This window comes from Mytilus californianus, unplaced genomic scaffold, assembly GCF_021869535.1.
Source record: "Mytilus californianus isolate M0D057914Y unplaced genomic scaffold, xbMytCali1.0.p SCAF_2, whole genome shotgun sequence".
Classification (NCBI taxonomy): Eukaryota; Metazoa; Mollusca; class Bivalvia; order Mytilida; family Mytilidae; genus Mytilus; species Mytilus californianus.
In genome coordinates, this window is record NW_026262668.1 from 76,334,892 (window position 1) to 76,479,070 (window position 144,179).

The following is a 144,179-nucleotide window of genomic DNA, read 5'->3' on the forward strand; positions in this document are numbered from 1 at the left end:
CTTTAAAATATGCTTAAGTTACCATTTGGCTTTAAGTGTAACATTCATCAGTATAATTCTAACACAAAACTTTGATCTAAATTATAACCCTTTGACAGATTTCTAGAGGAGATTATTAAGGGATGTGTTTATCAATGCAACAGCAAAGATATAGCTCGTTAAACATTCTAAGATAAGAAGACAAGACCATTAGATAGATAAAGAAAACAACCACATCAGATTTTTATTTCAGATATTCCTACCTCCATTTAGAAAAAAAATATTAAAAATCATATGAGGGTTAATAATTAAACACAAAAACCCCAAAATATATATCTGAAATTGTTAGTTAAGTAAACTTTGCACATCAAAAGAGAAATATTTTAAAGCAAAATAAGCACAACAAAGTTAAAATCTGTCTTTTAAAAACACAATGAAACTTCAATTCATCATTTTATAACTCTGTTTCTAAATTTGTTATTTTCATAATAATCCATTAGGTAACAGAAAAAAGTAAATTTCAATACTAACCAATTATTATCATTATGTAACATTATGTATGTAGATCACAAACAAATTTAATCTGTTTTTCTTGTTTCAATATACATTAAAAAAACAGTTGCATTGATTTTTTTGGTATATTGAAATTGTTGCATTGAATTTGGCAGACTTTTTTGTTATTGACACATGGCTTATATGGAAAGCCAAATAAAATAAATGGGGAATGTGTCCATGGGACACAGATGATGCCCCTGCTTGCATAAAACATTATAAAGGGACATAACTCAAGAACGGTAAAAGCGACGTTACCCAAATTTGTACTTGATCTGAATTTTGTAGTAATAAGCATTATGTATAAGTTTCATAACATTTGGTTTAGGCAAACTAAAGTAAGAGAAAGGAAATGAAAAATTCAACAATTTTCCATTTAATTCTATAACCGTAAAAGTGACGCCACCAAAATTCAAGCTTGATCTGTGTTTTGTGGTAATAAGCATTGTGTATAAGTTTCATAACATTTGGTTGAGGCAAACTTAAGTAAGAGAACGAAAATGAAAAATTCAGCAATTTTTCCATTTTGAAGGGGCATAACTCTAGAACGGTAAAAGTGACGCCACCAAATTTCAAACTTGATCTGTGTTTTGTAGTAATAAGCATTGTGTATAAGTTTCATAAAATTTGGTTGAGGCAAACTAAAGTTAGAGAACGGAAACCAATTTTGGGACATACAGACAGACAGACATACAGACGGACAAGGGTAAAACTTAATGCCCCTTTCGCTATGGTGGGGGCATAAAAATGTAAACAAAACAAATAATAAAACTAGAATCATTGAGAAAGATCTAACATGCATTTTATATCACCTAACAAATTTTAGTATGACTCACCGGACATTGATAAACAATACTGATATTATACCAGTTTAACACATCTGTTGCACATATACTATGATGCTGCTTTCAATAAATGTGATTCAGTCTAAAGTACAAGTACAAGTGAAATAAAACTATGTCCTCTAGAGCCAGACCATATCACAAGATATAGTTTTGAAACTTAACACCAAACTTATGAGTTAGGCATCGAATAGCTTGGTTAAAATTGTTCTAATTTAAATATATCTCAGCACTCTTCTTTGAAATTCTAAGAAATCTTTTGTTCTGAAGTGGAAGCTATCTTGGATGCAGGACAGAGTTATTTGATGCTTTTATCAAAGTAGAAAATTGACTTCACAAGTTTGTTACAGGCACAATCAGTAACTAATCAGAATTTAATGATGTTTCTATTTAAAGTAAGGGTGGCCATATTAGATGGGAATTAGAGAAATGAAAGCTTAAGAGCAAATACAATGAAATTTTCCATATAATTAATATCTACAAGGGGCATTACTTTTTTTATAATATTTGATTGGCACTGACTATTGAACTTGTCTGAGACATTGCTGATATAAACATTTGATAAAAAAAAAAATTGAAAAAAAAACCTGGCAAGAATTGTACACATGAAAGCGCTATCAATGCAATTTTCCATATAATTAATATTTACGAGGGGCATAGCTCTTAAAAATAATTGAGCGGCACTGATTTTTTAAGAACTTGTCGAGACATTGCTGATATAAACCTATGATATAAGTTTTATAAAAATCTGGCAAGAATTGTACACATGAGAGCACTAATAAGACCGGACGGAAAGATGGACGGACATACGACCGGTATTTCTATGTGTGATGCGTTGCGGGGGGGGGGGGGGGGGGGGGGGGGGGGGGGGGAAACGTATTTAAATGTTTGTAAGCAATACATAATCTTAAAAACATATTCAATTGTGTATGAAACTGAAATAACTGCAAATAAAACATCTGTAACACAGCAATCTCATTTTATCTTCAAACTGGCATGAGCATTTTACCAATAAACCATTAAAAGTAATAAATCAGACTAAACATCTTACTCAAAAACATTTATCTCAAATATCTGGCAACCTCATTATATGTATACCAAGTAAAACAACAGCTTTTAATTTTTCATAAACAATATGTGTAATATATCACTCATAAAAACAAATGCTACATAAATTATCAATGGTATCTAACTAAAATTTATCTGTCTATACATACTATTATTTTGCCTAAAACTACTAAAATGTTGATTTTACCATGGATACATTTAAGTAAATTAAGAAACCAGTTGAGATTGAACAGCAGAGTTTGGAGTTAAATTTATTACTGTGAAATCAGGCATTGGTAGGAAAGACTCATTTTTTTTTCTCAATAACTAGTAATCTTGTCTTTATACTAAAATTGCAAAAATGTGCATTTTAAACAGACACATCTTTATCATATTTACCTTTTTGAAATCAATTATGAAAAACTAGGAATTATTAGTTTAATTACTGTAATTGAACATTTTTAGCTAATACATGAATTGAAATTGCTTAAATTGATTAATCTGCTAATTGTTTTTGTGGGAGTAAATAGGATAGTAAATGCTGTATCAAAACCTTGGAATGTTCAGGGATAAATTCTTTACAATTTTAATGATAAATGAATGTTTATGACGAAAACTTTGATAAATGTTTTCATAGAAATAATGTATACCAGATATAAGTATAATACTGATTTTTATTTGATTTCAAATATATATTTTTTTTTAGAAAAATAATCTTGAATAATAAGATTACAAGGCCATCACAAAGAAACAATTCAACAAATTTCAAAGTGTATTTCTGCCATTTAAGGTCATCATTTTGAAATATCCAACTTTTGAATTGAATAAACTAAAGTTTTCCAAATGAAATCCCTGCTATAATTACCGTCTTTATTTCATATATAAATCAGAACATAAAAAATCTGCAGGATATCTATATAATACTCTAATCTCTCAACAAGTTAAATCCCTTTAAAAATAAAAATAAAACAACAGATATATGTAACAATAAAATGCTTTCATTGTTAGAGATTCTATGACAATTTTGTATGAGAAAAATACCCTTTCCAATAATGTAAATGCAAATGTAATTACTTTTCCATGTAAGCATGCTTATACAACCAAATCTATTTCACAAAATATACTGTGAACATGAAAGGGAACTAACTCAACAAAAGGGCATACAATGATCTCTGTGTCCTGAGGTAGTCAAATATTTTGGCGTACATAATACTGTGGATTCATTTATTTTCGTGGGTATCAATTTCCGTGGATTGAGGCAAACTTGCATTTTCGTGGGTATTTGATTTCGTGGTTTTCCAATCTCTGCATACAAAGCCTATAGAAAATTTGTCATTCGTTGAAAATTGAATTCGTGGTTCACATGTACCCACGAAACCCACGAAAATTGGTATCCAACGAATAATAATGAATCCACAGTAAGGGTTTGTGACAATCTTAAGCAAAATCTGTAAGTAACTTTCAGAAACTGGGATTTAACTGGGCTTATTTCTTTTTTTAAAATTTATGAATGAATGCATTGAACTATTTGAAAATTTGCACACTACTCAACTAGTACATATAAAAACTTTGCAAAATACATCCTTCCAAAGCAAACTGTAATAGTTGTGGTAGATTCTCTTGAAATCATAAACAATAATTCCTTATTATCAAAGTTTAAGGGAAATCCATGAATGCATGGTTGAATTAAAGTTTAACATGTTTACCAAACTTTATATTTGAATACCATAAATTTTAATTGACATCATAGCATTGAAAAAAGAGGGATCCAAAGATAAATCTGAAGCACCATAATATCTTCATCATTGACTAGCAATGTACAATCAATCTTAAAAAATAACACTGTGGTATCAATTTGAAACACAGGATAATATTGGTAAATGAAACACTAATCATCCAAATACAATAAGTCATTTCTTATTTCAATCTTGACAAATTTCTTTACTGAAACACCATACTATATTATTTTTCCCTTTTCTCTAGACCAGCCCCAACTTACCAAAAATAATCAAGCTGATTAAGAAATACAGATCCTGTGTTTATGCTTTACTTACAAGGATCTGACAACACTCTGTTCCACTTTCTGCTCTGATAATTATTACATCAGCCAATGAAATTCATTCTTCAAATTTTAGAAGATGTGTAGTGTATCATTAAGACAAAACCAGATGATCCAAAAGGTCTTTCAAACAGAGAGTGGAGGAAAGAGCATTGTCTAAGTGTGGACATAGGATCTATTATTTTAATCAGATTGAAAAACAATTACTGTAAATTCAGAAATTATTGCGAGGTTTTTATTAATGTGAATAATGCGACTTGGTGATTACTGCAATAATAAGAACTTACATTCTGATATCCGATACGCGTTTCTGTATGCAGATTTTCCTGAAATCGCAATAATTAATCTTGCATTTTTGTCCATTCTTAAAAAATTAAAATAATAAATTTTGTATTTACAGTATCTTATCATTTCGTTATGACACAATTTTTTATGCTGAAGATACCAAGTATAATTGTCCCATTTATCACTAACCATCCAACTTTAGTTTTAACATTTCATTTTGGACAATACTCATGATTTTTTATACAGGGAGATTCTACTATTTAACATTCCTATATATGTGTAATCTCCACAAATAAAACATAATTGAACAAAAAGTTAAAAATACAATTTCACGTAATAAAATATTAAAAATATGCCATTATCTGAATAAAGACAGTATCCTCTCAAAATCTTAAATCATTAATAAACAAATGTAACACTAAAATAACTTATGATGTAAAACACAAACAGCTGCTTTTGTAATCATAAACATGGCAGTAACATTTAACACAGAGAATACATTTGATCACCTACAGAAAGTACCATGTACACTTGAATATTAAAAATATTATTATCGGTACATGCAAATAAAAGAGCACCAATCAATGACTTTTTCCCTAAACTGAAAAAAAAAAAGAATGCTTTAGTGATGATTATTGTATTAACAAATAACCCCAAAGAAAAGAAATATTTTAAACCTTATACCATGCAACTGATTAAAAATGTTAACACTCTTATTTTAACAACTCAATCTTAGTTCAGAAAGTCCAGTGGTTTTCTATGCTATGTTTCATGATTATCTATCTTCTAAACCTGGCATTGGGAAACCTTCAGCAAATTCCTCAACTTCAGATCTTAGAGAATCCAGCTGTTTAATGATGCCTGCATCACTTATAACAAATTCTTTGAATTCCTTTAATGTTTCTGAAAATTCAAAAAAATATCATTAAAACTAAAAACGCATATAATATTATAGTCGTATGAAAAGTGTTTCTGGTGATTATAATGTAAATGAAACATTGAACTAATGCATGCATATATACAAAACTAAGTCCTCAGTGCACATGTTTTACATTTATTAAGAATCCATAATCTATAATTGACAAAAAATGTTTCATTCGGTGATTGTTGATCAAAAACTTTGGGTACTAATTTACTTTTGGGTTTTGGGTATGAAAGTTTACCAACTTATTCTTGATAAACAATCAACACAGAATCATGGAGCTATTGAAAAATAAGTGAGATTATAGAGCCATGTTTGTTTTGTATATATTTTCAATGCATAACCATTTGTTAATTAAACTTTGTCATGGCAGTTTTCAAATTTGGTGTATTAAATTTTTTCTTTCTGAATTCTATCTTCCTTCCACATTTGTTTACTTTTTCTTTTATCACAGTTTTTCCCTTTGTACTTGTGCTTTGCGACTGCCGAATTACTAAAAATAAACTGCTTCTCTGAGCGCAGCTTGATACGACCGCAGAGGTCCAACCCTGAACAGTTGGGGCAAAAATGGACACAATATTAAAGCTTGATACAGGTCTGAATTAGGATTGTAATTAAATATTTGACATATTATAGGTTTCTGAATAAATCTAGTCAAAGAACTTGAAATCGGTTATATGAATTGAATTTATATTCAATTAAAGATTTCTTGCTGTTGTGTAATACACTGTGCTGTTGCGCAATACTTAGTAAATCTGTTTTCAGACTATAAACAAATAAAGTTCAATTAATTCTCAATGTCAAATTAGAAATTTATGAAAATCAAAAGGGAGCTTACATCAATAGATATAAACAATTTACCAAAGTTTCATGAGAATTGCTGACAGCATTTTTGAGTTATTGTCCGAAAACTGGAAAATCCCCCCTTTTTTAATGAATAAAACCCCATAACTCAGAAATGTAAAATGTAAAATTTATAAAATTCTAAAGGGAGCTTACATCAATAGATATAAGCAATTCACCAAAGTTTCATAAGAACTGCTGAAAGCATTTTTGAGGTTTTGTCCAAAAACTGGAAAATCCCCCTTTTTTCTGAATAGAACCCTGTAACTCGGAAAAATCTAAAATTTATAAAAATCTAAAGGGAGCTCATGTCAATAGATATAAACAATTCACCACAATTTCTTGCAAGTTAGTGAAAGCATTCGTGAGTTATTGTCCGAAAACTGGAAAATCCCCCTTTTTTTAATGAATAAAACACCATAACTCGGAAACGTAAAATCTAAAATTTATAAAAAACGAAAAAGAGCTCACGTCAAAAGATATAAACAATTCACCAAAGTTTTATGCAAATTGGTTAAAGCGTTTTTGAGTTAATGTCCGACATGTTTTGTCGACGGACGGACAGAAGGACAGACGGACGGACGGACAACGGTATACCATAATACGTCCCATAAACGGGCGTATAAAAAGGTATCATTGCTAAGGTTACTGCATCAGCGGTTCAAATAGCAGTGGTCTGAGGTTCGTGACCTTCTATTTTTGGATTCAGACCTTCCTGCCGGTTGTTAGCTTAACCCAACAGACTTTCGTATTTAGCAGGTTAAAAAAATTCCAAAAGCAGTTTGAATAAAATCTATATATCTAGTATAAAAATAATCTAAAAATATGCAAATTTGCTTAGATTCTCCACAATTGATTTGATGTGCAATCATGTGATTAGGAAACTTGAGAATATATAATTCAAACATAACTAGTAAACAGTATGAGTCTTTTTCATTTTGGGATCACCTCTTCCAAAACAAAACCTGATGAAATGGGTGATACAGCGGGGGTGACTGATGAAAGGCAGCCGAAAAGACAGGATCTGACTAAAGACCAAAAACATGACAGGAAAAAGCGAGAACATATATTTTTGCCCCAATGGAAGGTTAATCGTCCTTGGTTGAATTTCAATGAGGCACCTGGTTTAATGTTGTGCAAGTATTGTGTCAGATATCCACACACAGAGAAAGGGAAAATGCCCTGGTTCGTGGGACAAAAAACTTGACCCAATAAAAAATCATGAAACTACCGCCCAACATCTATCTTGCCAAAAACAGTGGTTAACAGAAACTGATCCCAAGTTTGAAAAAAAGTTTACAGAAATAGCTCTAACTTTCTGTTATCAATTTACTTGTATCGTTTTGAAATCTCTTCCTGGTTCAGAAATCACATCAGTTCTAATATTGATTATGAGCTATTCAAAGGTATGTCTTAATTAGAAAAGCAATATAGTAATTTAGATTCTTTAATAATTATAGTGTGTAATAAACTCTTCTTTTTTTAATGATAAATGAGGAGAATAAAGAGTACTGTTATCAATCCACGCTTGTCGGTGATAGGTAAAATTATTTCTCTAAATCAGTTCCGGATATTTAATTTTATATTTTTTTTAACTTTTTCTCTATTTTTTTACTAGATTATACATTTTCAAACATAAAAATTATTACAACAATTTGACAACTTTATCAAGTAGACATTTATACTTCGTAGGTTTACTAGTTGCCTGTATTTTGTAACTGTACATGAATTCTGCTTTAAATACAGAATATACATCTAAAGATTTTGTTTTCTGTTCGGACATATAATTTGCCTTGTATATACAGAACATTATTATATATTGTAATCAAATAATTAATTTCATAGTGTTGATCATCATTTATTTTATAACCCCATACTAAATTTTTCAATGTTAGAATATTTTCATTAATATTCAGTTTTTCAAGGAGTTTTTAAACTCTACTCCAGAAAGTATCAAGAAAGTGGCAATTAAGAAATATGTGATCATAATCTTCAGTGGTGTTCCAATATTGACTATTTGAAATATTGCAGATCTTCCACTTTTTCAATAAAATTTTACAAGGTAGAATAAAGTGTAGCAATTTCCAACAGCACACTTTGTACTTATTATCTTTTAAATAATGATGAACAAACTTTAACATATTACATGAAAGACTCTTAATGTATTCAAGGTTAAACATTGTCTTCCATCTGTAAAAACCAACAGGTATTTCAATTTCATTCTGAATTAATGTTATAAATTTTCCTGGTGTCCACATTTTTTAAATTTTCTTTATTATTACAATTATTATTAATATATATTACATAAGTTGTTGTTACTTTAGTTTTCTTTGAATTTTCCTGCTGTAAAATATTTATCCATTCCCTTCGAAATCTTTCTTAAATAAGCAAAATTCTGGCATCCAGTTATTTTTTATTCTAAGCTTTTGTAAAATAAGATTTTCTTCTATATTACCATTTTCATCAATAATGTCATTAACATAGATAATATTGCTATTTATCCAGTTTTGGAATAAAAGGCATTTATTTTTTTATCTTAATGAAATGATTTCCCCAAATAACTTCTTGTCAAATGGATCTAAAGTTTCTTGGCTGCTGTTAATTTTAATTAATTATCCATGCTTTAGCCATATTCAAATAAAATTCTGGCAGCTTCTTAAAATCTGGAATAGAATCGATATTACCAATATTCATATGAAAGATAAGGAAATCTTTTCCAAACTTATTAAAATAAAATAATGGTATAATTTTCCAGTTATTTAGATCTCCAGTAATTAACCTTTTGATCCACCCAATTTTGATAGATTCTATGTATTTATCTATGTTAATCATTTTCAAACCACTGTCTAGTTTTTCAAAGCTTAGTACTGTATGTTTAACTTTTTCTCTTTTGCTTTTCCATAAAAAATTATAATTTTTAAAATTTAACAATATATTCTTTTAAAAAAAGTAATATTGGGTATAATCAATGATTTGATAACTGTTATTTTGACCATCATGGTTAAATGTCTTTTCTCCCAATTCTTAATAATCATTTCAGATTTTTCTAATTGCTTTTCAGCATCAAGTTTTTGACATTCATTTTTGTTACACCCGAAAAAAATTCCTAAACATTTCACTGGTTTGTCTGTAAAGTTTATGTTTTCATATTTTTCTTTGCAATGTTTCTGTTTCCCTAACCAAATGCCTTCTGTTTTTGATCTGTTTAATTTAAGCCCTGATAATGGACAAAAGAAAAGTGTGGTGTCATCTGCAAGTTGACTGATTTTTAATGAATTTGTTTTCCCATCTATCTTGATTTCAAATCCTTTAAGACTATGGTCTTGCCTTATCCTACATGCTAATATCTCGACAACAATAACAAAAATTATTGCACTGCACTGACGTCCTTGTCTAATCCCTCGATGAATGTTGAGGGGTTCAGATATCCACCCATTATTGATCACTGAGCTTTTAATATCTGTATATAAAGTTTTTATCCATTTAAGCATAGAATCTTGAAAACCTAATTTTTTAAAGCTAAGAACATGAAATCCCATTCTAAAGAGTCGAAAGCTTTAGAAAAGTCTAAAAATAATAATGCTCCTTCTATATTAAATTTTTCTGCATTATCAATTATATCCTGTATTTGTCTAATGTTATAACCTATATATCTATTTTTAACATACCCATTTTTATCTTCATGGATAATTTTGGTAAATCATTTTTGATGCACTGAGCTAATGAATATGCTATTAATTTTGTATCAACATTTAATAAAGCTATTGGTCTATAATTAACTTAACAAAGCGGATAATTTTTTTATGGATAAGAAAGATAACTCCTAATTACTGAGTAGTTAACTCCCCTTTTTTATATGAAAAACTAAATGTGGATACAATAAACTCCTTTAATTCTTCCCAAAAAGCTCTATAAAATTCTATGCTTAATCCATCAATTCCAGGTGCTTTGTTCAATTTCATCTTACATAATGAATCTGTACATTCTTCAATAGTTAACCTTCCCTCCATAATATCTTGTGTCGTTTATTTATGATCAATATTTGTATCATTAATATAATTGTTAATAAATTTTATATCTGGATTTGTACTTTTATAAATACCTTTATAGAACTCTTTTTCTATTTTTAAAATTTTGGATGATTCAGTTTGTATCACCCCTTCTTTATCCCTCAGAGCAGTTATAGTTTTTCTTGTTTTTCCAACCCCAAAAAGAATTTTGTATTTTTTTCTCCTTCTTCTACCTATATAATCCTCAACCTTATTTGAGCTCCTTTTGTTTTTATTTCATATATTTTTTTTAATTTACTTTCATTAATAATTAATTCTTCTTGAAAATGTTTTATTACCTCATCTTTACAATGTCTGTTAATATTTTTCATTTAATTTTTTAATCTTATTTTCCAATACATGTATTTCACTTATATTTTGTTTTGCTTTTCTTTTACAGTATGCAATCATGTATTCTCGGACCTCAATTTTGAATAAGTCCCATTGATGTCCGATATTCTTGGTAAGTTTTGTTTTATTTTTATATTGTTGAATTAGGCCATTTATTATGTTTTTATATTAAAGATTATCCAAAATACTGTTATTAATTTTAAAATATCCTTTCCCTTTTGATTGTGATCTCCCTTTTAACTTTAATGATATAGCTTGGTGGTCTGTGTGAGATATAAGTGCAGGTCTTATATCTGCTGAGCATATATGTGATCTTATTTCTGGGCCAAGGATCCAGAAATTTTTTCACACAATTTCGGTCATTTTGAGATGATTGAAAAGTTGGTGCCCCTTTCGGATTGTTGATGCCAAACTACATTCATAGCATCAACGAATTTGTATTGATGTTTCATCGCATTTACTAAGTAAATTTCTTACCATTTTTCTAAAAATCTTCAAGAACAGTTTAAAATTGAAATGATTTTAATGACTCAAAATGGTTAATTCTCAGACATTTCTTACGTTTCTTTCGATTTGACAAAATTAAAACCAGAAGTTTTGCGATAATATTAAAGTACGAATAATTCCGGATTCATTTCCGGGATTCGTTTTGTTTATCAAATTGACAGGAAATCACCGGCTTCTTTTTATTTTATTACCTTTAAAAGTGTTTGAATATAACAGATTATAGTTGCACTCGTTTATTTTAGCATGAAATCAATTTGCCTTTTACAATTGAATATTTAATTTGCTGAAGACAATTTCACGCATGTGTATTACATAGTAAATAAAGCATGTGTTATTCATGAAAAAATACTTTTTTCTACGTCAATTAAAGTAAGGTTTATTTTTAAATCAGAATTGATGATTGTCTTTGGTGAAAGTAATTAAATAATGAATTCACTTGTCAGGGAATTTTAATTTCTTAAAGATATTATTCTGAGCTTGTGATCAATGTGACCAATTGTCAGGTGTGAATTAAAACCACAGGTAAAAAGTGATTAGCGATCATTTACCAATGTTTCCCGGAGGCATTGATATAGATATTAGTAGGGCCCTCAGGATTATCAAACTACTGGAGTGGCAGTTTTATTACAGGAAAGGGATTATAAACAAAAACAAGTGATCACAAGTGGAAAATGGCAATTAAGAAACCCGATTTCAAACATTAAGTCAATGAAATGACCGAAATTATTTCTGTTAAAAAATAAAATTTGTCCTAAATCCCAATTACTCATTTAGGACATATAGCTTTCATCTTAGGACATGACTGGCAAATATGACAGTTTCCTGACCCTTGTTCTGGGCATATAAGAAAGAAATCTATGCTAGAGGCTTCATGCATATTATTTTTTCGCCTCCAGTTAAATAGTGTATTGTTACAATGTGTCTCTCTCCAAATGTCTATCAACTTTTGTGTTTAAATTAAATTTTTTAAACCGTTAACTGGTTTTTGTGTTTTTTTATTTGTACTATATTTTTTTCTGTCAATATTTGATAGAGTATCATTCATATCTCCACCAACTATGACCATCCGAAAACTATTTTTCAATATCATATCTTTTACTTTTTTGAAAAATGCATTTCTATTTTTTGGTAAATTTGGTGCATAAATTATAGATACTAGTACAAAAACAGTAAGACATGATGAGTGCTTTGGAAGGGTAAGCATTTTCTGTTTTAATAAATTGAATTTTCAAGTACTAAAGTTAGACCTTTCCATCTTTTCGGTTAAAGGTCCTGGACCTTCCATTGCCTATTAAAAGTAAATTTGAACCCCTGCTGCTAGTGATGCATACGCAAAAGCTGTCTGTGAATTAGAGTAGGAGAAGACAATATTCAATAGCAGTACATTTGAAGATTTTTATAAAATAAAGGATTTTCTTTTAAAAGGCAGTCTATGTACACATGTTTAAGAGTAAAACTTAGCCATACAAGTATACAATACATATTCCTCTTTCTTGTTACATGACTTTAACTATATCCAATAACTACAGTTGGCATGTATAAAAGTATTATATATCCCATCTTTACTCACACCAAAACATCTTTAATACCTTAGTTCTAACAGGCTAATAAACCTTTAACATTTTCACCTCTGAAAGCAAAGACAGGAAGCTCATCATCACTGGATAAAGTACACATATAACAAAAATAACAAAAACTTTTATTGTGGAAACTGTTTAAATTAGATTTCAATATGTGGTTGAAATTCAATGTGATATCAATATATCAAGACTCACTTGTATGTTTTTGTGCATCCAAACATATATGGACTCCACGATCTAGGTATTCCATTACTCTTTTAAAATCAACCTCTTTTAATCCACGAGATGTTAAAGATGGTGCTCCTACAAAAGTAATAGACCTCTGCATAAGAATATAGAAAATGACTGCATTAAAAAATTAGTCTTATATACAAGGCATTAATTTGTTGCCTAACAACAGTATTAATTACCCTGGTAAACAGTAAATTTCCTTGCATAAAATAAAACATCCTTATTTTTGGTTAATGAAGCCTCAGAAATTAATATGATAAAAAAAGCAAAGATGTGGAGTATAACATCACTACAGTCTATGCAAGCTTGGATAATTTATGAATTATCAACAGGTCTAATGAGATTTTCAGATTACATCGTGAGTGCCTACTGTAAAAGACCCTCTAAATTCTTTTGAAACCACATAACATGATAAATAAATGGGGAATGTGTCCATGGGACACAGATGATGCCCCTGCTTGTATATAACGTTATAAATGAGTAACTCAAGAACATTAAAAGTGACGCTACACAAATTCATACTTGATCTGAGTTTTGTGGTAATAAACATCTTCTTATATCTATTGTGTATAAGTTTCATAACATTTGGTTGAGGCAAACTTCAGTAATAGAATGGAAATGAAAAATTCGCTATGGCCGGGGCACAAAAATCAATGCTTCTTAAAGCAGCAGCAACAACCCATTTTAAAGTTTTTAGTTTGACCATGCAAACTTACAACTGCCCATATTCAAGATAAGCATCTTACCACAATACCCATGTGGTAAAACGAAACAAAACTCTTGTACAGATAAGCAAATCAACATTTTACACATAACTGAAGCATGCATCTTCTTATTTATATATAAAATGTTATGAAGACCAAACTGTTCTATAATTCATCTCTCAATGACATATGATTTCTTAAAGCTAGGCCTTCAGAGTTCAGACAAAACTCAATCAATTCTTATTGATTTCAGAAAAAAACTGATGCGTCAGCAAGGGTCCTGAAGAAGAATACACAAGTAGAGATCTTTTCTCTGGCTAAAATGTTTCTATTGTTTTTTTTACAAACGAAAGTGAACCAACGCCTGGTGAGTCTGTAGTGAGTTAGAGTCCCTGAAGTGGATACCTCGGGTATGCAGGGTCGTTATGATGAAACACAATAATGTAGAAAGTCCTGATGACGGTGCCCTAGGCACCGAAACATGTCGATCAATAAATTTTCTGTAGCAGTCCCTCCAGTGTTGTTGTTATAAGACTTTCTACATTATTGTTTTTTTTGTATAATTTATCTTTGTTCTTGGCATTGTACAAATCAAGGTCTTCCTGTACTGATTATGACATTGCTGTATGAAGAATTCAATGCAGTACAGAAACTGATATTAAGTGTAGGACTAGATTTCTTATCAGCAGATTGGCTACTTTGAGTTTGCTTTCAGAAACTGCAAGCATTCAATGATTATATGTTTTTGTCATCTATTTTACCGTTATTTAAGAGTTTAAAAGTGCTTTTTATGAACAGGTTATTCATGTATGTTCTTTTACATATATTTTGTTAATCTTCTGATCAAGATTACAATGAGGGAGGATCTTAGACTAGCGACACCAACGAGCATGTATTGCTCACGTTGCATTTTTTGAGTAAAACTTATTCAGTGCAGCAAGAATATTGCTTTGAATGCATTGAATAGAAACTGTGTGCGTTGAAATCTTGTCTACCTGATTATTTTTGCTGGTTAAAGCTCCTCTTTATTTCTTAAAAGTTTTCAAGATTATAACCCTTTGGGCTCTATCTGCTTTACTTTTCAAGTGAAATGAGATGCAATTAAGCTCAGAAGGGGTTTATTCAAGAACTGAGATTTTGTTGCTTATGTCACAGCTATAGAAGAGACATATTTTATTATTCCAATTATAATGGCATGATTAGCAGTATAACCATTTGTAAATAAATAAACAAGTTGATTACTGTAAATTCAGAAATTAATGCGTTCATTTATTATTGCGATTTTTGAAGAATGGACAAAAATGCGAAATTAATTATTGCGATATCAGGAAAATCTGCATACATATATATGCGTCAGATATCAAAATGCGAGTTCTTATTATTGCGATACTCACTGAGTCACAATATTCGCATTAATAAAAACCTCGCAATAATTTCTGAATTTACAGTAATAAACATAACATGATTTATATAATTGACATAATAAAAAGCTCAAGTTAAAATGGTCATCCAAATCATTGCTAAGCATCTCTATATGGTTAAGGAGAGACAACTCTTATAACAATGTTAAATACCATACCAACACTGACATAAGATTCAATAAGCACAATACACACCTAAACGTAGACCACCTGGTGTAACAGCACTCTTGTCACCAGCACATGTGTTCTTATTTACTGATATTTCTACCAATTCTAGAACTCTATCTACTCTTGATCCATCTGTTCCTTTAGGTCTAAGATCTACTAACACTAGATGATTATCTGTTCCACCTAAATAAGAAATGAATATTGGCTTAAATTCTTTACAAAATCAAACATTCTTAACAAAATTCTATCTAAATAATTTTATAGATATTAGTGCTAGGAAAACATATTACAATGGGTGTATTCTCCCCCTTATTGACTACTGCATTGTTCTATGGAATTGACTACCATACTAAATGTGTAAAGTGTAAAACACTTTTACTTTTAAACAAAGTATCAAGAAAACTTGACATAGTCCAGATAAGTTCATATGCTGGTAACTGATGTTACATTTTTTTTCTTCTTACATGCAATTCTTGCACTGAATTGCACTGTTTAAGCCTTGCAAATGATACACAGAACTACATGATTGTTAATTGATTATGTGTAAAACATCTGTTTTGGGCTAAATTGTATGAGTGTCTCTTGCTAAGGAAAGATTAATTATTGTAACTATTTGTGTTTACCTACTTTAAATAAAGAATTTTTTATTATCATTATTATCATTGCACACTCAACTAAATATAATCAGCTGGTCACCAAAGTGATTGTCCAAAAGGTCATATCATAAGAGTTGATGAAAAGTCATGTGTAAAAGTTAACACTATGGTTGGTAAGAAACATGAAGTTTTCAAACAAACAGGATACATTGTAATTTTATGGTTCAAATTCTCAAAGTGGGACTTCAAAGAATTACTTTTATTTAAACAACTACAAAAAAAAAACACGTTTTAAAAAAAATGTGTTTGGAATGGATGTCCATAAGAACACTGCATGATCAGATCAACTGGATACACAAACCTGGTTTTACCTCATACAAATTTGAGTTGTTTCCCCTTGATTGCAGGGTTCTCACTAAGACAAGTCCATAAGTCTTGGACTCATGAAAATCTGTCTGGACTCCTCATTTTCAAAACTGGTGAGTCCAAAGATGCAACAAGATTGTAAAATGTTGTATAAGCTGAGCACATATATTAGCATTAATATCAAAAGTTAGAAAACAATCTAAATCAGATGTCATTTCCGTACTCTTTTTGTAATGGAGACTGAAAAATGAAACCGATTTGCCGGAGTCTAATGTATATAGCAAATTAAATTTCATCTTTTCATCGTTAAACTGGCCATGGCCATGGCCAGAAAGGGCAAGTCCCTGGACTCACCTTCAAAAATCATTAGTGAGAACCCTGAAATTGATTTAACTTTGACTCCCCTAGAGTTAAAACTCAAAATTTTATCACTGTTCTGTCATTTCAAGATAATGAGATTTGACTGTACAAAGTGTTATAGTCTAAAGGCATTCCTAAAAGGTATACCTATGTGCAAAAAATTGACAGTAATTTTAAATATGGATCTGAGGATAAAAGCAAACTCGGCTTTTTCAATTAAGTATCCTTTATTAAATCTAAAACCTAGTATAAGTCAGGTAGATACATTTTTTCTTTTAAATAATAAGTTTATAAAAAAAGTTTACTTTTCAGACATTTGCTTCATAGTGTTTTTACAAATCCATTTTTAATTGGTAAATTATGTATGAAATATAAAAGTGTAGTTGGAACATGAATGCCTCAGACCCTAAAGAATTTATTGGGTCCAGAAAACTAAGACGAATTACAAAATTGGAAATTAAGGACAGCAAATCAGGTTTTTCTAACACGTATAAGAGCCATATTTAACACTAGCAAGAGCCTTAAGTCTTAAACAAACAAAGAAGACCTGGTAAAATATAACTTGACTTCTATTGTGTGTTTAGAAACAATATACTTTTCAATCAATCAAAACAGTAACTCCTTAACAACAAAATGAAAATAGTAAAAATTCAACTTAACCAACATTTTAGGATTTTAGTTGACACTAATCTTCTTATGTAATCAGACAGATTTAGAGTAGCATACCTTCTGCAAACCCTGATAAAAATCCAAAATATATCATTCACCATATAAAGCATGAATAAAATCTGTGTATATAAGCCAAGCACTGTGTTCAACTTTTAAAAGATTTGGTTTAGTTATTCACAAGCTTTCAAAAAGATACATTATACATGTTAAATTCAGCCATTTAAAAAAAAATATAATCATCACTCTCTTTCAATATATCCAATTAGCAGACATTTTCTGTCCCAATATCGATGTTCACAATTACAATTAGTAGACACCCTTTTTTGATGTTTATTTGGACTATCCAGGACTGTACTTTACACACTTAATGACACAGCATTGGATTTAACCATTCCCGAAATCAGACCTTGCGCTTACGATGTAATAATCACAGTCATTCCAGGATGACACATTCGACAATTGTAAATATGGTGATTAACTTGCATTTATAGTAACTATTACTTTGCTTAAATTTAATTGATTGATCGATGACTGAAAAATATCCAGTGGCAAATATTGCATGCAGGTTCAGGCTCATAACATGTTAAAGAGAAATGAATATACCATATTTTGTATAAGTATGATCTAATTTTTAATGCACTAGCTCACAAGGTATTAGTCTGAAGAAACACATACCACCGTAATCAGATACATTATTCTGACTGCCAACTAACCAATCCTACTCTTACTCCTAAATACTGCTTGCTTTGCTGACTAAATTTAAATATTTTTGGTTTGACCCAGACAGGGATAGAACCTACACCTTTCAGCGCTGGAGGTGAATGAATACTACCATCAGTCTACTGAGTCAGTCACTTAAATTTAAAATCAAAGAAGAATGTGTCTGAGGACAAGAATGCCCCCTCTCAAGCTTGCTTATAATACGTGAAAATACTTTTTGAGAATATTTGATGTCATTGATAGTTATTAAAGAGTTCTATTGTTCTAGTGTGAGGTCTAAGCATTGTGTATGAGTTTCATAAAATTTGCATGAGGCAAAATTAAGTTAGAGTGTGGAAACGAAAAAAATTGCAACTTTCAAAGTTTTAAAAAGGCATAACTCTAAAATGGTAAGTGACTCACTGCCCAAATTCAACTCTATCAGCAAGTTTTGGTTCTTAGCATTGTGTATGATTATCATAACAGCTTAGGCATAAAAAAGCTTACTGACCAGAATACAGAAATGTGATTTTTCCTAAATCTAATCAAGGGGAATAACTGAGGAACAACAAAATTGAAATATGTCACAATTTGAACATGAGCAAAATCATCATTTCATATCTTATTGAATGGGAACCTCTTCTATTGTCATTTTCCTTTACATTGCAAAAGTAAGAGTTATTTTATCCATCAGAAGCATTTTCTGGTACACATTTATTAGGACCTCCCATTTTAGAGATAAGAAACATTTCTTTCTTGTGTATTACATGGAATTACCTGATACAACATCATAACCTTTCTTCAGAAGTTCCTCTGCCATTATCTTAGAATTCTTCACAACCTGTTTCTGATATTCTACAAACTCTCCAGTCATTGCCTGTGATTGTATAATTATAATATGTTGTTTATTACTAATGGAGAACAAAAGACAACCTATATCCTTGCATTCTCATGTATATGTATATAGCATGTTCAATTACAGAAACTGCAAATATTTGCCTTCATATGGAACACTTTAATCCAAAAGAATTGCCGTCTTTGTCCTATAAAAATAGCAATAATTCAAGGTGACTTGCTAACGCTCGTGGTAAAATATATAGCATAAAGGGGCACCTTGTCATAAAATGAATAAAAATTCAAACCCCCATGAATTATTTCTAAAACATTTAAAGTTTATAATGTCATATGTATTTGAACAATAAAACACTGCACAAACCGTATGGCAAGCCCATGTCTAACCTGCTTGAGTGCTACAGCAACTGCTCCTATCTGATGCTGATGTGGTCCTCCCTGTAAAGCAGGAAATACACCACTGTTTATACGTTTTTCATAATCATACATGATTTTGTTGCCTTTCTTGTCAACACCCTTCTGACCTTTCCTATAGAAAATCATGCCAGACCTGAAAACACAAACATCAGTGGTTAATTAACACAATGATTAAAATATGTTGAACATCAAAATTTAATCATTATATTTACTTATCATGCAATTAACTTTTAACGACTCATTCAAGTTAATAATATGATTAGTTTAACAACAAGCTGAACAACAGGTGTATAATATTTGGCTTCCGTCTTTTATAATGCTAAAGCATTTTTTTAGTCTGTTTAATATTAACTCCAATATTTAGCTGAACTAGGGTCACGTAAAATTCATATATGGTAGATACTGATAGGTCTTAAAGTAATGATAAGCATTGTTTTATGGGTATTATGCATTATTGTAGATCATACCATATCATTTTCCATATAATTTTTGATATAATGTTTACGCTTGGGTGTAAGCACATCAGAGGACAGTGAATTCTTCCACACTGATGCATCCACAATCATAAATCAGCCTTGAGGTACAAGGTGGGGTAATCAAAAGAAAAGAGGGTTATAAACATGCCATAATGTATTCCTTAAATCTATTTTCCTAAAATGTGCCCCAACTCACACCATTTTCATTTGTCTAATAAATAGAGAACAACAGCTTGTGGTAATAACATACATTTGTAGGAAACATAAAAAGTTTATGTCAGTCTACATCTACCATGATTCATCATCAGTTGAGCAAAATCATAATCCAATTAAATCTTGATTCAGTGGCAAAAAGGTTAAGAGCATAATAAAGCTGTTACAGTAACAAAGTTACCACTTATACCATGTATACATTTGTAAAAGATGGATTGAATTTTCTGAAGTGACCTGCTAAATAGGTGGTGCAAAACACATCATTATATTATGTTATTGTGTCAAAATTATCTATTGAGGAAGAGATTACACGTGAAATCCAGGTTTATAAGGAGAATTTACAACAGAAAGAAAGCTAAACCAGGTTAGAAAATACACTTACCGTGGTCCTCTAAGAGTTTTATGTGTAGTTGTGGTTACTACATCAGAATAATCAAATGGACTTGGTATAATACCAGCAGCTACAAGTCCAGATATATGTGACATGTCTGCTAACATTACTGCTTTTACTTCATCACAGATCTGTACAAATATAATTTTAAATGTTCTAGTTACTCCCTAAACAGAGATTACTGTTTTATACATATAATATTATGTCAACTAAATTTAGATTAAAGGTCATTTGTATCCTGTTTGACAGATACCTATAGTTGAATTGAATCTTCCAGTTATAAAAAATCTATTACAGTTTTATCAAGGATAATGGGTATATGCCAGACAGACTATAAGGAATCTGTATACAAGATATGGATTTTCCAGCAATACTACCTTCTGAAATATATATATAGATTACTAGTATGCAAGAAGCTTATGCTGGAAACCACAAGATTAGCATCCACATGGCTTGCATTCTGCGACATTCACTGCAAGGGAGGCAAAAAAAGCCAAACTACAATGGACAATGAATAAAATTATTACATGTACTAACCTGTCTATACACTTTATAATCTAGAAGTCTGGAGTAAGCTGTTGTTCCTGCAATAATAAGCTTAGGACGGAATAATCTGGCTGAAGTTCTCATACCATCATAGTCTATAAGTCCTGAGACTGGCTGAAATATATTAATACATTAGCACATTAGAGTACATCAATATGAAAGTAACATAATAACACAATATAAAACAAGAGACTGCACAAAAAATGACATAAACTAATTAATCCTCTCAATATCATTCAAATGTTTAAAAGCATAATGTAGGTACTGCAATTTTGGGCATTGGCAATGTTTAACTGGTGACAACAAAATCTATTGAAATTAATCAAGCAAATATATAAAATTATAATTAGTATTGATGCAACCGTATGTTTTCTAACTATGGACGTTATATCTTTGCAATATATGATCCCAAATTGGACTTTTTTTTTCTCACAAGACTTTATATGAGAAAATTTAAAAACATGTAAGTGTTTGAACCTGTTTCTATGTGACTATTTTCAAATAGACAGAATATTATATTTATTTAACAAACTTGTTTTAATGTGTCAGACAGAAAGACAATGCATAAATTGTATTGAAAGACTTTTAGTGATTTTCTTATAATTTACAGCTTTTATCAAAATGTCAACAGAAATTGAGCACAATGGTCTCATTATTTGATGCAAGATTTCTCTATTCAATGTAAATTTCTGTCGAGTCATTTTGGTTGTTATCAATTTACTATTTTTAGGGTGCATAATTTCGTGTTGTCATCATTTGCTCTTATCAAAGTAAATGTTCATGGTTTGGTCTTACCAACCAAAATTGATATCCATGAATATTAATGAAGACACAGTTATCTTTTATATGAATAATGACTTACATTTATTTTGTATGGCATGGATTCAAAGTATATTGATGTAGCTGATATTCTTTTTGTGTCTGTCATAAAACCATGAGTTAAACTGAAATATTCAACATGTTCAATACACTGAAATAAGTCAACCTTAGCTGACGCATTGAAAATGTACTCTGACCTCATGTTGTTTGTTTTGTACATTATATTCATTCCTTTATAGGAAATTTTTATTGGTTTTTAACATTTTTTCGTTATTTTCACATTTGACATATATTTTTGATAAAAATTGTACATTGCAAAGTTAAGGTCGGTCAGTGAATAGATTAGACTTACAGTTTGATACTATACACCATAATAATGATTGCAGAAAACATTGATTCAAATTGTTTCTGGTGGTATCAAAGGATTTAATTTTTTTAAGTGAAACAAATAGCAATAGTTCACCTGGTCCAGTGATAAGAAAGCTGACATTAGAATTGTACACTTAATAGGACTTATGTCTCTTCAGCTCTAGGGAAAACAGTAAAATTGATGTTTTAACTTGACATACTTAGAATTTTATAAATTGTAATATTTTCATGAGTCATATTGATTGATTGATTGATTGGTGTTTAATGCCACTTTCAGCATTGTTGTGCTATTTCATGGTGATCAGTTTTTATTGGTGGAGGAAGCTGGAGTGTCCAGAGAGAACCAACAACCTTCGGTAGGAAAACTGACAATTATAGTCAATTAAGATTGGAGTCAAGCACACCTGCCACCTCTGGGTTTTGAACTTTCAACCAGAGTGTTGACAAGCTATAGCTAGTGATACAGTAGTACGACTACTTAGTCTACTAGGATACCTGTTAAGAGGAATAACTTGAATCTAAAAAGGTAAGTACAAAGATCTGCCCAAGACTTGGGTTCAACATATTTACTTGCTGTTAACCACAATCTTTAAAATATGACTATGAGTCAAGGCTATGACAAAGCATTGCATTAACGTAAAAAATTGTGCAAAGTATGATTTTGTTTATAGAATGCAACTTCATGTGTCTAGATTCATACTAGTATGGATCTCAATAGACCTCAAACCCTTTTTGGTACTTAGTCATATTTTTTTTTGTACAGTTTTAAGTAAATTTAAAGGAAAAGCATTCAGATATCGATGGAACTAATTTGAATGTATAAATGAATTACAAATATTGTATTAAATTAATTTTATAAGTAACTACACTTATAAATTATAAGAGGTCAATTCAAAAACAGATTAAATGTAATCTAAAAGCCAACAAAAGTTAACCTGAGATTTTGCTCTGATTTCAAATTGTTTTTAACTTCATTTATTCAAATTTGAAATGAAGACTTAAAACATGCGAAATACCTTACTTTATGATCAGTTTAAAGATGATAAAGCTGTTCCACTACATCAACTTTCAGACAAGTACATGCCAAATTGTTTTGAACCGTACACATAAAATCTTTGAAATATTACATTAACATCTGTATACATTTATAATATACTGTACAATTTTGAATATGAATACAGGTAAAGGGAGACATGAGGTATATGTCAATCAGAATACAATCCAACAACACAAGTGAACATGTTGCTCATATCTAAATATTCTGGAAAAATAAAAAAATAAGGCAAAGTTTGCGTGCTTTTTCTTTATTGAAGGTTGAGAGTGGTGATCTCAACACTTTTTTTCAATCAAACTTCTTGTGTTGGGTTTTAGTCTTTGATGTTCATGATGTTAACACATTTATAAATTTAAACATATAAAACATGATTTGCAGCATAAAATTACTTACTGTCCTCCATCAGGCAAATCAAGACCCATAATTCTGTCATGTGGCTGAAGCAGTCCAGTAAAAACTTCAAAGTTAGCAGGACTTCCGGAGTATGGTTGTACATTTACACCCCACTGTTCTGGATCTAACTTGAAACATTCTAAAGCTCTCTTCTGGCATAGTCTCTCTACATCATCAATAAACTTGTTTCCTCCGTAATATCTAATATAAACAAACAAGCATTCTGAGAGTATTGCATGGCAAAACATAGTCCCCTACCGGGTAAAAATTCATTATACTGGAACAAAATGCTAACTTGTTCTATAACTTGTCATGGTGTAAACAAAAAGTAAATATCATGTCAATATCTTCAAGCATGACTAAAAACAGTGTAGAAAACTGATTATATGAGTGAATTTTTCAAGTCCAAGACTCCAAGGACCATAACTCTGCACAAAATTATTAGACTGAAACAAAAATTTGAACTTGATCTGTAACTTGTCATGATAAAACTATATATATACCAATTATCAATCAATATCTTATAAGCATGATGAAAAAAACATCAGATATGATTAATAGTTCTCTTAAATTAGATATGATGTAACACAGTGTATATCTATTTTCAAATTATAATCAAATATAGTTAATAGTTCCAAATATGTTTTCTTTCATTTGTCACAAACTAATATAGATTTGTAACTTATCTATAAAATATCAACAACTTTTATCTACACAATGTAATGTATTGAAATATATACATTAAAAAAATAGATTATTATCTAATTAAAGGATTTCTCTTGAAGTTCATAATTTTTATATATATATAGCATTCAGAAAATTAGTTTATACTAAATAACAAACAAACCTGCAAAAAAGTTCTTCAAATAATTTAACAAAGAATGTTTTTTAAAAAATGAGTTATCTCCCTTTGTACAGAAATATGGTTTAACATAGTACTCTGACATTAGATATGGTCCATAACTCTGGACTAAATCATCAGACCAGAACAAAATTCGAACTTGATCTATAACTTGTCATGATAAAACTATATACCAAATATCAAATCAATATCTTCCGAAAAACCAAGAAAAAAAGTGTGGAAAGCTGATTTGCCAGACTGACGGATGGACAGACGGACAGATGCACAGACGGACGGAGTGCAAACCTAAAGTCCCCTTTGACTTCGTCCGGTAGGGGACTAATAAATTCAGCATGTTCAGTCCTTATTTCCTTTCAACAGGTTATTACTTAATTCAGAGTATTACAAAATTTTGTAGAAATACATCAAAGTCAGAATAAAATGAAATTTTGTTGTGTGGTTTCATAAAAGTTGCAATGACAAGAACAGGACTGAAAGGTCAAAAACATTATAGCCTACAGAACTTTGTTGCCTAGGGTATAATAATGTGCTAAATGTAAGAAATGATTCAAATAGTTCTCACAATTATAAGAATTGGAGAATTGTTTAAGATACTAAGCATACCCCACTCATAATGAGGGTGTAAGAAATCAGGAAGAGTCTAATAGATCTGAAAAGTGTACAAAAGATACAACACATCACCGTTAAGCAGCTGTCCAAAAATGAAGATTTTGTTCAGCAGTATATGAGAAAAGATACTACTCATCACTGTCCAACTGCTGACCAAATATGAAATTGTACATTTTTAAAGTAAAATGAGATTTTATTAAATAAATACTTACCATCATAAATTCTGAGTACATCCATCTGCGCAAGTCTGACAGGCGGAAAACCCCAAATAAAAATATCATCCAATGAGAAGAGGGATGACCAAGCAGTGCCCGTATAACCATGCCTTTATATCATCCATTTAATTTCCTAAAGTAAGCAAGAAGCCCTAGGAAAAAAAATAGGGGATGAAGGGGAGGTTGGGAGGGACCTTTAATTTATGATGGTAAGTATTTATTTAATAAAATCTCATTTTATGTCAATAAATACGTTACCATCATAAATTCTGAGTAAAATTTAGAATCTAACGCAAAGCTGAATCCCCTGAACCAGAAGATGCAGGAGGAAAAACAACTCTTTGTGCAGAAACTAAAGGTCCTAAGGAGTACAAACTCTGAGCTTGAGTAGATAAAGACTGCAGATAGTGAGAAATGAAAGAATTTTCAGTTCTCCAGAAACCTGCAGATAAGACTTCCTCTAAAGAAGCGTTATTAAAAAGGGCCCAGGAGGTAGAAATAGCTCTAACATCATGGGCTTTAACATGCATACTATTCAGAAGTTCTTCATTAGAAGAATTGTAAGCTAATTGAATAGTTTTACAGATCCAAGTTGAAATGGTTTTAGCAGACAAATCTTTTCCTTTGTAAATAGGAATAAATAACCTAGAATTTGAGGAGGTGCGGAGACTCTGTGTTCTCTGAAGATATAAAAGTAAGACTCAGATAGGACAGAGTACTTTAGAACTTGAATCATCAGGAAGGGCTGGAATCACTATTGGTTCTGAACCTCTGCTCGGAATTTGATTTTTGTCTAAAAAGGCTGGATCCGTTAATAGAGTAACAGATGACTTATCCCTATTAAAACGAAGGCAGTAATCAGCAGTGGAAAACGCATGAATTTCACTTCTTCTTCTACCAGAGGCCAAGGCAAGAAGAAAACAACACTTATACGTTAAAAACTTGATTTCAACCTTTTCAGCAGGTTCAAAAGGATGGGTTTTTAAAGCTGATAAAACTACACTCAAATTCCAAGACGGGATTAAAACTCTCTGTCTAGGGCGTTCAAGAGTGAAATTCTTAACTAAAATAGAAATGAATTCATTATTACCAAAATCTGGACCTCCAGACAGTTGAATCGTCCTAGAAATAGCTGATCTATAGCCTTTAATTGTAGAGGGAGATAATCCTTTCTCTTCAAAAAGGTGGATCAGAAAGTCTGCTAGTTGCTGTACAGAAATTTGGAAAGGATCAATTTCCTTCTCACTACACCAACTACTGAAGATAGTCCACTTGGCATCATAGACGATGTTAGTGGAATCTCTAACTGCTCGGGAGAGATGTCTGGCTGCGCATTCAGAAAAACCTCTCTCCTGGAAGCTATCCCTGAGAGAAGCCACACGAACAGATGTAGCTTCTCTGGATTGGGATGAAGAATCTTGCCCTTGAACTGGGACAGAAGGTTGTGTCGTACTGGTAGAACCAGTGGACGAGCACAAGACAGATGAAGAAGATCTGGAAACCAGGCTTGTTTGGGCCAAGCTGGAGCAATAAGAATGATAAACCCTTGCTCTGCTGAGATCTTCTGAAGAACTTCTGACAGAAATCTGAACGAAGGGAAGGCGTAAGCGAACATTCTGTCCCAAGGAACACTCATGCAGTCTACTGCGTAAGCTTTCGGATCTGGTACAGGAGACATGAACACTTGAACTTTGTAATTGAGGCTTGTTGCAAACAGGTCTACATGAGGAGACCTCTACTGAAGTGTTATTGCCTGAAATACTGATTGGAGAAGTTCCCACTCTGTATTGACTGGGGTAAGTGTCCTGGACAGAGCATCTGCTAACACATTGAGTTTCCCTGGGACATGACGAACTACAATCTGTAGATGAAGGTGATTGCACAGAAGGAGGATTTCTCTTGCTAAAAGGAACAGCTCGTAACAATGAGTTCCCCCTTGGTTTCGCAAATAAGCCACCACAGTGGTGTTGTCCGATGCTAGAACAAGAGATTTGTTCTGCAGTAGGGACTGAAAATGAGACAGTGCAAGAAGAACTGCCTTCATTTCTAGTATTTTGATGTGTTCCTTCAAAAGATCTGGAGTCCACACTCCTGAAACTGAAAGACCTTCCAGATAGGCTCCCCAACCGAGGTTGGAGGCATCTGTGAACAGAGTCTGATTTGGAACTGGAGAGGACAGAAGTTGGCCTCTCAAAACGTTTGCTTGGGAAGTCCACCAAACCAAATGAGGATACAATTCCTGATGAATGATTGGAACTGGAAATTCCCAATCCTGTGAAGCTGGGAGCCAATGTTGATGTAGATAAAATTGAAGAGGTCGAATGTGAAGGCGACCAAGTGGAACAACATCCACTAGTGAATTCAAGAGACCTAGCAGTTGTGAAAACTGGCGAGCAGTAACTGTTTTTTGAGATAGAAACAGAGGAATTTTTGAACAAAGATTCTGAAACTTTTCCTGAGGAGGTCGAACTATGCACTGATGAGTAAGGTAATGTTCGCCTAGGAAAATAAAGTCCTGATACGGAATAAGGTCTGACTTTTTCAAGAGATGAGAAACCCCAGAGAGAGAAGCAATCTAATGACTACATCGGTATTGAGATAGAGTTTCTCGAGAGAAAGTTCCTTGATCAGTGAGTCGTCCAGGTAAGAATGAATCTGAATAGCCTGTGAATGAAGGTGAGCTATGGCTACCTGCATGAGTTTGGTAAAGGCTAGTGGTGCAGTTGACAGACCAAAAGGGAGAGCTCTGAATTGGTAAACCCTTTTGTTCCAAACAAACCGAAGGAATTTGCGGTATGAATGGCAAACTGGAACATGAAAATAAGCGTCCGTCAGATCCAGGGATGTTGTCCAAATACCTGGAAGAATAGAAGCTCTGATTGAACGATTGGTCTCCATTTTGAAATGGGGAATAATCATGTAAGAATTGAGGATAGACAAATCGATGACTGGTCTCATTCCTCCTGTCTTCTTCAAAACAAGGAAGAGACGAGAATAGAAACCTGGATCTATTGAAGATACAGGGACTTCCTCCACTGCCCTCTTTGTCAAAAGAGTCTCTACTTCTGTTGACAGAAGAAGAAACTTCTGTGGATCTTGAGTATTGGACAGTGGGATAGGAACAGAAGAAAGAGGAGGTTGTTCTTTGAATTGAAGAGTTAATCCCCCTCGAATTACTGACAGAACCCAACAATCTGAGGTAATACTTGTCCATTTTTTTAGAAAATGAGTTAACCTCCCCCCTACTGGCAATTGAGAAAAAGGAGTTTTGTAGTACATCTCTGGATTGGGTTCTGACAGTAACGTACGAGGGGGCAACTTCCTAGGAAGAGGGATTGGCCCTCTTGCCACCTCTCTTAAAACTGTTAGGTTTAGACTTAGGGAATGAAGACTTCTTAGGTTTATTACCTCCATCATTAGTCATTTTCCTCCTCTTCTCTTGAGAATTATAAGAAGAGCCTCCAGCGGAAGAATAACTACCTCGTTTAGAATTATTTCCAGAAAGAGATACATTCACCTTCACTGGAGCTGGGGTTTGATTGAGATGCTTCTGTACTTCATTAAGTGGCAACCCGAAAATCTAATCATCTAAAGGAGACTTAATTAAAGCATCCTTAAGATTATCCGAAACCTTTGCTTTATCCAAAATTTCAGCTCTTTTGGATAAAGTGCAGTTGGCTATAGAACCCATAATCAACAACTGAGAGGCACCCAAAGCCTTGTCCACCTGCTGGGAGGAGACTGAAATGGTACCTTGTTGACATCTCTCATAATGGTATAAACCGAATCTCTAAGATCCTTCAAAGTAGAAGGAGTATCTTCTGCCTCAGGATCCTTACTGGAATTGGTAGAAGAATGACCAATTACAGAAGAAGAGATAAACACAGGAACAGAAGGTTGAGAAACATTCTGAGAGACCTGAGCTGGATTATCACCTTCTTCGTCAAAAGTAAAACCTTCTTCCTGACTGCCTGGGGCCACCGAAAAGCGTTCTTCCTCATCACTGTCCTCCGGGTCACTTCCAATATTATGATCTGGAAGGAGTGAAATCACTGGAGAATTTGACTAATTGGCAATGTTCTCTAGCGTACCCAGGCGGTTGGAGAAAGACGTCAATTCAGAAGAAATAGACTGACGAAAGTCGTCCAGAATACTCTTGAACCCATCTAAAGAGGGGCCAGAGTCAGTAACCTAATTAAACTGATGCCTAACAGAAGAGGTAGGCAGAGCAGCAGGTACAGATACACTACTACAACTACTAGCTGACACTGCTAAAGGAGGAGCAGGAACTGACAGATTAGATGTAGTACTCTGAGGAACAATAACTGGTGTGGTAATTGGTCCACAATAAGGCCAGAAACCTGGGAAAGGCTGACCAGGAACCTGACTAGGAAAAACCTGATTAGGAAACCCTTGACCAGGAAACCCTTGACCATGAAACCCCTGACCAGGAAAGCCTGAATAAGGATAACCCTGAGACCAAGGAGGTCTAGACCAAGACATGGCGTTACTAGCCGAAGCAGGTAAAGTGAAGCCACAGTATGAAGCTGGCGCTCTAGACCCAGGTAAGTTTAGACCCATAGAAATACCAGGGTAGAATGAAATAGACCCAGTGGTGTCAACTGGCCTAGAAAAAGTGTGCGTAACAGTGGCAATGGTAGGGACACCTCCATGATAACCGACAGAACCTGTATTGAGGGTCTGTTGACCGGTCTTAGTAGTCACCGAAGTAAAAACGTCGGTTAGTTGACTACTAATAGGAGGGGTTCCCTGCCTTACCGTTGTTGCGGTAACAGTAAAGGGTAACGAACCGTCTAAAAAAAACATCATTACCTGTAATGGCCTCGAAAGGACTGGAAGCATTAAACTCCATAATTAAATAAGTATGAAGTTAAATACTTATAAAATATAATATTATAACAACAATAATTAATAAACAATGGTATGGGGATACCTACAATATTCACTATCGAAAAAACAAAAAACTTAAAAGTCTTCTCTGTAAGCTGTAACACGTGTGTCTCGATGCGCAGGCGGAAATCAAATGGATGATATAAAGGCATGGTTATACCGGCACTGCTTGGTCATCCCTCTTCTCATTGGATGACATTTTTATTTGGGGTTTTCCGCCTGTCAGACTTGCGCAGATGGATGTACTCAGAATTTATGATGGTAACGTATTTATTGACATAAAATCAGTATGTCCAGTAGTCTCTGCAAAATGGTTGACGAAAATTTTTCAGTTCATTCTACATAATGAGAAATTCAAAATATAGACAAACAGGAAGTGGATATTTGACAGATCAAAAAAGTGCTCACTGGTAACAACTATTCACAGTTGCGCTGCTGATTAAATATGAAATCATTCTGTAAAGTAATTTCTGTGAAAAGTGTGATGAAAATATTAGTTGGACAAAAGAACTTACAGGGCACCAATGACAATAAAGCCCCCACTTATAAAGTGGGATAATCCCTGTATAATAATATTATAGTACTTCCTCCTACAGTGGGAAAATAATTTGTGGTTTTGATTAACAACAAAATTCAAGAAAATAAGTAGTTTCTCTGAATAAAAGAACTTTTATGATACACAAAAAAACAATGTTGATAACTCTTGCAGGGATCACACTGTAGGTTGACAATGTCACAATTTGGGATTTTTCACCTAATGGCAAAAAACCTTTGTAGGTGTTTTTTCTGCCACCAATATTTGTGAGAACAAGGACTTCATCCTGATTAAATGGTCCCAGCTATTAGTATTTTGACTGGCAATGAGGTTCCATAAACAAATATTGTTTGTCCTATCATTTTGACCTTATAACTGATCACCTTTATTCTTCGACACCGTATGAATGGCAAAATAAATGAATCACTCTGATATTGGCACAAGCTTTCCCCCACAGAAGCTTGCTCAGTGTGTGAGTATGTGTTTTCCTGCATTGACATTATTAATGAGTTCCTTACCTAGCACCTGGGTAACCCTCAGAATATTTATTTGTCAGACATGATCCTAAAACTTCTGTTACAGCTCGACTTGTGAAATTCTGAAATTGAAATAAAACAGTTGCTACAATATTATACATGTCTAGACTAATCTGCAGCAGAATTAAATAAATGGAGAATGTGTCCATGGGACACAGATGATGCCCCCGCTTGCATATAACGTTTCAAAGGGGCATAACTCGAGAACGGTAAAAGTGACGCCACCTAAATTCGAACTTGATCTGTATTTAATGGTAATTAGCATTGTGTATAAGTTTCATAACATTTGGTTGAGGTAAACTAAAGTTAGAGAACGGAAATTTTGGGACATACATGCATACGTACAGATGAACAAGGGTAACACTTAATGCCCCTTCCAGTGACGGTGGGGCATACAAAAGCAATTAAATGAAAAATGGAGTCAGGACAGAATCAGCATATAAATCAATGCATGGGTGTATGTATACATGTAACATCCATTAAGTACTTCTCAATATCACATTCAACATTATATTCATATATATGTAATTACTTCATATTTAAACGGTCAAGTCAAATGGGTTAAACCTCATAATTTTCTCTGTTGCTTTAATGTGCCATTGCAACTGTATAACACTAATGGCTTACTTTATTGCAAACATAGTTTCTCATTACTCAATAAATTACAAAATGTCGGAAAATAGCACATTATCTGCAAAAAACAGTCATAATAAGTTCAATCTACAAAGTATTTAATGGAAAAAGGCTATGATAAGGTGAAAAGTAGGTTAAATAAAACAAAAGTTAAAAGAAAAATTTAACTACTCATTACAGACTGAAAAAGTTATAATCAATTGACATACACATAAGCAGATACAATTTTCTCTAACTTTTGTGCTATTTTCACATTTCCTGATCGGTGTGAGAAACATATTTCTCCTCACTAGTGAAATATCTGTTCTCAGCAAATGATTGGTTAAAATTTAATTCTGACGTCAAATTTTCTTGGTTTTTTCTGAATTTCCTATTGTGACGTCATGAAAAAAGGTGACAATGCCTGATGACGTCACATATAAAGAACACAACTTTCTGCAAATCTTTTAAAAGGAAGGATAAAAATCATTAGAGAAACAGATTCCACCACTATAACTCGTGTATTACAATATTTCTCCACTCTCAACAGTTAAATTTTAATTATTTAAAAAGCTCAGCAAAACTTGCGCTTTAAATATTAATATTTAACTGTCTCGAGTGGAGAAATAGCGTATCACACACGTTGCAGTGGTGAAATATATATGCTTTGAACAATATATATATCTTCAAACAATAAGAAATGAAATAATCAGATTTCCATGGATGAGCTGCCCACCATGTAATGACTGGCATACAATGCATAATCCACCTTACCTGTAGTGTATATAAGCTTAGTACTTTATTTGTCAGTCAACAGCTGACAATGAAATTGTCAATTCATTAATTTTCTATATCAACTGTGGTAAGTCAACAGGAACAAGCATTCTGAGCGTATTGCATGGCAATACATAGTCCCCTACCTTAAAAATTCATTGTACTCAAACAATATGCTAACTTGATCTATAACTTGTCATGGTGTAAACTATATAACAAATATCAAGTCAATATCTTCAAGCATGAGAGAAAAAAAATGTGGAAAACTTATTATTTAAGTGAATTTTCTAAGTCCAAGGACCATAGCACTGCACAAAATCATCAGAACGGAAATTCAAACTTGATCTGTAAATAACTTGCCATGATAAAACTATATACCAATATCAAATCCATACCTTCAAGTGACAAAAATAGTGAGGAAAACTGATTATTTGAGTGAATTTTTTAAGTCCAAACACAATAACTCTGCACAAAATCATCAGACCGGAACAAAATTCGAACTTGATCTGTAACTTGTCATGATAAAACTATATACCAATTATCAAATCAATTTCTTCAAGCATGACGAAATAAAATGCTTTGCTGATTGCAGCTTGATACGACCACAGAGGTCGAACCCTGAACAGTTGGGGCAAATTTGGACACAATATTCAAGCTTGATACTGTCTGAATTTGGATTGTGATCCAATTTTTGACATAATATAGGTTTCCGACACAAAATAAATGTGGTCAAAGATCTTATAAATCTATTGCCCAATACTGTGCAATTGAAGATTTCTTCTTGAAACTTTTCAAAAATTCGAAATTTTAAAAATTTTGAAAAAAAATATGAATCCCTTAAAAAAAGATGTCAGAGAGATCCATACACTTGCACACAAGTTATTGTCTGGAAACTAGAAAAATGCTTGTTTTTGGCCCCTTTTTGGTCCTTAATTCCTAAACTGTTGGCCCCCATAACCCAACCTTCTACTTGTGGTATTAAACATTGTGGTACAATTTCAGAGCAATCGAAATACTTATACACAAGTTATTATCCTGAAACTAGAAAAATGCTTGTTTTGGGCCCCTTTTTGGTCTGTAACTTGTCATGATAAAACAATATACCAAAATTTTATCAAATCAATATCTTCAAGCATGTCCAAAAAAAGTGCGGAAAACTGATTTGAAGGACTGACGGAAGGACAGACAGACAGACAGACAGAGTGCAAACCTAAAGTCCCCTTCGACTTCGTCGGTAGGGGACTAATAAAAGAACAGAGTTCTATTGTCTCCTGCATTGCACATATTCTATCTGTTCCAGGACAATAACTAATAAAAACTTTTTATAAATATCTTAGAGAAATGAAGGTTTGAAAGATCTAACAATGCAATTTTACATACAACTAATATTTCCAAGGAACAAAATTCTTTTAAAAAGTTGTTGATGGGTACCACCATGCTCCTGAATATTTTGGCTTTTCAATCACAGCATTCAAGTTATTGAATTTAGACATGCTATTATTTATGTCACAAATCAAGATCGTGACCCACTATTATATTACATAAGTATATATGTGATAGCTGCGGCTGTTTTATTTGGTGTATGCACTGTTGAGCAAGGTTTTTTTTAAATTTGTGCCTGGTTTGTTTAAACATTCCTGCCAGTTTTGTAGTTGCAAGACCAACTGGCACTAAAAATTACGTAACATAGTGATTGATAACCAAAACAGAAACTGATCCAGTGTGAACAAGGTTAACAAATAGAGACTGTCAAATGTACATGTACTAAACCATCTAAGTAAAAGTCATATTGCTTAAAAAGCAAAAAAACGTAATAGACACTTTGAACAACCAGATTAAGGTTTTCTCTTGACATCACACCCTTTCCAATTTAAATAGCTATTTGATTGGATGCTCTGTTTCATGAACAAAATTACAAATAAATTGCTTCGCTGAGCGCAGCTGGATACGACCGCAGATGTCCAACCCTGAAAAGTTGGGGCCAAAATGGACACAATATTCATGCTTGATACAGGTCTGAATTTGGATTGTAACTAAATTTTTGACACATAATAGGTTTCTGACACAGAATAACTGTAGTCAAAGAACTTCAAATTGGTTATATGCTTTTATTAGAAAGCTAAATAACTTATTGTGATATGTATATTGATTTGTATGAATTTTTATTTGTTTTTGTTTTTAAATGTTACCATTGTATTATAAATCATGTTTATTATTGTATATTTACCTCATGTTACACATATATGTGTCTGAGCGTTGCTTTACAATAAATAGTTAAAAATAAAATAGTTTATGATTTGAATTTATATTTAATTTTTTGTTTTTGTACAATACACTATGCTGTTGCGAATTGACTCCCCCCCCCCCCCCCCCCCCCCGAAAAAAAAAAATTTACCCCGGTTTTTTGCTTTTGTGCAATACACTATGCTGTTGAAATATATTTGAAGAAATTTTCTTTTAATTTCTGAAATGTGAAATGATAAAAATTGTCCCCCCCCCCTTAAATTTTTTTCACCTCCCCCCTTATCCTTATTCCACTAAAAAAATCTTTCCCTCAAGATATGGTCAGTATCTCAATTCAAATTTCTAATGGAGTTTGCAACCATAATTACCCATTTAAATACATCATAAAAGTTTTAAAATATAAAATGACATACATAGTCGTAGCTAAAATTAATATTAATTAATAGTAACTGCTAAAAATAAATTGACAGACAATCATCATTTCTTAATACATAATTTACAAGCAGTGTAAGCATGGTAAGGGAGGTAATCAAACAGTGTTCTTTTAATTGATTTGGATTACCTCCCTTACACTACTTTTAAATTGTCTCAATTGTCCTTTAACCAGAAAAACCCTTGTTTTTCCCCTTTTTTTGCCCCTAATTACTAATTGGTTTGAGCCATAACCCCCAAAGTCAATCCTAACCATCCCTTTGTAGTTTGGAAACTTGTGGTATAATTTCAGAGAGATTCATACACTTTAACACAAGTTATTGTCTGGAAACTACAAAAATACTTATTTGGGCCCCTTTTTGGCCCCTTATTCCTAAACAGTTGGGACCATAACCCCCAAAATCAACCTTCCTTTAGTGGTTATAAACCTTGTGTTAAAATTTTATTGATTTCTATTTACTTATACTAAAGTTATTATCCGGAAACCATCTGTCTTTGGACGAAGCTGACAACGCCGGATGACGACAACGTGATACATGTACCAATATACGACCAAAACATTTTTAATTTTTGCAGTCGTATAAAAAGATATATATAATGTGACAACAATTAATCAATTAGGATAAATAATGCATTCGTCAACAGCTAGAAAGGTCAAAATCCCATATCTGCATATATATATATAGTTTTGATATGTTATTGGGTTCTCCAAGAGTCCTTGCATGAAAATTGGGTTTTTTATTGCTTATTCACCTTTGGAGCTCTGTTAATAGAACTTCTTAAGATGGCAGCTACAGATGTATAAGCCCTGCAATTAACAGGATTTTTCCTGAATGTTGCCCTAGCATTTTGCTTTTGAAACTAAAAACTACTTTTGGATATGGTTGTTCTGTTTTTCAGCTGACTAGAGATATATGAAATTGTATATATGACCTTCCAAACAGTACAAAATTCCTTCCAAATTTAGTTAACACTGGTCAGATTAAGTTTCTGAAATATTCAATGGGAACAAATGTGGAATATTACTGATATGAATTTTCCATTTACCATGCACTATATGCAGTTATTTCTAGTAAGTCTAGAACTTATTGGCCTTGTACAAAAAAAAAAGTACATTGTGTAGTTTCAGAGAGAAAGACAAAAATGTGATTCCACAAATTGATATGTAAGGTTCAATATTACATTTCCTAGCACTAATGAATGAAGAAAAGTTTTTATTGCATATATAGTGTCTTGCTACATTGTAGATGTACATGTTTGTATCAAGTTACATTGTACACAAAAATGTTGTATGAAAGGATTAACTAAGGTGCCTTCACATTGTACTTAGATTTCTTATTTTGGATGGAAGCATAGTCCTAGGGTATTTATCAAATTTATATCCACTAGATAACTTGCTGAAAGATTTAGCATCAAACAAGATGCTTTATTTGCAATATGTACATACATGTATACTGCCCTGGCCAAAATTCTGAAATAATGAAATGTGGTCTTTTTCCCATATACAATGTACAAAATGTACATGTAACAGAGTTGACATTTGTAACATTGATGAAAGTTGTTTTTATCCTTAAGATCTTATAAGTGTAACATATTCTGATATAGGTAGATGGTTGAGAAAAGTTTCACCACAAAAGCCTCATTAAGCTTGACCATATATATATATTATGATATTATGCCTTCACAATTATGAATAAATGATTGCATATACATGTATATATATATACATTGGTTAACATTTTTACCTACCAGATTTTCTTTAAGAAGAAAAAAAAACACCTACATATTCGCCCCTGTGTTCTATTTTAAGCCATGGCGGTAATGTTGGTTTGATGACAGTTTCATTGGACACAATTTTTACATAGGAAATAAAAGGTACTTTTAAAACAATTGTGGAAAAGTCAGGAAGTTTCAGAGGAAAACAATTTTGTAAAAGAAAATGGACAACAGACAATTGACCCCAAGTGATGGCAATAGCTCACACTGGCATTCAGACGGGTGTGTTAATACAGAGGCTCTAAAAAGAGTGTGTCACTCACCTGGATCTATGTGCATTTTCAACAAGTGTCAACAAATGACTCACCTCAGAAGCTATCAGTTCAAGACCTCTTATTTGTCTATTCTTTTCATTCTTGATAATTTCTAATATTTCTGGATCATCCTCTGCCAAAGGCTCATTTCCTGTCCATAGCAGGCGAAGACTGTTCCTTGACAGGACAGACCGTCCAAAAACCTAAAATATTTTTTGAAAAATTCAATAGCATGAATAGTGAAGTAAAATGGGGATTCAAATTTTAATACTCAAGCCAATTTTTCCAACATTGGCAACCATACAGCATCTCCTTATTCAAATATATATTAATAGCTATATAGTGTTCTATGAGTGTCTGTGTTTGTATTAAGTAAAGAAAAAATATTCCACTGTTTGAGCAGTTAGGCAATTCATGACAAATGATCATACAGATGTGTTTGAAATTTGCAGATGTCCAGACCAGTTCTTATATACATGTGTACAAGTGTTGACACAATAAAATGTATTACCTGCTGCATTATTGGATTTGTTTGAAGGCAATGGACTCTCAAATTGAGGTCAATCAGAATCAAAAATTGACTGCAGCAGCCATGTTCTTTTTCTTATTTAAGCCACACTGGGATTCATCATATCATTTCCGGCTAAGTATTACCCAGGTAAGGGGTTGGAATCCCAGGTTTTCCTAGGCGAAGCAACATTGAAATTTTGTTGTGTGTATTCAGGGGAGTCGCGATGACAAATTGTTGCAGTAGTATATTTAGGCCAAAATCCTAAGTTCAAAGGGGTACAACTCCTAAAAATAAATGTGGATAGTGTCCACATGTGGACACAGATGATGCCCCCGCTTGCATATCATATAGTTATAAAGGGACATAACTGAAGAACGGTAAAAGTGACGCTACCCAAATTTGAACTTGATCTGAGTTTTGTGGTAATAAGCATTGTGTGTAAGTCTCATAACATTTGGTTGAGGCTAACTTAAGCAGAGAACAGACACTAAAAATTCAGCAATTTTTCTATTTGAAATTATATATAAACATGCATAACTCTAGAACGGTTGTGTATAAGTTTTATAACATTTGGTTGAGACAAACTCAAAAATTCAGCAATTTTTATGTTTATAAAGGGACACAACTCAAGAATGGTAAAATTCGCCACCAAATTTCGTACTTAATCTGTATTATGTAGTAATAAGCATTGTGCATAAGTTTCATAACATTTGGTTGAGGCAAACTAAAGTTAGAAAACGGAAACAAAAAATTTGTACTTGATCTTAGTTTTGTGATTATGAATATTGTGTATAGGTTTCATAATGTTTGGTTGGAGCAAACTTAAGTTACAGAATGGAAACTAAAAATTTTGCAATCTTTCGATTTATAAAGGGGCATAACTCAATAATGGTGAAAGTGACACTACCCAAATTCAACTTGATCTGTGTTTTATCAATGGGAGTCAAAATTAAGCATTGCATTGTATACAGCATTGATTGTAGTTGATTCAACTATAATCATATACAAAGGAAGATAGCTCCAATTTTAATAAAAATAACTTGATATTTAGAAAAAAATAAAACATTTCCATTTATAAAGGGGCATTACTCTAGAACGGTTAAAGTGACACCACCATTATTCAAACTTGATCTGTGTTTTGTGGTAATGAGCATTGTGTATAAGTTTCATAACATTTGGTTGAGGCAAACTTAAGTAAGAGAACGGAAACTAAAAATTTTGCAATTTTCCATTTATAAAGGGGCATAACTCTAGAACGGTAAAAGTGACACCACCAAAATTCATACTTGATCTGTGTTTTGTGGTAATAAGCATTGTGTATAAGTTTCATAACATTTAGTTGAGGCAAACTCAAGTTAGAGAACGGAAACCAATTTTGGGACGTACGGACAAGGGTAAAACTTAATGCCCCCTCTGCTACGGCGGGGGCATAAAAAAGTTGAATCATAATAACCTATTGATATGTACATCTACAAACATATAGTATGTCTTATACATGTATTATCTACAAAGTTTCATGAAATTCTGTTGTGTGGTTTCAGAGGAGAATTTTGCAATGACAAGAACAAGACTGAAGGATCAAAAACATTAATTATAAGAACTTTGTTCTTTGGGTATAAATAATGGCTGGGTATTGATTGTTTTATGTACATGTATGTTTTAATAGTTTATGAATACATTGTATATGTGTATCAATCATTACATGTATATATAACACAATAATAAAATAAATAAAATAAATTATTATTTTTTATACCGGTAATATAAATGTCACTTAAAAATATAAATGCAGAATTTTTTACAAACGAAGGAGAAGCATTAAAGCTTTTAAAATGTTGTCCTGAAGGGAGTCATTAAGTGGTTTGTAAGAGTGGTCGGGGTTGCCAACAAGTTTTTGCAAAATTTGAACCAAACCCCCTTTACCATGTTTACTGATGAAAAATTACTGTTCCCTAAGTTACATATCCATTGAATTACCAAATTATTAAAAAGCACTTTTTAATGTTTGGGATGTGCCTGAGACGGAGGTATGAACTTAAGATATTTATGTATACTGAGAATTCATTTATTTTCGTTGGTTCCAATTTTTTCGTGGATTGAGGGAAACTTGCATTTTCGTGGACATTTGTCATGTTTGTTGTTGTTACTTTGCTTAGTAACAAGTGGTCACAATGAATTAGTAGGCTGAATCAGTTACGAGGGTTTGGGTGCATGCCATCAAGAAATCTCGAAATTTCAGAAGCAAAATCCTGCATTCTGAGCATGCCTGAAAAGGTTACAGACGATTGAAAACTTCATTCTTAATTGGATGTAAATCAATACATTTGCAAAGGTTGGCCAAAGTTTTGTGACACTTATCATTGACTGACATTGTATATATACATGTATACCGTAACCCTGTAGTTTAAAAATTTCTCAGTCCAATTTTTTAATTTTATTGGAAAAATTCACTAACTAGTGTCAGACATTTCTAAATCTTTATCAGTCTAACTGACACTTTTCAAAAATTGCATGACAACTTGTGACAACTACCAACATTCTCAAAATTCTGCTTTGTTTGCATATTAATAAAATCAGACAATTTTCTATGTTTCATACATGACAACTTTAAAAATCTCCATGGAGGATTTTACCCGCAAGAGGACCTAAGTAATGCTCCTCTTATATTGTCATAAATATTTTTAATCTACTAATACATTTACGTGTATATTGTTTGAATGAGTATGCATGTGCTTAGATACCCTTTTAACTCATTTGAAAGTCTGTTTTAATTTATTCAGTTTATATAATAAAGAATTTCAAAATCCATGTCAACACCTCTCAGCAAATGCTCAGGGGGGAAATCCACATAAATTGTAAAAGTTGGTTTGCCAATGAGTCAAGCATGCCTAGCACAATTTGTTTTTAAACTGGTTATGACTCTTTAAGAATTGACATATGAATGAAAGTAGAACCAGCTGACACAAACATTTTATGCTTTACACCAATCTAGAGTTGGTTTTTAATGAATATGATGAATGAGTTACATTGGTTAACCTGAGGTAAATCAGTGTACATGTACATTTAAATGACATCATTAAACAATCGGATCTTCCAGTGACATAATGACATAAGCATTGTACATGTAACATAGAAAATGTATGGGAATGTGCAAAAATTAGAGTCATCAATTCCACCTGAATTTTTTTTAAATGGAACGTCAAAAACAATCCTTCCATTGTGCCAGATCAAAATTATTAGACACAGGGAGACCTGTCAGTAATTGTATTTTCTTGATTGTATGCATTTTAATATGTAATTTATAGAAAACTTAGATCGATTATTTTTACCTTTTTTCATACAAGATATATACCAAATATCTTAAACCCGTCCCGTCTTACTATATATATCTCAATACCACAAATTACCAAAAAGAAATCATAGGGCACTTGTTCATTGTTGTTGAAGATCAGCAAACACCATGCACACAATAAAGTTTACAAATATGACACTTCAATTTATTTTACAAAATATTTTGACATTCAAACAAGTAAGAGAGCTTCATATTTATTCATTTTAAAACACAAAATTTCATTTGTAAAAATAAAATTTAACCATGTTGTTCTATATTTAAAAAAAAAATCTTTATCAATTCATTAACACGAATAAACATGTGATAAACAAACTTAATTTAACCATTAATTGAATTCATTATTTATTATATAGATGGCGTCTGGAGGGGGATCACCAAAAAGCGATTCTGACAAATTAGACACTCTTATAAATGCCATAAAGGGATTAAAAAACAGTCAAGATGAAATGAAAAAAATGTTTGAGTCAAAACTAGATAAACTTAGATCGGACTTGATGACCAGTGTTGACACTAAAATAAGAGAATTACGTGATGAGTTATCAGTCGATATAGCACTAAAAGCAAAACGTACGGATCAAGTGTTGACATCTATTCAATCTATGCAGATACGCATTGACGACCTCGATCAACAACGAAGTGATTTCAACATAAATGTTAACGGTTCAGCTAACGCTAAAAATACACAAGACAATAGTCCAGAGTTATCGGTTACAGTTAGTGGAATACCGCAAACTGAAGAGGAAGATTTACTGCTGAAAGTAAACGATTTAATGAAAGCCCTAGGTGAAGATGTATATTCAAATATGCACATAACAAATGTAAATCGATTTCCGTTTAAAGTAGAAAACTGCCCCGGAATTATTAGAATAAGCTTTAGGGACCCTGATGAAAAAAGTCGGGTACTTAGAAACAAACGTAATTTAAAGATATTGAACAGTACAAAAACGTTTATATTAGAAGTAGCAAATCACGCATTGAACGTTTAATACAAATTAATGCCTGAGCAGTTCTTCGCAAGCTACCCGAAGGCGGTTCATTACGTGTTGATGCTAATGGTCGTATCAAACCTCGGATTCAGAGAGTTCCAAATCAGCAGTAAGGTCATAATGAGAATGCTGAATAGGATTTAACCTGGTCGAACGGAAGACAGATTTCACTTCTACTTTACGCTGATGATATTGTTATGTTCACAAAAAGTGAGGATGAACTTCAACAAATGTTAAATGTGATTCATAGTTGGTGTAAACGTTGGAGGGTTCTGATCAACACGGACAAATCCAAGTGCGTGCATTTTTCGTAAAGGACGAAAAAAGCAGAGTGAATTTGACTTTTCAGTCGGCAATAATGCGTTACAAATAGTGGACGATTACAAATACTTAGGTGTAACTTTTAACTGTAAAGGTAACTTTAATTTACATGCAGAGACTTTGGCTAAAGGTGCAGGAAGAGCCTTCAGTCAGGGATATAACTCTATAGGGTTATTACAGAAAAATAACATACATTTGTTATTGTGGACTAAAAAGTCAAAGAACTGTGATAACATATGTATGTTACATGTTTCATAGGGACAAAATACATCATTAGTTTAGTTTAAATGTATACAAGTTCTATTGATATTACTATTGTCTTTATGTATACTCAACTATAGAAAGATATAACAGTTCACAGTTTGCCAATTATGCATATACTACACCTATGTTATTACAGAAAAAATATGCCTGTAATAACTAAATGGTGTTATCACAGCTTCTCTACATCACTCCAAAGCATTTGACCAGACATACATCATGCTTAATTACAATGTATTTTAATTTATTGTAAGAAATAATGACCAGAGCATCTAATGAGGTTCTGCGCAAGCTTCCCAGTAGTTCCCAAGTGTCTCATATAATAAATTACATTCCTTTAATAACTTAGCCTTGTTATTACAGCTTAGTTGATCCCTTAAAAGCCTCATCTCATTGATTTAACATGGTTAATCAAAAATGTATTAATTTAATTAAAACATTAGTTATCAAGGCTATGTATTTAGTTTCTGCCCAAAGTCTCAAGAGTTCCCTAGAGCCCACTATAGATTAAAATACTTTTGATTTATTTTACAAATAACAAACATATGTAATTACAGATTTAGAAAATTTAAGGAATAAAGAGTACGGTACACAACTCATGAAAGTATCTGTAATAACACATGCAAGTTATTTTCTGTAATAACCCTATAGAGTTTTATCCCTGACTGGCCTTAGGTAAAATTATCTCGAAAATCCATAATTTAAATGATTTTGGATTTCAGTCTTATGAAAAACTTTTTAATTCTTGTGTTACTCCAATTCTCGACTATGCATCTGGAATATGGGGAAATAGGAAGTTCCAAGCAATAGATAATGTACAAAACAGAGCAATTCGATATTACTTAGGCATTCACAGATTTGCACCAATTTTAGCACTGTATGGGGATACTGGGTGGATACCAAGTCAGTTTCGCCATTGGGTAAACATCATTTGCTACTGGAATAGGCTATTATCGTTTGAAGACGACCGAATAATGAAAATGGTGTTCAACATAGATTACGATCGTTGCACAAACAATTGGTGTAGTGACACTAAAGATATTTTCACTGAACTTAATATGTTACATTATTACGAAAGAAGAACCATGGTTGATTTAAAATCTTTTGAACAAATTGTACGAACTTATTACTGTGATATATGGAGAGAGTCCTTGATAAGCCAAAGCTACGATCTTACTTAAACTTTAAAACAAACTTCAAACTAGAGCACTATGTAAAACTAAATCTTACGAAACACGAGCGATCTGTGCTAGCCCAGTTTAGATGCGGGATATTACCGATCAGAATTGAGACTGGTAGATATATTGGGGAACCAGTAGAAAACAGACTATGTCGATTTTGTAGTTCTCAAAATGTTGAAAGTGAGATACATTTTCTTATAAACTGCACATTTTATAATGATATCAGACAAACTGTTTTTAGCGAGATATTAATGGTGCCTGACTATACGCAACTAGATGACCAGGGAAAATTAACATTTTTAATGGTGAACCAGCCAAGGAAAATAGCTAAATACTTAGCAGCATCACTTTTTCGTAGAAAACAAACAGTTTACTCTAGCTAACATTCTTAAACTTTTTCACAAACTATAGAAAATAATATATGAACTTTTACAAACGCTAATTCTTAATCTATAATTATCTGTATTTAAATTGACAATCAACACGTGATATTAGAACATTTATATTGAATTGAAAGTAAAAGGTGACTAATTGGTCCATTGGGCCATGTGTATTACATATGTAATTATATTTTGTACAAATTTATATACTTATGCTGATTTACACATGTCACTATAATAAACAAATTTACTTACTTACTTTACTTACTATCATATTTGATCATTATTACCTGAAGTCATAATTAAATTAAATTAAATTAACAATCAGTAATGTAAATTAAATTATTCCAATCTTCAGTCAAATCAAAACAGTCTATACAAAATGTCAAGCCTTAAATTGTCTTCATAGAAGTTTCGAGTTGTCTTTTTTGTAGATAATTATTTAATGATTTATATAGTCAAAATTCTCCATTAAAATGTTGCCCGAGTTGGCATTATAGAAGGTGACTGGTCCGACGGTCTGAGTTGTCTTGCACCCAATTTTGAACATTAGATATGTTCGAAAACTAATAGAACATAAGTAGTCTTGTCTTAACTTTAATTGTTTTCAGTATGTTCTTCAGTGCTATGAGGGAATTTATCGGAAATCTCTGGACACCTGCATGTGACCAGCTGGTAATCATGGTAAGTGTACATTCATGGCATGTGTAACAGGATCTGATGCATATCTTTACTTATAAGTTATATCATTCATGAATTACATCATACTCTGCACTTTATGTAAGTTTCGTATGTTAAAAAATCGGCTGTTTTTAAAGAAGCGAAAAAGAGATCATGGAAAATTTCCACGCTGCAAGTCTTAGTGTGTTAATAGATATCTGGTACTCTGATGGATACTGGTGACGTAACATAATAAAACTTTTTATCGTGCTCGCTTTGCGTCATATCAATAACTTCTTGCATTTAAATTTTAATAGAATAAATGTCTGAAACATTTGACAATATTGCCATGTAAATTTAGTACCAATTTGTGTATATATCAATGTAAATTATGAAAACTTACTGTAGAAAATTTCCTCGACAACATCTTTTAACCTTTGACCTGTAATAAGTAATTTGAAATCAAGAACCGGATTCGGATGGTGCAATACGGAAAAAATTCCATTCAATCAAGAAGGGCCAAAATGGGGAAGCTTCGCCGAAAGTTGAAAATATCTATAGAGAAGAATAAAATATATCATAGAATGTAGATAACTCAAATATCAGGAGACAAAAAATAAATAAAAAAGATGATTTTTTTATTAATGACCGATAAAGAAGAGCCGAATACAACAAAGTCAGAAATCATGCCAAAATATCGGTAAATAAACAAACAATTCTTTATTTAACGAAGGTAACAATTTAACAATTACATGTTAATCTTCCATGAGGCCTTCAAAAACTATTAATACAAATAGAAAAAAAAAAAAAAAAAAAAAAAATACAAACAAAATAAAATACATAATACTGTTATACATAACAGCTTAAATATTGAATAAGTACATATGCATTCAATAGAAGAAGAAAAAATACATTAGAATCAAGCATCTTCATTCTGTACAGTTTGAAAATAGTTTGAACATTTGATCTTAAATGTATCTAAATTATTTATTTCTTTAATATTATTTGGTAAATTATTCCAAGTAATAAGACCAGAATCATGAGAATATTTAAATGTTCTTTTTAAAAATTCAGAATTAGGTCTTGGTACATGAAGAAGTCAAAAGAAATTATTTGAAAAAGGATTATCTGATAATGCCAAGACAAACCCTAAAGCCATATGGAGTTATTTTAAATCTAAATCAAAGACAAGAGAAGGTATAGGTGACCTACATGTTGACCCGGAAGATGTAAAATCTGAAAAAACGGATGATAATAAACAAAAAGCTGAAATATTATCAGAATATTTTACTAGTGTATTTACAAATGAACCCGAAGTCAATATCCCAGAACCTAACCAATTTTCATACAAAACAAAATAGAGGAATCAAATATTGGCAATGATATGGTATTGAAGCATCTTCAAAAAAATCTCCTGGCCCTGATAATCTACACACAAGACTGTTGTTTGAAGTTAAGGAAGGTATACATGGTATAGCTGAACCATTAAGCATATAATTTATTGCCAATCACTAACTCAAAAAGTAGTTCCAAAGGATAGGAAAAATGCCTTAGTGAGTGCAATCTTCAAAAAGGGAATAAATCACAAACTACAGACCAGTAAGCCTTACATCAGCTGGTTTGCAAAATTATGGAAAAAATTATAAGAGAGCATATTATTAGCCATATGAAACAAAATAATTTTCCAATAAACAGTACGGATTTATTTCTGGAAGATCTATACAACGCTACAACTACTGGAGGTAATAGATAAATGGACAGAAGCTATAAATAATGGTCATGAGGTTAATCGCATATGTACAGACTTCATGAAAGCCTTCGACAAAGTACCACACATGAGACTCATAAAGAAAATTGAGAAATTTAGGATAGTTAATGCAATCCTAGATTGGACAACAGACTTTCTGTCATATAGAAAACAAAGAGTTTCAGTGAATGGGGAAACATCAGAGTGGAAAGATGTAACATCTGGAATACTCCAAGGCTCAGTATAAAATTATTAGTATTAGGCCCCCTGTTATTTGTTCTATACATAAATGACATGCCAGACTGCGTCAAATCGGATGCCTACTTATTTGCTGATGACACCGAAATCTTCAGGATCATTGAAGACAAAACAGACCAAGATATACTGCAAAATGATTTAAAACAACTTGAAAAGTGGAGTGATACATGGCTCCTGAAATTCCACCCAGAAAAATGTAAACATATAAATATAAGCAGAGGGGTAAGAGAAGACAGCACAACATACAACCTACTACATGTAGATCATAATATTATCAAATACAGAGAAGAGAAGGATATTGGAGTAGTCATAGACGAAGATTTAACCTTTGAAAAACATATATGCGAAAAAGTGAACAAAGCTAATTCAATCTTTACGGCAGTAAGAAGAACATTTAAAAATTTAAATGCAGGGATCCTCCTTCCACTATATAAAACATTAGTGAGAACACATCTAGACTATGCTAGCTCAGTATAGGCACCTTTCAAAAAGAAATGTATTGACAAAATCGAGAAGTTACAAAAAGAGCGAAACGTCAGATACCTGGATTCAATAAATTAAGCTATCCAGAAAGATTGAAAAAGCTTAGGCTACGAATATTGTCATAAAGAAGGGTCCGAGGGGACATGATTGAGACTTATAAGATACTGAACGGAAAATATGATCCAGAAACTAGTACATTTCTCAAACTAATATCAAACACAGAAAATAGGCATAGCACAAGAGTTAATAGTAACAAAATCATTCACCAACGATTTAAAACCAGTCTGAGGAAAAATAGCTTTGCAGTAAGAATTGCCAAATTATGGAATAAGCTACCAGATAAAGTTACAAAAGCTCCTTCTATAAATGCATTTAAAAAATAGACTAGGTAAGTACTCGGGGAATACGAAGAAATCTATTATTCTGATTATCGAGCTGAAATAACCGGAAGCGGCAACAGCAATAATAGAGATAATAACACAATATATGAGTCTGGTGAAGAGGAACCGTCACGGGCGTGAGGATCCTGTACCGGAAAACATCATTAAGTATCATTAAGTAAGTTAAGACCTCCAATTATTACTGAAACAAACATCTGACCAGATTATACTAAACTCTCGGCCTATATATTTTTTAATGTATAATAATAATAATAATAATTCTTTATTTAAAGTGGGTTACACAGTTAGCTATTATGAAACTAATCTTCCCCGAGGCCCTCATGAAATGCATTGAAATATAACAAACAAACAGTTACAAAATAATCAAACAAACACATGTTCACTGGAAAAATCAAATAAGAAATTGTTATGAAATATACAATTTTCAAAACAGGTAAAAATGATGAATTCATATAGTATTGGCATCATTTAAATTACCTCAACAATATTGTAAGTGTGAAAAATTATTATGCATATAAAATTACACAGCTTCTTAATGTTCCAACACGTAAAACTTGGGAGTTAAACAGGGAGATAATCTAAGTCCTAACCTGTTTAAGGTTTTCATCAATGACCTTCCTAACTATTTGGAAAAATCTCTAGACCCTGTAAATGGCGATCTATCCATTGTCTGATGTATGCCGATGATATCATTTTACTATCCACTACAGCTTCTGGTCTTCAATCAAAACTTGATATTATGGGAAAATATTGTCAAGATTGGTGTCTTACTCTCAACCCAAATAAAACAAAAATTGTGATTTTCAACAAGGCGGGCAGACATATCCGCCTCAAATTTAAATACAAAGAATATGATATAGAATTTGTACAACATTGTAAATATCTAGGTGTGTATTTTAGTGCTTCAGGTACATTCTCCTATGCTCAGAATGAATTATACAAGAAAGCTTTAAAAGCATATTTTAAACTTAGAAAAGATTTATTATCTCTAAATCCTAGCTTAAAAACTAGTATACATGTTTTTGATCATACTATTAAGCCTATTCTTCTTTATGGAAGTGAAATTTGGAGCTCATTTAATCCCTTTATAGCAAAATTTAGATCTGGAAACCAGTTAACATTAGATAAAATTTATTCGAATTTAACTTGTGAAAAGCTACACAGTAAATTTTGTAAATTTATTCTGGGTGTGCACAAAAAAACCACAAATTTTGCAGCCTTATCTGAACTTGGTCGGTTTCCACTGTACTTTGACTTAGTCAAATCTATTTTGAATTATTGGCTTAGACTAGAAAATTTAGACTCATTTCCTTTATTACAAGATGCATACCAGCATTCAAAACTTTATTTTCTCAGCATAAATCGTCATGGTATGGCTCTCTCCAACAAATTTTAAAAACTCTTCCTGGGTTTGCAAACCTAAATGATGGGAAAAATACCATCAAGAAAATATTGAAAGAGACATGCATAAAAATTTGGAAGGATCAACTGACCAAGAATTCAGAAGGGAAGCTCCGCACTTATGTAAAATTTAAGAATAATTATGGTTTCGAAAAATATCTAAATATCATGTCCAATTTTGAACTTAGGAGATCATTAACAAAATTTAGGGTTGTCATCTCACCATTTGCAGATTGAAATAGGACGATCCCAGGGTACTCCTCCACACCTTAGACTATGTCAGCAGTGTAACTCTGGTAATATTGAAGATGAAGTTCATTTTCTCTTTTATTGCACAAAATATAACGAAGACAGACACCATTTATATCACATTATTTCGGAATCATGTCACAATTTCATTAACTTAAATTCCCAAGAGAAATTGCTATGGCTGACGTCTTGTGAGAACTTAACTGTATTAAAAGAGTTGTGTATATTCCTGGTTAAACACTGCAAATAGCAGATTTATATGACATGTTTCGCATAATTAATAATTTTTGTTATTTAAAAAAAAAAAAATAATAATAATAATAATTGTTGTTATTTAAAAAAAAAAAAAAAAAAATAATAATAATAATTATTATTTGTTAATTGACCGGATTCAGTTTCTCTATTTATTTTGTTCATCTGCTTCTGACACGGGGAGGATTGCTGTTATTGCCTATCGCAATCAACAGTATATCCTAGAGCACCGTCCCTTGGCGTCTCCTGCAGATGAACAAATTTCCATCTTTATAGATAATAAGTTAAGGTTGATCAAACTTTATTATTAATACTTTTTTTTTTATTTTTACACTGCTGGACATAAGGAAGGAAGGGAAAAAAATGAGTACTTTTAATGTATTTTTGTTATTAATACTATTTTCATTGTCTATTATAATATCTGTCACGTTATATACTGTACAATGTCTCATGTTTGTTGCTTATACTATCATAATTGTTAATTGTAAATGCCCCCTGTGGGACCATGATTGGAATAATAAATATTTGATTTGATTTGATTTGATTTGATTCGTAATTTTTTAATCTTTTTTGAATGAGCTTGTACTTGAGGTCATTTTTTCAGGGATATTGGTAATTTATTCCATAAAATAGATCCAGAATATATAAATGATTTCTTACACAGTTCTGTTTTGGCTTTTGGAACTTGCATTTTTTTTTGCAAGACGTATTCTTCAAACTATAGGTCGTTTATAGCTTGCTGTTCGGAGTGAGCCAAGGCTGTGTGTTGAAGGTCGTACTTTGACCTATAATTGATAACTTTTTATACATTGTGACTTGGGTGGAGAGTTGTCTCATTGGCACTCATACCACATCTTCTTATTTATATTATGTGTCATGAATGAGAATGTATTTACAATAATTTTGAATTATCGTCATTATGTCCTTTCAGGGGCCCTTAATTGGAAAAATTGAACTTTGAATGTTTACGTGAAATCTATACAAATCATTGCTATAACACGTTATGTGTTCAGTGGTCTGATTCTTAGTTCTAATGAAGCCAGACTGAGAGACTGAGCCTGAGACCACTATAACACTGTGTTATATTACACATGTTACAGTGACAAAACTTCTGTAACAAGTGGCTTTCTTAAAAAAAAGAAGAAATCAGTGCAACACGTGGAACTGATTGGAGCAATCATAGTATGATGAGGGTCTGGATGGAGGATCCTTCATTTCAGTATTCTTTCAATTTTTATGTCATTTTTCTCTATTCTGTATATTTTTTGTCATTTGTTTTCTATTCTTTATATTCTAACATCCCATTCTTCTTCTTCTTCTTCTTCTTCTTCTTCTTCTTCTTCTTCTTCTTCTTCTTCTTCTTCTTCTTCTTCTTCTTCTTCTTCTTCTTCTTCTTCTTCTTCTTCTTCTTCTTCTTCTTCTTCTTCTTCTTCTTCTTCTTCTTCTTCTTCTTCTTCTTCTTCTTCTTCTTAGTATTGTGTATGGAAAGAATGAGTGCCTGCATGTACGAGTCCTTGGATGTATATATGTGCCTGTATGTAAGTGCATGGGTTTCCTGGTTCTTGGTAATAGTGTTTCAGATTGAATAGCAACATTCTGCTAGTGATTGTAATTTTATTGCGGTAAGCATATTTGTAATACTACGTGTAATGTGGTATCTGTTGCAGATTTACCGAGCAGCTCGTTGTTGGACCATCTCAATTTTGGATACAGATTCGGTTGTGTGAGGGTCCCAAACAGAACAAGAATATTAAAATTTGAGTCGGACCAGTGCTTGGTATAACTGGGTTGATTTGCTGTTTTAAGATTGCGTTTTTGGAAACCCAGTGATTTCCTACCTTTGGATGTTATGTCGTCTATATGTTTGTCCCATTTAAGGTTTGACTGTACTGTAATACCAAGGTCAGTGGCGGATCCAGAGGGGGGCGTAGAGGGCGTACGCCCCCCCCCCTTTGCTTGCACTTTTCTTTCTTTTTTTTTTGTAAAATGATTAATCAGACTAGCAGTGGCGGATCCAGAAATTTTCATAAGTGGGGCCCACTGACTGCCTAAGAGGGGACACGCTTTAGTCATGCATCAGTGATTCCCTAAATAATTAACCAAATTTTTCCCAAAAAAGGGGGGGCCGGGCCCCCTGCCCCCTCCTAAATCCGCCTCTGACTAGACTTCGCGAACTTTGCCATTTCCCGTGTATTTAATTTTTATGCGACAATTCTTTACTTATAAAGATATTCGCTACGGTGGAGTTGACCAGTACGTCGAAAAAAACGTCACTCATTCATTTTGAAATTCAAACTACAGTAACACATTGCTTAGGCTGAGGATGACAAGCATGACACCTTCAAAGCTACAAAGTATTGAGCAAGAACGTATTGACTTCTATTTCACAATTCCACCCAACAGAAAGCAATACTCTATTACACTCTCATGAAAAAAAAAGTCCCACAGCAATATTATTTACCTACGAAAACATGTTTAACCCCACACGCCCCAGCCCATTAATATTATAATAACATTGCTGAATATTGATCCCCAGTCAGTAAGCTCTAGATATAGATTTAAAGTCTAAGGTACGGACCATTTGATTTGAGGGGGCAGTCTGAGATATTTTAGAGAAAAAATTCTGACCCTGATTTTTGCCTTAAACAAAAATTCTGGCCGTATCTGGATTGAAAACAATAATCTTGTCCACTTTTTTGCTATTAGAAAAAAATATTTTCAACAAAATTATTTAGCATTAAATAAACATGATGAATAAAAAACGGGCGTAAATTTTTTTTTTTGGGGGGGGGGGGGGTTGCATGTGAATCCCATATCTGACCGGAATGTCTGTTTCGCCGAACTGATATGGGTCATTATAAAAAAAACATGCAAAACTATGTTATTTGGTCTTTTCAAGTCAAAAGACATGAACCTATATCAAAATGTATCAAAATAATTATTGCATATGAAAGATATGAATGTTTTGTGATACACTATACACAGTTTACAGTATGAAATGTTATAAAAACATTCTTAATTTTTTCTCAAACCCTTGGATATAGCCAGAATCAACTGTTATTTTTTACTATAAATCCCTTCAGACCTGAAATAGGGCTATTATTCATATCATTTGTTATTAGAAATTATCACTTTTTATTGCATTTGATACATACAAACATTTTTTTAATGATTTGGAAGGTGTATGTTGGTTTCATAATAAAAAAATTAACCAAAAGGAAAAGTCTCATTTTTTAAGTCAATGGTGTAACCAAAAGACAAATTGGTAGGGTAAGAGTTATCTTTCTCAATATTTCAGCATTTACAATAGTTTCTCCCTTAGCAATGTTACCTGTAAGCATGTTATGCAAAAGAAAACAAACATTTATGTTGAAAATTTAGTAAAAAAATATTAAAAGTAAGTACAAGCTATATCGTAATTGAAAATAGTGTCCATGGTGTACCCTTATAAAAATCATTTTTTTATTAAATTCCTGATCTTTGAATTATGAAATATATTGATTGTAGTAACATGCACCAGGAAAACCATATAAAATAGGGGAATGGAGCCCTTATTTTGTAACTAAACCTTAAAATACACCTGGTGTTACTGTCAATAGTGAGACCATTTTAATAAAATAACACCATTGACCAGCTTAGTAACACCACTGAATATATTATGACAATCAGCATTTTTTGGTGTTTCTTTCATGTTTAACAAGCGAAACATCATATTATTTATAACAAACAATACTTATTTAACAATGTTTTAACAATATCATGTATTACATATACAAAGTTTTCAAAAACTGGTGTATGCTGGTAACACCAATGACACTATTTAGTAACACTACTGACATTTTTAGTTATTGATATTATGTTATATAATTTGAGATTTTTAAGCCTAAGAAATATTTTTTCTTCTTTTTCTCTTGCTTAGTGTTCTCTGTTTTGTGTTCAGTACTTAATAAAAGTAAAATTTGAAATGTGTTGTCAATGGTGATACTTTTGTGTCATTGGAGTTACTGAAGAGTCAGTGGTGTTACTATATAAAAATGCGATACTTTTTAATTTTTATTCATAAATGAAAGCGTTTTTAGGTTGTATACGAAGGATTAAGCATATTCTTATCATTTCATCTTATACATTATACATATATTCAATTTAAGTGTATTTTTTAGTATTTACAACAGCCATAATTAGGACAGCCAACTTTTTTACGACAATGTATTCTGAAATTTATGTTTAAAAAGAATGTATAGCTAGAGGAATAATGTCAATAAGTAGTAATTTAAACCTGAACAACAAATTGGAACAGTTGTTTGATGTTTAACAATAATATTTAGTACCTAAATGCATGTTTTAAATTGGTAACACCATTGACACCATTCTATCAAAGGATGACCTAAAATTGTTAAAATTGAAGGAACCCTTCATTTTTCCCATTGCATATTTCTGAAAATAGTTGCTACCATACTATAGAATAGAGGGACACATTTAAATGTTTTAAACAATGACATCGTTTTTCCAAATATTACTTCATCGAAATTTGCATGTTTTTTTATAATGACCCATATACTGAATACTTTTTTCAAGGCCCGACTGCAACCTGCCTGCTGGGTGTGGCCTATATGTCTCCATGTGTCGACCGTCATTCACAACTTCATTGTCATTTCCGACTCATTCGTAGCCTTTGGTTGATTTGGAACCCCTCACTTCCCTTGTTGGTTGAAACATTTCAACCAAACATTTGGATAAAAATTGCCTGTTTTTCTTTCTTCGTGTCGGTATTATATGAAATTTCATTGAATAGCCGTATATCTTGTTTACAACAAGAAATCTATGAGGTTATGCTAACTAACTATACAACAAACGAGAATTTTCCATGTCCATTTTTTACTGACAACTCCCACATCAAATATATTTAAAATTAGTACATAGCTTTGGATCCATCCAATCATTTTATAATAGACAATTAATGGAGAGAATACGGCACCAAAAATGTCCAACCCCTACACTTTAACTATAAAATGCATTTTCCACTTATTTTATGTTTTTTAGCCAAAAAAAGGTCCAACATTTTTTTCGCCTCGCTCCGTTCGGCGAACTTTAATACTGCGCCCCCCTTTCCAAAATCCTGGATCCGCCCCTGAAGGTATCAAACTGAGGTTATTAAAGATTCAAGTGTATGATTATCATAGAATGTAGCTGTGCTGAATAGGTTGTTTCTTTTTGTGACAGATGGCAAAGTACATTTATCAGGATAGAAAGTCATTAGCTAACTAGCTGTTCCATATATGAAAATAAGTTTCCTCTACAAAGGGGGTTTAAAGATAAGTAAGATTTTATTATATCATATTGGCTGTTTGATGTAGAAAACCGTCATGGATTCCTCATCCACTGTTGTTTAAAGTTTATTGTGGTACATAATTCTTGTAAAAGAAGCAAGATAAGATGCAACCATTTTATGTTCGATTTTGAGGTTGCTGTTTTGTCAGAGGTTATTCAAAGTAGTCCAAATGCTAATGTGAAAACAGCTTTTGTTTTTGAGATGTCTAATGACATTTTTTATAATATCCCCTTTCTTAAGGGGGAGATATATAACTGTGGGGAGTTCGTCCGTCCGTCCGTCTATCTGTTCTTATTTTTCGCCCAAACGCCCTAGGCCTTTGTTAACTTGACCCTCTAAATTAGCTCATGATTTTTATTGTGTTGAATAAAATACAAAGCTGTAACACCAAATAGGAATCACTTCTGTGGTCGTGCGCGGACAACATTTTAAACGGCTTATAAAGCCGCAACTCCTAAAAAAATTGACATAATTCCAAGAAACTTGCACTAATTCGTCTGGTTATTAGATGCGCACCTGCAATTTGACATGTAATTTGAGTTGTTTGAAGGGGGAATTCACACCCCCAAAATCAAAAGAATGGATTTATGAATTTACTTTTTGGAAAACTCACACATATTTGTGAAAAAATTACATGCGCATCTCTTAATTTGATAACATATATATAAATATTGATAGATTATATTCATCTTTCTGCTATATTATTTAGACAATTGATAATAATTCTTGCAAACTGCATACCGTTAGTCATCCGTAAATATTTGCAACGCTAAACATGACAAAGCGTGAAACAATTCAAAAGAAAAAAAAAGGGCTGATCTAAGATAAAACAATAAACGAAAAACAAATATGACAGACAGCAACATAGTACGACAACCGTTTTTTTTTTAACAAAATTACAGGCTCCTGACTTGAGACAAATACACATAGAATATGTCGGGGTTAAGGTGAAGGTTTTACGGTATAAAACATTTAAAGTGGACTTCTAGGTGTAAACAAACAACAAAACGTCGAAATAAGCGTACCTACATCGCGTCGTAAGCCGTAGAACGTCGATTTTTGACGCTTTTCACTACCGGTAACCGATTGGTCAGTACATCAAACACAAAGTCGGTGAAATGATTATTGTACATCATTAGAACGGAAATGTATGTATCAACAACATATAATTTTTAACGAAAAATCTATGGATTTGATGACAAATTCAAAAAAGTTTTTCGTCGATTTTATGTGTTTTCTAGATACAAATGTTTGATGTTAACCTATTTTGACAAATTAAGTCAATCAGTAATATTTCAGCAAATAAAAAGAGATGAATGCATAATTTTTTTCGGTATAAAGTTATAGTTTAACGAGCCAAAGTTAAACACGTCAAAATTTAACGAAATCTGTGACATAGCCCATTTACTGTATCTTGACCTTAAAGATGTTTGCCACTGCGAGCACTCAATCCTCTTCTAATCTGGGACAGTGGTCAACATAGAAACTAAGTTTAAAGATCAGTTGAAAATGACTTGACTCATCAGATTGGCACGACACAAAAAAAATGACATGAAGACAAAAAGCACTTGCGTTACTGAAAGCTAGTTCGAAGCCAATAAGAACTAATAGATTAATCAGGTTCTCCCATTATATTGTGTCAATTATGCCAGGTTAGCGATACAGACTCCTTGGAGCTTTTAGTTTTTGAGTGTATGCACATTATGATAGGAGTATTGTAAATTGAAAATTCACTTCGAAACCCAAAATGCATATACTGTTACCTAGTTTTTGAAAACAATGCCTGTTGATGTAGTGAGAAACTAAACCATTCCATAATGTTCAAATCGAATAATCTCTAGGTTAACATTGATTTCGTTGACAGATTATATGGTTCACCTGCACAGTTTTGATAACTTTGAAAGTCACTTCTTCATGTACCCAAGCAGAAATGAATATACCAACACCATCATGCTTTATAAAAAGAACCACAACATTGTCGTTACAAACAATCGGAAATGCATCTCTGAAATCTTGTCTGTCTAAATGTGTCAGGGAACATGACAAGAATGCTTAATTTTGGATTAATATGTTTTCAGCTTGTGAGGCAAGACTCCCAAGCCTCTTCTTTTTGCGTATTGCTTTGAAAAAAAGGGTTCAATTTACCACCCTGATCAGTGTACCATTTCGTTTACAAGATTTCTCTTACTTTTGTGTAGCTTTCAATTTAAAACCTCTAAATGTCTTATAACCAATCAATATTTTGTTGAAAAAAATGTCGTACGAATTTCGTACGAGTCTGGCTTACCAATTTACAGCCTGGTATCTGGTGAGTTTTTAAACCATACTGTCGTCATTAGTGTCAATAATGTTTAGCCGCATCTAATCAGATACATACTGGTATATTACAAAATATATATTTGATGTCTCTGCCAGCACAAAGTAAAGCGGAATTGAAATAGTTTACCCTAGTGTCTCACTATGAAAGCTGACGTTTAATTTCTTGATGACCCCGGCCGTCGCAATTTTATGCACACCAAACTTAACTTTCCCTTACTGATATAATAACAGGTTTACAGAAAAAAAACCCATGAAGGCTCTTTTGGGACTTTTCTTATTGATTAAATCCGTATACAGTTACACATAATTAAAACGAAATTTAATTGCATATAGATTTTGAAAATACTATAGAATTTCAAGTCATGCAAGTAAAAATCATTTCGAATAACTAATTACAATAAAACAATTAATTCTAACGTTACTTGACACCTCTTCATGTAAACCAATTTTATGAATAAAATATATATGGTATTTACAGTTTCATCAATAAATTATGTTAAATTTGAATTGATATGACAAATAAAAAAAAAATTATTAAAAATTTCCTCGCTGTAATTCTGAGATCAATGAGTCTATCTATACTGTAGACAAAAATCGATTGGTATTTAGGAAACAATACGGATTTTAAATCGTGTATACTGACATATGGATTAAAACAATCCTATTCATATAGCGGCATTGTTTTTTTCTTGTAGTACTTCTTGAATAACATTTTCTGTCCATAATTATGTATCTGATTGTGTGTATTATCAATGGTGAAACATGTACATATATTTACCCCGAGCTGCAGTGAAAATATCAACATATTTTTTATTGCTGAAATATCATGCGTTGAATCTACAAGAAAAGAAATACAGTTTTTAACAGTGTAACATGCAAATATTTTCTACGACTAATGGTCTTTGATTGCCCCTCCTTTGGTATGTTTTCCCTCCTTTTGCAATTTGTCGACTACACCTTGGGTTTTGCAACATGTTCTTGATTTAGAAGTCCTATCCACCTATACCGTATGATTCGGTGTATTTATAGCTTAATATAAATTATTCCTTTAAATTTTCTTTTACATAGGTTTTCAAAACATGCTTTATTAGTTAAGAGAGATTTTAAAATGACTTTGAATAAGAAGTAATTAATGATGTCACATGTTTGTATGAATTAATCTTGTCATGTAATCCTGGTCAGCTATTTTTGATAGTGTAATAAGTATAGATTGAAATAAACGATTAATTTCCCCATAGGCGACAATGATAGCCTTTTTCGAGATACAGACATTAGAAAGTTGATTTTTTTAACGAAATCTTGCTAGAATTAAAGAAAAGTTATTAGGACAGTATTTTTTGGTCCAAAAAATATAGGTTCGCGTTGCTTTTCTTAGCGTAATTTGTACTTATCTCCCATGCCTATCAGTTTTGCATTAAAAATACGTGTCTCATCCTAGCGTTTAAAAGACATCTCAGTTCCGTTAGAGCTAAGAAAAATAATTTATTTGGCCTTTGGTATAATGCAGAATGCACGAATTCTCTAATAACAAAATATAACGGTCGCACATATCAACCAATCAGGATTAGCTATATTCTTAATTCTGAATACCATGTTATGCTCATAATTGGCTGCGCCCATAAAATCTAATGGTTGATTGTAACCTATAAGGATATGAATATGTACATTATAACTGTTTGAAATATTTATATTATAAATTATCACCACATGTGAATGTATTTTATGGATAAGTAAAACTCGACGTCATTCCCCTTTTTTATTTTACGTAATTTCACCTAGACTATTTGTATTCTTTTGAGATGGACGTACGTCTTCTACGAGAGCACTGAGGAGAGAGATCTTGTGTCATTGTGAGATTTTTTTAAAAATTGTATCGCCTTTACCTACTTCAGAAAAAGAGAGCGATTCTTGAACTGTTTGTCAAGACATTTGTTAAGAACACAGGCATTTGTCTCTGAAAAAAGTATATATATATATAAGTTTTTCAGAGACAAGTGCCTGTGGTTAAGATTGAAGGTATAATACTGATATTTGTTATGGTATGATGTCATAAACAGGTCTAGATATAAACAGACCAAATTGAAAATGAATAGCAGAACAAAGTAACTGCAACAAGGGACCATAAACTGCGAAGGGAACGCGACGGGATGCGTCAGAAAAAAAAGAGGAAAATACTTATCACAAATATTATTATAAAGAAAAACAGACACACAGACAAACACTACACCAAACATGAGTTCTACGAAAAGCCCTGGAGAACTCAGCTGCTCCAGAATGCTCAGTATAGATTTATCTCCACTAGTAACACATGCTTTGTGTCGTCGATGAGTAATATCGGGTGATCACGTTTCATTCAATACAAGATTGGGGATTGTCTCTTGTCTAACACTAAGGCATGCATTAATTCATAAACTATATGCGCTCTAACCATGAAGTTTTACCGAACGTGAAAGATTCAAATGAAAAAAATAGGATTTCAGGACACAGGACAGACTGTTACCAGTAGAAACAACATAGACATTTGAAATTAAATAGACTTAAATACAAACCTGAAAAACAAAAGCAAGTCCTTCATGAATTCATTAAATGCTTCATTACTGAAAACAAGAATTGAATTCTGGTATAATGGAAGTGAACGCATTTCTTCCTCCACACTCATCGTGCATACACGATCTTCCAATTATTCTAATCAGATTTCGATTTAAACCCGTTGCCACAGTATCTGTTATTCAGTGTAATATTATTTTTACATGTCGTGCTACATGCACATGAACAGGATCGTGGTGTAATCAGAGTTCTGTGATTCGAAAACACTGATGAATTAGAACAAAAAACCGACATTCCTATGTGAATTAACTGTGGTTCTGTTCTAGCCGACTTGTTCCTCATTCATATGAGGCAGAATTCATACTGGAGCCTCTCAGGAAGAAAGAAAAGAAGCTGGCATTATCCTTCACCTTTACGTTCTACTGTATAGGTGATGTTATACCACAAGAGGAGCAGAATGTGCTCACCCTTTGGTAGATCTTCCCAAATTTTTATGTGGTTCGTGTTGCTCAGCCTTAGTGTTTTATATATGGTTTTGTGAAATTGTTTGTTTTATCGTCGTCTTTCGTTTTTTTTTTGCCATGACGTTGTCAGTTCGAAACTGAAGATCTATAACACAACACAAGTCATGACCTTTGACAACACAGGCATATCACAAAGCGTGACATTCTGAAAATATCTGCAAAGATCCTTGACCCTTCATACCTTTTAAGCCATTCAGTATCCGAGCAAAGATTCTGATTCAGGATTTGTAAAAGGAACACTATGCTTTGGATTAACGTCTACCCTAAAATATACAAGGACATGTTAATCATTACAGGATTTTCATTTCCGAGACAATAAAAACTCAAGATCACTACAAATATTTTTTGACACAAACATAGATGCATACGGTGGTGTTACGTACTTGACAGAACGCTACACTAGTGGTGGCAAAAACACGAGTGTCACCTGTTGAAAGGCTTTCATTACCACAATTATAGTTAATGGCTCTGATATTGGAGACGACTGAACACAGCATCTCAAATCTACTTTTTAAGGTCGTTCTACAGGGGATGTATAGGCTGATTGAACGCTTCGTATCGAATTGAATTAAAATTAACAGTACCAATTTCACGGCACCAGATCCACATTCCTATAATCAATGAGTTAACAGTAGGGTGCTCAAAGAGTAATGCAGCTATAAATACTAACCCAACAATTGTAATCCTGCCAATTTGATCGTTCGTGGTATAACCGTGAAACAATTTATGGATAGTATATTTTGAAAAGAGCATTGCATAGTCTTATTCAAAAACCATTAAGTTTAGAAACGAATATATCATTGGACACAGCTTTATTTGTGTTCACGGACAACGAAGAGAGTTTGCCTGAAGAATATGAGGAAAACCCTCTGACAAACAGGAATCAACAATATTATGGAAATTGAAAACAAACGATTATTGAAGAAAGTTAACGTTTACGAGATACAGCTTATGTACGACGGTTTTTTGAAACCGACAAGAAATTGAAGAAAATATGGACCATTGGAAAGCAGACGAAATTCAAAGATGAATATCGTTTAGGAAGAAACATACCACGAAGAAATCATCGCATTAGACTTAAACACAAATCTGCAAATAATCTTCAATGACTTAGTCATCTGCGAGTATATCTGGACGAGAACTGTTTCCTCAGATGTCAAGAAAGACTACACAATGCGCCAATACCCGATTCCGACAAAATATCCCCGTCTTTTACTTTCAGAGCACTCATTGTCAGAAACGATAGTGTTGTTTAGCTTGAACGTTATGCATTCAGGAGTTTGTGCGACAGTAACGTATATTAGAAAACTATTTTATATACCGGATTTACGACAACTTACCAGGAAGTTAATTCACAGATGCATTACATGTAATAGAATTAAAAGAAAACCAAAAATAAACTCGCATCTTCCACCGATACAGAAAATTAGACATCGAGAAACATCACCTTTCACAGTTACAGTTGTTGATTTTATCACAGTTTCTTCAAATCAAGGAAAAAGACTGTACATTGAAAACGGCTTGTATATATATATAAGATGTGCTCATCCGCAAGAGCCGTGCATTTATAGATAATACATAATAAGAATGAAGAACCGTTTTTACTTGGATTCAGAAGATTTATAAGAAGGAACTCAGTACGACAGATTATCACGACAGAAAATGCGCTATAAGAGGTGAAACGGCTCTGTGAATCCAAGAAGATCGAACAGGTATTATATCTCCGTTTTGAATCGAGCGGAAGATAGTGGGAGAGACTGATGGCGCTCACGATAACAAATTTGAAAATAAAACTAGAACGTGCATTAATCAGCAAATACTTGGTTTTGAAGTTTGACTGTCCCATGATATCAACAAGAGTGCACATGCTGAAATGTCTCCTTTTGATTTTGCCATTTGATTAGGGACTTTCCGTTTTGAATTTTCCTCGGAGTTCGGTATTTTTGTAATTTTACTATTTAGTATTTGAAAAACATACCAAAACATAAAAACTAAACATTGACAATTGAACCATAAAAATGAGGTCAAGGTCAGATGATAACTGCCATACAGACATGTACACCTTACAATCATTTAAAACACCAAATATAGTTGACCCATTGCTTATAGTGTAGGAAAAACATACCAAACCACAAAATGTTTACATTGACCAATGAACCATGAAAATGAGGTCAAGGTCAGATGAAACCTGCTAGAGTGACATGTACCCATTACAATCATTCCATACACCAAATAAAGTTGACCTACTGCTTATAGTATTTGAGAAACGGACCTAATCACGCAACTTTAACCTTGATCACTGATCCATGAAATGAAGTCGAGGTCAGGTGAACTCTGTCTTACGGACATGTAGACGTTGCAAGAAACACATATACCAAATATAGTTATCCTATTACTCATAATAAGTGAGAAATTCACATGACAAAATAACTCAATTTTTTTTCAAGCAGTTGCTGAACCATGAAATGAGGTCAAGGACAATGGCTTTTGATTGACGGAAAGTTCGTAACATAAGGTATCCGCATACAAGATATGAAGCTTCCAAGCCTTCTAACTTCTGAAATATAAAGCTTTATACAATAAGTTTACGTCGCCGCCGCCGCCGGATAGTAATACATTTGTCTCGCAAACTGCAACTTTCGTCGCAGGCGAGACCAAAAACGGTACATCCCCTCCTAAATTTTACGGCAATGTTGTTAATATAGCCCGTAAATTTAAATACGACCTATGCTTATCCATTGATCCTTTATTAAACTTGTTTGTAAAGGTTATGATATCAATTCAACACCGTTTTTAGATCTTTGAATATTGTTTTATCGATACATACATTGATTTACTAGTAGTTTTGATAAATCAAAATCTACAATATATATTGCTATACAGTTATGAAAACTTATGGCCAAACACCTTGTCGATATCATGTACTTATATTTTGGCATTGCAAAAGTTAATGCTTTTCTCAGACTTGTTTTTGGCATTTTTACACCAAGTCCGTTGAATGTGTACTGATTGATACTTTAGTTTGGGAGAAAATGATTTTTTTTTCGTTATTGACTTTGACCTTGCTTTCAGTAACTGCGAGTATTATTTGATCGGTACTTGGTGTCTTTTATTTTGATCTTAGCTGTGTAATGACTTTAATTGTGCGTAACGTAACGTTATACTTTAGTGTTCTGTATGTAACGTAAAATCCTGGGTTACTTTGTAAACGTTCTTATATAGATTCTAATATACGTTCCACTGTTATATTTGTTGACTTATACATGCCTAAGTTATTTCATTGGCGACGAGGATAAAAGAAGATGAAAAACGATTGAAAGAAGAGATTTAAAGGCATAAATAGTGATAAAAAAAGAAAAACGGCTGAAAGAATTACAGTTGTGACAGAAAACAGAAATTTGAGAACTTTACCGTTCACACCGTTAGAGGATCATCTCACCACGGGAAGTCAGTGGGAGGAATGACTAGAAGGAATAGAAAGAGAATGCCGATATTTTCGCATTACAGATCCAGAGGATAAAAAGGATGCAATGATTATTTACGGAGGTAAAGAGATTTCAAGATTAGAGAAAAGTACACCTGACCCCGTAGACAGACGCATGGATGTGTATGAGAAGTTGAAGAAGAAACTGAATGATTATTTTGCTCCGAAGAAGAATAAACATTATGCAAATTATGTATTTCTTAAAGTGAGACCGGTTAAAGGAGAATCAACAGTGGCATACGCGGCACGACTACGAGAAAGAGCTGCAGATTGTGAGCTTGAAAATCAAGATGACAGAATTTTAGAACATATTATTCAAACCACAGATAATGAATCGCTAATAAAAAAAGACGAGTAAAAGAAAGTGGACACTTGATTATGTTACAGGATGTACACCAGCTAGAAGATACGACATTGCAGATACGTGACATGAGAGATTTACATACAGCATCAAGAGCCGGAGTATTGCAAAAGTGTCGAACTATGGAGGAAAACAAAAAAATTAAGGCATGCAAAAAATAGAGAAAAACAAACAATGAGACATGAAAGGAGGAATAATTGTAATAATTGTGGGAAAATGCATTCGTTTGAACGACGTGAAGATAGTGGCACTTACGGAAAACAGTGTAACAAATGTCAGAAATGGAATCATTCTGCTGTAGTTTGCAAATTGAAAATGACAACCATAAACCAGAGTAATGACCGATATAGAAATAAACGACTCATTAAAAGAAATCAAGGTAGAAATATTAGAAAAACAATGGGAGACACAAGCGAAGAAGAATATTCAAAAGATGAGTTATTGGGAAGTACAGTGAATCATTTAATAACAGTTAAGAAAATAAATGTACATACGATTGGAGATAAAGCAAGAACAGTACCAGTTATGATGAACGATGTACAAGTAAAAATAGAACCAGATAGTGGAGCCGACGTCAACGTATTGGATGAGTATCAGTACAGAGCATACAAAAACCAATGGAATCGGAAAAATTCAAGATTGGAAGCATAATGATGAATTTATGGTAAAATTTTCAATGAAAGAAGATACAACACCGGTAGCACAGACACATAGACAAGTACCTTATTATTTGCAAGACCCATTGAAGAAATGGATGGAAAAAGGAATACAAGAAGATATTTTTGAGATGGTTGAACCTGGAGATCCAATTACATGGTGTTCACCGTTAGTAGTACAACCCAAACCGAGGTTCAGTAAGATACAAAAAGAAGAATTAGAACCACACATGATTCGAGCTTGTATTGATTTGAGAATACCAAACATGTATATATAGATTCTATCACTGTATCGAGTGTGATACGATATTTATTCACTCGAGACAGTTCAATTTTTATATTTAAAACGCGAGGATCGCCAAGCGTTTTAAAGATTTGGTGGTGGAATCTGTTTCTCTAATGATTTTTTAAACGATACGCAGACAAATTCAATCCTTCCTTTCGAATGATCTGCAAAAAGATGTGTTCTTTCTATGTGACGTCATCAGACATGGTCGCCTTTTTCATGACGTCACAATAGGAAATTCAGAGAAAAGCAAGAAAATTTGACGTCATAATCGAATTTTGACCAATGAAAAACTGAGATCAAACGAACCACACGTTGATTAAATAAAAATAATTAACAGGTCAGGAAAAGGACAAATCGTGTAAGAATTAGAGAAATGGAAAGAAACAGGATATTACAGTCACCAAATAGATGAAGATTACACATACAAGTTCCATGATTGTACGATATTTTCAAAAATGGACTTGAAGCAGGGGTATCATCAGTTAGTACTCCATCCAGACTCAAGACAGATTGCTACGTTCAGTACACCATGGGGAAATATGATACCAATGAGATTGATATTTGGTTTGGTGCAAAGTCTTCGCAAGATTTGTTTGATGAATCGTATATTTGACGACATTCCGAAATGTTTAAATCAGAGAGACGATATACTTATAGGAGGAAAAACTATGGAGGAGCATGATAAATCATTAGATATAGATTTGCGAAGAGCAAGAGACTTCTGAGTTACATTTAATAAGGAAAAGTGTCAATTTGGGGTCAACGAACTAGTCTAAGAATTTTACGGATACAGATTTACAAAAGATGGGCTCAAACCAACAACAACAAAGTGAAAGCTGTTAAAGATTGTAAAGAACCAGAATCAAAAGAAGCTCTCCGGAGTTTTCTTGGAATGATTGAATGTCTTTCGAAATTAATTACACGGTACAGAGTATTAACAGCACCATTAAGAAAATTAACGAAGAAGAAAGTGAAATTTAAATGGGGAAAACAGGAAAATGAAACTTTCAAGAAACTTAAGGATAGTATAACGGACGAGAAAACAATGACATTTTTCGATCCAAAAAGACCAATTATTGTACGAACGGAAGCTAGTTATCACGAAGGATTATCGGCAGGATTATTTCAGCGTACAGCGAAAGGATTGCAACCTGTACATTTTATGAGTAGATCAATGACAGACAGTGAGAAGAGATAAAGTCAGACAGAGAAAGATGCCTTGGCAGTGAAATGGGCAAAAACCAGGTTTAGTATATATTTGTTAGGAGCGCCAAAGTTTAAGACTTCACATAAGCTGCTCATACCTATGTTTAACAACAGTAAGGCTAAACTACCACCAAGAATTGAAAAATGGGTAATGGACATTCAGAATGTGGATTATGAATTAGTATACGAGCCAGGAAAAGACGAGCAAGATCCGTTGGATTATTTATCTAGACATCCATTAACAGAAACCGAAAACGATGAGACAGAACAAATAGTAAAACAAATGATAGAATCGGAACATGCAATAATATTGAGCAAAATACAAGAAAAAACTACGAAAGATGCACGTTTGCAAGATGTAATGCAAAGACTGAGGAGAAACGAATGGGAGAAACACAAATCTAGACCAGAAATAGCTACATATTACATGGTTAGAAATGAATTGTACACATTGGACGAAGTATTATTTAGATTAACCAAATTGTAATACCGGAGTCGTTACAATGTAAAGTGATAAAAGCAGCACATAGTATGGGACATCTAGGATTAACAAAGACAAAACAGATGTTAAGATACTGGTTCCCTGCATTGAACAGTATGGTAGAAGATATAAAAGGGCGATGGCATGAATGGAAGATAACGACAAAAGAACACAGACAGGAGTCTATCAAACCAACTAAAATACCAGAAACAGCATGGCATACTTTAGCAGCAGATTATGGAGGACCATATCCAGATGGACACTTTAATTTAGTGGTCGTAGACAAAAGAACGAGATACCCAGTTGTTGAACAAACAAAAACCACAACAACTCGAGCAACAATTGGAAAACTGAGAAATATATCTTCAACCCATGAAATTCCGGAAAGATCGGAAACAGACAATGGAACATCATTTAGCTCAAATGAATTTTCCAACTTTGCAACTGAAATGGGATTTGATCATCATAAGATAACACCAGAACATCTGAGAGCAAATGGCGAGGCAGAGAACAACTTTATGAAGTTACTAAACAAAACGGAACAAATTGCTCATATACTGCATATGAACTTGAACCGTATATCATATACAAAATATCCGGATCAAGCATTGGAGCTCAGCGGAAGTCAGACGGAAGAAAAGTGTTTCGTGACTCTTCACACTTCAAACTCGCAAATAACATTGACATTCCAAACTCAAATGATAAGTGGCGAGGTAGAATTTTGATGCACACTAAACCGAATGGAGACAAACACAAGGTTGCACCAGGACGAAGAGAGATGCCGATCCGAACCAAGAGAGCACCTTCTAGATTTAGAGACTATATAGTGTGATTTTAAATATGGACTGTAATTATCGAATTTGATATCAAAAGTGAAATGTGGACTGTAATTATCAAAAATGGATATCATAAGTGAAATGTGGACTGTAATTATCAAAAATGGATATCATAAATGAAATCTTGACTGTAAAATGTTTTTTTTTTAACATTAATTTATTCAACAGCATTTTATTTGAAATGAATGATCAGAACTTTTGAAGAAATGAATTTTCCAACTTTGCAACTGAAATTGGATTTGATCATCATAAGATAACACCAGAACATCCGAGAGCAAATGGCGAGACAGAGAACTTTATGAAGTTACTAAACAAAACGGAACAAATTGCTCATATACTGCATATGAACTTGAACCGTATATCTTATACAAAATATCAGGATCAAGCATTGGAGCTCAGCGGAAGTCAGACGGAAGAAAAGTGTTTCGTGACTCTTCACACTTCAAACTCGCAAATAACATTGACATTCCAAACTCAAATGATAAGTGGCGAGGTAGAATTTTGATGCACACTAAACCGAATGGAGACAAACACATGGTTGCACCAGGACGAAGAGAGATGCCTATCCGAACCAAGAGAGCACCTTCTATATTTAGAGACTATATAGTGTGATTTTAAATATGGACTGTAATTATCGAATATGATATCAAAAGTGAAATGTGGACTGTAACTATCAAAAATGGATATCATAATTGAAATATGGACTGTAAAATTAAAACTTTTTTTTTTTAACATTAATTTATTCAACAACACTTTATTTGAAATGAATGATCAGAACTTTTAAAGAAATGGAGAAATGTAATGACTTTTATTGCGCATAACGTATCGTTATACTTTAGTGTTCCGTATGTAACGTCACAACCTGGGTTACTTTGTTATGCGTTCCTATATAGATTCTAATATACGTTCCACTGTTATATCTGTTGACTTATACATGCCTAAGTAATTTCAAGTTGCTTTTGCGCTTTGTGCCGATCTGAGGAGTTAAGCCATTCCAAACTGATTTTTATATTGTTCTAATGTTGCCAGGTTAGGAGAGGGTTGAGCAAACATGTTCATATCATATTCTATATGGCCTGTCCATAGCTTTGAGCCTGTAATCCAATGATTGTCGTTGGTTGCTGTCTGTCATATTTGTTTTTCGTTTATTGTTTTGTCATATACCAGGCTGTTGATTTTTTTCTCGTTTGGATTGTTTCACAGCCTTTTATAGCTCACTACATGTATTTGGTACGAGTATTGCCCAATGTTGAAGGCAGTACGGTGGCCTATAATTGCTTAACCCTTATACTGCCAACGGGCCGATCAGGGCCGATTGACGTTACCTTTAACTGCCATTGGGCCGATCGGGCCGATTGACGTTGCCTTTAACTGCCAAAAGGCCGATTGGGCCGATTTAGGTGTTCTTTAACTGCCAAAGGGCCGATCGGGCCGATGTTTAATGTTATTTAAATAAACATTGATTTCAGCTATGAGAGCACAATATAATGACGCTCTGTCAATTGTCTTTCATTCTGTTTTTATTTTTCATTATTTCATGACGTCATTTAGCCATTTCTATGACGTTATGATGATGTCATGTAAATCAATGTATGTAGCACGTAAATCAAGCTGTTGTTTTTTTTATTTTTTTGGGGGGGGGGGGGCAAAGGGGGGGGGGGGGGGGGTCTGTTGTCTGAAATGTTTCACATTTTTTCGCATTTTTTAGAACCTTTATAATTTACTGTACGATATGGGTTTTGCTCATTGTTGGAGGCCGTGCTGTGTTTACAGTTCCTTATGTCTACGTCATTTTGTCTCTTTTGGATAATTGTCTTTTTGGTAATCATACCATATCTTCTTATATTGTTGATGATTTCACTAAGGTAAATTAAGTTGACCGTAGATAGAATTTGCTTTTATATTTTATTTTTTAGTCATATCTATAGGTCTACATATTTTCACTTCTTATACATTCTTGGCTTTCAAATATTTGTTTTTTTTTAACATTCCCGATGAATATTAATCCAGAAAAGCGCTGCGGAAGCGTATAATTTACCAAGCGTTAATCAAAATGGGCATATTTATGAATTATATTTTGAAAGAACACAATTCTTCAAGTTACGCAGTATTACAAATGATATTGTAATCCTACATTCTGGAAGTATATATATCATTCCTTTGTGAACTTATGCACCAGCGAAGGTGCCACAGCCAAAACAAAGTCATGAATACCGGTTGACTGTCAACGAATTCAATTCCTTAGGGAATGACCATTTGATATTCTGAAGATGGGTCATGGGGGCCGTAGGATTTTGGAAATTAATATTCTGGCCTTGTAAATAACTTTGGAAAAGACGGGGAGAAATGAATATTTTGTCCAACAAAGTGCAGGACAAAGTGCAGGACAATGCAGGAAACAAGTGTGAGTGAAAGTAATTCGTACTAGATGAAAACGAATATCCGGGAAGAAATCTCCTCCCCCTCCTTCCACAGAAGATAAAATGGTCGCCCATAGGCATAGTATACAACATGCGCTTGGTTAGGAATTCATGCTATTTTATCGGTATTATGGCTGATTTGCTCATATCATGTAATAATACAACGTACCATTAGAGAAAAACAAACATGTGGTGTAGTTTAACCATCTTGATTATACAAATACGCTGAGATTGGTATTGTACTAAGAACACAATGCTTGCAAAATGCGTGCTGATTTACAAACTTTGACCTTTAAACTTCACTCAAATGGGCATAGTAATTATAAAAATATACCGTCATAAGGAACAACTGACGGGGATTTTAGATTTTTTGTAGACCACTATCAGAATTGTTGATGATTACTACGTTTGGAGGTCATTTGTTTCTAATCGTTAATTTGCTATCTTCATCTGTTATTATATTTCAAATAAATTCGATCTATACAACCGTTCTATTGACTGGCATCCTGAATTTCAACCGTCAGTTTAAATTAAACTTATACATTATTATGCTCCAGTAAAATAATTAAATATTGATATGTCCGTCATACCGGAACATGGTTTTTAAATTGGTTTTTAATTGATACAGTAAACTCAAGATTTTATCCTCTGTTAGACCACATCACCTTTGTAGACATTATGTCTACAGTTATAATAAGCCGCCCGGTGTCTGTTTTCATGATACTATGAATGATGCCGTCCACCTACAAATACTTCACACTGTTATGGTAAATAAAATGTTGCGGTTAAACACAAGTTTCCGCATATGTCGTGTCCACTTTAATGAAATCTTGCGAATAACCATCCCTATTTCCCACATCCCCGTATTCTGACCAAATGCTGGTTATCAGATAAAATAATGGACAACAATTTTAAATTAGGTAATTGGTCTTGTTTGTACGAACATTCATTTGAAAGAAATGTTGTTTACATGATAAACTTTCAAAGGGAAAGGTCAACATCCTCTGAACTTATGTCATCATTGTGCAATTCTTCAAACTGAGTTTCGAGATGCCTAAAAGTTCTATTTTGTCGACAGAAGACATTTACATTTCAAATCTTTATTGCCATTACACCATACATTTATAGCATGTGACACAACATAACAAAATAAAAATAAACAATATCAACAAGGCCATTAATATACATAATGAAAGTAAATATTTCCAGAGTCCCCTGTCCTCAGTTCTATAGACTGTTTTAAAAAGGATCCAAGCTTATTTACCTGAATGTGTGATCTTGGGATGAGTATATATGTAATTTTATCTATATCATTTAAACCTGTAAAGTGCATATTCTCATTTATCAAAAAATCAAAATAAACATTTATAATATTACTGTTACTATCACAATATAAAAAGAAATGATTTTAATCTTCATTTATTTTACAAAACATGTTTTGAAATGTGCATACTAGTAATGATGTCAAATGGACAGTATATAAATGGACACGTTGGATGATAGACGTTTAAAATGTATCTTGACAATGTCATTAGTTCAGTCTATTTTCATTTGTTCTTGTGCTGTCAACGCCAATCTTTTGATTCGATTTTGAAATATAATTTATTTATTAAATAGTGTACATTTATACCCCGAGGGATTGAAGGCATATGAACGATATAGTGATATACACAATGCAAAACATTATAAAATATTTGAATCATCATATACCGGCAGTAAAAAGGCTATAATACTTATGCAGGTATGGTGTCCAAATTAAATGACGAGAGTCACATTGCATAATTACCAATAACGCAATACTAATTGATCGGATGCATTATTTTTTCTATTGTCGCATAACTTCACAACTAAACTATTTTTACATTTTATTTTCCTCGTCACTTGAAATTGTATCCACTCGTTTCAATAAATTCAAGCATTTGCGGATTCAGATGACGTAGAGGGCGTACGCCCCCCTTTGGTTGGAAAGTATATCATTTTTTAGCATATAAAAACCTTCCAAAAAAAAAGGATTCGCATTGCTACGTTTGGCAGTATACATTTAAAACTTTTCTGGAATTACGTCACCCCTGAAAAAGTCCTGCATCCGTCCCTGTCAAGTTAGAACAAGTTTACAATATTGATGGAACAGTACAGTAGCTAATTAAATTTGAATTGATTTCATTTTTAATTGCTAGACAGTGTAGACTCATTTCTCGTATACTGTGAAAGTACTTTTATTCGTGGGGTACCAATTTTCGTTGCTTTTGTGGATGGCTTTATCCACGAATTTAAGCGTCCAACGAAATTTAAGAACTGTTGTCCAAATTAAGACATGGAAAGATCCCCATTACTGTAAGTTTTACTACATGGATACGGGCATATGATCTAGAGAGTACATTGAATATCAGAAAACGCACTATGAACTAAATATACAACTTCAGACAGGATTTTACCCATTTTATATTTAAAAAAACCTAAACTGTACAACTTTTAATCTTTTAATTCTCACGAAAAATTAGTTTTGATCGATAAAAGTCAGACTTCTGGTAGTGATATGTGATGATGAAGTATTCATTTTATCTCCTCATAATTCTAATACGAAAAATAATTAATTTCATATTGGGCTTCATAAGAATTAATTCTACAATTTAAAGTAAATTTGTAGCAATTGTTTTAAGTAACCGTTTTCTTTAAGTGACATGTTAATGGCCCAATTAACACCTTTTGTTGATCGTTAATCTGTTGATATATCGATCTCGGGTTAATTAGTTTCATCACGTCTGATTACATGTGTGCAACAATTAGAATATTTACTTTGCAATTTCCTTCAATCGAGAAAATATGTAAGCATAGATAAATCGGATTATTTCCGAAAGCAATTATCTTATTAAAAGTTTAATAAATGTTGTCAGTAAAGAAAGACGAACAAGTAAGTGAAAATGAACACTTTATTTTGCAATGTCCCACTTATTATCATTAGACAACATATGATTATTTTCACGAGTATTCGTTTCTGATGGCTTTACATTTTTTTTCTTTCAAAAAACTAAAATCTACGAATTTAAGAACCCACGAACATGTAACTTTTGCTCAAACCACGAAAATTGATACCCACGAATAAAACTACTTTCACAGTATATAATTTCAAAACTAAGTTTTTATATGTCTATGACTATATTACCGTGTACATATTAATCGGTTACTTAAAATGCAATAATTACAGAGTAAAATATATTCATGATATCATCAGTATTAGAAAATTGTATTGAAACAAAATACCTTCTATTGCAAAATTCATGACTGTTTTATTGCTTCGATCGGAATTCAAAAAGCACGTCAAACCTTTGTAAGAGTAAATTAATTTTTTATCATCACATCCTATTTCAAACTGACACCAACTCAAAATTAATATCACCAAACTGTTATCAAGTATTGATTTGATGCAATATTCAAATCCCAGAAAGGAAATTGAAAATGTTAATAATGAAGAGAGATATAAAGGGAATTGAAAATATTAACAAGGGGATGAGATATAAAGGGAATTGAAAATATAAACAAGGGCTGAGATATAAAGGGAATTGAAAATATTAACAAGGGCTGAGATATAAAGGGAATTGAAATATTAACAAGGGAGTGAGATATAAAGAGAATTGTAAATATTAACAAGGGGGTGAGATATAAACGGAATTGTAAATATTAACAAGGGGTGAGCTATAAAGGGAATTGAAAATATAAACAAGGGGTGAGATATAAAGGAGGCAATAGCTATAGTTATAGTTTCATAAACAAATGATTTTTACAACAAAACAATATATAGATAAACATTTTTCATTTATTTTGAATAAAAATACAGGAGCACAATTCTACTGAATAGCCGGAATCAAAATCTCCTAATTTGGTGCATTTTGTTAGATTTTTGACAATATGATATATGAAATATCTGTTTGAAACAAAAATTAAGGATGTCATATATTCACGACTTACTATAACTACTTATACGAGTGTAACTGATGGAGCAGTAATTGCTGAACCTACCCGAGAAAAAATATTACCCCCGTTAAAGAGTGAGGTTCGTGTTGCTCATTTTTCAGTTTTAAGTGAAGTGTTATGTGGAATGGTGTTCGCCTTTTTTTGTTATTGTGATGTCGGTCTCTCCGAACCGGATTTCAAATATTGATATTGAAAATTTTTATAGTATCTCGCGTTTTCGCCTTTGTATTTTCAAAGGTGAAATCGCGAAAGCGAAAACGAGAAAACGTGAAAGCGGAAACGGGAAATCAAATACATTTCGTAATTTTGCGTTTTTACGAGAAAATGTGAAAACGCGAAATCGCGAAAACGGAAAATGAATTTGAAAATACAAAGGCAACAACGCAAAAACGCGAAATTGGTCACATTCGGCTTCCATAGCTAAGTATATAGAAATATCTTAGACTCAAAATCAAATAAGTGGTTAGCTTTGTATTGACATGATTGATGAATTTGATGAAGGATTCCAGCATTGTCAACGTTTTTTGTTTTCTGCTTTGCTCAACATTGTTTCAAAAATATCGTGCTTTACAAACAAACCAAGATCGTATATTCAATAATTTAGATATTTCTCGGAAGTAATGTGATCCGAAACAAACATATTATGGAATATCCGTTTCACAGATGATAGCGAATAAATTCCAATTGTCGTAACCACAATCCCGTCCCCTTTTCCCCGAATGTGACCTACCGAATTAGACTTATTACTGGGGTTGTACTAACATGATTAACACGACGGGTGCCACATGTGGAGCAGATACCCTTCCGGAGCACCTGAGATCACCCCCAGTTTTTGGTGGGGTTCGTGTTGCTCAGTCTTTGGTTTTCTCTTTGGATATCTCATGGTCCTAAGTTCAGAGAACCCCAACACATCAATTGGAACCATAACTTCAAAATAATTCCATTGAGGACTACGCCAAAGCACGGGCTAAACGAGAAGAAGTTGAACTGGACACTTTGTCAGAATGGGTCAAAACAATCAGGTCTCTCATAAAACGTCGAATTCATAAGTTGAAAAACTGTGTGAATGATCGACCGAAGTCCGTTTTCAGAGACAAAGAAGCTGAGAAATGTCTATCATCTCTTCATGCTAAATATGTTGTTGTTTCTGCGGACAAAGCTTCAAATAATATTGTCTTTGTATGTAAATCGTACTACTACGAGTGTCTTGTAAAAGAATTAGGAATAAATGAGCACTCAGGTAATCCCACATACAAAAACATATCATTTGACAAGGATGAGATTTTGGCGAATCATAAGTCCTTCATGGCTTCAATGAACATTACTTTGAACAGCAAATCTGAGGACTTACTTTGTTTGTATTGGATACCTAAGCTTCACAAAATTCCGTACAAACAACGGTACATTTCCGGCTCATCTGCATGTTCTACAAAGGAATTGTCCAGTGGATTGATAAAAATTCTGTCCATAGTGAAAGAGGGTCTTCATAAATACTGTGAAACTACTTACTCGCGTAATGGTATAAACCATATGTGAATTCTAAAAAAACTCTAAAGAACTTCTGGATTATTTTTAATCTCAATCTTTCTCTGAAATTAATTCTATCAAAAACTTCTGATTTTTCAACCCTGTAAACCACCATTCCCCATGTGAAATTGAAAAATCATCTAAACGATATAATCCACAATGCTATTCAACATAAAAATGGTAGCATACGCTAGAAATTTATTACTTTGGGATACCATACGGCGTATTCTGTTAATAGTGAACAAAAAGGTAAAACATGCTACACAGAGGAACAAGTGATCAGTATGCTGGAGTTTCTTATTGACAACATATTTGTTGAATTTTGAGGTAGAATTTTTCAACAAATTGTCGGCATTCCTATGGGCACGAACTGTGCGCCTTTCCTTGACGACCTCTTCTTATTTTCATATGGGTCGGAGTTCCTTCAGACACTTGTCAAAAAAAAAAAAGATTAAAGAAGCCAGAGCATTAAATTTCACATTCAGATATATTGATGATGTTCTTTCGATTTACAATCAAAAATTTTCGGATTGGGTTCCTTTAATATATCCTTCAGAACTAGAAATTAAAGAAACAACAGACACGGCTTCCTCCACCTCATTTTTAGACTTATACCTCGAATTTGAGATAAGCGGTCATCTCAGTACCATAATCTATGATAAACGAGACGATTTTAATTTTGAAATTATCAATCCCCCCACCCCCTTTAGTAGCAATATACCAACTTCACCTGCATATGGGATATACATTTCCCAACTCATTCGGCTTGCAGCTGCTACTCAGACTTTATAAAACCAGTGTCTGAGCAGAAAGTTGATGAACCAGGGTTTTTTGGTAATATCCTCTTGGCGTGGCTCGGTACTTATACATCACGCCATTACATTATTGTGCTATCGTCATTTTTTGTATTCTTGTCTTTCATTTTTGCATATGTGCTTTGCCTATATGCCATTTTGTTTTTCTTGAATTTTCCTTGGAGTTCGGTATTTTTGTTATTTTAATTTTTCTATGTTGTGTTTTGTGTGCTATTGCTTGTCTGTTGGTCATTTTCTTTTTTAGCCATGGCGTTGTCAGTTTATTTTCGACTTATGAGTTTGAATGTACCTTTGGTATTTTTTTCCTCTCTTTTTTAATGGGTCTATCAACAAACTGGACAATGACATGGGTACATCAGATCGTTCGATAGCACTCTCATTTTTGTTAGAGTTTGCATTTTCAAATAATTTTCATTGTTGTCATTTGTTTTCGTAACATCTATACGTGTCGTATCGAATAGTGTTGGATATTTTCCCACTGAGAATAGTGTGTATGTATGAAAGAAGATGTTGAGGAGGGAATACGTCAATGAAACATCAACCCAACGATACAAATTATCAAAATACACATACATTGTATGCATTCAGTTATTTGGAAATATTTCTGATATTTTTGAATTTAACTATTATTGCTTTTTCTTAACATTTTCATGGTTTTTTTACTGTTTTTTTCTTACTTTTTTTTCGTTTGTTCGTTCTTTTCTGGTCAACATTGCAGCATTGAACTGTTTTTAGAAAAAGAGAATTAATATTGAAGTTAAACAATGTATTAATATTTTTTTCTTTCGTTTAGTTATATAGCATTAGACATGTTTAGGAAGAACTGCAAAAACCTGAGCATAACATGTCAGGGTTTATAATGGTGAAGTTGAAGCCATCCCTTCGAATGATTTGGTTGACCTTTATGGAATATCTGTGTCACAGATGATCATGGATAAGTTTCAAATTTAGTAGCAACAAACCCGTCCCCTTTTGCTCGATTGTGACATAACCGAATTTTACTTCCATAATCAAAACGTAGGGGGCCACTAGCTTACCATTCCGGAGAACCTGAAATTACACTAGGGTTTTGGTGGGGTTCGTGTTGCTCAGTTTGAAGTGTTTCGTGTAGTGTTTGGTAGAATGTTATTTTTCGATTCGGAATTTGTTGTCAGTGGTTCTTCGACTTAATTTTCCCCCTCTTTTTTGCTTCTCATAATGATTTGATTGTCCTTTTTATATTGACGCATTTTACTTAGACGAAATAAATGTTATACCCCCCCCCCCTAAAGTAACTAGTACTAAGCACAAACTATATTATGTATATGTTAGCGGCAATAAGTGAAATTAGGCATTAAGCTTAAATCCTAGGCAATAAGCTAACGCCTAGGCAGTAAGTCTATTGCCTAAATAATGTTAGGCATTACTCTTAAATCCTGAAAATTATACCCAGGCATTAATGATAATGCCTAAACTAAAATGAGAGTACATAAAAAGAAATTTATTCAAAGTTAAAATACATTTTGTACATAATAAAATAATAAAAACTGAAGTTTGAATGTCAATTACATGAAATAAAATCATAAGTAAAATATTGATTTTAAAACTCATTGAATAAAACTCTTAAAATATATGTAAACTTGTTGGATATGTGTCTCATTAGCAATCGTACTACATCTCCTTATTTTTATATTGATAGATAGTTGTATTGCAATTCATTTGTTACCAATTGGTGCGGAGCTATGGCACAGACTAGTTCTGTTTTAATTTTTTCTAGCATTTGTACCTGGTGATCGTCCAATATCTTTATGTAGAGCAGAATTCTTTTGTATATATGAACAAATTTGATTCCAATTGACCACTGTTTATTCGTTGTTCCTCATCCATGCAGTAAGCATGTCATGAATATTTCCGTTTGACCACTCAATACTACCCTGTGATTGGAGATGTATTGGCCTTCGATGAACAATAACTAGTTCTGGCCACATTAGCATTAATTCAAATATAACCTTAGCTGTAAATTCACGACCTTTGTCCCTTTGCTGTTTATGTGACACACCAAATATTGTGAAAACATAAACTAAATTAGAAGCCTCCTTTGAAGCACTTTTTGACGTAAGAGCTCTAGTAATATATTTGTTTAGGTGATCTTGGTACACATAATGAAAATATAGTTTCTATCTTACTTTGATCGGAAATCGATTAAATCAACCTGTCCTCTTCTGTAAAACTCTTTGGATAAAACGGGTTTTAATGCTACTTCCTTCTCTATGCACATTGTATCATGATACAATTTTAACAAAATTGAAGAAACAGTACAATTGAATCATGGAAAATGCTTGCAAAGCCATTATTAGGTTGTTTAATTCTACGTTCTATAATAATAATAGACCGCTTTGACATTTCTTCGTGTGTTTTTCCCAAAATACCATACAGTTCCTCTAGAAAAACATAAACTTAGAAATTTCCCTCAACATTCTCTATTACCTTAGCTACCAGTCTTTCAAACCTCCAATGGTAAAAAATTGTCATACCATTTAAAATTGTCTGATTTTGAAAGTTTAATCTTTGTCAAATGATCATTGTATTTTGCCTTGGGTATATGATCTTTGTTTTCCCTGATATTCCGCAAAGAATCAAGAAATTTGTTGTTGCTTAAATGCTAATAATTCAGATTAAGAAGTGAAAAGACAAGATGGGTGTTTAAGAAAATTGTCATATCCAATAAAACAAATGAAAAGATGATGTGACTGGCAGATTTTAAAAATTTTTGACCAGCTCAAAGCGGTTCGACAATTAAAGAGCAATAACACAAAGAAATACGAGTAAGTTCTGTTTTGAATACGAAAATATACTAAAAATTAAAGATCTTTTAAATCAGTTTATATTAGTTTCTGAAATATAATTTTTAAAATATTATTAATGAAGAATATTTCACCAAATTAACATGTATTAGGACGATAAACAAAAATCCCAAAATAATCTTTTTGCCTGAAATAATGTTTGGCAATAGGTTGAATAATCATCATCAGATTTCAGAAAATAAGCTTAATGCCTGGAAATTTCAGGCAACAACTTAATGCCTAGGCGTTAGCTTATTGCCTAGGGTTTAAGCTTAATGCCTAATTTCACTTATTGCCGCTAGCATATACAAACGTACAGGTTGAGTTTCAAAACATAAATTGACTAAATGTTATGTTTGATTTAAATTTGTTGCACATCATTACATCGAAAGTTTATTTTCAGACAGAAACATTTATTGCAGAATAACATATGAATTTTTAATCATTTAGTATTTAAGCCAATTCACTGTTAACATTTAGATCATTGCATGGTGAATAATGAACTGACTTAACATGTGAATATAAATTTCTATTTTGTAATAATGATAATCTGGAATATATTTGTGTGCTTTCTCATCCTGTTTATACAAGGTATGTTGTTTTATGCATTATATTCAAGGATAAGGTATTTATACGAAGACGGCATTGTTGAAAGGCTAATCTATAAAATAACACCTGATCAGGTGTTAGTAGGATATTAATCTGTCAAATATCATAAGTAATATGTATGAAACGTCATTCATAGTTGCTTCAAGAATTCAAATTGTTTTTCACTAAAGCAAAATCTATACAAAAGCTATCAGAATTGTCACATTTCAGTTCTTCCCATTCATAATAAGAAATAGCAACAGTCTTGATTAAAAGGTTACTTTCCACACAATACAAAGTTTTGATCAAAGAGAAATATCTGGAGGGGTGAGGTTTCCCAACAGTCCACCTGTTCTCTCATTTTTTCTTTACAATTGTTTGTAATGGAAGGATCTAGTTACACCTTGATAAATAGACGAGAACGTTTAATTGATTAACTGACGACAGTTACTTTTAAATGCATCAATTTTCTTCTCACTCTGGTAATCATGGTAATGTTAATAATTGAGTATAGCAGCTAATTCAACGTTGACAAAATCCTACTTAAGCGCGTAAAATGCAAACATTAAACATTGGAATTAGTATGGGGTACTATATTATCAATTTACCAATGGTCTTATGGGGTTTGCTCATTTTTGTAGGCCGTACAGTGACCTTTTGTTGTTATCTTCTTAGTCACACGGTCTCTGGTGGAGACTTGTCTCATTGGCAATCATATCATATCTTCTTATTTTTATATTAGTTGTAGGCTTGGTTTTTTGCCGTTTCGTGACAAATACATGCTAGCCGATGACCAATAATGGTTATTACTTCAATATAAAAAAGTATTATCTTGATCGACGAACTAAATGTACAATGTATAACATAATTTTGGCATATACTGAACGTATCAAAAACATTCACAAGCTGTTTACTTGGTCTCAATGGAAATATATACCACAAAACTTATTTAACCAATATAAGTAATATGTTTTGCTTTTTGTAGTTGTTTTTGGTTGATATCTCGTTAGAGTTTATCCCCATTTTGTGTACCTTGTCCGCTGAGGAACCGAAAATTTAACTTGAAAGGGAGTTAAGGGATTTTTGGTTTCTCCCTCAGATTTTTTTAAAGTTCAGCATCATACAACGTATTAGGGAAAACTTCCCCATCAAATTTAACGAACTATACATAAAGTTTACTCTTTAACGGATGCGCCACATTTAGCAAATGCTCCAAAGCCTTATACATGTTAAACAAAGGAAATAATAATCCATATTTTCCCGGGTTTACTTTTCTTAAACCCAATGTCACCTAAAAATCGTTTTTAAAGTTTTCATTTACCTATTGTTGTGAGTAGGTACACACACAAATGTAACTGACAGTAAAAAAAGGAATGGTGAGTGTGACAGTGATGCCCCAGTCATCTTTACCCTCTCAAACTCAGTTTTTAACCCCCCCCCCCTATCTCTAATCTTTCCTGTTTTATCCTTTCGAGCTTATATTTTTCGGCAATTTCATATTTGTTTTTTTGTTTGTTTTGGCATGCAAAAAGAAAAGAAATTGGTAATTGAATTGTAACAGTTGGTGTTTGCAACTTAAAAACTAAAAATGCAAAACATTACTACTTTGCAACGTAGTAGATTTATGAATTGTTACATCAATTTACTTATCATCTAACATATTAAAGTATGTTCAGATGTAAAAATATATGAAATGTTACTGCTGAACTATGTTAAATATCCGTTAAGTTGAAAACATTTAGCAGTCACAAATAAATATTTACATTATCATTAAGCTTTATAATATCCACCATCCCCAGCTACTTTACTGCTAAAAAGAACTACATGTGTCATGTATTTTCCTCCTCTAGAAAAATCCGTGCAAATCGTTGGTTTTCAAGACTTTCAAGTCTTTTGAGTCAACCCTACACTTAAGGCTGTTTCTAAAATCTTTGTACAGTTTCCAGGAGTTTTACCTTATCCCTTTCTGTACTTTACAATTTTTTTTAACTTCCATTTCTCTCGACATCGATCTGTAAGTAATTATGATCGGTTACAAGTTTGTAAAATAACATCTGCACAATGCATTTTATGAAACAAAGACATGAAAACAAATACACAGTTAGGCTTAACAACGTTAGTTTTCCAGATTCTCATGTTTTAATATCTCCCTTTTTTTACGTTGATTTTTATATTCCATGTAACTTATCTTCAATCTTGAGTATAAACTGGCCACCCGCTGATTGATTGTCCGACACGTTTGTGTAGATAAGAGCAAAACAACAGCAGGGGTCAAGTTTATCTTGAGCAAGTCACAATTTTGTAATCAATGGAACTGGATGTTTTTAAAGTATTTGGAAGAACGCATGTCTTGATTAAAATTTGATAGTACATAAGGAATAGGATCTCAGTTACAGGATACCAGTCCACATGGTCCAGTACCCTTAGTCTCAGTAAATCTACCATCTTTTCAATGGGATATTGTACCGAGATGAAAATTATGAAAAGATGCTTAAATATGTAGTATATCTAAAGGATATTCATTAAACTTTCAACTTCTGTTAAATTTTAATTGATTCTAAAATGTATAGGGTGGATGATTGTCTGAGTAAATGGTCCAAATTTAAGTTTCGATTTTAACCAGGAAGTTGATAAAACACCCTTTTAATACTCAAAACAGTATTGCTCTCTTAAATGCCGGTCATGGCCTTTCAAGAATTCTCCCAGAAACCATGAAGGGGACTACTAGTATGAGAAAGTAATTGAAATTTTGCAGTCTAATATAGGGAATAAAAAATCTACCCCTCAATTTGGACAAAATTGCATTGAAGTAATGGGGGAAATAATTGGGTGCCCGTTCCTGTCAAGGGTAAGCTACACCTGAATGAATTAAGCGACACAAATCTTCAAGTTGGGGTTTATTTGATAGACATTGACAAAATGTTGGAGAATTATAAAGATTTTTTTATATTTATCATATTGGTGTCATGTTACAGGCTATTATGTTATTATATTTTAGAAATACATGATTTTCCTTAGTTTGAGAAGATATTTCTTAACTTCACAATATTGGCTGCAAAGATGTTTCATATGACAGACAGTGTTAGATTGTGCAGTTTTACTCCATTTTTTTAATTAAAAGTACAGTTTACCCTTTATTTTGTATCATTTTAACTGTACGAAGTGTGTGTAATTTGATACCGAATCAACAAAATGATGCAAAAAGGAAATTTTGGACCACAAAATATAGCCATCAATAAAATTGATCATTCCTGTAGTAAGCTTGATATTTAGTTAGGGTCAACCAATCCTAGTTTTGTACTTTTAAGTCGTTATGATAGTTTGTCTGTAATGCGCAATTTTACATGAGACGATCAATGAAAAATCAGCTAAATTTTGACAATTTTCATCAAAATAGTCGATATTTAGAAAGTGTGTTCCATTTTCTAATTATGAAAATATGCTTGTGTGTTTCAAGGCTTGCTGATCTGACTCTTTCATTCATAATATATTCGATTTTTGCAAACATTTGACAAACTATAGCATATATATTGTTTCTACAGCAACTCACCAAAATTTTATCATATTGTAAGATAGTCCAATGCTCTCTTTCATAAGGTTTTCATGTAAATATTGAATTCTGCCACCAACCATGTGTGCATTTTACTATTGTTCTTCTCATATCTATGCCTGATTTTCTTTTTCTTTGGTTGAAGGTGAAGAGAAAAAGAGATTTAAGACACTGTATAAATACACCAAAGATGTCTCATTTTACATATATTTGTATATCTGTGAAGCTAAAATTTAAGTTTTTGGTGCTTATACAAAGAAATACTTTTGTACAACATTTACTTCATCAAAAAGTTATATGTTAGAGCTGAAAAGTTGTATGGGTTGAAGAAAATTATTTTGAGACTTCTTTTGTCAAATTTGAGTTTTGACTGAAAGTATGCTCTTTTTGGTGTGAAGGGGTGGCTTCCTGTTTCTGGCTATAAAATGCACAAAACAAAGACTTAGACCCGCACAAAAATGACTTTATTGAAATAAATAATTTCTTTCAGCAAATAACATGATTTGTCTTCTTTTTGAGAAGATTATCTGGTCTGTTTGGAACTTAGGATCCCAGTTACAGTTACATTTTAAGTGATTCTGAAATGTATAGGGTGGATGATTGTCTGAGTAAAGGTCCAAATTTTAGTTTCGATTTTAACCAGGAATTTAATAATATGATTCTATTAATACTCAAAACAGTATTGCTCTCTTAAGGTTCATCATAACTTAACAAATGGACAAAAATGGCCGTATTTACATATTTCTAATTATGAAAATTATTTATATATCTAGTGGATGCCAGGCATTAAAACTTTTCCAATTGCACAGGTTAGTCTGTACTCAGAGTAGTTTTTGAGGTGGAAATACAGCCATTTTTGTCCATTTGTTATGATGAACCTTAAATGCCGGTCATGACCTTTCAAGAGTTCTACCAGAAACCATGAAGGGGCTACTAGTGTGAGAACGTAATTGAAATTTCTAATATAGGGAATAAAAAATCTGTCCTTCAATTTGGATACAATTACATTGAAGTAATGGGGGAAATAATTGGTTCCTAGTTCCATAACCCGAATAATACAGTCGTTATATTCTGCTGATCTACAAGGAGAGATCGATTACGGGGAGGGACTGAATTATTCGGGTTAGATAGTACAGTGACAATTTGGCCCGACTACTTGACTCGATCCATTTTATAAAAATCAAACTTGTTGAAAGTACAATCGGAATTCATGAAAATGGCGGCAATGTTTACTTGCTTCTAGCGTCTTCATCAATTTAGTTGTTGTATCATTTTTAAGAGTCCTTATCTAAATCAGGCAAACGTTATCTTACAATGGTTTAACTGTGAAGACCGCTCACCAAAGCTATACAGTATGGCAAGCCACAGTGGCGGATCCAGAAATTTTCATAAGGGGGGCCCACTGACTGCTATCAGAGGGGCCCGTTTAGTCATGCTTCAATGACTCCCTAAATAATCAACCAAATTTTTCCCACTAAAGGGTGGGGCACCCTGCCCCCCCCTAAACCTGCATCTGAGCCAAAGTGGACAAAAATAGCTTTTTCTTAATATCAAAAAATCATTTCTGAATATTAAGAACTCATTTTTTAATATAAGAAATTCATTTTCTAATGTTAGAAAATGATTTTTTAACATTAAAAAATGAATTTCTAATATTAAAAAAGAAAACACTATTTCTTGATATCAAAAAATGAATTTGTAATATTAGAAAATGAATTTGTAATATTAGAAAATGAATTTCTTATATTAAAAAATATTTTTTTAATATTAAAAATTCATTTATTAATATTAGAAATTCGAAAGTATTTTCTTATAAGTTGAACGATGGACAGTCTTCGGACTGAATTCTTTCTTACTATCTGATTGGAAGATAGTACTGACTCTTTCATAGTAAAAGTCTGTTAATTGGTTGGGGCAATTTGAAACCTAGTAAATATCCTTCAATCCCGCAGAGTGTCGGGAATGAACACTTTATTTTACTTATTAAAGTTACATCGTGATCAATCATGCATATCGGTACAAAGGAACATTATTCTATAAATCGCCGAAACTCCTGCCATTTTGTAATGTAGAAAAACGCACACGTGATCATTACACATTTTATCCAGTCGCTCGTTGTTATGAATATGTAGAGTCATTATAGTTGAAACGTATAGAAAATTTTAACCTGAGATGAAAACATAGGAACATACCGCTCATGCTTTTTTCCTCGGTTAAACATATTGCTACTTAGTCAGTAAGTAAGATAATCTGAAGGTAACAATGAAATTGAAAAAAAAACGGATATAAGCAAATCACTTAATTTCGATTGAAATTGATTAATACGGGAATAATTTAGAGGAGGGTTTGCGCTGGGCTAGACGATGCTTAGCTATCTTACAATGGCAAGATAGCAGATAGCAGAATGTGAAGATCATAAGACGAGGGGATACTAATAAGAAAAAAAACGACTCTCAAGACTATAAAAGCAATTATGTGTGCATGTTTTTTTTCTTCTTAAAACAACATTTTATTAACATATAATTTATGTCTTCACCTGAATGATTTTTTTTATCAATTGTTTTGTTTACCAAATAACTTGATAACACGTGTAGTGCTATGGATTATATCTGATCAAATGGATTAGTCAAGGAATTTTTCAAAATATTTGTTTTGCAAGATTTATGATATGTCGTAATTTTTTTTGTTCTGTTGTACTTGTTTGATCGAAATTCATATGTATTTAACAATATATATCTACAGTAAAATCGGATGCTATTTTATCAGATCATTCAGTTGAAATAATATTCATTTACTAAAAAGTAAATTCATTTACTAAGCGTTCTTGTCCTGTTAAAGTCCTTATGTCTTGAATATCATTGAACCAGTAAATGGTTAGTTGACAACAACAAAATGAGACTAACAATATAACACAGCAAGAATAAAACGACAGTTGTAAAAAAATACTGTCAAAGCTCTATACAAAAAATAATAAACAAGTAGACATACCTGTATGTAGAAATTACAGTAACACTATCTATATTTGAGAGAAGTATTAATTTTACCAAAATAGCAATTTTATCTCATTATGTACATCAAGTTCACTCCGCTTTCTTCATAATTTTATTTTTTTAAATTAGTTCTTTAAATAGCTTGCATTCTTGAATAATCTACCAATCTTGTACCCTAAAAATGTCTTGTTTCAATATAATTTCTGATTTTGTGTCTAAATATTTTGAGTGATTGTATATTTTTTATTTTTTTGTCTGACATATAGTACACTTTATATATAGTGTTACTAATTATGGTTAAAAGTAAGTTAAAAATACTCTTTATCATATACTTCATGGGCCCTTTAATTGGAATAAAAAAATATCTTATCTATATGTTATCTTATCTTATCTATACTTTATATCCAAAAACTATGCTTTTCAGATTAATAACAAGTCTTCCAATGTTTAATTTCTGGAGAATTTGTTGTACTTCCTTCCAGAAGGATTCAAAATACGAGCATTTGAGAAAGAAATGATCATAATCCTCTAATTCTTTACAATGTAAGCAAGTATCTGTTTCTATTATATGCCATTGTTTTAAAAGTTTATTACAAAGTATATAATGTAGCAGTTTCCATCTAAATATTTTATATCTATTATCATCTAGAAATGTAAAGATGAATTTCAATGTTTCATATGCAGGGTAAGTATTTTCTAGTGTCAAATGTGATTTCCATTTTAAAAAGCCAATAGGTGTTTGCATTCCCCTTGTTTTTAGTAAAAAGGTATAAATGTCATGATTATTTAGGGATTGAACAGGTTTTGTATTTATGATATTAAGATTTTCATTTTTATTTATACTAATTTGGGTATGTTTAGATGGTGAGTTTTTGATGATATTGGTCCAGTGTTCTGGAATAGCTTTGTTCAGTTTTGTTAGTTCAGCAATCCAGTTTTCCAGGTCTTTATTATTTGTGCGTGTTAACATATTTTAATTTCTTGATATGCTGTAAAGGAGATGTGAAGTATTATACATAAATAATTAAGACAGGCAATCCAATTAATCGACACACAAAGCTCCTTACTTCTAATGTTGAAACAGCGCATGTCTCTCACAAGTTATAAAGTCTTCTACGATGGACATATGTCATTATAATATTTTTTAGCTTTTAAACCTCCAAAGTCTAGCTAGATATAGGATAGTTGTGAATAAATGTGAAAAAAATTACGGCAAAAAATGAATTAATGTGTATAACTGGAAACAATGAACAGAGTCAGAAACAAACGTCTTATATACTTGTTTTTGAGATTTATTGACTATTTATACTTAACATGCTATACGAAAAAGAGAAGGAAAATAGATATGCATCTAAAAGACGAAAATACTGTTGGCATTGGATTATTTGAAAATAGATATTTTCTAGAGGAATTTAAAATCATGTATACACATACAAACACTATGATAATGTAACAGAAAGACATCTACATGTCAACATATAAACGCTTTCCCACAAAAAAATATGTTAGTTCAGCATGTTTAGCTTTGAAGGGTACGAACGATAAAGATTAATTCCATTTATGCGACATAGTGAACTAGAACGGATTTTGTCGAACGCTTCGAAAGTTACGTTGGAATGTATATGTTGTGTGCAAGTTATCATTTTGTAAAAAATATGATTTGTACAAAAAAAATGTACAAATTATAATTTGTATTTTAACTTTGTACAAATTATAATTCGTCCAAAAAGTGCTTGACAAAATTTGACTAGAATTCACTTATAACTTGAACAATCATTTATAATATGGATTTGGTTAAAAAAACAAATTGATACTCACTTTATCATTTCAATGTAATGACCACACAGTAAACATTATTTATAAAATACAAAAATAATTCTGTATCATTTGTTTGACCATGTGATATAATTATGAGATCGGGAATTGAACAAAATCTTTTGCTTTTTACATTTAAACAAGGAATTATATGAATCTGGAACAATTTCAAAATTCTGGAAAATTGATGAGAAATGTATGATGAAAACTAATCCAACTTTAGTGCATGGTTAATGTTCAAGTTACTTTCACTGATATTTCCTTATGAACTAACTAACCTCCGTAGCCGTGAATGCATTGCAAACCCTCCTTAATTGGGTAAGTTTTTATCATACATTTCTTAGCAATTTTCCAGAAGTCAAAATTATTCCCGAGTCCTTCAGCCCCCTTTGCATTTACTTGAAAGAAATCCCTGATCACCAGTTTTTATAAGCCTTTTAACTGCTTCACGTAGCGAAAGTTGAAGCTCATGAACCGTTCTGCGAACAAACATGTGTCTTTAACAACTTCAACTTGAACTATAGACAAATGCCCTGTAAAGATTCCTACAGCTGTTCCAATGCGGTACAAAAAATCCTTGGTGAACACATGATAGTGCATTCATGTATTATTCTGTACTAGGTTCAGAATTTCTTGGACAAATTTATCCTGCTGATCAATAATGCTGGCCATGTTAACACAATATCATCAAATGGGTAAACGACCAAAATAGTGTTCACAAACACTGGGGATATATAACTTTGACAACTTATTAAAACAATTGACCCCGAATAATGAACAGTCCAAAAGTGTTCAAGTAGAGTTGAGTGCAAAAATGTTTTCCTTACGCCAATTAAATGTATTGCTGTTAAAAATATATAAAAGGCCATCTTTTGTATCATGCTAAAATTATCATATATCCTTTGTACAAGTTATAAGTGAATTTTAGTCAAATATTGTACAAATTATTATTTGTATGTTAACTTTGTACAAATAATAATTGGTCCAAAAAAACGCTTGTATAAATTACAATTTGTACAAAATTTGACTAAAATTCACTTATAACTTGTACAAAGGATATATGATAATTTAACATAGAATATACGGTTAGAACAAAAAACCGACATTCCTATGTGAATAAACTGTGGTACTGTTCTAGCCGACTTGTTCCTCATTCATATGAGGCAGATTCTCTCAGGAAGAAAGAAAAGAATCTGGCATTATCCTTCAACTCCACGTTCTGCTATATAGGTGATGTCATCTCACTAAATACTCCAAAGGTTGGTGACTGCGATGACCAAAGATATATTCCAATGGTCGTAACCACAATTCTGCATCACAGAATTGGTACTTATCATGAGTGACGCGACGGATACCACAAGTGGAGCACGATGTGCTTACTTTTTGGTAGATCTTCCCAAATTTTTATGGGGTTCGTGTTGCTCAGTCTTTAGTGTTTTATATATGGTTTTGTGAACTTGTTTGTTTCATCGTCGTCTTTCGTTTTTTTCCATGACGTTGTCAATTCGGAACTGAAGAACTATAACACAACACAAGTCATGACTTTTGATAACACAGGCATATCACAAAGCGTGATATTCTGAAAATATCTGAAAAGATCCTTGACCCTTCATACTTTTTAAGTCAAATAGTATCCGAGCAAAGATTCAGATTCAGGATTTGTAAAAGGAACGCTATGATTTGGATTGGTGATGTCTACCCTGGAATATACAGTTGCAATGGAATTATATTTCCAAGGCATGTTAATCATTACAGGATATTCATTCCCGAGACTATATTTTGCCGGCAATAAAAACTCAAGATCACTACAAATCTTTTTTGACACAATCATAAAGATGGGGAAACATGCAGGAATCAACAATATTATGGAAATTGAAAAGAAAGGATTATTGAAGAAAGTTAACGTTTTCGATGTACAGCTTATGTACGACGGTTTTTTTTAAAACTGACAAGAAATTGAAGAAAATCTGGAACTTTGGAAGCAGACGAAATTCGAGATGGATATTATTTAGGAAGAAACATACCATGAAGAAATTATCGCATTAGACTTAATCACAAATCTGCGAATAATCTTCAACGACTTAGTCATCTGCGATTATATCTGGACGAGAACTGTTTCCTCAGATGTCAAGAAAGACTACACAATGCGCCGATACCCGATTCCGCCAAATATCCCCATCTTTTACTGTCAAAGCACTCATTGTCAGAAACGATAGTGTTGTTTAGCTTGAACGTTATGCATTCAGGAGTTTGTGCGACAGGAACGTATATTAGAAAACTATTTTACATACCGTATTTACGACAACTTACCAGGAAATTAGTTCACAGATGCATTACATGTAAGAGGATGAAAAGAAACACCAAAATAAACTCGCATTTTCAACCGATACAGAAAATAAGACATCAAGAAGCATCACATTTCACAGTTACAGGTGTTGATTTTTATCACAGTTTTTCAAATCAAGGAAAAAGACGGTACATTGAAAACGGCTTATATATATTTGTTTATGTGGTCATTCACAAGAGCCGTGCATTTATAGATAATACATAATAAGAATGAAGAACCGTTCTTACTTGGATTCAGAAGAAGTAGGAACACTAAGTACGACAGATTATCACGACAGAAAATGCGTTATGAGAGGAGAAACGGCTTTGTGAATCCAAGAAGATCAAACAGGTATTATCTTCGTGTTGAATCAAGCGGAAGATAGTGGGAGAGACTGATGGCGCTCACGATAACAAATTTGAAAATAAATCTAGAACGTGCATTAATCAGCAAATACTTGTTTTTGAAGTTTAACTGTACCTTCATATCAAAATTGGTATATCACCTACTTATAAAGCCCGTAAATTTAAATACGAGTCATGCTTACCCATTGATCCTTTTATCAAACTTGTTCTTAAAGGATATGATATCAATTTAACACCGTAGTTAAATCTTTGAATATTGTTTTATCGGTATGTACATTGATTTACTAGTAGTTTTGATAAATTAAAATATAACTAAATATGTGTTGCTATACAGTTATGAAAACATATGGCCAAACACCCTGTTGATATCATGTACTTATATTTTGGCATTGCACAAGGTAATGCTTTTCTCAGACTTGCTTTTGGCATTTTTACACCAAGTCCGTTGAATGTGTACTGATTGATACTTTAGTTTGGGAGAACATGATTTATTTATTATTCGTTATTGTCTTTGACCTGGTTTTCAGTAAGTTCTATTTGGTCGGTACTTGGTGTCTTTCGTTTTTATCGTAGTCGCTTTTGCGCTTTGTGCCTATCTGACGAGTTAAGCCAATCCAACTGATTTTTATATTGTTCTTATGTTGCCAGGTTTGGGGAGAGTTGTGCGCTCGTAAACATGTTCATATTATACTCTAAATGGCCTTTCCATAGCTTTGAGCCTGTAATTCAATGATTGTCGTTGGTTGCAGTCTGTCATATTTGTTTTTCGTTTATTGTTTTGTCATCAGTCAGGCTGTTGATTTTTTCTCGTTTTAATTGTTTCACAGCCTTTTATCGCTCACTATGTGCTTAAATCCGTTTGTATTGAATAGTTGTCTCATTTGCAATGATACCAAATCTCCTTATTTATATGGGATTTTATATATAATACGGAATGTCGTCACAGAAAAAGAGAAGATTTTTAACGATCGCTGATGGACATTCTTGATTTTGAATCGTTTATACCAATACACCTGCTCTACGGTCGCTGACTTACTTCGGTATCGTCTCCACATACTAGTACCGAAATTGACATTGAATGTGACATATGTTTAATGGATTTTTTCGGATATTTTAAAACGTGCACAAGCACTGTGTATGATTGAACATTTTGGTCCATCTCGTCCGGTCGTCAAACTATTCATATCATCTGATCATGATTATGCAGACGAACAGTAGAGCGAAGAAAAGCGACGAACATTGCCAAAGCACAAGGCATCAATCGTGCAATCATGGACACATTAAGTTACATTTAAATTCAATTTCTATTGTTAGTGAAGAGGTTGCCCGCAACTGTAATTTTATTTTGAAATATAGACACAAAAGTAATATTTCAATTTGATGCTTTTGGTGGCCCATAGTATTTTGAGAATATAGCGCAAAGAGCGCTAGGTGTTCCGCTTTATGCTTAAATCAAAACTAATCATGAGAATATAAATATACTTTGTTTTACCTATTTTTAATATCTTTATATGTTGTTTGAAAATTATGTTGTAATTATTCTGCTAATTTTGGGCGCTGTGATTTGCAAATCAAGTATTTGTTGTTGTTTATGCCGTCAACTCAGCAGCTGATATATGAGCTTCGTCACTGTAAAAGATCGTACGTTAGTAAACGTGTTAATTTTTTTTAGCAATCAAAGCCGGGCTTTCCAGTTATTGTGAAACTACACTCTCTAGGGGCGGCGCGATTCAGATGTGGATACTAAACAATCCAAAGATCTGCTTCATACAATCTAAGTCTCTTTCTTCTTGCAATTAATGGTATTAAAACATTTGACTTTTTTCTACCCTTTAATGATGACGACGGATATGTCGTTACCTGCCGTGTTAATAAGACTTATCACCGGATTTGTACTTACATGAGCAACACGACGGGTGCCACATGTCGAGCAGGATCTGCTTACCCTTCCTAAGCACCTGAGATCATCCCCGGTTTTTGATGGGGTTCGTGTGCTCAGTCTTTAGTGTTCTATCTTGTGTTTTGTATATTGTTGTGTCCTTAGCTATTTAATTGACATATTGATTACTTATGAACCAACCTTAGGGTCGAAAGCTAACTTTACAAACCAGTTTAACTCCGCCATATTCTGTATGTGCCTGTCCTAAGTCAGGAGCCTATAGTTAAGTGGTTGTCGTTGGTTCATGTCTGTCATATTTGTTTTTCGCAAATTGTGTTGTTATAAATTAGGCCGTTAGTTTTCTCAATTGAATTGTTTCATATTTTTAGTGTCGGGGCCTTTTATAGCCGACTTTACGGTATTGGGTTTTCTCATTGTTGAAGGCCGTACGGTTGACTATAATTGCTTACTTCCACTTCATTTGAACTTTGGTGGAAATTTATCTCAATGGCAATCATAGCACATCTCCTTATTTTTATATTTACACACAATGTATACACTCAAAGCAAAATGCATTAGTCACCAGTGGAGCATACTTTTTTTGTCTTTTATAAAAACAATACAACATTAAAGTGGGCATGCGTTATATATAATGTACATTAGTATCCCGAAGATGAACTGAAATACAAGAAAAGGGACAAAAAAGAAGGATAAAGATGTCTACGATGTGTGACGTACGTTTATTTATATTATACCACGAAATTTTTTAAAGATCTTTTAATAAAGTTTAAAACTTGTGTTAACAATTTGCATGATTTTGGCCATACGAAAGTGTAACTATTCTGCAAATCCAAAATTCTATATTAAATTGTAGGCGAAACTATCAAACATGCTAGCCTTTTCATTTAAATATAAGGAACAGTCAAAAAAATAAGTGGCATATATCCTCAATATGCATTCAAATTGACATGTCTGGTAAGATACATTATCAACCCTAGACAAGTCGCAGTTCAAGAAAGGCAGACAGTTGATGTACGGTAAGTTTCATAAAATTCTGGCAAGAAGTATACACACAAGAGCGCTAACAATGCAAATTTCCATATAATCAATGTTTCCAAGGGACATAACTCGTTTAAAAATAATTGATCGGCACAGATTTTCAAATTTGTAGTATAGAATGATGATATAAACCTATAATATAAATTTCATAAAATTCTGGCAAGAATTGTACACATGAGAGTGTTAACAATGCAATTTTCCATATAATCAATATTTCCAAGGGGCATAACTCTCTTAGAAATGATTGATCGGGACTGATTTTCAAACTTGTCAAAGTCATTGCTGATATAAATCTATGATATAAGTTTCATAAAATTCTGGCAAGAATTTTACACAATAGATCGCTAATATTGCAATTTTCCATATAATCAATATTTCAAAGGGGAATATTTCTTTTAAAAATAATTGATCGACAATAATTTTTGAACTCGTCCAAGACATTGCTGATATAAACCTATGATATAAGTTTCTTAAAAATCTGGCAAGGACTGTACACATGAGAGCGCTAACGATACAATTTTCCATATTATTTATGTTTCCATGGGGCATAACTCTTTTAAAAATAATTGATCGGCACTGATTTTCGAACCAGTCCAAGACATTGCTAATATAAACCTATGATATAAGTTTCATAAAAATCTGGCAAGAACTGTACACGTGAGAGCGCTAACAAGACCGGAGGGACGGACGGACGCCCGGTATTTCTATGTACCCCGCAACGCGTTGCGCGGGAAACAAAAAAACAAATACCATGTGGTGTGGTTTAAAAATCCTGATAATATAAATACACTGAGATTGGTATTGGTGTACATGTAATACCACCATTGTTTTCCCCTATTAGTCTTTTTAGTCAAAAAATTGTGCAGAATTTATCTTTGTTTTAAATAAAGAAATACTTGGCATGAGTTAAGTTTTATCCTGTCCAGTACTACAGAAAAAAATTCATATAACATATCATTGCATATAATATAATAACCATCACTGGAAGTTAACCAATCAAATTTTCACCATTTTTTCCTGTGTACAAGCTTTAGTAACCATGTAACCTCAAGTATCCAAAATATTCTTTAGAAACACCAAATGAAAAACGAATGGTGCTTTGAAACACCCAAGACATATGTTTATGACTCAGATATTTTTTACTTCAATGAAATGTAGGATTAATTTCCTACAACTGTCAAATTCAAGGGAATATTTTTTTTCGACCCTTTTTCGTATGCAACCGGATGTGACAACCGGATGTGACGTACTATGGTTTGGTGGTATTACACCTAAAGTACTGAGAACACAATGCTTGCTGATTTACAAACTGTGACCTTTAAACTACACTCAAATGGGTATAGTAATTATAAAAATATACTGTCATAAGGAACAAATGACGGGGATTTCAGATTTTTTGTAGACCACTATCAAAATTGTTGATGATTACTACGTTTTGAGGTCATTTGCTTCCAATCGTTAATTTGCTATCTTCATCTGTTAATTTCAAGTGAATTCGATCTTTACAACCGTTCTATTGACTGGCATCCTGAATTTCAACCGTCAGTTTAAATTAAACAAACTTATACATAATTATGCTCTAGCAAAATAATTTTAAAACTGTTGCTATGTACGTCAAATCGGAACATGGTTTTGAATTGGTTTTGAATTGAAAAAGTCAACTCAAGATTTTATCCCCCTTTAGACCACATCACTTTTGTAGACACTATGTCTACAGTTATAATAAGCGGCCCGGTGTCTGTTTTCATGATACTATTAATGATGCCGTCCACCTACAAATACTGCACACTGTTATGGTAAATAAAATGTTGCGGTTAAACACAAGTTTCCGCATTTGTCGTGTCCACTTTAAATCTTGCGAATAACCACCCCTATTTCCCACATCCCCTGATTCTGATCAATGCTGGTTATCAATTAAAATAATGGACAAAAATTTAAATCTTAAATGATGTAATGAAAATGACACATGTGCAGTCTTCTGAATCCTCATTGTACTATAAAAATTCAGACAAGTTTGTTTATATTCTGCCCTGTACTGTTCTACTTTCAGATATATTAGATTTCAATGACAACCACCAATATTGCTCTATTTCCTAATGTAACCGTAAAAATTGTAAAACCTGTGATATACTAATATATGATACACACTTTCAAAGTAATTTAACCACCAAAAGTGACAATACACACAGTCATGAGGATTTGAATTGCACTGCTTCCAATATTGTGTACGGTATTGAATGTACTCTTTGTGGATTGATCTACGTCGGGGAAACTCGACAAAGACTCAATTTTAGAATGAATGATCATCGGTCTAATGTAAATGATCCTAATAACAACAAATTTCTCTATAAACATTTCAATCAGCCTGACCATTTTATTGTTTCAATGAAAATCCGGATTATAGAGAAAATATATCATTCAACAAATGACCCCATATTGAGTACACCATATCGTTTATAAAGAGAAGACTTTTGGATAATAGAGTTGGGAACAGTCATTCCCTATGGATGCAATGACAAAATTGATGGTGTAGGTATTTTGTCAAGTCCCAGGTGTAGTACTGTCAATACATTACAATTATTTAATACTTCTGCTCGACGAAATAGAAGTCATGGTCACAGAATATATATACCACCTGCTGTGCACACCGTGACAATTGATAGTCTGTTAACGTCTGTTCAAAAACCTTTAGGAATTCATCATATCAGAACTAAGATATACTCCATTCCATTGTCAAAACTTTTTTTACTATTTCAAGAGGCCCAAAATACTTCCGTTACAGGTTCTCGTTCTGTTTTGTATAGATTAGTTGCAATAATCATGGACATTGCTAACCATAGACTATTCAAACCCGTATCGACTACATCCCAAAATGAGGAAAAACGTATTTTTTTAAGGTAGAATTCGCCAATAAAGGTTTAGATGCTGTAAATATTAGCAATATTTTCCACCAGAAATCTGTACAAAAAACTATACCTGATTACTTCAAAAATAAAGCTACACCTGTTATTTCTTATACTAACACCAAGTCTATTGCATCCAAGATTTTCAACCACAAGAGGGTTTTAGAGGCCTTTAACCTAAAAGTTGTGAAATCGAAGCCTCCGGATTGCTCATGTGCATCGTCGCAATACAATTAAAGTCCAGCTGGTGATGTTATTACTGGCGACCTTGGCATCGTTACTAATGAACAACTAAGAGAGTTGTTAGCCAAGGGACCAAAATATAGAATTCCCCAGCCCATCAACTGGGAAAAGAACTTCAGATTACTGATGGATGCAGTTGAGGACTATGCAAGAAAATGGGTAAAGCGCGAACCAGACGAACCAGAACTGGACACTTTGTCTGAATGGATCAAAGCTATTCGATCATGCATTCAGAAGCGCATTCAAAAACTACAATGTACTATGAGCACAAGAGTTACAAACCCTTTCAAGAATCCGGATGTTGTGGATGCTTTATCCTCTTTGCATGACAAATATGTCGTTGTTCCAGCAGATAAAGCCTCCAATAATATTGTATTCATATGTAAAACCATATTTTGAAATGTCTCACAACAGAGCTTGGAATAAATACAACTACTGGTAATCCTACATATTCTTTAACATCATTTACCAAGGACGAAATTTTACAAAATCAGAAATCTGTCCTTCTTTCATTTGGTATCAACATCAAAGAAAACGAAGAAAATTTACCATCATTATACTGGATACCAAAACTTCACAAAACTCCATACAAAGAACGATACATAGCTGTGTCATCAAAATGTTCGACTAAACATCTTTCTAAAGTACTGACTACTATTCTTTCTACAGTTAAAGATGGGCTTCAAAAATATTGTGATGAGATATATTCTACCAGTGGTGTTAACCAGATGTGGATTCTCAAAAATTCGAAAGATCTACTGCTTAATCTTCGATCACAATCTTTGCAATTTTGCAGCAACATAAAGACTTTTGATTTTTCTACGCTTTACACTACTATTCCACATGCTCAGTTGAACGATCGACCTCACCATCTCATTAAACGGAGCCTTTTCTATAAAAATGGGAATCGTAGATACAAATGTCTTGTTTTGGGTTACAATAATTCATATAACCACACTGAATCTACCAGAAAATATACTGAAGATGATATTATCAAAATGCTGGACTTTTTGATCGACAATATATTTGTTGAGTTTTGAGGATTTATATTTCAACAAACAGTCGGTACTCCAATTGGTACAAATTGTGCAACCCTACTGGCTGATTTGTTTTTGTACTCGTATGAAGCAGAATTCATTCAGAACCTTCTAAAAGACAAAAAGAAAAAGCACCTTACGAAATTCTTTAATTTTACTTTCCGATATATTGATGATGTCCTATCATTGAATAACCCATATTTCAGCCAATACTTAAATCTCATATATCCCAGTGAACTTGAAATTAAGGATACTACTGATACTAGAAGGACTGCTTCATACCTTGATCTTTTCCTCAATATTGACACAGATGGACGACTTCATACGAAAATCTATGATAAACGGGACGATTTCAACTTCCCAATTATCAATTTCCCATTTCTCAGCAGTAACAATCCCTCTGCCCCTTCGTATGGTGTTTACATTTCTCAGTTGATACGTTATACTCGTGCATGTTCACACTATACGGACTTCATATACAGGAGTGGGCTCCTAACGCAGAAACTGATCCAACAAAGTTATGAGGAGGACAGATTAAAAATGACACTCCGTAAATTTTACGGACACCATCACGAATTGGTTGATCCATACGATGTGTCTTTGTCCAAACTAACTAAGGACATTTTTACCACGTGTTAGATTGTTGTTTGACATTACGTCGTCTGATCTTTTAATTACCGAACGTGACTTATTCCCGATTGTGAGTGTTTTGCTGAGTGTGAATTCGCATTTCTATAAGACGTGTCACGGTACTTTTCTATCCAAAATTCATGTATTTAGTTTTGATATTATATTTGTTATTCTCATCGGATTTTGTCAAATGTCTTATCGTTTGTAGTTGTAAATCTTATTTTTTTCTGTTGTATTCGTGTCTTATGGTAAAGATAATTAATCACCCAGTTCATTTATTAGATTTTAGTTTGGGTCAACTAAATTTATACGATATATTTGGTTTACAGTTTGATCTAGAAGAAACACCGACATAGCTAGATAATACAATTAATTATCTAATTACTACCACAATTTTATATTAATTAGTATTGTAATTTTCATTGTTATTAATAAAAGTTATATGAGTATTACAAACCTAATCTTGAATTCTATCCTAATTCTATCCTATTTTGGGGAAATTTTTAGGATTTCAAATGTGACGTCACTTTGTGCGTTGATCTCTTTGGCTAACTCGGCTGTGAATTTTTATGTGCTGGTTTATGTTGTTTTATGTATCCGTTTTTATTCTGTAGTTAGTCACCACTTCGGTGTTATCATGTATATCTATTATATAGTCATTTTTATAAATTTACTGTTTGCAAAAGTATGAATTATTCTAAATAATAAGGATGTTCTTATCCCAGACAGAAAACCTTAGCCGTATTAGGCACAACTTTTTGGAACTTTTAGTTCTCAATGCTCTTTAACTTTGTACTTGTTTTGGCTTTCGAACTTTTTTGATCCGAGCGTCACTGGTTAGTCTTGTGTGGACGAAACGCGCGTCTTGCGTATTAAATTTTAAACCTGGTAACTTTTGTTAGCTATTATTCGTATGTTTCTCTGTCCTATATGTTCTTCCATTTTTTTGTATTGTAGTCCTGTCATGGAATGTTGTCATTTTAATGTTATATTTAACATTGCCATAAAAGCGGGAGGTTTGGCTAGCCACAAAACCAGGTTCAACCCACCATTTTTTTCTTAAAATGTCCTGTTCCAAGTCAGGAAAATGGCAATTGTTATATTATAGTTCGTTTCTGTGTGTGTTACATTTTAATGTTGTGTTTCTGTTGTGTCGTAGTTCTCCTCTTATATTTGATGTGTTTCCCTCAGTTTTAGTTTGCAACCCGGATTTGTTTGTTTTCTCAATCGATTTATGAATTTCGAACAGCGGTATACTATTGTTGCCTTTATTAAATTAGGTAATTGGTCTTAGTTGTTTGAATATTCATTTGAAAGAATTGTTGTTTACATAATAAACTTTCAAAGGGAAGGGTCAACATCCTCTGAACTTATTTCATCATTGTGCAATTCTTCAAAAGTTTCGAGATGCCTACAAGTTCTATTTTGTCGACAGAAGACTTTTACAAAACATGTTTTATAAATTGCATACTAGCAAGGATATCAAATGGACACGTTGGATGACAGACGTTTAAAATGTATCTTGACAATGTAATAAGTTCAGTCTATTTTCATTTGTTCCTGTGCTGTCAATGCCAATCGTTTTGATTCGATTTTGAAAAATAATTTATTTATTAAATAATGCACATTTATACCCCGAGGGATTGAAGGTATATGAACGATATTGTTAAATACACATTGCAAAAAATTATAAAATATTTTTTAAATCATCATATGCCGGCAGTTAAAAAACAATAATATTTATGCAAGTGTGGTGTCCACTTTCCTCAGTGTAAATGACTTTTTAATGAATAGAACAGTAGGCTGCATAAAATTAAATGATGAGATCACATTGCCTAATTACCAATGACGCGATACTAATTGATTGGATGCATTATTTTTTCTATTGTCTCTTAACTTCACAATTAAACTATTTTAACATTTTATTGTCCTCGTCATTTGAAATTGTATCCACTAGTTTCAATAAATTCAAGCAGTTGCGGATTCAGAGGGGACGTAAAGGGCGTACGCCCCTTTTGGTTGGAAAGTATATCATTTTTTAGCATATAAAATCTTTCATAAAAAAAAAAAAATCGCATTGCTACGCTTGGCAGTATACATCTAAAACTTTTCTTGAATTACTCCACCCCCTGAAAAAATCCTGCATCCGTCCCTGTCAAGTTAGAACAAGTTTACAATATTGTTGGAACGGTACAGTAGCTAATTAAATTGAATTGATTTCATTATTAATTGCTAGATTCTATTCTCGCATATATAATTTCAAAACTAAGTTTTTATATGTCTATGATTATATTACCGTTGTACGTATTAATCGGTTACTTAAAATGCAATGATTGCAGAGTAAAATATAATCAAGATATCATCATTAATAGAAAATTGTATGGAAACAAAATACCTTCTATTGCAAAATTCATGACTGTTTTATTGTTTCGGAATTCAAGAAATAGTAAATTGAATTGATTTGTTATTATTACATCCTATTTCAAACTTACAACCACTCAAAACTAATATCACCAGACTGTTATAAAGTATTGATTTGATGCAATATTTGAATCCCATAAAGGGAATTGAAAATGTTACTAATGAAGAGATATAAAGGAAATTGAAAATATTAACAAGGTGTGAGATATAAAGGGAATTGAAAATATTAACAGGGTGAGGGGATATAAAGGGAATTGAAAATATTAACAAGGCAAGGGCTGAGATATAAAGGGAATTGAAAATTTTAACAAGGGGTGAGGTATAAAGGAGGCAATAGCTATAATTATAGTTTCATAAACAAATGATTTTTACAACAAAACAATATTAAGATAAACATTTTTCATCAAAATACAGGAGCACAATTCCAATGAATAGCCAGAATCAAAATCTCAAAATTTGGTGCATTTTGTTGGATTTTTGACAATATGATATATGAAATATCTGTTTGAAACAAAAATTAAGGATGTCGTATATTCACAACTTACTATAACTACTTATACGAGTGAAACTGATGGAGCAGTAATTGATGAACCTACCCGAGAAAACCCCCGTTAAAGAGTGAGATTCGTGTTGCTCATTTTTCAGTTTTAAGTGAAGTGTTATGTGGAATGGTGTCTGCCTTTTTTTTGTCATTATGTTGTCGGTTTCTCCGAACCGGATTTCAAATATTGATATTGAAAAACTTTGTAGTTATCTCGCGTTGTCGCCTTTGTATTTTCAAAGGCGAAATTGCGGAAGTGAAAGCCAAAAGGTGAGAACGTGAAAGGCAAAACGTGAAAACATGAAAGCGAAAACGGGAAATCAAATACATTTTAAATTGGCCGCATCCGGATTCCATAGGTTAGTATAGAAATATCTTAGACTCCACATTATACCTAAATTAAATTAGTGGTTATCTTTGTATTGATGAGTCTGATGAAGGATTCCAGCATTGTCAACGTTTTTGTTTTCTTCTTTGCTCAACATTGTTTCAAAACTATCGTTTTTTTTCAAACAAACCAAGATGGTGCATTCAATAATTTAGATATTTCTCGGAAGTTATGTGATCCGAAACAAACATATTAATGGGTCTATCAACAAACTTGGCAATGACATGGGTACATCAGATCGTTCGATAGCACTCTCATTTTTGTTAGAGTTTGCATTTTCAAATTATTTTCATTGTTGACATTTGTTTTTGTAACATCTATACGAGTCGTACGGAATAGTGTTTTGGCTATTTTGCCACTGAGAATATTGTGTATGTATGAAGCAAGATGTTGAGGAGGGAATACGTCAATGAAAGATCAAACCAACGATACAAATAATCAAAATACATATACATTGTATGCGTTCAATTATTTGTAAATATGTCTAATATGGCATGGTACTGGTTGCATAAATTTGATATTTTTCATTTAAATGCAATATTTCTTATTTAATTGGTATATTTCTTCATTTAAATGCAATATTTTTTTATTTGAATGGTATATTTTTTCATTTAAATGCAATATTTTTTTATTCAGATGGTATAATTTTTCATTCAAATGGTATAATTTTTCATTCAAATGGTATAATTTTTCATTCAAATGGTATAATTTTCGTTCAAATGCAATATTTTTTATTCAATTGGTATAAAATGTTATTTGAATGCAATTTTTGTTTATTCAATTGGTATAGTAGTTTTTTTATTTATATGCAATAATTGCATTATGGGAAATTCTTTGACGTCATAAGGTCAAATTTGCAACAACGTTTGTGATTGGTCGGTAACTGTTTGGATTTCTCCCCTTTCTTTCTAAACTTGAGTGACCAAGAATTAAAAAACGCGTCAGAATATCGCCCCTCTAACTAAATTTGGCGTTCGTGCGAGTTCGTGCACTGGCTGTTAATGCCAATAATGGCCAGGACGAGCAAAAAAAGCGAGTGACAAGTAATAATAATTAATTTGACACACAACTTTTTCATGGATAGAAACAAATGCCTGCGTGCATGGCAAAAACACCACCAATGAAAACCTTTTCTGAAGAAACTCTCCTATAGTCTACATATTGAAATAAAAAAAAAAAATACATAGCTAGCCCCCCTCCCCCTATTAAGTCTAGATACATGTAATCATGACGTTCTTTATTGCTATATCATTTTTTACTTTTCTTGATCCTCAGAGACGTTGCAGGAAAGCACACATGAAAAAAGAATAAAAAGCATCCAGGACGTTACAATAATTTGGACTAAGCCCCCTCTTTTTTACTACATGTAGAAAAAAATCACCTAATTACGACAGCAGAACCAGAAACCCACAAGTAGAGACATAAGCTGTTATACTCCGGAACTAATTCTTTAACAAAGACAATTCAGGATAAATTGGAACCAGTTACTAACCCATGTTACAACAATAGTCCTATGACATAGGACTTCACTATATGAGGCGTGAACTTCATATTTAATACTAATCTATAATATGTGCTCTCATGCAAATCATTTTACATTTAGGATTCGTTGCTTAGCTTTTTTTTACTGTTCTCGTCTCCGAATCCCTTAAATAGATTTTTTTCAAGCCCCACAGTAGTTCAATAATTACTATATGTCTTTGCATAAATAAGTATGCAGGGCATATTTCAAAACATATTTTATCTTCAGGACTTTTAAATGATTTACTTTTCAATACTGCATTGGGAAGGGGGTATACAAGTTTATTTTGTGACACATTATATAATATAATTAGGTATCCAATAAATTATATGATTGTACGTTTAGCTATTATCTAGACCCGTACAAAATGTATATAATTAGACACATTTAACAGGGGCGGATCCAAAACCTCGGTGTCGAGAGGGGGGGGGGGTTAGGTTCAAATTGGGGGGGGGGTTAGGTTCAAATTTAGATATTTGTATAGAGATGTATATATGCGAGTATTGGCAGTAATGGTTATGGTGTGTGTGTGTGAGGGTAGGGGTTTCAGATCAAAGATCGTTTCTATAATTCTATATCTTTTAGTTTTTACCATTTCACTCTATTCTTCATCCTTTGATCTCTATTATGTTTGTCCTAAACATGCGTGACATATTTGCCACTGGACATAAGGCAACCAATAGTCAATCAACGTATTCTGTATATTTCATTTTTTCTTTTTTTTTTTTTTTATCTTAAATCTGATTTATTGCACAATTGCTGTTATAATGAATACCATGTCTACAGCATTTGACAGGGCACCCCTGTAGGATTAGTTTTACTGAACAAACAGGGAGATTGCTCAGTACATTAATAATAATAAATTGTTAGATTTACATTCTATGTATCAATACAACAAATTACTTCAGAAATTAATTTCCGGAAAAATTACAATCGTGGACCGCTTTGACTCTGTATATGTTAGTTGACCTGGTCATGACCTGTTGATCAACGATCATACGATGGAGGCAAGCTAACTGGCGAAGCTGCTTGTATTTATTATTAATTATGTAGGTATACATACTTGGTTGCGAATTGATGTGTTTATATCAGTTTTGTTATTTGTGAATATGTGATTTAAAAAAAAAGGAAGGATGCTTTTAGGATAATTGGGGTTTAATGTTTTATCACTGATCATGATCATGACGAAGTCCACAACACGTGGTCTAAAGATTAAATAATGGTGAGACACATGTATTGCTGAATAAATATAGCATATAACATATATGCATAAAATAATAATTATATGTACAAGCTTATTTCTTTCAAAATGTTACCATGTTTAACTCCTGTTAGTGTCGAAATATTTAAATAGTTCAAAAAATCTTTTTTGAACAGGGCATATACATCAAGATTTGTAGTTTTATAATTTGAAATGTGAGTACACTTGTGGATTTTTAAAACACATCAATGGGGCGCGTTTTTTTTTGTTCTTCGAAAGTGAGCCAGAAGAAGTCCATTTCTGTTTTTTTTTTTGCATTGGGAAGATCTTCTGGCTTTCTTCCACCTCTTCCTTTTTAATAAGTTGACGGCAGAGGCACATAACAAACATGGCGTCGTTTAGTCTAAATGAAATTAATAAATTAATGAATGCAGATATATTAGAATGTGAGCCGTTTTATAAACGTTTTTATGGTATGACAGCCTTCGTAGGACATCCCTGTAGGACGATAAGCTGTATAAATATAAGAACTACACGGACAATAACAGTTAAAGGACGATTATTTGATATTCTAGGGAAAGGATTTTGATTGATTGGTGTTTAACGCTACTTTCAACACTATTGGGCTATTCCGTGGGGGTCAGTTTAAATTTATAGATGAAGGATGGGGAAGGGAAGAGAGGGTATTATTATTCATTTCAATCTGTCGTTAATCATGCCTATTTTTCAGCTCTTACCAGGCAACCATATTCATATATTAAATCCTTCTGTCCCCCAACCCAACAAATAAATAAATATCAAATGGTTTTCCTCTTATTTAACACAAGTTTAAATTGATTGATTGTTTGTTGCTAATTTTAACGCCCAGTGAAAATTATTTCATGCTTATTCAGGAAAACACGAGTTTAGAAGTCACGTATACAATATAAAAATGAAGAGATGGAATATGATTGCTAATAAGGCAACTATCCACCGGAGTTCAAATATGAAGTGGATGTAAGCAATTATAGATAAGATAAGATAAGAAAAGAAAAATTTATTTTAAGTCGTGTTACATGAAATACTACAAACATAAGCTCTGTAGAGCTTTTTGCCGTCATGTAGACAAATGCTTTTTGTAGACAATCGTAAGGCCTTCAACAATGACAAAAACCTGATACTGTAAAGTGGTCTATAAAAGGCCCGACATGAAAAGTGTGAACAATTCCAACGAAAAAACTAACAGCCCAATTATACATAACAAAACAATTTACAAAATATCAAATATGAGTCGAGAGAGGAACCACCGACAACCACTAAACTACAGGCTTTATCCCTGGGACAGGCAAATAAAGAATATGGCAGGGTGGATATAAAAACGAAGATGTGGTATGATTGCAAATGAGACAACTCTCCACAAGAAATCAAATGACACAGAAATCAACAGCTATAAGTCACCGTACGGCCTTCGACAATAAGCAAAGCCTACACCGCATAGTCAGCTATAAAAGGCCCCGAAATCAAAAATGTAAAACAATTCAATCGAGAAAACTAACGGCCGAATTAATGTACAAAAAAATGAACGAAACACAAATATGTATAACAAAGCAACAAACGGCAACCACTGAATTACAGGCTCCTGATTTGGAACAAGCACATACATACAGAATGTGGCGGGGTTAAACATGTTAGCGGGATCCTAATCCTCCCCCTAATCTGGGACAGCGGTGTAACAGTACAACAACATGTTTGTGAGCAACCCATCCCGAAGCTAGGACAGTGGTGTAACAGTACAATAAAATAACAACCTGCGCAAATCAGCAAATTTACTCAAAAGATCGGTACGAGACACACAAAAAAAAAACTAACATTAAGACAATAGACACAAAGCACCGACATAGAGTATTTGCAATTACTGGAAGTTTGCTGAAACCTAATTACAACTGGTACTGAAATAAATCTTGTTCTCCCAGACTGAGTTATCAATCAGTACACAACGCGCGGCAAAAGATTTATTAAAAAAAGAAAACAGTCTGAGAAACGTCTGGTTTACGTTGTATATAGATATAAGAAGATATGGTATGAGTGTCGTTGAGACAACTCTCCATCCAAGTCATAATTTGTAAATGTAAACCATTAAAGGTCAACGTACGGTCTTCAACACGGAGCCTTGGCTCAAACCGAACAGCAAGCTATAAAGGGCCCCTAAAAAATTAGTAGTGTAAAACCATTCAAACGGGAAAACCAACGGTGTCTGATCTATTAAAAAAACCGATATACTTGCATATAAATCCATATACAATGAAACGGTTTTTGAAAAGTGGACCGAACGTTTTGACCATCGAAATTTTGCAATAGAAAAACTAGTTATGACCACAAGATTTTAACAGCCAGTGCAGGACTTGCACGAACATTAGATTTAGTTAGAGGGGCGATATTCTGACGCGTTTTTTAATTCTAGGTCACCCATGTTTAGAAAGAAAGGGGAGAAATCCAAACAATTTCCGACCAATCACAAACGTTGTTGCAAATTTGACCTTATGACGTCAAAGAATTTCCCATAATGCAATTATTGCATATAAATAAAAAAACTACTATACCAATTGAATAAAAAATATTGCATTCAAATGACATTTTATACCAATTGAATAAAAACTATTGCATTTGAATGAAAATTATACCATTTGAATGAAAAATTATACCATTTGAATGAAAAATTATACCATTTGAATAAAAAATATTGCATTTAAATGAAAAAATATACCATTCAAATAAAAAAATATTGAATTTAAATGAAGAAATATACCAATTAAATAAGAAATATTGCATTTAAATGAAAAATATCAAATTTTTGCAACCAATACCATGCCATAGTCTGATATTTTTATCGTTAACTATTATTGCTTTTAATTAACATCTTCATGTTTTTTTTTCTGTTTTTTTTCTTAATTTTTTTTTCGTTTGTTCATTCTTTTCGGGTCAACATTGCAGAATTGAACTGTTTTAGAAATGGAGAATTTTATATAAAAATTAAACAATGTGTTATTAGATTTAATTTTGAATTTTATTCAATCGTTTAGTTATATAGCATTATACATGTTTAAAAAGAACTGCAAAAACCTGAGCATTAAATGTCAGGGTTTATAAATTATAATGGTGAAGTTGAAGCCATCCCTTCGAATGATTTGGTTGACTTTTATGGAATATCTATGTCACAGATGATCACGGATAAGTTTCAATTTTAGTAGCCAAAAAACCCGTCCCCTTTTGCTCGATTGTGACATACCCGAATTTTACTTCCATAATCAAAACGTAGGATGCCACTAGCTGACCATTCCGGAGAACCTGAAATTACACCGGGGTTTTTGTGGGGTTCGTGAAGCTCAGTTTGAAGTGTTCCGTGTAGTGTTTTGTAGAATGTTATTTTTCGATTCGGAATTTGTTGCCAGTGGTTCTTCGACTTATTTTTTCGATCGCCCCTCTTTTTGCTTCTTATAATGTTTTGATTGTCCTTTTTATATTGATGCCTTTTACCTAGAAAAAAATAAATGTTATATCTCCCCCCCCCCCCCCCCCCCCCCCCCCCAACCACCACCACCACCACTACCAAATGAATCTAATACAATGCACAAACTATATCATGTATACAAACGTACAGGTTGAGTTCAAAACATAAATTGACTAAATGATATATTTGATTTAAATTTGTTACACATCATTACATCGAAAGTTTATTTTCAGACAGAAACATTTATTGCAAAATAACACATGCTTTCTCATCCTGTTTATACAAGGTATGTTGTTTTATGCATTATATTCAAGGATAAGGTATTGATACGAAGAAGGTAATCTATAAAATAACACCTGTTCAGGACATTAATCTGTCAAATATCATAATATAAGTAATTTATCTTACCTCCTATTCATTTCTAGGAATATGATTGGTTAAAGCAACCGCGTGGAGACCGTGTATATACCATATTGGGTTAGTAGGGTTCCATATTGGGTTAGTAGGCGAGGCTTATTTCAATACACAGTTAGTAGTGGTGTTACGTCCCTTTATAAAAACAACACGGTGTTGAGGAAAAATCTTAAAGGTTTCAACAGACGAAGAAATTGATCATGAACGATTGAAATAAATTCATAAAAACAGTTAACACATTTAAAGCTGACAAGATGTCATTGTTGGCATTTGCTTTTGTATAGACCAATGGAAGAAGGTTCTTAATACAAACGGTATTGAAGACTTGATCACTTTGATAGGCCACTAGTCTAAATACTACATGTTAAGATAGTCGGTAAGATAAATTCGTTACATAGTGTTCTAGTGACCTAATACGCTTCGCTCTCACCCCATATGGAATTTACTGACCCCATATATATCGTATTAGGTCACTAGCACACTATGTAACTAATAATATATGAATTACGTCATTCATAGTTGCTTCAAGAGTTCAATTTTTTTTACTAAAGCAAAATCTATAAAAAAAGCTATCAAAATTGTCACATTTCAGTTCTTCCCGTTCATAATAAGATAAAGCAACAGTCTTGATTAAAAAGGTTGGGACCAAAACCCTTGTGTGGGAATAATGTGTTCCACAATGATCACCAGTCCTTCACCTTTCATCTGATACCTTAATTACGAAAATATAGGCTACATAGTTTTAGATTTACACCTATGCGTAGGAACTATTTTGTTTTTAATATGTACTACTTTCCAGTTTGTTCTTTTTTGACCAGGCCCGATTAGGTGGTGTTACATCTTACAAAATCTATCCAAATTTATTTTTGCAAAGAATTCCGCTCAAACTCGTGCTAGGGAACGTCTTAAACTTGCAGTGAGATGAGATTTTTGCTCCGTGTTGAAGGCCGCACTGTGACTTTGAGATAAAGAACAGCAATGAAAGCGCTTTTCCTTTGCTTAGTGTGTGTTTTTTTGCTGTGCATGTACTGATTTTGTGTCATGGATGGATACCCCATATCCTTTGTCATTTTTTAGGTTTACAAATTCAATGATATTTTAATCTTACTTCTATTTATCTGACTTATTCTTCATTTTAAGGTAATTCTTTGAAGAAAAAAAATATTACATTTAAAAAGTGTATTATTATTGTCTTTTAAAATAATATATCTAAACAGTGTAAGAAATATGTTTTCTTTTAAAAAATAGAGATAAATCTAAGGTTTATTTTTAATAAACCTTGATTGTTATAAAAACAAATTATTTATCAAAACATCTATTGTTATTTGCATGTGGGAATAGAAGGAATATGGATTTTAAAAAAGTGGGAATAGGAGGAAGACACCACTCTTCTATAGAGGGATAACATTATCCCTCTGTAGACATGGTAGAGGGATATATTTGTTTGGACTGGATTTAAAGCAGAACATGGCAAATGCGCATTTTTGAACTTATTATGGCAGTAACCTGCAACATTGGATGTACCAATTGATGTACTTAATTTTATATGCACATGTCTAGTTTACTGATAAAGTGACTGAAAATACAATCGATTGTTCATCATAATTCAAAGTTGTGATGATCAGGTAAATTCCACTCAGTTATGCCTCAATGAACAGATTTCTATGTGTATGTAAGAGAATGATAATCCCTTTCTTCATGATTAAGTACGAGCGTTTATGGATTATTATTCTCTTACAAACTTAGAATATTGTAAAGTGCTCCAGACTCAAATGATCTCTTGATTGATTGTATTCAAGAATTAGTTTCATTGAGAGTGCAATCTTTGTAATTAATGCATGACTTCCTTTTTAGGCATTTCATTTATGGATTAGTTTAAGTGATGTAAGGACTTTCTTATAATTTTGGAAAATATGATAAATTGTGTTTTAAACATTAGATGACACAATAGTACAATGAAATGGTAAGAAATGTTTTCTGATTGTGAATTGAATGTAAATCATGTAATATTTTAGCAAGGAATTATCTTTTTGTTTATCTACAGTTAAAATCAATTAATTCAAAATTTGAGTTACAACTAAATTTTATTTTACAGACAATATGTTGGTCCAAGCCGTTACATCAAATTACGTTAGGGAAATGTTCAAATACAATGCCTTTAAAGTTTAAAATATATTCAAAATTTTAACTTTAGTTAATTCCTGTTTAATCATATTCTCACTAACCGCGGATCCAGTTATCTGAGTATTTGAAAGGGTATAAGCTAGGTAATATTTAATTTTAAAAACTTTTTTTTTTGCATTGCTTTGATATTGTTTTTTTTTTAAGTCATTTGAATTATTATTAATATTCTCATAATAAAGTTAACGGTACCAATGTTACTGCAACAGTAAACTAAAATCTTTATTTTGATTTTTTTGTTTTTTTTTCAAAATCCAACTTTAAGTCAATTTCAATCACAAATTCTTTCAAGGTGGTAAATGTGTTTCGGAGCAGTTGTAACTCATTTATAGAAATTCTTTGTTTTGAACTGTAAGTAGGCCTAAACAATAGGATAATCCCTTACTAAGAACATGATTTCATTTATTCTTCACAATTAAGAAACACTATATCCTACGATTTCATTGGTCATTCTAATGTTAGATTTAACATAAAATTTAAAGGTTTACTGTCCCTATTGTTGTTGATCGGGTGTTCAGATAGGTACACAATAGATTGCAAGATCTGTCATTTGGGCATCCCAATTTTTACTAAAGTGCAATAATTGTTTTCCTATAATGCTATAGATTATAGCCAATATATGTACAAAATGCGCATTTGCCATGTTCTGCTTTAAATCTAGTATAAACAAATATATCCCTCTATAGAGGGACAATTTTATCCCTCTATAGAAGGGTAATCACTCTATGCAGGTATTATCATCATATAGGGGTTTGATCCCAACCTGTTAAAAAGTTATTTTTCCCACACAATACAAAGTTTCGATCAAAGAGAAATATCTGGAGGGGTGAGGTTTCCCAACAGTCCACCTGTTCTCTCATTGTTTTCGCTACAATTGTTTGTAATGGCAGGATCAAGTTACACCTTGGCAAATAGACGAGAACGTTTGATTGATTAACTGACGACAGTTACTTTTAAATGCATCAATTTCTTCTCACTCTGGTAATGTTAATAATTGAGAATATCATTTAATTCAACGTTGACAAAATCCTACTAAAGCGCATAAAATGCAAACATTAAACATTGCACTTTATAGTATGGGGTAATATGATATTATCAATTCAACAAATGGTCTTATGGGTTTTGCTCATTGATGAAGGCCGTACGGTGACCTATAGTTGTTATCTTCTTAGTCACACGGTCTCTGGTGGAGAGTTGTCTCATTCGCAATCATACCACATCTTCTTATTTTTATATTAGTTGTAGACTTGGTTTATTGCCGTTTGGTGACAAATACATGCTATAGCCGACGACCAATAATGATTATTACTTGTCCAGTTCAATAGAAAAAAGGTATTATCTTGATCGATGAACTAACTTGATTTTGGCATACACTGAACATATCAAAAATCATTCACAAGCTGTTTGCTTAGTCTCAGTGGAAATATATACCAAAAAACTTAACCAATTTAAGTAATATGTTTTGCTTTTTGTAGTTGTTTTTGGTTGTCTCGTTAAATTTTATTACATATCCCCATTTTGTGTACCCTGTCCGCTGAGGAACCGAACATTTAACTTGAAAGAGAGTTAAGGGATTTTTGGTTTCTCCGTCAGATTTTTTTTTTTTTTAAATTTTCTTTTTAAGTTAACATTATTTTCCATCGGAAAATCTTAAAACTGAACATTGTTCTCTCTCTGTTTTATCTAAGGTACAATGTATGATTTCTGTGAAGTTCAGCATCATACTACGTTTTAGGGAAAACCAAAACAGCCCCATCAAATTTGATGAATTATACATAAAGTCTACTCTTTAACGGAAGCGTTACATTTAGCAAATACTCTAAAGCCTCATACATGTTAAACAAAGGAAATGTTTTCCCGGGTTTACATTTGTTGAACCCGATCAGGTGGATTTCCAAAAGAAATGGAACTCTTTGTTAAAGAAGGTTAAAAAAGGCCAAATAGGTATATTTGAATTGTTTGCTTCTGTTTATATGGAGTAGTGTAATAAGGGAAGTCAAATGTCCTCTTTGCCCCTCATCCCCTCAGCGCCTCAGACGTCTATCTGGCGCCTCATTTGACCCTATAAAAGGTGACCTCATACAACCCATCTGGCATGATGTAAGGAGTCTCAAGAGGTGTATCTGATGCAAACTTTGACCCTAAGAAAGGTGACCTCATACAATCCATCTGGCATGATGTAACAAAAATCCACAACAAGGTAGCCTCCTTTGACCCTATGAACTGTGACCTCATACAACCCATCTGACATAATGTAACAATGATATGAAATACACCGCGAAGCCTCTAGTGAACTATTTCATTAAAAGAAAACACAAACAAATAAGGATTCTTTTTACAAATTTTATTATTTTTTTGAAATTGTTACATAATAAATTTCTGATTACAATTCATTCATACACAGGTGAAAAAATATACAAAGTATGACATTTCAAAGATGATGAGCAATACGATCCGAAATCAAAATCAGGAGAAATTCTTAATACAGAATATTTTAATACTTTTCTAAAAATGAAACAAGAAGCCAATGTCGAAATCTCCCACAAACCACATACAACACACCAATTGAGCTAACTGGAGAAGGACACTATGCTGACCAGTGATCAACAAGAAGTAACTTGTGTCAACTTTGTTACAGATGAAATGGAAGAAATGTGATGGAGGAACAAAGAAGAATTTATAGAAACTCTAGGAAGAACTAACGTTGTTCTGGCGGGATATACAACCGCTCAAGCTAGACTTAAAGTGTATAATTATTTAGGATAACGTGTCATATACGTAGATACCGATTCAATTGTATTCACTTCACGTAAATGGTGTGTAAAAAAAATTACAATATTAAATTACATGTAATGAGAATTAAATATTTTTCGTATGACCGCAAGCCCTGGTTGTTATTCCATCTTCTAAAATCCATCTTTTATCATCAAACGGAACTAACCCTTTTTTCTTTACTTTCTGAGCTTTCAACACATGATCAACACTCCTAATAACATTCATTTGACTAAACTTTATTTCTTGATTAAATAAACAATTTTTATACATTTCGTGTTTTAATTCTATTGAAGATGATTTTATAATACCCTTCGCTGTATGCTTTTCACCTCCTTCATACATGTAAGAATACATTTTTGATCCCAACCCTACAAATTCGCTTATCGCTTCTCCATTTGATTCATATTTAAATTTACCTAAAACCGTCTTATTATGTTCACTATGTAAAAAATGTTGTTTAGGGAAATCGCTAGTATCAAATAAATGTTCGTACTCTTTCATGTCTTCATACACATCTTCTGTTTCAATTAGATATAAAAAAAACTATCAGTATCGGAAAAACATAGACGTAATTTATCACCGTACAAGCTTTTCATATGATTGTAATGAAAATCATACATCAAAAGTTTCGATAAATCTAAAATGCAAAATCCCGCAAATATAGGTTGGTTCATCAAAATGTTTGTGCGTTTATTTTCCACTGTAACTAAATCTTCATTGAAAATTTTACACGAACTGTATTAATTAACAATCTCCCGAAAATGCTATTGTTTAAAAGTTTGTATAAGGATTTCTCAAATTCGTTCTTAGCATTCTTTCGTTTTGCAGTGTTGAAGTCTATATATTCTTTAAGCCAACATCGTTGATGGAATTTTATTACTCGGTGTATTTTTTGCAACTTCATTCCAAGACGTAAGTACAATTGTAAGTTTCTGTAATGAATCACATATCTTTCTTTATTTAATAAATTAGTCACCAGTTTTTCACATTTCGGATTGTTCTTTTCCCTGTTAATTTTTCTAACAAACTAAAACAATAGGGGGATAAATCATCTGCAGTAACTGTCATTTTTTCAGGTGCCAAAGGAAAGTCGCTATGAGAATCGTGACGAGTTACCGGATATTCCAAATCAACTTCTAATATGTAACCATCATGAGCGTGCGGAGATAGAGACTCGATGTTTAAGTTGTCCATTTCTTGCTCACTTAACCAGTGAACGTTTGCATACGACAGGGGTTCACTCATCGCCACCCATATAAATTGTTAGCATCCAGATATGAAAGATATGTTGTTTTTCGGGATGGGTCATAACTTTCATGTAAATACGGGTTGTTCGCTTCTGCATACCTATGAAAAATGCTAGACACACCACCTCTTACTCCCTTTTGTAGAAAAAGTAACATGTCAACATCGTGTATTAAATCCAATACAATTCCGGTTTTCTTAAGCATAGCTGACCAACTGAACCCCGGAGATGTAAAATAATGACACGGGTCAAGCTCATAGTCTTGTAAGCATAGTGTTCTAAATCTCTCAAAAACGCCTGCTAATAAAGTAACATCTGTTTTTAAATAAACATCGGAATATTCTCCCAAGTTTTTAATATTTAATTTTGTCCATACGTCTTGTGCGAAATTATAATCTTTATCCGATACGTTTTGTTGAGTCAATTGATTAAAAAATAATATTTTCGGTGGTAACATTGTGTCTTCTAATTTTTCCTCCGTATCTACATTATCGTACTGGAACACACCCTTTCTTAATAGCAAATTAAATACATCGGGGTTTTAGCTTTTTCGCTAAATATTTAAAATGCTTTTCCCCCTCACGTGCTTAATTTTTGGTTAACGTTTCCAATGAGCTGTTAAGAAATTGTAAAGAATCTATGAATCTTAAATTGGATAGGGAAAATGAAAGATGTTTTTCAGAGTTCCGAGGTATAACTTTTATTTTAAGGTCTTTGAATTTACCAATTTAAGTCATTATCAAGTAAGCATTGGAACTATTCAAATTGTGAAAAACAACAGGAATGAATTCCGGTATCTTAACTGTAAATTACAGTTATTACAACTTATCCCTCTCACGTGACTAATCACGTGGTCATGATCGATAACTTTATGTTTTTTTTCACTGAATGGTATTTTACAAACGTAACATGTTTTAGCTTCTTTATATTCCAACTTAACAAAATCATTGACAATCATTGGCTCGATTTTAGATAAGATACTTTTGATTTCCTTTTCCTCCCCAAGCAGAGCGTTGATAAAAGTTTCAACAACATTAGGTCCACGGTAAATAACGTGATGTTTATCATACCGTTCATCAATAGACACCCTTTGATATCCGAAGCTATATGCTCCCATCTGTAGATAATCGGTAGTCGGTGAAACATTCGCTTTCTGTTCACAACTATCTACTTTCGTTGTTAAACATTCAAAATCCGCATATATAACGAACGGAATTCTAGCCGTTTTAGCAGTCTTTAAATTCTAACACATCCCCTCTTTTGGAAGTGTAATTTTTTTGAAATTTGAAATTTTGACAGTCTTTTTCGAGTTCTTCTAATTTTTGTTTGGTTGTGAATGCATGAAGACAAAGATGACAGAAAAAGGTTCACCGTGATGTGATTTAGTTCTAGTTAAAATCCTATTGAAATTAGATATACATACATAATGAGCTTTGGTATCAGTTTTTAAATACAATAAATTCACATGACAGCAATAAGTTTTTTTCGTTATATACAAGAGAAATATTTCCCCCTCTTCATAACCGAATACATTTATAGAAATCATTTCATTTTGACGTTCAAATCTACCTAGTTGTGATAAAGGTGTGGGGGAATCAATGTTTGATACGTCGATAGTGTTTATAAAATTAGAATAATGTTCTACCTTTTCCGGATCTTTTCTTTCTTGGTCGTAATGTAGACTCGCTTAAACGGACCACATTAGGCATCTTTCATCAGTATTGTACACATTCACCAAACTGTGTGATTTCGCTAGGGATACGGGTAGTAGCATATAACTTCCTCCTCCTAATGGTTTTTTAAGTAATGGTAATATCTATATGTAAAACCTCTTCGAGTTGCCACCCACTTCCGTTTCTGATGAATTCCTCCATTGCGGAGAATATTTTCTGGAAACTTTCATTTAATTCATGTTCAAAGTTTTCACGTGTTGATAAAAGTGTTGTTATTCTGCTTCTAAAATGTGGAAGAGCCTCTTCGTACGTGCCGTCTGCAAGATACTTTACCATGCGTACTTGCACGTTGAAAATATATTTAATGTTACTCGCTTCACTTTTATCTAATAATAACTCGGTAATTTGATCCTTTTTTTCTTTAATGAAGTGTATTAAATCATATCTCTCATCGTTAGTAGCAGGAACAATTTCTATTTTCTCCACGTTTTCATTAATTGCTGTAGTTCTCTGCAATGGTATCGATGTATTTGTCACTTGTTCTTTCTCGTCTTCTGCACTGTTTTATATATCCTCTACAGGTTTATTTTCCACAGCTCTGGGTTTTTTTTGTGCAACCTGAACCTTTTTTATCTTCTCTTTCCTTTCTTTTTCTTATTCCATGCGTCAATCTCCTATGTCTCTCCAAAATATCCTTTCTGTTCGTAATGTGTCCGCAATCTTCGCATTCATATTTTGAATCATGGGATCTTCTATGTCGTGTTAAGTTTTTTAGGAGCTTGAATGATTTTTCACATATGTCGCATTTAAGTTCCTTCTTCACTGAAGATACCACTCTTTCAATTTCTTCCGGTGATAATTTTTGCAATTTCTCCACTACTTCCTGTGGTAATGTTTTCAATCCCCCTCTTCTTTGATTCGAGTGCTACTTGTTTCCATCGTGTATTACCAAAGAAAATGGTAAACAATGTAATAAATGAGCATTTATTTATAGAAAAAAAATACGATATGAGTCATTTAGTGATGAGTAATTTCACGAGTCATAGTTATATAAGTACCTCCATATGTGTTTACAATATGTGTAATGTAAATATTTACATTATCGACATGTGTTATGCATATGTGTTTGCATAATCAACATGTGTTAAAAGTAAATATTTACAATATCGACATGAACAATTATCGGATGACTCATTTATTGATGAGTATATTATGACTCATATGAGTAATCTAATAATTAAATTATTTCTCCCACATAAGGTATTCATTTTGTATTTCCACAATATATTTATCAACATAAAATCTTCACAATGTGACAATTCATACCAATCATGGATATACCCACACAAAACATATGCAGTTTCCTAAGAAGTAGGGAAGTTAGTGGACGAAGCAAATCGTGGAAAGTTAAAAAAAATTATTTAGTTAGACAAAATGTTGACTAGAAAGAATTTGAAACCACAACACACTGGCCGATTGAAACATGGAGGTATGATGATGTTTTCATCTGTATTCTATACAACTTTTACGATCATGAAGAATTTCTGGAAGATTTAGTTTTCAGCGGATACAGCATAGAAGCAGTGTTACCAGACTATTTGCACTGCAATCCAATAACTCACGTGTAAAGTAAGCAAATGGATAATGACGATAAAGCAAAATAATATATATATATATATATAAACAACATTCAAAAGACCAAAAAAGTGAAAAAGTATATTTTAACAAAACGCATTTGACTAACAGGTCGAACAACAAATGTTCTTAAACCCTGCTGACTGCCATTGGCGATTGCCAAATAAACGGATCACCGATGTAATAAATAGATCGTAATTATCAATTTAATACTAAACAGAAAACAATAAACTTGCGGAAAAGATGGTATACCGCAAACAAAAGGTGCAAAGGTTTTTGTACACCATATCCGGATTTCGACAATTAATGTCTCTTCAGTGATGTTAGGAATCGAAACGGTATTTGGAAAGTTATACAATTTACCTCAATTTGGGATAGACTCTTGAATTTTGAGGAGTCAAAATAGAATGAACGGATCATATAAACCTGGAGGCAAATATAATACAAGCCCAAACGAAAAAATATAAACAAGTCTAAATTGAAAACAACGTTCAAACCTATGATTGCGTTGGATAAAAACCGCAATTTTTATACGTGTGCATGCAAAACAAATTTCTTGTTAGAGGGGTCTAAATACAGCACAAACAACATTTTCCAAAAGACCAAGAAAGTGAAAAAGTATATTTAAACAAAACGCATTTGACTAACAGGTCGAACAACAAATGTTTTTAAACCCTGCTGACTGCCATTGGCGATTGCCAAATAAACGGATCACCGATGTAATAAATAGATCGTAATTATCAATTTAATACTAAACAGAAAACAATAAACTTGCGGAAAAGATGGTATACCGCAAACAAAAGGTGCAAAGGTTTTTGTACACCATATCCGGATTTCGACAATTAATGTCTCTTCAGTGATGTTAGGAATCGAAACGGTATTTGGAAGGCGGTATAAGTTGCCTCAATTTAGGATAAACTCTTGAATTTTGAACTGTCGAAATAGGATGTACGGATCATATAAACCCGAAGGCAAATATAATACAAGCCCAAACGAAAAAATATAAACAAGTCTAAATTGAAATAAATTGGGTCTAAATACAACACAAACAACATTTTCAAAAAGACTAAAAAAGTGAAAAAGTATATTTTTACAAAACGCATTTGACTAGCAGGTTGAACAACGGATGGTATACAGCAAACATGAGGTGCAAAAATTGGTACACCATATCCAGATTTCGACAATTACTGTCTCTTCAGTGATATATATATATATATATTATATGGGTTATATGGGTATAATTATATATATATATTATATGGGTATATTATAATTCAGAAATGTATATATATATATATATATATATATATTTATTAGAATCAAGATAACTTATAAGTACTAACCAAATCAAATTATTATATACTACTAATGTTTAACGAGGCTGCGGTAAGGCACTTAAGTAAAACCAAAAGTTCCAAGGACGGAAAAGGGGGGGGGGGGTATTTAAAAATCAGAGCAATGTTTTTTTTATTGTAATCTAATAAATCACATGTACAGTGTTTTTCAATTAAAATAATCACCTTAAACAGTATGGGTTTACTCAAACTGGTTAAAACAGTAATCAAAATGAATCGTGAAGAAGGGTCACTACTTTTATTTGCTGAAAAAATTATCACAGCATGAAACTAAGGACAAAACATAGCACCTACCTTTATTGTTTTGGCATTTAAACGGTAACGTTGGTTTATTATGAATAAGCAGTCACGAAAGTTAGAAACCAATTCTACATCTTAGTTCACTTTATTGCAAAAGAAATTGTTGTGACAGTTTTTTTTCCATGAAAATACATGAAATTTTTAGCACTTGTCTCAAGAAATCTGAAATTGAAAAGTTTAATCTCATTCCATTACAATCTGGAAAAAGCTAAGAAAACATACCGTATACATGACCTTTTTAATTCTGGAAATTTAATCCAAGTAGAGAACACATACCTATTAATAAAATATCTTGTAAAACAACAAGATTCAATATATTGGCATTCTTTCGATGTATATAATTTAAACTTATTATCCGCCTAAAAGCGTTGGTAACAAATATCACAGGAATGGTGTAATATTCAGATGTTGAACAAAATGGAAGAAACAAACAGAGAAAAAGGATTGAGAATTATTATAGATTAGCATTAAGATACTATTGGTTGTTATCTAAATAATTGTTAGTAAGAAAATACGACGTACAGTGCACTAATGAAAATTTAGAGGGAATTAATATGTAATGTTTTTCATTTCAATGAAGAAAATTTTGAAATGTGCATTTTTGTGTATGTTATTATATTCTTTTGGAAATATATGTCAAAATGAAAATTTGAGAAAATGCTTTACATTTGGCTACAACATATTAGTTGTATTTGTTTAATACGGATAGGAAGAAAAAGCTAGAATTTCTAAGATGTTTATTGAAAAAAATACTCACAGAAAATACAGACCTGAATGTCAATTTTCCAAAAGGATATAATATTAACATAGACAAAAATGCACATATCAAAACATAATTTAGCTAATCAATAACTTTTGTTCGAATTTGTCACACGTCATAGTATTGAAAGCTTAGTTTCCACAAAAACGTTTACTTCAGAATATTATGAATTTTTAATTATTTAGGTTTTAAGCCAATATGTAACTATAAACATTCAGTGTGTGGTTTAATACACCACCGACTAACATGTTACTTTAAATTCTAATTTTCTATAATGAAGATTCGGGATACATATTTGTGCTTTCTTTTCTTGATTTTTATACAAGGTATGTATCTGTACTTTTTATTGAGAAGTTATGATGAGCTTAATCTTTTAATGCCAACCTATGAAATAAAAAGTACACCTTCAGATGTCACATTAGTATGTTAAATAGAATAACAGATATGTTTGAGTTAAAACATTTTAATTTGTTTTGAGCTTTTAAAATTATTACTCCCATTAAAGAGCAAAAGCTGCCAAAATTGTCACATTTTTTTATCTTCCTGTTAGTATTTATATATAGTGCAACATCCTTACTAAAAGATGTTTTGTCACATATGCAAACATTTTGATTTAGGCTTTTGTTCAACGATTAATCAAAAACTACATGTACATGTAATAATAATTTATTCTAGAAAGTTAACGATGTACTGAAAACTGATTTGATTTTCTTAAAACCAAAACACCTGAAGTAAATGAAATAAGATCGGAAAAGTGTAGATGGAATACATCGCTTGGCAAATTCCTTCAACGTTCGTAATTTCTTGCTTTAAAAGTTGACTTTCCGAGATACAGGTACAATTCCGACATGTTTTGCTAATATGACTAGGACCTAAAGCAATTTATTGATGTTAATGGCTCACTGATGAGTCTTTAGTAGATGAAACGCGAGTCTGGCATATTAAATCATAAATCTTGTATCTATGATTAGTTTTTATTAATTCATCACATTGACTATGATGTACCGACTATGATACAGGCTATATATCCAATGTGAATAAAGTCAGATTTTTCATCAGGTTTCTTTAGACTTGTTGTCGCATGACGACAAACAAGTCTTACAAAGCATGGTAAATGTTTGATCTTAATCAGATTGACAATAAAGCAAGAAAAAATAATAAACAAAATCAAAATCAACAAACAGAATTCTAATGATAACATGAGATGTACAGTTGATGTAATTTTGAAGATGAATTTAAAGTAACAATTAACAAAGTCATGGTGACGACCATGGCACTTTGGAAAAGATGAAACCAACCTGAAAACCATCTTATTTGCCAGTTGTCCTTTAAAAATATTTCTGGCTAATACAATTTTGCATTTTGTACATATATAATATGGTTTACTTCCATTATAAAGAGTTACATCGCAATTCGTCACCGTTTATGAAAGTTCTGCTTTTTAACAAGACACATAAAGTGTCAGAGAGTTCATTCCTATTGCCAACCCTTCTAGAATTGTGTTTGCTTCGACATAAAGGTTACTGTGGTTCTCGTAAAGAAAACAATATGATTAAAACCACCATTTGGTCCCCAAAATTGCTAAAAGTAACATTATGTTGCATTTAAAATTATGCATATCTTCTTGATTAATGATAAGGATGACATAAGCCAGACATTAATGAGAGAAAATTTAAGATTTGATGACACAATGATGCCGTAAACATGTTTTAATTGGCATATTTGACCTGAAATGGCCTTACCTTTCTTTTTGCCAATGGTTATCATCTTTATTTTTTTCTACTTTTCATTTGATGTTTCAGCTACTTTGATAAATAATAAAGTCATAAGATATGAAATGTCCATATTCGTGTATTTTTCATTAGTAATAGCTATAGGACGATGTGGTCAGAATGGTTATCTCTCGGAAAACATTTTAGAGCATTATTTTTTCCGAAGGTGAAAAAATTGTGTATTGCTCTGACAATATGATGTTCTTAATTCTCAAACTGAACCAAAATTATTCTGAACGGAATGGCCAATGACTTATTGGTCAGTTCAAGTTAAAACATATCAAATACAATTTGTAGACGATATTTTATCCTACACGAAAGTTTGATTATGTAAAGTTGTCGATGAGTGGCAGTGAACGCACTCTTTACTCAGTAAAATCACATGCTTTCAAAATGTAATCATAATTCAACACAACTACGTTCTCGTTCAAAATAAAAACGTCAGATTACCATTATATTATATATTTTTTCTGATAGTTTATATATCGTAGGACATCGCTTTGAAGCAAGCCTCATTTCAGATTAATATAAGTACATGTGTGCATGCATGCCAACTTAAAGTTCTTTTCTTCAGTTTGGACAGTAAACCCTTCAAACCATGTGTTCTCCGTTCTGAAAAAATATCAATAAGATTTCATTGCGTCTACTAAATAAACATAATAAACTACCTTTTCAGACCGTATGCTACCATATAAGTTAACATTTAACATGATAATGGTTATGACACAAACCATTAATTTATTTGAATTTAAAGGATTATGTCTAACAGTGATTCTCATGTAGTAACAACCTATAGAAAGCCCTCACATAAGCCTGTTTATATTTACCTTATCTGAAATGTTTGCAAACAAGACTCTTTTGTATTATTTAATGAAGGCGACTTCTATTTTTTCTAGAATAAGACTAACCAAGTAAACATCTCGAAAACCGTTTTATATAATGTGCGAAAAATAATTACTGCATAAATTGGTATCTGCTATGAAATAATATTATTGGTACAGAAATGTATATTTAAGAATAAACATATACATGTAATGGAATGTTTTATGACGGAAATACAGTACATGCATAAACATAATATCGAGAAAGTGTTTTCATATATATTCAAAATTGGTTCTAAAATAGGTATGAATAAAAAGAGAAGGGGACGCAAAATTTTGAAACATGTTAGTGTCAATAGAAATAAATATAGATATCTGAACTAGTACACATCTTTGTTTAGGGGCCAGCTGAAGCCCGCCTCCGGGTGCGGGATTTTCTCGCTGTGTTGAAGACCCATTGGTGGCCTTGGGCTGTTTTGTGCTCTTTGGTCGGGTTGTTGTCTCTTTGACACATTCTCCATTTCCATTCTCAATTTTAAATTGGTAAATTATTTCACGAACTCGAACTCTAAAACTGACATCAATATAGGAGCATACACTTCAACCACTGGTAAATATTCCACTGTATGCATACAGCACAAAATCCGTAAATAAATATGAATAAAGGGAAATATGGGGTATACGTCAATGAGTCAGCACCAAAACGATAAGAATAGCCATAATACATCTATAGGGTCACATACAGTTTTCAACTATAGATAGGTGTCTAAACACGTGGGATGTCAAGCTCTTAATCGTCCTGCGCCTATACACGCTGTAAACAGAAACATTCAAAGATCTGCTATTAACATCCGATTTTTTAGAATAATGACATAAGACATAAGACAAACACAAATGAGGTTCCTGGTAAGGGACAGGCACATGAAGTTTTGGCAGGATTAAAGGATTTTTTTCAGGTCTCAACCCCCCCCTCATTTTTTAAAATATCAATCAGTAGATTAACAAACCGTACATTAAAATACAATACAGAACCTAAGGACGTCAGCAACGTTAAACAGCATTGTGACATTACAAGCCGTTTGTACAAACAAAAATGGACATGCCGGAAAACCAGAATGTTTGTCCAGATGAGAGGTTTTTATTAGACAACGGAAAAGAAAAAATAGAGAAACAAATTATCCCAAGCCGGAATATTTTTGGTCGGTGCTGGAAGAGGATAACTTGATTTGGGTAATTTGTGTTTACAAAAGGGCCTCAAAACGACCAGTGTAAAACAATTCAAACGATCAAATTAACGGCCTGATTTAAATACAAAACAAATAAACGAAAAACAAATATGAAATACAGCAACAAACGACTACCACTGAATTACAGGTTTGAAACAGGTTCACAAAGTTTATACTAGCTACTGCAATGTAACTATTACACTTTTTTAAAACAACAATCGTAAAAATAAGAAGATGTGGTATAATTGTCAATGAGACAACTATCCACCCAAGACCAAATGTTGTTGATGTATGCAACTCATAACCATACGGCCTTCAACGTGGTGCCTTGGGCCATGACACATAGCAAGCTATATAGAGCCACATAATGACCAGTATAAAACAATTTAAAAGAGAACGACAACGACATGATTTATTATAAACAAAACGATCAACGAAAAACTAATAGAAACACAGCAAAAAACAAAAACCATTGCCTGGACCCATTTACTATAAAACCATCGCACTTTTGCGTGCTATACCATCGCATTTTAGCGTGTTTTACCATCGCACTTTAGCGTGTTAATCCATCGCACTTCAGCGTGTAATATAATCGCATCAAAAACAAAAACAAAAACATCGCACTTTAGCGTTTGACACCATCGCACTTTAGCGTAGACCATCGCACTTTAGCGTGACCATCGCACTTTAGAGTACCATCGCACTTTAGAGTCCTACATATAGATGAACATTATACACCTATTGACTAGTTACTAGGGTAATAGCAAGTTTGTTGTTCCTGAGATACCAACTTTTGCTCGAGGACAAGCCGAGGGGTATAGTTAGTTTCAAAGGAACAACAAATTTGCTATTACACTCATAACCAGTCATTAAGTGTTTTATTATACCGAACAAAACAACATTCTGAAAAGACTACATACACCACTTAGAAAAAAAAACCAAATAGTCACATAAACATGCACAAGGTGAACAGGTTTTTTTTTGCCCCTTTGGTATTTGTCAATATTTTTTTTACTGTAATCAAGACCAGGAATCTTTGTGTGAAAATTCCCGTGCATATGGTAAACGCTAGCTAAAATATATTACCGTACATCAAAGCAATCCCAGATATTGAAGACGACGACGACACCCATACCATACATTTGTTATGTTTTACCTCTTAAAATATGTCGCAGATTTTCTTTTTCTTTTTTAATTGCTTCTGGTAAATAATATATCAATTTGAAATAACGACGACAGACACATACAGATTATACCGTTTACAATATTTCAGAGTTTAACGTTGCCAAGCGCAGAAATCCAAGCAGAATAGTCAATGACGTCATTGTTGTCCAATGAAAAATAAGAATGAAAAAGTACGGGAAATATGTTTATAAAACTATTGACCGGGGTAATAGTCTTTGAAACTATTTACTGGCAAATAGTCTGTGGAATGAAATAGCACAAATATTTCATTCTTTTTTATACAGAAAAAACATACTGAGGTATAATAATTTCATCTATTTAGATTAAAAATACAGGAACACAATTCCACTGAATAGCCAGAATTAAAATCTCCTACTTTGGTGCATTTTGTTAGATTTATAACAATATGATACATGAAATATCTGTTTGAAACAAACATTAAGACTGTTGTATATTCACGACTTACTATAACTACTTACAAGTGTAACTGATGGAGCAGTAACTACTGATCCTTCCTGAGAAACCAAGTTTACCCCGGTTAAGAGTGAGGATCATTTTTCAGTTTTAAGTGAAGTTTTGTGTGGAATGTTGTTCGCCGTTTTTTTTGCCATTGTGTAGTCGGTCTCTCAACCGGATTTCAAATATAGATATTGAAAAATTTTATAGTTATCTCGCGTTGTCGCCTTTGTATTTTCAAAGGCGAAATCACGAAAACGAAAACGTGAAAACGTAAAAGCGAAAACGGGAAATCAAATACATTTCGCAATTTCGCTTTTTCACGCGAAATAGCGAAAACTGAAAATGAATTTGAAAATACAAAGGCCACAACGCGAAAACGCGAACACGGCCGCATTCGGCTTCCATAGCTAAGTGTAGAAGTATCTTAGACTCCACATTATACCTAAATTAAATTAGTGGTTATCTTTGTATTGATGAATCTGATGATTTATTCCAGCATGTCAACGTTTTTATTTTCTGCTTTGCTCAACATTGTTTCAAAACTATCGTGCTTTTCAAACAAACAAAGATCGTGCATTCAATAATTTAGATATTTCTCGGAAGTAATGTGATCAGATACAAACATATTAATGGGTATATCAACAAATTGGCAATGACAGCGGTACATCAGATCGTTCAGTTGCACTCTCATTATGTTATAATTTGCATTGTTAGTAGCCCAAACACCGTCCTCTTTTTCTCGGATTGTGACATCCCCGAATGTGACTTATCTCCGAATTTTACTTGCCATAATCAAAACGACGGTTGCCACTAGCTTACCATTCTGGATCACATGAAATTACACCAGTGTTTGTGGTTTGGGGTTCAAACACGAACCTCGTGTTGCTCAGTTTAAAGTTTTCCTTGCAGTGTTTGGTAGAATGTTATTTTCGATTAGGAATTTGTTGTCAGTGGTTCTTCGACTTAATTTTTCGATCGCCCCTCTTTTTTCTTCTCATGATGTTTTAATTGTCCTTTTATATTGATGCCTTATACCTAGACAAAATATATGTTATATTTTTTTTCCCCAACTGAATCTAATAAAATGCACAAACTGTATCATGTATTGAAACGTACAGATTGAGTTTCAAAACCTAAATTGACTAAATGATATATTTGATTAAAATGTGTTACACATCATTACATCGAAATTTTATTTTCAGACAGAAACATTTATTGCAGTATAATATATAAATTTTTAATCATTTAGTATTTAAGCCAATTCACTGTTTACATTTAAATCATTGCGTGGTGAAAATGAACTGACTTAAAATGTGAATATAAATTTCTATTTTGTAATGATGATAATCTAGAATATATTCGTGTGCTTTCCCATCCTGTTTATTATTGATGCGCAATGAATAGAAACACGGTATTGGCAGTATTTGGCCACAGCTTTATTATAAAATTATAAAACACATATAACTAGGTAAAGAGTTAAGATATATATATACAGTCGACTCTCGTTATCTCGAAGTCAGTCGGACCAGAGAAATATTTCGAGATACCCGTAGTTCGACTCAAAGGAATACCGGAAGTATGACAGACCAAGGGACACAACTCTTGCTTAGCTGGGTAAGGCTAAAATAAATCCCGGTGGATATGTGTCGGTGATCGATATTCTGGTCTGAGATCGATGTATCTTTATGTAATGTTTTTTTATGATTATAATAAAATTGTGTTTTTTAGTTTGTCTCTCTTTTTTCTTTGTACAATAACTCATTTTCTTGTGGTTTCCAGCCGACAGTATAATATTTTACATTGTTTCATAATAAAAATACGATTTGTGTTCCATAATTTAATAAGTATCATCACATCAGCACTAACAATAGAAACAATTTTACAATAATAAATAAATATCTTTAATTAAACACAAATAGTTTTGAAAACATTAAATGTCTTTCAATCCTGTTTTGACGACTCAGCTTTCTGAAAGAAGATAGATATGTCACTTTGCTTTACACACACACTGTGGAGGTGGTGTTTCATCACAAAAGAGTTAACAAAGTTCAAGTGAGACATTGTGCTGTTTGAATTCTGAACGGTCTCGAGATGAGCATTTAATGTGTTAAGAGCAGCAAAAACGGAAGATATTGACGGTCTTGGAGGAGGCACTGGTTCATCTTCCTTGTCACTCTGATCGTCGGTTGCGGATCTGGATGAAATGATATCTTCTATGATATCTGTGTCTGTCATCTCGCTGGACGTTGTCAAATTGTCGTCGACGCTAGTATAGTCCTCTATACTGGTACCGGTTGGTAATCCGATCCTGCAGAGTAAAGCCAAGGGAATGTCGTCGTCTGCATCGTCGTCGATATCGTCACTGGGTGCGATGATGGGTGATTCGAAACCTGCATGGTGATAACAGTTGGCTATTGTTGTTTGAGTAATTTTACTCCAGGCATGATTTAGCATACGAATTCCGTCAAGGACGGTTATTGCAAATTCAGTTTTAGTGTCAATGGCAGTGATTTGCTTTTGGATGACTAGTTTGCGATAGTGAAGTTTTAAATTTCTGATTACACCTTGGTCCATTGGTTGAGTTACACTAGTAGTGTTTGGTGGTAAAAATACCAATTTAATTGACTTTAAACCAGGAACATTAGGATGAGCTGGACAATTGTCCACTATCATGACTATACGTCTCTTTCTTTTAGTCATTTGTTTATCAACTTGATGAAGCCAATTAATGAAAAATTCTGAAGTCACCCAAGCCTTTTTGTTGGCGACATACTCAGTAGGTAATGATTTAACATTTTTGAAACAACGAGGATTTTTAGATTTGCCAACGACTAGAATAGGCAATTTATCATTCCCAGACATATTTGCACAAACTAAAGCAGTCAACCTTTCCTTACTTTGTTTGCCACTACTACATTTTACATCTTTAAATTCTAGAGTCTTATCAGGTAATAATCGAAAAAATAAACCAGTTTCATCTGCATTATAAATTTGAACAGGCGAGTAGTCATTAAGAAGATTGGATAATTTATTTTTCCATTCATTCATTTCATCCGAATTTTCTTGAACAGATTTTGACTCCCCACAGATTTTTTTGAAAGCAATATTGTGTCGACCTTTGAATCGTTCTAACCAATATATGTATATAGTAATTAGATGATTAAATGGAAGTAGTCAATTTCCATATTGGCAAACTACGACACGATAACTAAATAACTAGCTAGATAAACAATTAAGATATATATATAGTAAATAGATAATTAATTGAACGTAGTCACCTTTCATAATGGCAAACTACAAAAAGATAACTAGATAACTAGATAACTAACTAGATAACTAATTATTTACAATAAATGAAGCATCAAATTAAATGAATCCTGGGAAACAGAGATTCGTAAATTTTTGTGTGGTGGTCCTGGGATACAGAGACCCACAATATCAAATGTTTTGGATGCTAAATGAAATATGACGCCAAATGACGCATATTTAAAGGAAACGCAGCGAAATGTGCCCATAACCAAATATCTCTACGGAATGTTCATATAAACGGGCACACACAAAAATTGTTCTTACATGATACGAACGAAGTCATAGATTTCTGGATTTATAAATGTCTAAAATACGTAGTCTAAAAACACAACACAGGTTGAGATGGCATAGCTATACTAGCAAACTACGGACAAGTACACTGTAGATAATAAACTGATGTTCCCCATATACTGCTTAGTTGACGGTTCTTCCGATTGGTTGTACAAGGATCATCCTGAAAAATATATTACAGACACAGCAAAAATATGTTCATGATATATTATGCGAGGTAGTATAAGAAATGGTGGTGGGTGGTTGGTTCTTTCAATCACTAAAAAATATTCCGTTAGTTTCTTTCAAATATCGGAATGAAAAAGATCGCGTGCGCAGTCATATTGCGCATTGACAAACATACATCTGATAGCCTACATTTGAAAGAGGTGAAACGGCGAATAACACAAGTAATCTATGCTTACACAAATAACCGAATTTATGCTGAATCATAAATTCTATTATTATTGATGCGCAATGATTAGAAACACGGTATTGGCAGTATTTGGCCACAGCTTTACTATAAAATTATAAACACATATAGCTAGATAAAGAGTTAAGATATATATGTGTATAGTAAATAGATAATTGAATGGACGTAGTCACCTTTCATATTGGCAAACTATGACACGATAACTAGATAACTAACTAGATAAACAATTAAGATATATATATAGTAAATAGATAATTAATTGAACGTAGTCACCTTTCATATTGGCAAACTACAAAAAGATAACTAGATAACTAACTAGATAACTAATTATTTACAATAAATGAAGCATCCAATTAAATGAATCTTGGGAAACAGAGATTCGTAAATTTTTGTGTGGTGGTCGACCCACAATATCAAATGTTTTGGATGCTAAATGAAATATGACGCCAAATGACGCATATTTAAAGGAAACGCACCGGAATGTGCCAAATTGACCAAGGCAGTCATAAATGACTGACGGGTCAGCCGCCATTAAAAGCGGTACAAAACCTGCACAATGTGGATCCTATCTTTTTAATCACCAAAATAATTTTCTTTCAATCACCAAATAATATTCCGTCAGTTTCTTTCAAATGTCGGAATGAAAAAGATCGCGTGCGCAGTCATATTGCGCATTGATAAACATACATCTGATAGCCTACATTTGAAAGAGGTGAAACGGCGAATAACACAAATAATCTAGTATGTTTACACTAATAACCGAATTTATGCTGAATCATAAATTCTATTATACAAGATATGTTGTTTTTTGCATTATATTCAAGGATAAGGTATTTATACGAAGAAGGCATTGTTGAAAGGCAAATCTATATATAGTCTGTCAAATATAATAAGTATTATGTATGAATTACGTCATTCATATTTGCTTTAAGAGTTCAAATTGTTTTCACTAAAGCAAAATCTATACAAAAGCTATCAAAATTGTCACATTTCAGTTCTTCCCAGCTATGGTAAGATATAGTAACAGTCTTAATTAAAAAGTCATTTTCCACACAATACAAAGTTTCGATCAAAGAGAAATATCTGGAGGGGTGAGGTTTCCCAACATTCCACCTGTTTTAGATCTGACAAGATCTAGTTACACCTTGATAAATAGATGAGAACGTTTGATTGATTAATTGACGACAGTTACTTTTAAATGCATCAATTTCTTCTCACTCTGGTAATGTTAATAATTGAGAATAGCAGCTAATTCAACGTTGACAAAATCCTACTAAAGCGCGTAAAATGCAAACATTAAACATTGCACTTTATACTATGGGGTAATATGATATTATCAATTCAACAAACGGTCTTATGGGTTTTGCTCATTGTTGAAGGCCGTATTGTGACCTATAGTTGTTATCTTCTTAGTCACACGGTCTCTGGTGGAGAGTTGTCTCATTCGCAATCATACCACATCTTCTTATTTTTATATTAGTTGTAGGCTTGGTTTATTGCCGTTTCGTGACAAATACATGCTAGCCGACGACAAATAATTATTATTACTTGTCCAGTTCAATAGAAAAAGGTATTATCTTGATTGATGAACTAAATGTATAACATGATTTTGGCATACACTGAACATATCAAAAATCATTCCCAAGCTGTTTGCTTGGTCTCAATAGAAATATATACCAAAAAACTTAACCAATTTAAGTAATATGTTTTGCTTTTTGTAGTTGTTTTTGGTTGTCTCGTTAAAGTTTATTACATATCCCCATTTTGTGTACCCTGTCCGCTGAGGAACCGAACATTTAACTTGAAAGGGAGTTAAGGGGTTTTTTGGTTTCTCCGTCAGATTTTTTTTTCTTTTAACTTTTCTTTTTAAGTTTACATTATCTTCCATCGGAAAATCTTAAAACTGAACATTTAGTTGAAATTAAACAAAAGAAATGGAACTCTTTGTTTAAGAAGGTAAAAAGGCCAAATAGGTATATTTGAATTGTTTGCTTCTCTTTCTATGGGATTTAAAAGTTTAATGAAGGTGAATAATTTAGGTAGGATTTTATGCATCTTATATACGTGTTTTTACATAAATTATACTATGGAGCTTCGAAATATTTGTAAACTTTTAAATTATAGACACATTTCAGTGGCGGATCCAGAGGGGGGTTCCGGGGGTTAGAACCCCCCCCTTTTTTTGGACGATCAATGCATTTGAATGGGGACATATAGTTGGAACCCCCCCCCCCCCCCCTTTATCCTGGGTTGGGAACCCCCCTTTTTAAAATGGCTGGATCCGCCCTTGCATTTTCATAAAACAGTCGATTGTGGTAGGTGCAAATACATGTGGATCTTTTTTGTGCATAAGCATAAATTCTGCCGAAAAAAATAGACTGATGTTTTCAAAGCATTAAGTTGCATCTCTGCCCCCGGCGATAGATTTTTGGGAAAAAATCCTAAAATGGGCAATAATTTCACCGAAAAGAGAAAGTCGAGTACATCTTTTTGTGTTCGGGCGTATTCGAGTTGACTTTTCTGTCTTCAAAACGTATAAAGCAAAAATATTTCATACATCATCTCGCTTCAGGTTCTATTATTTTTTATATATTTAGACTACAGGTTGATTTCATAACATTTAAAATTCACATTACTAAAAAATGAAACATATGGGTCAAGTGAAATACCTTTCTAATGAGTCATAACAACAGATTAGGTGTGTTCGAATAACAAATTTTTACTAAAAGATCTTGACGACAGACTTTACAACTGGATCTTAAAAATGCATAACTTCAAAAAAACTTCATTTTTTGTGTGTGTTATCTAGGGTTATTAGTCTTCAACCTCTTAAAATTTTTAGTCTGCCCTTCCACTAAATATTTAATTAGAATTTTTTTAAATGTTTTTGAACTTTCGAAAATTCCCCCTGATAACCGATCAGACAATAGTTTTAAGTTGACTAAATGCAGAAAAGTACATTAAATGATGCTCAACAGCTTGTAGAAACATTTGTCTTTTAAAATACAACTTGCATATAAGGATCGTTATGGTGCTATGTGGATAAATATATCGGTTTTCAAGAGTTAAATTGGAAGCGCGTCATCCCTACAATGGCTTTGATTTTTACGATTGTAAAAATTAGCTGGCGTAATGGGGAGATAATTTTGACGAAGTAGAATCCTGACTGCAATTTCACCTAAAAATCGTTTTTAAAGTTTTCATTTACAAATTGTTGTGAGTAGGTACACACACAAATGTACCCTTACAGTAAAATATGGCATGGTGAATGTGACAGCGATGCCCCAGTGATCTTTATTCTTTCGAACGCAGTTTTTTGTTTGTTTTGCACGCAATAAGAAAAGAAATTAGTAAATGAATTGTAACAGTTGGTCTTTGCAACTTAAAAACTAAAAATGCAAAACATTACTACTTTGCAACGTAGTAGATTTATAAATTGTTACATCAATTTGCTTAACATCTAACTCATTAAATTTTGTTCCGATGTAGAAATATATGAAATGTTACTGCTGAACTATGTTAAATATCCGTTAAGTTGAAAACATTTAGCAGTCACAAATAAATATTTACATTATCATTAAGCTTAATAATATCCGCCATCCCCAGCTACGTTACTGCTAAACAGAACTACACGTGTCATGTATTTCCCACCGTCTAGAAAAATCCGTGCAAATCATTGGTTTTCAAGACTTTCAAGTCTTCTGAGTGAATGATATACTTATGGCTGTTTCGAAAATCTTTGAACAGTTTCCAGGAGTTTTACCTTATCCCTTTCTGTACTTTACAATTTTTTTTAACTTCCATGTCTCTCGACATCGATCTGTAAGTAATCATGATCGGTTGCAAGTTTGTAAAATAACATCTGCACCATGCATTTTATGAAACAAAGACAGGAAAACAAATACACAGTTAGGCTTAAAAAACGTTAGTTTTCTACATTCTCATGTTTTAATATCTCCCTTTTGATTTACGTTGTTTTTTATTCCATCTAACTCATCTTCAATCTTGCGTAAGTCACAATTAACAGGATGTTTTAAAGTATTTGGTAGAACGCATGCGTTGATTAAATTTGATAGTACATAACCCGAATAATTCAGGCGTTATATTCCGCTGATCTACGAAGAGCGATCGATTACGGGCAGGGAATGAATTATTCAGGTTAGATAGTACAGTGACAATTTGGCCCGACTACTAGACTCGATCCTTTTTGTAAAAATCAAACTTTTACCGCTTAAATAGACATATCCAACGATGTGAAAAGAGACCTTCATTATCATATATTTAGAGCCAGTTTGTAGACGCCACTCTCTATGTTGATAATTATATTTCTCTTATTTATAGAGTGACCGAGCTGATGGAAGTTGGAACTGTGACTATTATGTTAATATATTATGTCCCAGTTTGGAAGTACAATCGGAAATCATAAAAATGGCGGCAATGTTTACTTGCTTCTATCGTCTTCATCGGTTTAGTTGTTGTATCATTTTCAAGAGTCCTTATCTAAATCAGGCAAACGTTATCTAACAATGATTTAACTGTGAAGACCGCTTACCAAAGTTATACAATAGTTTTTTAATATTAAAAATTCATTTATTAACATTAGAAATTCATTTTTTGCTGCATTTAGATCCCTCTACCAAGAAATTTGTTTTGCATGCACACGTATAAAAATTGCGGTTTTTATCCAACGCAATCATAGGTTTGAACGTTGTTTTCAATTTACACTTGTATATATTTTTTCGTTTGGGCTTGTATTATATTTGCTTTAGAGTTTATATGATCCGTTCATCCTATTTTGACTCCTCAAAATTCAAGAGTCTATCCTTAATTGAGGTAAATTATGTGGCCTTCCAATAACCGTTTCGATTCCTAACATCACTGAAGAGACATCAATTGTCGAAATCCGGATATGGTGTACAAAAAATCTTTGCACCTTTGTTTGCGGTATACCATCTTTGCCGCAAGTTTATTGTTTTCTGTTTGGTATTAAAATTTATAGTTAAGATCCATTTATTACACCTTGTGATCCGTTTATTTGGCAATCGCCAATGGCAGTCAGCAGGATTTAAGAACATTTGTTGTTCGACCTGTTAGTCAAATGCGTTTTGTTAAAATATACTTTTTAACTTTTTTGGTCTTTTGGAAAATGTTGTTTGTGCTGTATTTAGACCCCTCTAACAAGAAATTTGTTTTGCATGCACACGTATAAAAATTGCGGTTTTTATCCAACGCAATCATAGGTTTGAACGTTGTTTTCAATTTAGACTTGTTTATATATATATATATATATATATAAACGCCTAAAAAGTGTACACAACAACACCAATAACAAAAAAAGGAACTATAAATGTAATTATTTATAAATATTTCGGATAACAGATATCCTTCATCAGTATATTCAAAATATATCAGATTCAGAACAGCCGTTTCACAAACGAATGAACGGTCATCGTAGCGACTACCAATGCAAGCCAGACCTCCCTCTCAGTCGACAGTTGAGATTCCCTGGCCACACTAAGGCAGATTTCAATCGACTGACCATTACAATCAATGACCACAACTCTGCTTGGTCTAGGGAGGATAGACTCACTCGGGAAAGATTTTGGATAAGAAAATTAACAACTTTGGCACCAAATGGGATAAATGAAAAGATGTAGTTCGACTCCATGCAGTGCTTCACATTTGGGTTATATTACTTATACAGTCTCTGTTTCTATTTCTTTACCATACTCATCTCTAAAATAAATCTGTTGAATATACCAATTTAAATTGCTTAATTTTTTGAGGGATGTAAAAGTACCAAGCCACGTTCAACTAGTTAACCATAGTCAAAATTTATTATTATATTTTAACGGCCGTTTGTTTGTGATGTTTAAATACGCAGACTCTGTTGTAACTACTCTATCGTTGTCAAATTTGAAATATTTACAAATTTAGACCGTTCAGTGCTGTTTATTTGGAATTCTTATTGACGCAATAGTTCTTGTAACATCATAACTGTCGTCACCGTTAAAGCTTTAGAATTGTGCTAGTTTATATCGCACATTATTATTATTATTTAAAGCATATATTTGAACTCTCTGTTGTAACTAGTCATATAACCTATGTCGTGTTTAACACATATTTAGAATTGTGCAAGCGTCTTACCTGATGTTCGGTTGGACTTTTTTATTGTATAAATTTCAAGATTGTTATAGTTTAATCTAAGTAGACTGATATATGATTCATTCAACATCACAATCATATTTACTGATGAAGGATATCTGTTACCCGAAATATTTATAAATAATTACATTTATAGTTCCTTTTTTTGTTATTGGTGTTGTTGTGTGCACTTTTTTAGGCGTTTATATAATTTATTTATTGTGTACATGTATCGTTATCGTAACGATCCAGCGCCCTCGTGGGAAAAATCGTTGACTATTATTCAGACGTTATATATATACAGTATATATATATATATTAATTGTCGAAATCCTGATATGGTGTACAAATTTTTGCACCTCATATTTGCGGTATACCATCTTTTCCGCAAGTTTATTGTTTTCTGTTGTTTGGTATTAAATTTATATCAAGATCCATTTTGTTACATCTTGTGATACGTTTATTTGGCAATCGCCATGGCAGTCAGCAGGGTTTAAGAACATCAGTTGTTCGACCTGTTAGTCAAATGCGTTTTGTTAAAATATACTTTTTCAGTTTTGGTCTTTTGGAAAATGTTGTTTGTGTTGTATTTAGACCACTCTACCAAAAAATTTGTTTTGCATGCACACGAATACAAATTGCGGTTTTTATCCAACGCAATCATAGGTTTGAACGTTGTTTTCAATTTAGACTTGTTTATATGTTTTCGTTTGGGCTTGTATTATATTTTCCTTCTGGTTTATATGATCCGTTCATCCTATTTCAACTCTTCAAAATTCAAGAGTCTATCCTAAATTGATGTAAATAATATGGCCTTCCAAATACCGTTTCGATTTCTAACATCACTGAAGAGACATTAATTGTCGAAATCAGGATATGGTGTACAAATTTTTGCACCTCATATTTGCGGTATACATCTTTTCTGCAAGTTTATTGTTTTCTGTTGTTTGGTATTAAATTTATTTTAAGATCCATTTTGCTACATCTTGTGATACGTTTATTTGGCAATCGCCATGGCAGTCAGCAGGGTTTAAGAACATCAGTTGGTCGACCTGTTAGTCAAATGCGTTTTGTTAAAATATACTTTTTCAGTTTTTGGTCTTTTGGAAAATGTTGTTTGTGCTGTATTTAGACCACTCTACCAAGAAATTTGTTTTGCATGCACACGTATAAAAATTGCGGTTTTTATCCAACGCAATCATAGGTTTGAACGTTGTTTTCAATTTAGACTTGTATATATATAAATATATATATATATATAAGTCTAGAGATTTGCACAACGATACCAATATAAGATGGTATTATACGAAGATGTTGTTAATAAATCGTGTTGACAAATATTTCGGCTTAACAAATAGCCTTCTTCAGTGTCAATTTTTTTAACAATACTGATTGTATTAAAAATAATTGACACTGAAGGCTATTCTAGACGATCTGGTACATAGTAAATTTGCTGGTTGGTCCTTTTTATACACTTCTATATATATATATATATATATATATATATAAGTCTAAAGATTTGCACAACGGTACTATATAAGATGGTAATATACGAAGATGATGTTATAAAATCGTGTTGACAAATATTTCGGCTTAACATTTTTTTTCTCTTCTTTATGAGCACTCAGACTGTAGGGTTTAGAGATATATTTTAACATAAACATCACAATATGATTTAAGTTACAAGTATAAAATATGAATTTATTAGTATAAAATATTAATAATTAAGATTGTTATAGAGTGTCGTACAAATATGCACAGAAAGAAGCTAGGTTTGAGAACTTCCAATATCATATGGATATTACCAGATAGTTAGCATAGGTTTTTTTCTAACCAAATAATTAGAAATAATGTATTTAAGATAATATAATGATGAGAGCCTCAACCTTCCTTAATAGCTTCTCAAAAAGTTCCCATGGTTTGTTGAATAACAAACAATGTATTTCATTTAAAACAACATGTTTATCATTTTTTTCTATTCTAATGAAGTCATTGATATATTTTCTAAATGGTCTTAATTTGTTACAATGTAACAGTAAATGCTTTAAGGTTTCATTTTCCGAGTTGCAAAAATAGCATTTAGGAGAAATGTTATTATAATTTCTTTTTAGATTATCTTTAGTAGGAAGAGCCTTATGAACAGCTCTATAAATAAAATCTTGCTGATAATTGCTTTTGATATTGTTTATATTAGACCATATATCTGTGAAATCGACATAGCTGAACTTAATTTCGATTTTATCTTAAGTTTATAATTTTCTGTTTCAAGAATTTTCTTATAAATATTTTTTGGGTTGTAACTCAAATTTATTCATATAATTCATTATAAGAGCTTTTTATTTTGTGTTAACTTTTGGTAAGAGCATTGAGTGTTGGTATTTATTATCTCCTAATTCTGAACTAATCTTCCTTTATGTATAACCTAAGTAATATATCATAAAACTTGTCCAAACAGATTTGTTTCCTTGTAAGAAAAGTGTTATTCTTTGAAGAAGCATGGCATCTATTTTGAAACTTATATTTGGTCCCTATCATACATTTGTGATAAAGACTTTCTATTTATAAATTCTGAATTACACCTTCCCCAAAAGAAAGTATATATGTTACAGGGAATTTGTATAATCAGCGATTATGTAGAATCCCTGATTTTTCAGGCATTATGTAGAATCACTGGTTCATTCCTCCTATTCCCACTTTTTATAAATCTGGTAAGAAAAATTAAAATTTCATGTGGGAATAGGGGGAAAACTTGTGCACACAAAGGAGTATACTGTATAAACATTGTTTAATCAACTTTTAATTGACAAATGTTTTTTAGGACAGGTAATAGGTTTTTTTTGTATGTGTATGAATTCTGTGTTTTAATTTAAATAAATATGAAAGAAATGGAAACAAATAAAAGTAAATTATTTTGTTTCTTTTATAACACAAATTCAACAGTAGATTCAAGCAAGCATTATAATATGAAACAAACAATACAACAGCACTAAACAAAATCACCCATTGTAGCACACACATTAGAAATGCACGGTATATAAGTCTATTAAAGTTTATTAATCTATTCAACGTGAAGAAGGTGGGAGGCTGCATCACCTAACGGTACTGTTGCGGTGTCTAACCTTAAGCTCTTCTAAGCTGTTGTTGATTTCGACATACTTTCGTTTTTTGCCCACTTTCTTCCCATCGGCTGCATACTGGATCATGGTCAGGGCGTTGAAAGCTTCCTCATGTTTCAGTAGTTTTACGAGTTTAAAGATGTTTGGATGTGGGTGCTGGACATGTTTCTTCAGCTTGCTGTGCCATCCCTCTAGATGATTTTTTGTCCTCGGCCCACGTGTTGTGTAATGGTTCCAAAGGTGACTGTTTTGTTCGACCCAGTATGGTGTCTTCCTTGTATGGAGCCAGTGGATACATTGCGCTGTCAACCATTGCGTGAAATGTGTAAAGTTGGAAGAATAGGCTCGAACAGGAGTAAAATGTACCAAAAAAACGTATAACAAATAAACAGTGTATTAAATTTTTTTTTAAAAAATATTATACTTAAACAGTGTAAGAAATATGTTTTCTTTTAAAAAATACAGGTAAATCTTTGGTGAATTTTAAATAACCTTGTTTGTTATAAAATTAATCATTTATCAAAACATCTATTGTTATTTGCATGTGGGAATAGAAGGAATAGTGATTTTTGAAAAGTGGGAATAGGAGGAAGACACCGAACCACTAATCTCATTAGTGATTATATATAATCCCTGAAAATGACCAAAGAGGGGATACATAAACATGAAATTCAAACTGAGAGATCTAATACAACAGAATTATGCTCAGATCTTACACCAAAAATCAGTTCGAGGCTGCTGATTCCCTTTTTTTGGGTTCCTTCAGATGTTTGTATTGAAAACTTTATTTCTCTTAGAAGTGCTGTAAAATCTGATTCGCTATGTGAAGGACAAGCTAGGTTTTTTTAAATGTGGATAATGTGGTAAAACAGATGCGAGTCAAATAGAAGTGCTTATAGAAAAGCAGGTCAAATGTGCAATAGTCGATGCCATCCAAATTTATTTAAAGATTGTTTTAATATATTGTACTTAACATTTTAATATATATTGTACTTAACATTTTAACATATTGTGCCTAACATTATAATACATATTGAGGTTATCATTTTAATATGTAGTGCTTAATATTTTAATTTTGTGTAACATTTTAAAATATTATGCCTAACATTTTTAATTATATATTAAGGTTATCATTTTTATATATTGTGCTTTAAATAACATTTTGATAGATTGTGCCTAACATTGTAATAAATACATGTATTGTGCTTAACAAATCATATTTATAATGAAGTTTTAATATGATTTGATAGAATAAATTATTTAACTTTCATTCATTTTCTTTATACACAAAACTGTTTCTTCATTTCAGTTATTATGTATAATCCCTGACGTTTTTTCTAGTGAATATACATAATCCCTGAAAACTTCAGTGATTATATATAATCCCTAAACTAACCAGTGATTCTACACATTCCCTGAAAATTTTAGGGATTCTACATAATCCCTGATTATACAAATTCACTGTAACACATATATATATATATATATATATATATATATAAACAAGTCTAAATTGAAAACAACGTTCAAACCTATGATTACGTTGGATAAAAACCGCAATTTTTATACGTGTGCATGCAAACAAAATTTCTTGGTAGAGTGGTCTAAATACAGCACAAACAACATTTTCCAAAAGACCAAATGAGTGAAAAAGTATATTTTAACAAAACGCATTTGACTAGCAGGTCGAACAACTGATGCTCTTAAACCCTGCTGACTGCCATTGGCGATTGCCAAATAAACGGATCACAAGATGTAACAAAACAGATCTTATTATTAAATTATTACCAAACAGAAAACAATAAATAATAAACTTGCGGAAAAGATGGTATACCGCAAACATGAGGTGCAAAAATTTGTACACCATATCCGGATTTCGACAATTAATGTCTCTTCAGTGATGTTAGGAATCGAAACGGTATTTGGAAGGCCATATAATTTACCTCAATTTAGGATAGACTCTTGAATTTTGAAAGAGTCAAAATAGGACAAACGGATCATATAAACCCGAAGGCAAATATAATATATATATATATATCTAATTATTTGTGTGAGATATTCAGGTAAAGGTGATGCTTTACATAAATTTTCGAATTCGTTAATAAACCTCAATAAACCTCATAAAAAAAAAAACAAAACTCAATACTCTATAGACGTGCTTGCGTATATATACATCCAAAATTGTAAAAATGCAGTAGTATGTAAGAATGGTCCGAGTACACAGTTATCGTCCTTTGATTTTCGTTGTCCACAAATATAGTCCCTAGTGTGGACAGTGTGTTACTTGCCAGTTTTTTTTATACCCCTTCCAAATTTATTTCTCCATGTTTTATGCCTCAAATAGCAAGTAGGGGGATGAAATTACACTGTAAAAAAATTTGGGTCATGAATTTTAAAGTAAAGTAGTGATTTGGTCCAGCTGAAAAAGGTTAAAAATTAGCACTTCGGAAGCTGCCAAAAGATTTCAAGACCCCCTTAACATAAAATTGTCCATATTTTGAGTTAGAGCCGATGAAGTTTTCTATAATTTTGATATAATTTGTCCCAAAAGTAATACAACACACTGTAAAAATATTATTGAGAAAGCGCAGTTGGGATTTTTTTAATTTTCATTTATTGTCTAAAAGAAATGCATTACGAAATAACTGTGTACTCGGACCTAAGAATGTGTTAAAAATAAAAGAAGAGTCCCTCTATAAAACTGCTAGTATTTCTTATTGATGCCGTTTGGATGAAGTATATTTAGTTTCTCTATCCAAGATGTCAAATTTGTGGTCGGTGAAAAGTTTATATCCTTTCAAAAATTTTAACGATAAACTTCAACGATTCAAGATGTTAATTTTGTTCAATTACATAGAAGAAGTTCTTGTAAAATAGGAGTACCGTCCAAAGCTAAAAAAGAGATTAGAAATAAAGATTTTGCGGGTAACAAAAAATAACCGCAATATTTTTTATTGTTACCGTCAATTTCCGTATGAAATTGGGTCTCTCTCCGGAAATACATTTCGGTAATTAGTCTCGGAAGTAATTATTATTTCTTATTGTTACTTTTTGTGGGTAACCATAGCCGGTGCCATATTATTATGCCAACTTCTTGTCTCCAATGTCAAACGGCGATTGCCACATCAAAATTTTCATAATTTTAAAGCATTATTAAACTATTATTTATACCGAACAATACCAGGTGCAATGATTCAGAACAACAGTAATCAATAAATCCATTAAACAAAAAACAAAAACCCAAAATATTTGAAGGCAAATTTTAGAACTTGTTAGGTTCATGATATCGTTTAGCATTAAAGAACTTATACCGTTAAAAATTTAATTTACATTAGATTGCAGTTAAAAATGATATCAAAATTTTGTTGTCATTTAATTGATGAATTTCTATTTTCATGGGTAAATAAAATTGATCTTTGCTCTTTGTGCATGTATAATTTTCACATCAAATTATAAAAAAAAATATATATATTTTGGCAAAAATACGCAACAGATTTATTGATGTAAGTTTGACAATAAAATATTCTATACTTTTCTTGGAGGTCCCAAGAACTACGCGTCTTTTAGAAATTGTAACTCATCAATTTCAAAGGAAGAGTTAAACGAATTGTTAGTTATTAATATATATTATAGAATCCCTGTTAAATAGACCTCGATGTTGAAAATGAATTAACATATTATAAAATAATTCACATTTTTTTTTTAAATACTTTTCATTTATTTCCAGAGTCTGGTGAAATCGGTTGCAATTCTACAAGTGATTGTCCGACAAGTGATCATGCGGAATGCAATAATAACGAGTGTGGATGTATAAAATGGCCGGAGTATTACATGTATGATGGAGGACCGTGTTCGCCAGTTGGTAAGTCTGTTTTGCAAAATTATCTCAGATTTCTACAATAAACTTACACATTTATTACGTACATATCTATTTAATTTTATACATGTTACTGAATTTTACTTTAAAACGGAATAGCAGTGTAATCTGAAAGGGGATTCTTTTAATTGTTTTAGCAATGTGAACCATTTGTTCTAGTTTACACATTGATTTCATCTTTTGTCATTCAACACCTCTTACAGGTTTTGGTCGGGAGCGTGGTGATCAGTATTAAGTCATTAACGATCTGTCCTATTGTATTTTTATATATATCTTACTTTTTGTCATCCCTTTATTAATCGATTTTATTGTGTCAGTTGTCTCTCTTCATACGTTAAAAGTTTATTGTTCACTCCGTATGACAAATTTCATTTTGTGTTTGTCATGAGAAATACAATTTAAAATAACAAATTAAAGTAAAATAACAAACCTGATATAATTTGAATAATGTAATTTGTGTAACTGTTATCATATATTTATTGACAAAAACATACATCGATATCACAAAGGAGTAAGTTTGGTAAGGGCCATATTTGGCCTCGATTATTAAGTTCAATGTTTCAAGATAAAAAATGATTTAAATTGATGAAAAGACATGTGAGAAAGTTCAATAGAACTCTTTTGTCAAAGTTTTGTTATAATGCTTTGAATTTTACATCCGCCAGTTAGGGGAAAAAATACAGATTTTTGCGAAAGGGGTCATTTTAGGGCCTTATCGAACCTACTTGGTCC

The 144,179-nt window shown here is 32.5% G+C and overlaps 1 protein-coding gene across 1 annotated transcript; it reads right to left on the reverse strand.

Annotated features, from left to right (window-relative positions):
- Positions 1–2,248: 2,248 nt before the first annotated feature.
- LOC127728207 (serine hydroxymethyltransferase, mitochondrial-like) lies at positions 2,249–45,618 on the reverse strand. The gene is made up of 12 exons (XM_052235435.1): positions 45,576–45,618; positions 37,574–37,723; positions 31,411–31,490; positions 23,761–23,961; positions 21,988–22,069; positions 21,117–21,239; positions 20,571–20,710; positions 19,470–19,632; positions 19,008–19,107; positions 15,568–15,723; positions 13,212–13,319; positions 2,249–5,667 (listed from the first exon to the last, which is right to left on the reverse strand). The coding sequence occupies exons 1-12, from the start codon at positions 45,597–45,599 to the stop codon at positions 5,540–5,542; spliced, it is 1,455 nt and encodes a 484-aa protein (XP_052091395.1). The 5' UTR covers positions 45,600–45,618; the 3' UTR covers positions 2,249–5,539.
- Positions 45,619–144,179: the final 98,561 nt, after the last annotated feature.

Excerpts from the sequence above, each read along its gene's own strand:
- LOC127728207 (XM_052235435.1), bottom strand. The coding sequence starts at position 45,599 with ATGTTGTCGAGGAAATTTTCTACA. Across the intron at positions 19,633-20,570 it reads AAAACTCTTAGAGGACCACG|GTCTGGCATGATTTTCTATA; the intron begins GTAAGTGTATTT and ends TTGTGTTTTCAG. Across the intron at positions 19,108-19,469 it reads TTGCTGTAGCACTCAAGCAG|GCAATGACTGGAGAGTTTGT; the intron begins GTTAGACATGGG and ends ATACAATCACAG.